Genomic DNA, 129912 nt, shown 5'->3' with positions numbered 1-129912 from the left:
GGGTCAGATTAGATGAGAAAAGAGGGCCCTGACAGAGCTAAGTGTTACAGTCCCCATAATCCTCATCCGTGGTTTCCAGCAGCCCAACTAGTAGACCCACTTCCCAGATGGCATGTCCATCTAGATGAACCATATACCACATTTCCTCAGGTATAAGACACATCCATGTAGAAGATGTACCTTAATTTGGGGGCCCCAAATTTGAAAAAATGTACTCCATAAAATGATTGAATTCAAGTTTTATTCATCATGAAATTCAAGGACCTTCTGCTCATAGTTTTCAGGCATCTTTTAGGCAAGTCAGGTACATAGATGCCTGCTTAGTCCATTCTGGTTCACTAACCTGAAGCACCAATTGTGTCCTCCTTTGAAATTAGTCACTTCCTTTTCTTCAGCAATTCTTCTGGCCTTCTGCTGAACCATCTTGGTGGATACAGGAATACCAATCATCCTTTGTTCTTCAATCCACCTCTTCAATTCCCTCTCTAACTCAGGCCATTTGGCTACCTTGCCTCTCGTGGCCAACTTCTGCCATGGAGTTTTCAGGAGGGTTTCTTCTTCTTCTTGTAGCCAGGCTCAGATTGTTTTTTTTCTCAGTAGGAGGAGGACCAAACTGACGGTCAGCATGATTTCCATTCACTTTTGTAAACTGGATCACTTTGAACTTGAATTCAGCACTGTATGAAAATCTTTTCTGAGCCATTTCTGGGCAGAGCATAGCAAAACATAACCAAATATACAAGAAAAAAATGCAAAATAATGAGTGCAAAGGCAACAAGCTCAAATAAGCGGGAAATTCAAGGGAAAAAATCTACAATGGCTATATAAGACACTGCCAGTTTTTAGAGCCCAAATTTTTCAAGAAAGGGTGCATCTTATACATGGGGAAAATATAGTAATCCAGCTTCTAGGCCACAGGCCAATCAACTGTGCTTATCTACCTGACTTAAAAAAGACAATATTTTTAAGTTATGACCTGAGTTGGATTTGAGGTCACTGAAAAGCCTAAAAGTTCCCTTTCATGACTTAGTAGGAATGAAAAACACAGCATCAGCATGAAACTCATTGTCCTCTGCCCAACTTGGATCCACCTGAAATACTCTGTTCAGTTCTGGGTGGTATATGTAGAAGGTCACAGAAGCTAAAGAGCCCCCAGAAATGGGTGACCATGCTAATGAAGGGCCCTCAAGGTCACGCTGGATGAGGATGGTTGAAGAAACTAAAACTTTCTGGAACAAAGAAGAGACTTGAGAAGTGGGGAGAAAGACATGAAGACCATCTTTAAGTATTTGAAGGGATATCAATTATAAGAGGGATCTGAGTTCTGCTTCTCCCCAGAGAGGCTAGGAACAATGGGAAGAGGATACTGAGACATCAGTTTTGGATGGATGTCAGGAAGAACTTTTCAACAAAATTCTGTGAAAACTTTGAAGACCTCTATAAATGGGAGTTAACAATAATGAAAATTTCTCATACAAAGGAGATCCTTCTTGTTCAAGAAGTTCAAGGTTTATTCTTATGTTACTGATGAGGAAACTAAGACCCAGAGAGGTTTAGTGACTAAAGATGGAATGGACCTCAGAGGCCAATCCTTTCCTGTTACAGATAAGAAAACTGAGGCTGACGGAGAAAAGAGTGTTGCCCAAATTCTTACAGATTGTAATCATCAGAGGCAGTATTTGAACCCAGGTCCTCTAAATCCAAAGCCATTGAATGCTCTTTCCACTCCATCATACTATGTCTTGACTCTTCTTTCATAGGATGTATCAGATCCAGTTTGTAATGAGTTGGTTTTGGATAGCCTCGTGATTTAGTTGTTATTAGACTTTTCAGTGAGAGGACTTCTACAAATTCAGATGGACAATTACTCTGCAACTCATTGTCCTAGAAAGTTGCCCAGGGCCACTGTGAGGGTAAGTTACATGGCCAAAGTCACTTAGCCCATAGGAAGTCAAAAGCAAGACTTGAATTCAGGTCTTTCTTCCGTATCTGGCTCTCTAAGTTGCTCTGCCATGTTGTTGCTTGATTGAGCTTAGATTTAGAATTGGAATGGACCTTAAAGATCAACCAGTCCAATTATACAATTGAAGAAATGGAGGCCTAAAGAAATAAAATGACCTATTCATGTTCACACAGGTAATAGCAGAGTGGTCACTCAAATTCCGGTCCTCTAACTCCAAATCATGGACCCTGCCAACTTGGGAGAGCCTGTGATTCTGTGACAACCCCACAGGTCAACCCTCCCCCTCCCACCTACTTCCTTCTTCCCCAACCTCAGTTTTGGGTTCTTTCTGTGAGGTATGGGCACCCTCTGCTGCCTAGTAGCAGGACTGCTTCAGCCCCCAGAAGCTAGCCATTTCCTGAAAGAAATAAAATGTGATTTCTTCCCTCTTCTTCTCTTAATGGAGGAAAGCCCATGTAGGCATGAAATTGGAATTGCTTTGGCCTATTAACAGCTTGGTCGTTGGGCTCCACTGACCCCTGAAGTACATTAATATCTCAGCGGCAAGTGGGTGAACTGCAGTAAATGGTGTGGGACTTTCCCAAGGAGAAGACAGCCACAGGAGAATCACTGTGTATCCTGCTTGGCCTGACATGGTTGTTGGAAATTTGAGACTGATCTAAAAGAGAACTCCCTAAACTGGCTGCACTATTTCAGGGGCTAAAGAAAAGACAGAAGTGAGAGTGAGAAAGAGGATGTATAGGTCATACATCAGAAGGAACCTTGATGATCTCCTTTAGAGTCAAAGGAATCTTGAATCTGCCACATGAGTAGCTGCATGACTTTGAGGAAGTCCATTGCCCTCTCTAGGTTTTGGTTTTCTCATCCATAAAATAGATGAAGCCAACTAGTGATCTAAAAGATACTGTTACTTTTACAGAGGAAATAAGTGAGACAAGGAGGGGAAAGGAATTATCAAAAGTCACACAAAAAAACCTGATAGCAAATCTGGTTCTGAATCTGGTGCTTCTGGTTTTTGAGCTCTCTTTTTACTATTCAGAGATAGGGAAAGACAGATGAAAAGAGGATGCAAAGCAGTGAAAGGCAGACCAGAAAAAATGAATGACCCCCACATCCCCTAAGATACTGGAGACAAATAGGTACATTCACAAGAAAGGAGGACAAGTTCCTACAAAAATTTTAATCCCAGCTGTAAATGGTTAATAATGTGCTCACTTTTCTCCCACAATTAATGGTTTTCACACTAACCTCTGGAGGTTTATAATGTTGCTATTATTTGCATTTTGCCAATGAAAAAAGAGGGCAAGTCCTCTTGTCCAAAGTCACACAACAAATAGAACTCAAACCCAGATCAGAGGCACAAAGAGCCAGAAAGAACCTCAGAGGTCATCATTTTACAGCATTCATTAAGGGCCTAATGTGTGTCAGCCACTGTGAAAAGCACTGGGGGAACAAAAAGAAGCAAAAAATATTTCCTGCCCTCAAGAAGCTTACAATCTAATGGAGAAGACAACTTGCAAACAGCTAGATGCAGGATAAATTGGAAATAATCCACAGAGGGAAAGCACTAATCATCATCATCATCATCAAAAAGAACAACAATATTATAACTAGCATTTCTAAAGAGCTGGGCACTATTAAATGCGTAACAAATATTATCATTTGCTCATCTCTACAACCCTGTGAGCTAGATGCTATTAAAGCAAAAGAAAAAGAACTCTGTTTGGTCATCTTCTGGCTTTCATGGTTCAATTTTCATCTTCTTGAAGGTGAGTCCCATATCTATATCCCTGGGGAGAGAGAGAGAGAGAGAGAGAGAGAGAGAGAGAGAGAGAGAGAGAGAGAGAGAGAGAGAGAGAAATAGACACAGATATGGTGGGTATCTAACTTCTCTTTTGAGCTTTAGTCTTGAATCACCTTATATATATCTCAAACATATCACATCCAGAACAGAACGCTTTATTTTCACCCCCCACAAGACTCTCCCTTCTTCCCAACTTCTATTGAGGGTGCCACCCTCAGTCACCCCAGACTTGCAACTCTGATGTCATCTTCAGCTCTACACTCATACTCAACTGACAGCTATTATGCAGTCAAGTTTTGCTATCTCTATTCTCACAAATTCTCCTATATTCTTCTTTCTCCCTCCTGACACTTCCATCACCCAAGTGCTGATTCTCATCCTCTCACACTTGGAAGATGATAATAGTTGCTTGGAGATCTGCCTGCCTCAGGTCTCTCCCCACTTCTAATTCAGCTTGCCAAAGTGGATCTTCCTAAAACCCAGGTTTGACATATCACCTCCTTAGCTCAATAAACTCCAGTGACTCCCTTTCACCTCCAGGATCAAATTTCAAATTCTTTGCTTGGTTTGGAAAGTCACCACCTGACTCCATCCTGCCTTTCTAGTCTTCTTACACTTTACTCCACTCCACCAGTTTTGTGGCCTCCAGTCACCATCTCCCCACTGTGCAATTCTCTCACTGTCCCCCTTTGTGCCTTCACCTCCTAGTTTTCCTGATTGCTTTCAAGACTACTCAGATCTTGCCTACTCTCTGCCCTCTTCTCCCTACAGCACAAACATTCTACCAGTCCCTTTCCTGCTCAGATTACAACATATGGACAAACTGTTCAATGTGGTCTCCCCAGTAAGAATATAAACTCTTTGTGGGTAGGGACTGTGTTTTAACCTCCCATTAATCCCCAAAGTATAGCCTGGCACTTCATATATATCCTTGTTTAATGACTACAGAGTTAAGGCTCTCTCAAGGTCTTTGACTTGGATGCCCATGCCTTGGTGGGTTTATATAAGGCATCTAAAGGAAGGAGAAGTGGGGTAAAGACAGAATTGGTGTAAAGAAGGTGGAACCCTGGGAAGTAGCCCAAGAACTGCATGTTCAAACTGAAGAGAGAAGGAAAGCTTCTAGAAATCCTAATTTTTGTGACCTGGATTTTCCTGATTGGCAAGGTAGATACTCAAAGGCAAGGTCTTAGCAAGCAGAGGAACAGAAGGGAAGACAGGGTCTGACTTCCAATGAGAAGATTTTCCTGAAAATCTTTTCTGGTCCATCACCAAGACTCTCTGAAGGGAGACATGAACACACACACACACACACACACACACACACACACACACACACACACACACAGACGTGGGGGAAAAAAGCTTGAGAAAGGTCAATTGACCTAAAATGTAATTGCTCTAGGAAAAATGAAAACTTCATCCAAGACCTTGTTTTCCTTCCTCTGTTTTTGAAAGCAGCTAAGAAATGAAGATTTTTTTTCCCCTCAGATTTGACATCTTCAATCTTCTCAGCTGAAATGGAACTTTGGGATTTAATCCAATAGCTGGGACAAATAAATGGAAAAACATTCTCTCTCAGCTCTTGGTCTTTCTGGCCCAAATATGGACAGAACTATTTTTAACAACAACTTGTCTTTGGCCATCCTGAGTAAGCCCACTCTGGCCTTTTCTTCAAAGGAGAAGGAGCTAGAGTCTCCTATCCTAGGAGCTCCTCAGTGAGCCAGAGGTCTGAATCCCCACAGTGATACTCTTTCCTAACCTCCCTAAAGGCCCTCCTTGACCAGCTATCCTTAGCTGTTCTATCTGGAGTTGCAGCCCCTGAAAGATGAGAGGCATTCTCATGAGAGAGGGTACTGAGCCCTGGAGACACAGAACCTGTAGCCCTTTGTCATAAATTTAATATATGAACTTGAATTTTTCCCTCACATTCTTGGAAAAAATTGAAGAGGATAAGACGTAATTGTTACCTGCCCCCTGGACAAACTGTGAGACTTTGTTAAATGGCATCTAAAAATGGTTTGGACTTCTCAGGGAAAGAAGTCAGAGACATTTAAGGCATTTAAATTGTAAAAAGGTGAGGGGAGAGGGGAATAGAGGGTCACTCAGCACCAGATCTCAAACTGTACTACAAAGCAATAATCATCAAAATAATTTGTTGCTGGTTAAGAAAAAGGTCCATCAATGAAACAGATAAGGTACACACTACAGAGAAGAAAAGGAGTATAATAATCCAGTATTTTGATAAACTCAAGTATCCCAACCAAGAACTCAATATTTGACAAAAATTGTGGAGAAATTGGTAGAAGCATGGTAGAAACCAGCATCACATACCAAAGTACGCTTAAATGAGTACATGATTAGACAGGGTAGCATCACAAACAAATTAGAAGGGTAGGGAAATAAATATCCATCAGATTTATGGATAAAGAAAGAGTTTATGACCAAATAAAGAAGAGAGAAGATAACATAAGGTAAAGTGGACAATTGTGACTATATAAAATTTAAGTCATTTTTTGACCAGAAACAAAACCATTATAGCTAAAGTTAGACAAGAAGCAGATAAATAATGGGGAAATCATGGCAATAAGTTTCTCTGATATAGGTCTCATTTCTTTTTTGTAGAGTAGTTTATTTTTCCAATTACATGTCAAGATAATTTTAGTATTCATTTTTATAAGATCTTGAATTTCCATTTTTCTTCCTTCCTCCCTCCCCTCCCATCTTCCTAAAATTGTAGGAAATTTAATATACATTATACATGTGTTATTACATAAAACATAATTCCATATTAGGCATAATTATGAAAGAAGATCAAAAGAAAAGACTCAAAATGTATGCTTTGATCCCCATTCAGAATGCATCAGTTTTTTAATTAAATTATTTATTATTATGATAATCTTGTTATGAATGAAGACATTAAATCCCCTCCCCCAAAAGATAGAGAAATGTCAAGAGAAATGAAGTGAGAGGGGAAAAGTGTGTTCAGAGACCTCCCTTTGGGTCTGTCTCTGAGATGGGCTGCATTCTTTATCAAATGTTCAACAGAGAAGTTATTTCAATATTTTTCCCACAGTTGCTATAGTTTTCTGTATTTCCCTCCATTCTATTCCTTCCGACTCTCATTTATTCTATTCTCTCTCTCTCTTTTCACCCTGTCCTTCTTCAGAAGTGTGTTGTCTCTGACTACCCTCTCCTAAGTTCTTCCCTCTCTTCTATCACCTACAGCCCTCCTCCCCTCCCCCATCCCCATTCTATCCCTTTCCTCTCCTTTTCCTCTAGGGTAAGATAGATTTCTATACCCTATTCAGTGTGTATGTTATTTCCTCTCTGAGCCATTTCTGATAAAAATAAAGGCTCACTTATTTCACTTCACCTTCCCCCCTTCCACTCCATTGCAATAACTTTTTCCTTGACTTTTGTACATGAAATATCTTATCCTATTCTCCTTCTCCTTTCCTTTTCTCCCAGTACATTCCTTTTTCACCCACTGATTCCATCTCTATGCTATATTATTCTATTATAATTAGCTCCCTCCTGTGCCTTAACTGTATATGCTCCTTCTAACTGTTCTTATAAATAAGAAGGTTCATATGAGTTATCAATATATTCTTCCCATGCAGGAATATATGCATTAAATCCCTCATAAAAAACCTTTCCTTTCTACTGTCTCTATGCTTCACCTGAGTCCTATACTTAAAGCTCAAACTCACTGTTCAGCTCTGGTTATTTCAAAAGGAAAGTCTGAAAGTCCTCTGTTTCAGTGAAAATCCACCTTTTCCCCTGAAAAAGGATGTTCAGTTTTGCTGAGCAATTGATTCTCAATTGTAATCCAAGCTCTTTTGCTTTCCTACAAGCACTTGTAGACACTGCCAAATCCTGTGTAATCCTGATTATAGGACCATGGTAATTGAATTGTGTCTTTTTTTAATATTTGTAATGTTTTCTCTTTGACTTGGAAGTTCTAGAATTTGGCTACAATATTCCTAGGAAGTTTTGGTGGATCTCTTTCCAGAGGTGATTGGTAGAATCCTTCAAATTCTATTTTACCCTCTGCTTCTAGGATCTCAGAGTAATTTTACTCAATTATTGCTTGAAAAATTAAGTCTAGGCTCTTTTCCTGGTCATGGCTTTAAGATTAACCGAGTAATTTTTAAATTATCTCTCCTGGATCTGTTTTCCAGATCAGTGGTTTTTCCAATGAAATATTTCACATTTTTTCTAGTTTTTCATTCTTTTGGTTTTATTTTATTGTTTCTTGATTTTTCACAAAGCTTATTTTAGCTCCATTCTACATTTGAAGGAGTTATTTTCTTCAGAGAATTTTGTATCCCCTTTTCCAACTAGCCAGTTCTGCCTTTTAAAGCATTCTTCTCCTCATTAATCTTTTGGATTGCTTTTTCCATTTCACCTAAACTGATTCTCAACATGTTATTTTCCTCAGTGTTTTTTTCACCTTCACCAAACTGCTGACTTGGTTTTCATGATTTTCCTTCATCACTCTCATTTCTCTTCCCAATTTTTCCTCTATCTCCCTTACTTTCTTTTCAAAGTCTTTTTTGAACTCTTCCATAGCCTGAGACTTATTTTTCTTGGAGACTTTGAATACAGAAGCTTTGACTTTGTCATCTTCTGAGTGTGTATTTTTATCCTTTATAAAACCAAAGTCTGGTCAGATTCTTTTTTTTCTAATTTACTGTACTTACAAAGCTTTGGGGAGTTTGGGTACCCCCCCCCCAGGGATTTTAATTCCTCTAATGTCTTATAAGAGTTTCTGATTGTTCTCCTGAACTGTGTTCTGGTCTGTAGATGATCACAAGCACTCCCTCTGCCCTCCAGCTGTAAGGAGAATCCCTGTTCCTCTATGGTAGTATGGGATCCCAGACTGCAACCTGGATCTGAAAATGGGCAAAGCAGCAGAGTCTTGCCCAGGGATAGCAGAGAGATCTCACCATCTGTGGACTGAGCACACTGGAAGCAGCAGTTGGGTGGCTCCATATATTCACATGGCTGCCCTGAGGCTGGTGCCATCTTGGGCTCCATATTCACTCTGGTGCAGCAGAGTTCTGCTGACCCTCCAAGTCATCCCCTATGATCCCTAGGCCAAGATGTCTAGAAACCACTCCCACTACCTCGGATTCAGGCATCCCCAGTGACCTAGACACTCCACAGGCTGTTTCTGGAAGGTTGGAAGTGATTGCTCCAGAGTGGCCTGATTGTGGTCCTGGCTACACTATAGCTCCTTTCAACCCCAGTCCCAGTGGAATAGACCTTTCCTGTGGACCCACCAAGCCATCTTGGGCTGGAAAATAGCTTCCCTTAGTCTTTCTTTGGGTTCTGCCCCTCTAGAACTTGATTAAAGTCATAATTATACAGCTTTTGGAGTTTTGGGGGGAGGAATTCCTGTCTTCATGGCAACATCCTGCCTCTGCCCCCAGAAGCCTTCAGTTCTTTATCTGGATATAGACAGCATTTTCCTTCATGAATCTTGTGTGTTTTGGATCACTATGTTGCTGAGAAGAGCTGAGTCATTCATAAAATGTTGCTGATATTGTTATATACAATGTGTTCCAGGTTCTGCTCATTTCATTTTGCATCAATTCATTCAAGTTTTTCCAGGTTTTTCCTGAGATCAAGGTATTCATCACTTCTTATTGCACAATAGTACTCCATTATATCCATTAACTCAGTTTAATCAGTTATTCTCCAATAGATAGGCATCCCCTCAAATTCCAATATTTTGCTCTCATGAAAAGAATAGCTTTAAATATTTTACCAATATAGATCCCTTTCCCATTTTAATGATCTAATGATTTCCCATTTTAATGATTTTAATGGTACTGGATCAAGGAGTATGCACAGTTTGGTTGCACAATCCTACTGACTGTTTTAATTTCTTCTTCATCAATGGTGATTTCAGTTTTTTTCATTTTTGATACTGGATATTTAGTTTTATTCTTGCTTTTTTTAAAAACAAATTATCCAATGGTTTGCCTATTTTAGGTATTTTTTAAATAAAACCAGCTCCTAGTTTTATTTGTTATTTCAATAGTTTTTAGGATTTTTTTCAATTTTATTAATCTCATCTTTGATTTCCTAGATTTCCAATTTGGTGACCAATTTTGGATTTGAATTCTATTCTTTTTCTTGGGTTTCTAGTTGCATGCCCAATTAATTGATCTGTTCTTTCTCCATTTTGTTGATGTAAGAATTTAGAGAAATAAATTTTTCCCTGAGAACTACTTTGGTTGCATCCCATTAATTTTGGTATGTTATTTCATTGTGATCATTCACTTTAATGTAATTATTGTTTCTATGAAATGTTCTTTGATTCATTTATTCTTTAAGATTAGTTTTTTTTAGTTTCCAATTAATTTTTAATCTGTCTTTCCACTTTTCTTTGTTGAATGTAATTTTTATTGCATTATGGTCTGGTCTGAAAAGAATACATTTAATATTTTGATTTTGAAGCTGTTATGTCCTAAACATTGAGCTACTGAGAAAAAGAGTACATTTCTTTCTGTTCCCATTCAGTTTTCTCCAAAGGTCTATCATATCGAACTTTTCTAATACTCTATTCACCTCCTTTGTTTCTTTCTTGTTTATTTTTTGACTGGATTTATTAAGTTTTGATTGGGGCCAGATAAAGTTTCTCACTAGTATAGATTTTCTGTCTGTTTATTATTGTAACACTTAATTTCTCCTTTAAGAATCAGGATGCTATACCACTTGGTACATATATGTTGCTTCATTGTCTGTGGTACCATTTAGCAAGATGTGGTTTCCTTCCTTATCTTTTTTAATTAGGTCTGTTTTAGCTTTTGCTTTGTGTGAGATGAGGGTTGCTAAACATCCTTTTTTTTTAACTCCAGCTAAAGCATAAGAGATTCTGTTCTGTCCTTTATATTTACTCTGTGTATGTCTCTCTGCTTTCAAATGTGTCTCTTCAAATAGCATATTGGAGGATTCTAGTTTTTGATCTACTTTGCTATCCATTTTTATAGAGATTTCATACCATTCAGAGTTATGATTAGTATCTGTGTATTTCTTCCTCCTGCTTATCCTCTCTTTCTTCCACACTTTTCCTCCTCATCAGTGTTTTGTTTCTGAATACCTCACCTGGTCTGCCCTCTCTTTTTTCAATCTTCTCCACTTTTACTCAATCTCCTCCTACTTTCCTGTCTAGTAAAAGAGATTTCTATATTCAACTGCTTGTTTATATTATTACCTCTCTGAGCCAATTCTAATGGGAATAAGGTTCAAATGATGTACAATGCCCACCCTCCTCTTTCCCTCCACCATAATAGGTTTTTCCTTGCCTCTTCATCTACCTTTCGCTTCCTTTTGTACCCATTGTACTCCTCTTAATTGTTTCTTTAATTGTTTTTATTGTCATTTCCTCAAATTTGCATTATACATACACCCTCTGTCTGTGTATAGTTCTTCAGGCTGTACTATTAGTGGTACATTTTTTAAGAATAAGTATCCTCTTCCCAGATGGGGATATAGAGAGTTCAACTCCATTGAATCCCTTATGTTTTCTTTTTCCATTTTTTGTCTGTTTATGCTTCACTTGGGTCTTGATATAGGAAATCAAATTTTCTGATCAATTTTGGTCTTCTCCTTTCTCCTGAAAACTTTAAATCCTTCTATTTCATTGAATGACCATTCTTCCCTTTAAGTATTATGCCTAATTTTGACAGGTAGAAAATTCTTGGTTGTGATTCCATCTTCTTTGCCTTTTATAATATCTAGTTTTATGACCTCCAATCTTTTAATTTTGTAACTGCCAATTCATCTGTAATAATCCTCATTGTGACTCCCTGATATTTATTTTAATTGTTCTTTCTGGCCTCATGGGATGTTTTTCTTGACCTAATAATAGTCATATAATTTTGTTATACTGTTCCTTGAAGTTTTTATTTTGGGATCTCTTTCCTGAGGTGATCAATGCCTATTTTGCTTTCTGGTTCCAGGATATCAGAGCAGTTTTCCTTGAAATTTCTTGAAAGATGCTTTCTAGATCATCCTTTTGTTTATGGATTTCAGGTAGTCCAATGATTTAGGCATTATGACCCCTTGATCTACTTTTCAAGTCAATTGTTTTTTTTTCCAATAAGATATTTTACATATTCTATTTTTTTCATTCTTTTGAATGTTTGATGATTCTTGATGTATCACAGAGTCATTAACATCCACTTGCCCAATTCTAACTTTTAATGTACTGTTCTCCTAAATTAACTTTTGTATTTTCTTTTCCATTTGTCCAGTTATGCTTTTTAAGGAGTTGTTTTCTTCAGTCGATTTTTTAATCCCCTTTTCCATTTGGCCAATTCTACTTTTTAAGCAGTTATTTTCTTTTTTTCTAAACTGTTGACATTTTTTCATATTTCTTTTGAATTGCTCTCATTTCTTTTCTGAATTTTTTTATTTGTACCTCATATATGATTTTTCAGCTCTTTTTTTAAGTGTTTTGCAAGGCAGTGGAGTTAAGTGGCTTGCCCAAGTCCACACAGCTAGGTAATTATTAAGTGTCCGAGGCTGGATTTGAACTCAGGTACTCCTGACTCAAGGGTCAGTGCTCTATACACTGTGCCACCTAACAGCCCCTCAGCTCCTTTTTTTGAGTCCTTCAGTGAGTTCTTTCTGGTCTTGAAACCACTTGCCATAGATATTTTGACATTGTTTTCCTCTTCTGAGTTTGTGTCTTGATCTTCACCATAATAATTTTCTGACACCATAATAACTCTCTGCTGTCAGATTCTTGCTGTAGTTGTTATTTGTTCATCTTTTTTGGTCTTTTTTCTTTTTTTATATTTGAACTCTGTTCCCCAAGTACATGGGGCAATATCTTGAGTTTTTGTGTCAGGGGCTTTAGGCCCTAACTCTTTCTTTGGTGCTGCACTAAGTTGCTCTGAGGTCCAAAGTGGACCCTTAATGCCTTGTGTTGGAGTGAGGGCATATGTTGGGAGGGTAACTGGTGTTCCTAGAGACCATAGAAGTCCGTCAGTTTATCTAGTGTGAAACTAGGGTCTTAGCAATGATATCTGGTATGTGCTGAGGTTACTAAGGTAGCAGTTCTCAGAAGTGGAAAAAATTGGAATTGCTCATCCCCCTGATTGTGCTGTGGCATATAGGAGGGGAGGGGATCCGGATATTGGCATTTACCTGTTCTACTGCACTAGGGCTCATGATCACCTGCTGGTTTGCTGAGTTGGGACTTGCTGCTGGCTTATTGGAATGCTTCCTGACTTAAATTGAGCTCTTCTTTTACTTGAATGAGATGGACCTTTCCTGCTGATCTTCCAAGTTTCTTGTTCTACAAACCATCTTTTTGCTGGTTCTATTGTTTCAAGATTTGTTTTAGGGCACTATTTTATGGTTGTTTTGGAGGTGAATATGGGAGAGTTATCGCTATTTACTGCTTACTCTGCCATCTTGATTCCCAGAAGTCTCCTATAAGTCTCATTTCTAAGATATAAAGGGAACTGATTCAAATTTGTAAGAATAACAGTTATTTTTCCCAACTGATCAATGAACAATGTAAATGAATGGACAGGTTTCAGAGGAAGAAATCATCAAAACTACATTTTAAAATATTCTCAGTCACTAAAAATTAGGAAAACGCAATCTAAATCAATTCTGAGGTTCTGATACAACTCTGGGGCAGATTGGCAAAGTTGATAAAAAGAGATATAGGAGAGGTTATGGGAAAATGGGCATATTAATGCACTGTTCAAGGAGCCATGCTTTGGTTCAGCTATTTTAAAAAGTAATTTGGAATTATACCCAAAAAGTTATTAAACTGTACATAACCTTTTACCTGCAAATATCACTATTAGGTCTATACCTCAAAGAAAGAGGGAAAGGATTCATGTGTACAAAAATTATTTAAAACAATTCTTTTTGTAAAGACAAAATATTGGAAATTAAGGGGATGCCCATTATTTGGGGAATGGATGAACAATTTATAGTATATGGATGTAATGGAATATTAATGTGCTATAAGAAATGATGAAGATGGTTTCAGAGAAATCTGGAAAGACCATTGAACTGATTCTGAATAAAGTGGGCAAAAAGAGGAGAATAATTTATTCCACAATGGTTTAGCAGAAACATAAAACTTTTAAAAATTTAGCAACTCCTATTAACACAATAACTAACAATGATTCCAGAAGTTTCATGAGGAAGCATTTTGCCCTCTTGACAGAAAGGAAAGGGACTAATGGCAGATTTAAGCATATAGAAATAAATGTGTATGGGGTGTACACACATACACACACACACATAAACACACATTGGATATGGTCACTGTAGAAATTCGTTTTGTCTTGAATATACATTTTATTTATTTTTTTTTGATTTTACAATTTCCCCTTTAATCTCACTTCCCTCTCCCATCCCCCACAGAAGGCAGTCTGATAGTCTTTTCATTATTTACATAGTATACATTGATCAAAACTGAATGTGTTGAGAAAGAAATCATATCCTTAAGGAAAATAATAAAGTATAAGATAGAAAATTATGTAATAAAATTACTTTTAAAAAAAATAGTGGTAATAATAATCTGTGGTCTTTGTCCAAACTCCACAATTCTTTCTCTGGATGCAGATGGCTTTTTCCATCACAGATACCCCCAAATTGTCCCTGATTGTTGCACTAGTGAAATGAGCAAGTCCATTAAGATTGATCATCACCCCCATGTTGCTGTTATGATGTACAGTGTTCTTCTAGTTCTGCTTATCCTGCTCAATATCAGTTTATGGAAATCCTTCTAGGCTTCTCTGAATTCCTATTCCTCCCAGTTTCTAATAAAACAATAGTGTTCCATAATGTACATATATCACAATTTGTTCAGTCATTCTCCATTGATGGACATTCACTCAATTTCCAATTCTTTATCACCACAAACAGGGCTGCTATGAATATTTTTGTACAAATGACGTTTGTACCCTTTTTCATGATCTCTTCAGGGTATAGACCCAGTAGTGGTACTGTTGGATCAAAGGGTATGCACATTTTTATTGCCCTTTGAGAGTAATTCCAAATTTCTCTCCAGAAAGGTTGGATGAGTTCACAGCTCCACCAACAGTGTATTATTAGTTTCCCAGATTTCCCACATCCCCTCCAATATTGATCATTGTCCTTTCTGATCATATTGGCCAGTCTGAGAGGTGTGAGGTGATATGTCAGTTATACTTCAATCTGCATTTCTCTAATTAGTAAAAATTTAGAGCAATATTTATATGACTATGGATCACTTTGATTTCTTCATCTGTAAATTGCCTCTGCATATCCTTTGACCATTTGTTAATTAGGGAATGGCTTGTTTTGTTTTTTTCTTATAAATTTTAGAAATGAGTCCTTTGTCAGAAATACTAGTTATAAAAATTGTTTCCCAATTTACTACATTTCTTTTGATCTTGGTTACAAGTGGCTTTTTTTGTGTAAAAGCTTTTTAATTTAATGTAATCAAAATTATCTAGTTTGTTTTTAGTGATGTTCTCCATGTCTTCCTTGGTCATTAACTGCTTTCCTTTCTATAGATCTGACAGGTAAACTATTCCTTGATGTTCTACTTTGCTTATAATGTTGTATCTTATGTCTAAATCTTGTACCCATTTTGAGATGTTGGCCTAAGCCAAGTTTCTGACATATTAACTTCAAAATTTTCCCAATGGTTTTTATCAGACAGTTTTTATCCCAAAAGCTGGACTCTTTGGGTTTATCAAACAATAGATTACTATAATCATTTCCTACTGTCTCTTTTGCACCTAATCTATTCCACTGATCCACCACTCTATTTTTAGCTTATATCAGACAGTTTTGATGGCTGATGCTTTATAATATAATTTTAGATCTATAGAGCTAAGTCACCTTTTTTTTCATTAAATCCCTGGAAATTCTTGCCTTTTTATTTCTCCATATGAATTTACTTACAATTTTTTTCTAAATCATTAAAGTAATTTTTTTAGAATTTTGATTGGTAGGGCACTTAAATAAGTAGTTTAATTTAGGTAGAATTGTCATTGAATATATATGTTTACAATGAAAGTTGTTTTCTTTATTTCTCAATGTGGAGGTGGGGGAAGGAAGAAAAGGTAATTAATTGAAAAAAAATTTACCTAGAGAAAAAAATGCCTCTCTGTTCCTCTCCTCTGTAGAATAAGACAACTGATTTTTAAGTTTCCTCCCAGATCTGACAAATTATATAATCTAACATCCCTTGCTTTTTATTAGAATGACCCTTCCAGCTCTAATATTCTATATTCTATGGGCCCTTTTAGCTCTGACATTCCATATTCTAAACTCCTCCCAACTCTGACATTCTCTGTTCTAAAGCCCCTGCTAGTTCTGGAGTTTCCATGTTCTTAGAACTCTCCCAACTCTGAGATTTCATAGTCTAAATCTTCTTCCAGTTCTGACTTTCTATTTTCAGAGGATCATTTCCAATTCTTTCATTCTATGTTCTCAGGGCCCTCCTGGCCCTGATATTCTGTGTTCTAAAGTCCCTAATATTATGAGTTCTAAACTCTTCCCAACTCTTACATTTTATAATAACATTTGCTCTATAATAAAACCTAATCAGGTGCTAATTTAAAAGCAGAAAAATGCTGAAAGTAACTCAATTTATATTTCTAACATCGAATAATTTTACAAAAGCATAAATAAATAAATGTATTATGAGAAAAATTTCAAAATGAATGTAAAACTGAAGTTTTATTAGTGTTATAAAACAATAGAGTAGAAATTTTAGTTAAAAAATGACTTAGGTGACTAGGTGGCACAGTGGATAGAGCACCAGCCCTGGAGTCAAGAGTATCTGAGTTCAAATCCAGCCTCAGACACTTAATAATTACCTAGCTGTGTGGCCTTGGGCAAGCCACTTAACCCCATTGCCTTGCAAAATATACCCTAATTACAAATGACTCAAAAATAAACTTCTGAGAGTAAGTAGTAAGTCATGGTAACTCTCCCATATTCACCTCCAAACAACATAAAATAGTACTCCAAAGAAAATCCTGGAAGAACAGAATCAACAAAAAGATGCAGAGAAACAATCTTGTAAACCAAGAAACTTGTAATAACTTCAAGAAAGATTTGTCTCACTCTGCTAAAGGGGGAGCAGGGGAACTCAGTCTAGGACAAGATGCACCCTAGCAAACCCCACCTCATCAAACCAGCAGGATACTCTGAATCTCAGTGGTGGAGAAGGAAAACACCAATACCAGGACCTGCACCATAGCATAGCTGGGGAACTGGCAGACTCTAACTTTAAGAACAAATATGACTTCAATGTGGTTCCAACAAACAGGCATCCTTCAAATATCAGACCACTATGTGCTTCAGCATACAAGCATCCTCCAGTGGCCATAGTCTCCATGTGCTTGAGCAAAGGACCAAACAGGAATTCTCGAACTGCCAGACCATACGCAGAGAAATGTGGAAATACCCCATCAGCTCACACCAGACACCAGCACTAGGACCCCAGATTAGCAAGTAAGCTGACAGAATAATACAACCTCCAGCAACACAAACCATCCTCCCAACCCCCATTCAGCGCAACAAACACAACAAAAGTTACCTGTAGGTCTCAGGACAACATCAGTGCAGCACCAAGTTAACAGTCAGGGCATGTAGCCACTGGCACAGAAATCCTGAGCCAGAGTTCCTTCCACACAGGGAGCAGAGTTCAAATTTAAAAGAAAGGGAAAAGCTAAAATAATAAGCAAAAAACAGCAATAAAAATATCTTCCATAAAAAGTTATTATGGTAACAGGGAAGATCAAGACACAAACTCAGAAGAGGAAAAGAATGTCACAAAACCTATGGGCACAACCACAAACAAAAACAGGAAGTGGTCTCAAGCTCAGAAAGAATTCGTGGAAAAGAGCAAAAAGGATCTTCAAAAAATCATATAAGAGAGACAGAAGAAAAATGGGAAAAGAAATGAGAATGACATAAGAGAATTATGGGGGAAAAAAATCAACATTTTGGAAGACTTCTTAAAAATTAGAATTGGCCAAATGGAAAAGGAAATGCAAAAAACACTGAGGAGAACAATACCTTAAAGAAAAAAAGGACAAAAGTTAAGTGAGGAAAACAAATTCAAAGTGAGGAATCAAATTCAAAAGAAAAACTGGAAGAAAATGTAAAATAACTCATAGTTAAATCACCTGATCTGGAAAGTGGATCCAGGAAAGACTATATCACAAATCATTGGATTACTGAAAGCTATAATCAAAAGGGGTCCCTGAACAGCATCTTTCAAGAAGCCAAGATGGTGAAAAGAAGCTAGGAACTTCCCAGAGTTTTTCCCAATCTCCCTCTGAAACAACATTAAATTAAGACTCTAAACAGACTCCAAAGTGACCAAACTCATGAAAAGATAGAGTGAAATAATTTTTCAGCTCAATATATCTTGGAGGAATTTCAGCAAAGGTTTGTCTCATGTGGGTAAAAGGGGTGCATCTCAACATAGGCAGGGGAATTTGGGAAGCCAGGAGGAAGCTCTTAGCCACTGCACAGCTCAGTAATCAAAATGCCTACATCCAGGGGGCACCTAGGTGATGCAGTGAATAGAGCACCAGCCTTGGAGTCAGAAGGACCTAAGTTCAAATCCAACCTCAGACACTTAATACTTTCTAACTGTATCACTTAACTCCATTGCCTTGCAAACTCCCCAACAAAAAAAAAAAAAGAGGGAAAAATGTCTGGGTCCCAGTTCAGAAAACTAGCGATACAGCAGACCAGCAATGAGGGTACCAGTCCTGCTGCAGAAGGCATAATTTGAGCCCCACAACAGTGGTTCAACAAGTAGCACTGGGTCAAGCTACCCTCAGGCAGATAGCAAGCTGCAAGCACAGACCCCTAGCCCCCAGCACAAAAATACTTGGGACTGTGCCCCCCTATGTCCCAACTTTCAAAATGTGCAAAAATAAAAAAATAAATCAAAAAAAGAGCATTAACTATAGAAAGCTACTATGAAGACAGGGAATATCAAAATGTCATCTCAGAAGAGGAAAACAGTGACAAAATGTTTATATGCGAAGCCTCAAAGGAAATTTATAAATTGGTCCCAAATTCAAAGAGCTCAAAAGGAATTTTTGAAACAAAAAAAAGAGAACAAGAAGAAAAATTGAGAAAACAAATGAGAATCATATAGAAGAATTATTTAAAAATTGACTAAAGAAAACAATGCCTTTAAAAGTAGAATTGCCCAAATGAAAAAAGAACACCACTTTGTTAAAAGTAGAATTGACAAATTAGAAAAGAAAACACAAAAGCTAAGTTAAAAAAATAAATTCTAAAAATTGAAGTTGTTGAAGTGAAAATGAATGATTCTATGAGACATCAAGAATCCTTCAGGACAGCTAAGTGGTATAGTGGATGGGCAGTTAGGTGGCATAATGGATAGAGTACCGGCCCTGGAATCAGTAGGACCTAAGTTCAAATCTGGTCTCAGACACTTAAAAATTGCCTAGCTGTGTGAACTTGAGCAAGTCACTTAACCCCATTGCCTTAATTTTTTTTTAAAAAATCCATCAAACAAGATCAAAAGTCTGGAAAAATAGAAGAAAATGTAAAGCACCTCTTAGGAAAAATAACCTGGAAAAAAGGTCCAGGAGAGATAATTTATGAATTATTAGTCTGTCTGAAAGCCATGGTCAAAAAAAGAGCCTGGACAATATCTTTCAAGAAATTATCAAGGAGAACTGTTCTATTATTCTAGAATGGGGGGGGGGGGGGCGGGGAATAGTTCTTGAAAGAATCCAACAGTTATCTCCAGGAAAAGATCCCAAACTAAAAACTCCAAGGAATGTTGTAATGCAATTTCAGAATTATCAACTACAGGAGAAAATACTGCAAGCAGGCAAAAAGAGCAATTCAAATACTAAGGAGCCACAGTGAGGATTATATAAAACTTGGTAGTTTCAACAGTAAAAGATCAGAGGGCCTGGGATACAATATTCCAGTGGACAAAGGAGCTGGGATTTCAACCAAGATTCATCTACTCTGCAAAATGCAGCATATACTTTCAGGGAAAAAGATAGACATTCACCAAAATAGGGGATTTTCAAACTTAACTGATCAGAAGACCAGAAGTAAATAGAGACTTTGATTTTCAAATACAAGACTGGAATGGAAATGGAAATGGAAAGGAAAGGTATTGAATAAGGTTGCATGGGAAGATAATACTTGTAATTCTTGAGAATTATAGTTCAATATAGTTCAACAGTTGAAAGGAGCATACCTAGACAGAGGGTTTGGTTATAAATTGATTATGGTATAATGATACTAATAACTCTTGAGAACTGTTCTTTTTTAATTAGGACAGTTGAAAGGTGTATTTTTAGACAGAGGATATGGGTATAAATTTATTATTATATGATCACACTTGTAACTAAAGAATTGTACTCATTTTTAGGGCAGTTTAAAAAGTATACTTAAACAGAGGGTACTATTATGAGACTGGTATAAAAACAATTAAGACATGAAAAAAGAATTATACTGGAAAAAGAAGGGGAAAGCAGAAAAAGGTAAATAATACTACATAAAGATACACAAAGGACATATCATAGTAGAGAAAAAGAAAGGAGAGTGTGAGAATTGAGTGAGTCTTACTCTCAACATATATGGCTCAAAGAGGGAATAACATACATTCCCAATTGGGAGTAAAAATTTATCCTAGCCTTTAGGGAAGTAGGAGAGGAAAGAAAGGGGAAGGAGGGGCTGGTAGAGTAGAGGGGAAAGTGAAGAGAAAATGAAGGGGGATAATAGCAAGGAAGTCAGATTGAGGGAGATGGCAGGAAGAAGTAAATACTGGTGAGGAGGGATAAGGTGAAAGGAGAGAGAAAAGTACAAACAGAAGGAAGATAGGATGAAGGGTAATACAGAGTTACCAATTATAACCATGAATTTGAATGGTATAACTCTCCCATAAAACAAAAGTGGATAGCAAAGAATATTAAAAATCTAAGTCCTACAATATGTTGTATGGAAAGATAGAATAAAAATTAATTGGAAACTAGCCTAATTTTGAGGAATGAGTGGATCAAGCAACAATTCATAGAAATAATCAATAATTTCATCTGAGGCATAATACCAAAAGTTGTGGGATACAACCAAAGTGGTTATTAGGGGAAATTTTATATTTCTAAATGCTTACATGAATAAAATAGAGAAAGAGTAGATTAATGAATTGGTCATGCAACTAAAAAAGTTTGCTAACAAATTAAAAATCCCCAATTAAATACTAAATGAAAATCAAAGGAGAGATTAATAAAACTGAAAGTAAGAAAACTATTGAATTAATGAATAAAACTGAGCTGGTTTTATGAAAAAAGCAATAAAATAGATAAACCTTTGGTTAATATGGTTTTAAAAAAGAAAATCAAATTACCAATATCAAAAATGAAAAAGGGTGAATTCACCACCAATGAGTAGGAAATTAAAGTAACTGTTCAGAGTTATTTTGCCCTAGTGTTTGCCAATAATCCTGACAACATAAGTGAAATGGATGAATATTTACAAAATTACAAATTGCCCAGATTAACAGAAGAGGAAAAACATATTTAAATAATCCCATTTCATAACAAGAAATTGAACAACTCATCAATGCATTTATAAATGAATTCTACTAAACATTTAAAGAACAATTAATTCCAATTCTATATAAACTATTTGAAAAAAATAGGTGAAGTTCTGCCAAATTCTTTTTACAATATCATGATGGTGCTGATATCTAAACCAGGAAAAGCCAAAACAGAAAAAGGAAATTAAGGACCAATTTCCCTAATGAATATTGATGCAAAAATTATATATAAAATATTAGCAAAGAGAAACAGAAAGTTAGCACTAGGATAATACGCCATGATCCCATAAAATTTATACCAGGAATAATGGGATGGTTCAATATTTGAAAAGTAATTAGCATAATTGATCATATCAATAACAATACTAACAAAAATCATATGATTCGCTCAATAAATGCTAAGAAAACTTTTGACCCATTCCTATTAAAAACACTAAAGAGTCTAGGAATAAATGGAGTTTTCTTTAAAATTATATCTAAATTATATCTAAAATCATCATCAAGCATTATTTATAATGGGGACAGGTTGGAAGCCTTCCCAATAAGGTTAGGGATGAATTAAGAATTCTCATTATCACCACTATTATTCAATAAAAATAGAATAGACAATGAGGAATCAAAACTGTCACTCTTTGCAGATGATATGAAGGTATACTTAGAGAATTCTAGTAAATAAACTGGAAAACTACTTGAAACAATGAACAATTTCAGCAAAATAGCAGAAAACAAAATAAATCCACATAAATCATTAGCATTTCTATATATCACCAACAAAATACAACAGCAAGCGACAGAAAGAGAAATTCCATTCCATCTTAACTGTAAACAACATAAATTAGTTGAGAGTCTATCTGCCAAGGCCAACTCAGAAACTGTATAAAAACATTTACAAAATATTTTTCACACCAAAAAATATCAGATCTAAATAATTTGAAAAATGTCAGTAGCTTATGGGTAGGCTGAGTCAATATAATAAAAATGACAATTTGACCTAAACTAATTTTCCTTTTTTTATGCCATACTAATCAAACTACCAAAAAATTATTTTATTGAGCTAGGAAAAATAGTAACAAAATTGATCTAGAAGGTGGCCAAAATGAAAAAAAAAGGACAATGATCAATATATAGTTGTGAACTGATCTGACCATTCTGGAGAGCAGTTTGGATCTATGACCAAAAGGCAATAAAACTGTGCATACTCTTTGATATAGCAATACCACTCAAAGGTCTGGATCCCAAAGCTATCACCATAAAAGAAAAAAAACAGCAAAAGACTTACATGTACAAAAATATTTAGAGTAGCTCCTTTTATAGTGGCAAAGAATTGAAAATTAGGGGATCCCCATCAATTAGGAAGAGAACTAGTAAGAAATTATGAATGGGATGACTGCTGAAAAGCCTGGAAAGACTCACATGATTTGATACTGAGTGAAGTGAGCAGAAGAACAAGAATATTGTAGACATTAACAGCAACATTGTGAGATAATCAACTACAATAGACTCAGTTCCTCTCAAGTAATTGTGATAGAAAATGCCCTCCATATCCAGAGGAAAAAACATTCAGTGTCCATGCAGACAAAAGCATACTGTGTTCACTTTTTAAAACTTGTTTTATGTTTTTTTCTTTTTTCTCATGGTTTTCCCCCTTTAGTTCTGACTCTTCTTTTCCAACATGACTAATGTGAAAATATGTTAAACATGATTGTACATAAACAAGCTATATCAGATTGTTGCCATAGGGAGAGTGGAATGAAGAGAGGTGGTAAAAAAAAATGTGGAACTCAAAAATTTATAAAAAGATGAATGCTGAAAATTATTTTTTCATGTAAGTAATAAAAAGATAATATTAAAAAAAACAGAAATAATCAAGGAAAACTGCCCTGATGACCTGGAACCAGAGGGCAAAATAGGTATTTAAGGAATCTTGTGATCACTTCAAGAAAGTGATCTCAAATAAAAACCCAAATTTCAGAACTATCAAGTCAAGGAAAAAATAGTATAAGTGATCAAAACGAAAGCAAAAAATCAGATAGTGGGGAGTTACAATCAGAATAACACAGGACTTTGCAACTGCAACAGCAAAGAATTAGAGGTCATGGAACATGAGATTTTATAAGGCAAAGGAGTTTGAACAATAATCAAAAATCATTTATCTGGCAATATCAGGCATAATAAATCAAAGCAAAAAAAGATCATTTAATGAAAAAGATTTTCAAGCTTTCATAAGGAAATCAGAACTAAACCAGAAATTTGACCTCTAACATCAAGACCCCCCCCCCAAAAAAAGCCTACACAGGCAAAAAGGGAAAAGAAAACAGGGATTCAATGGAATTGAAGTGTAAAAGTTTTACATGCCTACACAGGAATATTTTTAATTCTTAAAAATTGTACCTCTAAGAATACAACCAGAAGGACTATATATAAACAGTGGGGGTGGGTATAATGTGAATTTGAAGAAATGACATTTAAAAAATTAAGGGATGAGAAAGAGGAGTACAATGGGTACAGAAGGGAGAGATAGAATGCGATGTCTTATTTCACATGAAAAGACAAGGAAAAAATCTATTACAGTGAAGAGAAAGATGAAGAGTGAGCAATGAACATCACTTGAACCTTGCTCATTGGCTCAAAAAAGGAATGATATACATAATCAGCTGTATATAAAAGTATCTGATTAGATAGTGAAGTGGAAAAGGAGAAGATTAAGGGAAGGGAGTAGGGACTGACAAATGGGAGGGCATATCAGGGGAGGCAGTAGATGGAATATATCATTTACAAGAAATATACTTGAAGCAGAGAGACACACACAGAGTAAAGGTAAATGGCTGGGACAGAATCTATCATGCTTCAACTGAAGTTTAAAAAAAATCAGGGTTAGTAATTAAATGTTACAACAAAAAATATGCAGAAAAATTATGCTAGTAGGAGGATTTTAACTCTAACCTCTCAGAATTTGATAAAGTCAACTAAAAAACTAACAAGAAAGATAGAAAGGAGGTGAATAAAAGGAAGATATAACAGCCCTTTGTAGTAAACTGAATGGGAACAGAAAGAAATATTTTTCTCAGCAGCACATGAAACCTACATAAAAATTAAGTCTGTGTTAGGACATAAAAATCTCAAAAAAAGATTGAATTTCAAAATAGCTATAATAATTAACATTCAACAAAAGGTAGAAGAAAGGCTGATTAAAAATTAATTGGAAGCAAAATAATCTTATCCTAAGAATAAGTGGATCAAAGAACAAATCACAGAAAAAAATAATTTCAATTAAAAAAGTGGCAGCAATAAGAAAACATACCAAAATTAATGAGATGAAGCCAAAACTATATTTAGAGAAAATTTATTTTTACAAATTCTTACATCACTAAAATAGAAAGAGAACATATCAATAAATTGGGCATGTAACTAGTAAAATCTGAAAAAGAACAAATTAAAAATTTCCAATTGAGCACCAAATTGCAAATCCTGAAAATAAACGGTGAGATTCATAAGACTGAAAACAAAAGAAAAAGAAAAAACTATCCATCTAAAAAAATAAGAAACTGGTTTTATGAAAAAAGCCAGTAGGAGAGGTAAGCAATTGGTGAATTTGATTTAAAAAAAGAAATCAAAAATCAAAATATTCAGTATCAAAACCAGAAGGATAAAATCACCACCAATGAAGAAGAAATTAAAGCAATCAGTAGGAAATATTTTGCCCAATTGCCAATAAATATCACAATCTAAGTGAAATAGATACATATTTATGAAAATAATGCCATATTAGGAAAAAAAAGAAATTTAAAAAGTCATTAATGAACTCCTTAGGGAAAAATCCCCAGAGCCAGATGGGTTCATGAGTGAATTCTACCAAACATTTAAAAAACAATTAATTCCAATACTATATCAATTTGGAAAAATTGGCAAAGGAGCTCTACCAAATTCCTTTGATGAACAAATTTGGGACTGATATCTAAATCAAGAAGAGTTAAAAACAGAGAAAAAAATTATAAACCATTTTTCCCTAATGAATACTGATGCCAAAATGTTGAACAAAATACTAAAATGGCAATTACAGCAATACATCACAGAGATTATTTACTGTTACCATGTAGGATTTATGCCAGGAATGGAGGGTTGGTTCAATATTTGGAAAAGTATCAACATAATTGATCACATCAATGACAAAACAAACAGAAATTATATGATTATCTCAATATATGCTAAACTTTTGACAAAATACAGTACTATTCCCAATAAAAATACTCGGGGGGGAGGGGCAGGTCAGCTAGGTGGCACAGTGAATAAAGCACTGGCCTGGGAGTCAGGAGGACTTGAGTTCAAATCCAACCTCAGACACTTGCTAATTACCTGGATGTGTGACCTTGAGCAAGTCATGTAATCCCCTTGCTTTGCAAAATCCTAGAAAAAATAAAATAAAATACTAGAGAGTGAGCAGCTAGGTGGCACGGTAGAAAGAACACCAACCCTGGAGTCAGGAAGACCTGAGTTCAAATTTGACCTCAGACACTTAATAATTACACAGCTGTTTGACCTTGTTTAAAGTCACTTATCCCCATTGCCTTGTAAAAACAAAAAAGAAAAAGAAAAACTAAAGGGCATAGGAATAAAGGGAATTTTCTTTAAAATGATAAGCATTATCTATCTAAAACTATCAGCAAACATTATCTATAATGGGGATCAACTAGAAACCTTTCCAGTAAGATCAGGGCTTTAGCCAGATTGCCCGTTCATCAATAAAGTATGAGAAATTTTAACTATAGCAATAAGAGAAGAAAAAAATCAATTGAAATAGAATAAATGAGGAAACAAAACTATCATTCTTTGCAGATGATGTGATAATGTAATTAGAGACCCTGGATCATAAACTAAAAAATTATTTGAAATAATTAATAGCTTTGTATGATAAAATATAAACCCACATTAACTAATCAGCATTTCTTTATATGATCAACATATGCTTAACTGCAAGAGATAGAAAAAATTTCCATTTAAAATGACTGTAGACAATATAAATACTTGGAAGTCTACCTGCCAAGACACATCCAGGACCTATAAAAATATAATTATAAAACACTTTTCACACACAAAAAGTCAGATCTAAACAATTGAGAAAATCTCACTTGCTCAAAGGTGGGCTGAGTCAATATAATAAAAATCACAATTCTGTCTAAACTAATTTACTTATTCAGTAAGCAATCAAACTATCAAAAATCATCTGGAAGAACAAAACATCAAGAATATCAAGGTAATTAATAGGAAAAATACAAAGAAAGGAAAGCAATAGCAGATTTCAAACTGTATTATAAAAACAGTAATCATCAAAACTATTTGATACTGGTTCAGGAATAAAGAGGTGGATAGATTTTATGCACAAGACATAGCAAGATCATAGTAATCTAGTGTTGATAAACTCAAGCATCCCAGTCTTTGGGATAAAGACTTCCTTTTTGACAAAAACTGCTGGGAAAACTAGAAAACAATGGATACAAAGTAGGTGCTGACCAATATCTCACACCATATGTCAAGATAAAGCCCAAATGGGTACATGATTTAGACATAAGGGGTGACACCATCAGCAAATTAGAAGATCAAGGTATAGTCCACCTGTTAGATCCATGAGGAGAGAAGAAATCAAAATCAAACAAGCATTATAAAATGTAAAATAGATAATGTTGATAATTTTATATTGAAAAGCTTTAGCACAAACAAACCAACACAACCCAGATGAGAGGGAAAGCAGAAAGTGGGATGCAATCTACAGACCTGTGATAAAGGTCTCATTTCTCAAACATATAGAGAGCTCAGTCAAATTTAAAAGAATACAAGACATACCTCAATTGATTAAAAAGTCAAAAGATATGAAAAGAAAGTTTTCAGATGGACTAATCAAATATATATGGGCATATGAAGAAGTACTCCAAATCACTTTTAATTAGAGAAGTGAAAATCAAATCAACTCTGAGGTACCACCTCCCACCTATCAGATTGGCTAATATGACAAAAAAAAAAAAAGTCAAGTGTCAGAGAGGATGAGGGAAAATTGGGATACTAATGCAGAGTTCATGGAGTTGTGAATTGATCCAACCATTGTGGAGAACAACTTAGAGCTCTACCCAAAGTACAGCCAAACTGTGCATAATCTTTGATCTAGCAAGACCACTACTAGGGCTTTATACCAAAAAGATCATAAAAAAAGGAAAAGGAACCTCTATTGACAAAATATTTATAGTGGTCCTTTTCATGGTAGTAGAATATTGGAAATTGAGGGGATATCCATCAAGTAGGGGGAATGACTGAACAATCTGTGATATTTGCATGTAATAAAATACTATTGTGCAATAAGAAATGATGAACAAGCAGATTTAAGAAAAACCTGAAAAAGATATTCACAAACTGATGCAAAGTGAAATGAGTAGATCCAGGAAAACATTGTATACCACAGTATTAATAACACTGTGTGATGATCAACTATCAATGCCTCAGCTCTCCACAGCAATACAATGATCTAAGAAATGTGGGACTCATGAAGGAAAATGCTATCCATAAGAAGATAAAGAACTGATGGAATCTGAATACAGACAGATCAAAGTATATTTTAATGGCTTTATTCTTACTATATTTTTTCTTTTGATCTGTTTCTTCTTCCACAACTAAGATTAATATAGAATTATGTTTTACATGAGAGCACATGTAAAAATTTTATCAATATGTCTATCATTTTCAGAAGAGGGGAGAGGGAGGGAAGGAAAGAAAAAAGTTATAACTCAAAATTTTGCAAAATTGAAAGCTAAAAATTTTCTTGGTATGTAATTGGGGAAAATAAAATACTATTAAATAAAAGAAAATACATACTAACTCACAGTGAGAATAATTTAAGTTAAAACATATGATTTCATCTATATAAGGATCTTCAACTGTTGAAACCCCCCCCCATCAATATGCTTTATCAGTCTCTATGGGATCTATAGTTTTAGAGAATTGTCTAAGTCACTGAAAGGATAAGGACCTTACCTATAGGCACAAAGGCAAACTCAATCCTCAGAGTCAGGATCTAAGTCCACGTTTTCTTGACTCTTTAACTGGCCTTTTATGCACTATGTTATGCTGCTTCTTAAGATGAAATTTAGTATGGGTGGAGAAATGTAAACTCTTTTATTTGGATTCAAACAGTCAACCACAAAATTAAGTGATGAGTTAGGCAAAGCATTCAAGTAGTTATTATTGTCAGACAAACCAAATTAACCTCTAATTTGTGGGTGACCAGAGAGAGAGAGAGGAGAATCAAGAATCAAAGAGAATTTCAATTTCAAATGGCTTGCAAGCAAGGAGGCAGATTAGACACATGTTTCAGCACCTTGACCCTAGTGGGGGGACTTGCTTTGGTGCACTTGAACCTTGATTTATATATCTGTGGCTAGGCATAGAGTCAAACAGCGTAGTGTAGGAATAGTTGTAAGGCACAAATGCAATAGTGATACAAAGTTGTTTAGTGACAAAAAGTTGATCCATAGCAGGATTTCATATCTGGATCTGTTTTTGCTTGCCTGAGTTCAGGGACCACCAGTTCCAAAACAAATTGTAAAGAACTGTTGTTAGCCAAACTGAGAGCATAACTTGCTTGCTGGGCTTAGCTCTGGAAAACGTGTCTCCTATTAGCTTGACATTTTCCCCTTTTGGCTAAAGATAAGGGATCTAAAAGAAACTCTATCCTTCTGGCAAATAAAGGAGAGGGAGATATAAGCCAAAATGCCACAGGAGACCAAATAGACCAGGACAAGATGTTGAGTTAAATAGGTAACGTTTATCCATTGTTTGCTTTGAAAGCATGAAAGTCAGGGAGACCAAGAATGTAGAGAGAGAAAGTTCCAACACATGCTTGAATCAGTGTTGCTGAACATATAACAAAAGGGAAGAGGAAAATTCTAATATAGTATACTCAGCCCTCATCTAGAATCTTGGAACAACTTTCTCATCTGGGTCTTGGGTCTGTATTAGATGAAACTTGAAGTCACTGGAAGGTTCTGCCATTACTCAGGAGCTTCCTTCAGATGTTACAGAGTTTATGATCAAAAGTTTGGCAGCTATGGGAGTTGTCAAAAGGACCTTAACTTGAGAGGTACATTTGTAAGAAAACTTCTTGTATCAGTCCTTGGACCTGAGTTTCTGGTTGGCATCCTTGGTTAAAGATCTGAACAACACAGAGAGATGGTCCCATTTCTCAGTCACAGAGAGAAAGCTTCAACCAATGCAATATGGTTTTTTTTCACAATTCCCATAACTGCATAATTACATTAAATCAAGCTACATCAATGTCACATTATATATCATACTACTTAGAGGGATCACAATGGACTAGTTTTGAGAAGGAATATTTATGTCACCAAGGTAGCCAAAAAAACAAAAATAATCCATACAAAATAATATAATAATTATCAGCAGTGTCTACTAATATCAAGTCTTGTATCCTAGTAACCCATTCTCAATATCCATTTAATCAGCATAGTTTGAGTCCCAGATATCTCATGTTGTTATTCGATTCCTAGATATTTTTTCATGGCAAAGGACTTTATGCTCAGGACAATTCCAAATGGGGTTCTCCTTCTCTGGTTCTAAATATGGAAGTTTCTAGACAATTCTGAATTAATATAATTTAGTATAGTTGCTTAAATTTGGCTCTTCAATCTTGAAACTTCAGAGAATTTCAGTTTATTTACCATTTTCTGTTTCTAGTCTTACATAAATCCTGCACCTGATATAAGAATCTTTTTAAATTTATGAAGATCCAACCATAAAATGAGCTCTTCTGCCTTTTAAAATGATCAGACAAGATATTTTAATAATGGGGAAATAATTTCACTTTCTTTATCATAATCCATACAATTTATATGTAAATTTTAAATCTAATTTTGAGAACTAATCACAAAAATATTCTCAAAGTCTGAATTTTCATGATAAATTTGGAATCCAATCATATAATTCTATTGCTTTCTCAAAATTTATTTAGAAAATTTTTACATTACAACTTTATCTTATTACTTTGTCTAATCATTTACCCCTTAGTAGGACATCATCCCTATATTATAATTTGACCCCAATTGCAGGTTAAAATTTTAATGCAATCCGTTATCATAATTCAAAGATTTTCCAAAAGATTATTTAATAGATTAATATTATTTTTTAAAAATTCTGATTATAGAAATTTTCTATAAAAGGAAGAGGAGTGCCAATGATAAACCAATGATATAAGAGGGATATAGATATGTCAATGTCATATAAAGGGGAAAATTCCCTTATTTCTATTTAATTTCAGGCATGAGTCATATCTGTAGATTATTAAAAGCAAGATCTAGGATTAACCGGGTAGGAATTTTCCTTTTCAGAAAGGTAATAGCATAATGGGGAAACAGAGTCAGGAGAATACTACCTAAATTATGCCAAGGTTGTCCCCAAAACTTAATTTAGCAGTTCCAAGACTTCAATGCAGCACATGCCATTTTTTACCATTACCTCCATGACAATTCAGACAACTATCCTGTTAATTAAAGATCAGACAATAGTAATTTACAGTCCCAGAAATTTGCTATAAATAGTAAAATATCACTAACCATGAATTAGGGTGTGAATATCTTTCTTGATGTTTCCCTAACAGTTAACATTTCATTTATCCTTTACTTATAAAATAAAAAAGTTCCATACTCTGGAACTTCAGACATACAGCAAATTCCTGACAGTTGACTCATCATTGATAAGTATAAGCTACATCTTTAAACCACCTTATATACTTTCATAATAGCCAAGACTTTCAAATAAAAATGTGTTTAGATATTATTTTATCTGCTTTATAACAAAATAAACTTCAATAAATATTTAAGTTTTCAAATATTTATTTTTCATCACATCCTTTTACAATTCCAATTCATATGTAACAGCATCCAGATTAAAAAGTTATTTTGCCTAAAAGTATTTGTGCTACAGTGATCTCTCAAATTTCACAAGATAAGAGAATTTAGAAATATGATAACACAAACAATATCAGTTATTTATCACATGAAACAAAACTTCAGATAACATTAATTACATTTCCAAATTATTCCACATAAAAATCATTAATCTTATTCCCTTTAATGTTTTAAAACCATCTTAAAATTTTAAGATTTGGAACAATTATATTCAATGTAAGAAATAATGTTGTGCTTAGCATATGCCAGTCAGTGTGTTAAACACTTTATCATAATTATATTAGTTTGATCTTATAACAGAGGTGGGTACCATTATTATTATTTTCTTTACAGTTCAGGAAACTGTATTTTTCCAGTATTTTTTCCAACACCTTTATTTGATAGCTTGACCAAATTTGATAACCTGATCCTGATATTATCAAGGAAGGGTTTACAAAAGGTGGCTAAAGGGTACAAACTTTTACTATTTTCTTCCTTTCCTCACTCTGGGATTACTTCCAAAATAGTTGCCTTCCTTCATTGTCATAGAACAATGAAGTTATCAGTCTTCAAAGGAAAATCTCATCACTTCTAACTTTGATAAAATTTAATTCCTATTTTTCCTTAAAACAATTTCTACAGAATGGTACCCTACAACTTACTAAGTCATTTCAGAAGGGAGTGAGTTTTTGGAATTATCTCAAATTCCATGAATTCTCCTCTACAACTTTAAAATGATTAATCTTCAAACCTCCTTAAATATGCCAAGATGTTTTAATATTTCTGCAAATTATGATTATCTGACTTTTTCCCCCCTATTATCTAATCTCCCTTTGAAAGTCTTAAATAGGAGTTAGTCAAGAATGACAGTTCAATAATCTTTCCCAGTGTTCTAAACTCTTTGGCTATAATCTTTAGAAGGTTTTCCCTGGCTGGTTATATTTTAAATCTTTCAAGGTAACAGAATTGTAAACAGATATTTTACATGACAGAGATATTTTACATTTTACAAAGACACAAGTACAAGACAGATACAAATAAAACAAAGCTCACACTAGCAGTCCATATAGAGGCACACAATTTTAGAGGCATGCAGCTTTAACTTTACAAAGGCATGACATTTTAAAAATAACTGAGATACATAGAGAGACAATAGGCATGTAGTTACAATTTTATGCAGTTAAAAAAAAAAAGCAGAAATACACTGAGAAGCCAATTAACAAAGGTGTGCAATTTAAGAAAGGATATCCTTACCAGAGAGATGTGAAGCAGACTGGGTAACTAGAAGGGCCCTGGGATTTTCCCTACAAAGAATGATGAGCTCATCCAAGGTATCAGCTCAGAATTGGACCAGGGAGAAGAGTAGAAAACTCACCAAATGAGGGGGCTTGGGTGGGAGGAATAAATCTCCAGTGGCACCTAGTCTGTTCCCAATGAACTGGAGAGTTCAATGACCTGGCTCCACATCTGATCCCATTTCTGACACCAATTAATGTGGTTTGATCCAAACTGGCCTCTAATCTATCAATTGCCCCAAAGAGGACAATCAGGACTATGTCCACGCCTTATGTGGATTCACAGAATCAACTGATGACATTTAGCCTGGAGAAAAGTCTGGGATAGAGGGAACATGATAGCTATCTTCAAGTCAATCAATCAGTACAGATTTATTAAGCACGAATTATATCCCAGGCATTTTTCTAGGGTCTGGAATGACAAAGGTAAAAACAGCCTTTACTAGAAGTCTTTTTCTCTTCTTTGTGGGATACAAAGAAAGGACCCCCTAAGATGTGATTTAACTTTCCTGTTTAATTTATGTCACCCTCCATTTTTTAAGTCTATTCTCAGCTCTCTCATTTCAGACACTACCATCAGCACTTGATGCTGTCACCAAGGGACAATGGAAGGATGCTGATAGGGAGATGAGAAGTTCAGACCACTCTGGACATTTTGAATTTCTCAAAGTCTTCCTTCCCAGAGAGAAAGGAAGGAAGGAGACCTAAACCAAAGCTAAAGTTAAATACTCTTCTTTCTCCCTTGACCCTCCAACAAGTGATTCATTTCCAAAGGTTTAACAAGTATATATACCTTCTCCTCGCCTTTTGCTCAAATATCTCAAGTCTAATCGACTACAGATGACCACTAAGGCATAACCAAGTGTTCTCAACCAATCCAAAAAATGCTACTTCCATATGATCAAGAATTTCTTCAAATGTAAGCTAATATTTTAGATTGACTGATTCTCACCTAGTTAGGTATAACTTACTTTAAATGGGGCAGAGTGATATGACTGATTTAGTCAATCAAGCTCCACCCTTATACCCGATTCTCATCCTTCAAGAACTTCCAGCTTGTGAAGTAAATATAGTCCCTTCCCTCAGGGAGTTCTCAATCTGATTTGGGGAGGTCCACTCCTTAACCTCTGTGTATATCCCTCAGAGTGCCCTCAAGCTGATGGGGAAACAAAATATTAAACTCTCAGGGAGTAGAATATGAAAGACAAAAATTCATTTCTTGACCTTTAAGACAAACCCAAAGGAGACCCAGAATGATAAACAGAGCTGGACATTAAAGGACAAGTTTTAGTACCTGGAAAAGGGGTCCTATCTAGACAGGTTCCCAGAGCAGTACTAATAAAGATGGTGAGGAATAAAAGATGAGGCACAGAAACAGGAAAGGGATGAGGCAAAGGGAAGCAGAAGAATGGAGGGGGATCCAGGAAAAGGAGAACAAGAAACTCAGGCTCCCATTTTGCTTCTTTAGAACTTCTGGTTGGACCCACACCCTGAGAGATAGGCAGGGAAAGACATCATTCCTGCTTTCTAAGGAAAATACTGGAGGAGCTTACTCAGAACTAAAAACTAAAAGAATGCCTACAATAACGTTAAATGAAAAGGAAATAAACTGAATGCCATGTAATTATAATGGCCAAGCTCAGCCCAGGAAAAGAGTGAAGAAAATGCATTTCTGCACTATTTGAAAAAGTGGGAGACTACAGGTGTAGAATGTTGCCTACACTGTCAGACATGACTGAAGTTATGATTGGCTTTGCCAAATTGTCCTCTCTGTCTCTTTTCTCTCTCTCTCTCTCTCTCTCTCTCTCTCTCTCTCTCATTATGTATCTCTCTTTCTCTGTCTCTGATTTTATCTCTGTCTGCCTGTTACACACACACACACACACACACACACACACACACACACACACACAAATATATGCACAAGCTAGTTGCAAGGAAGAAGAATGGATAAAGGTTAAGCAATAAATATGTTTTAAAAATGAAAGATATCAAGGGAGAGAGAGAGAGAGAGAGAGAGAGAGAGAGAGAGAGAAAGAGAGAGAGAGAGAGAGAGAGAAACAGCTGGAGAAGGGCAAAGTGGACTCTGGGGCCAGAGCAAGGAAGTTTTCCAAAAAGCACTTAAGCCATTATGTAATGTACTAAGTCCCCAGCCTCCCCCTCAGAGGGTCCTCTCAGACTGATGGTTGGAAGAAAAAAGATTTGCATAATGCATGCATTTTCCCAGTGGGTCCAATCCTGGGTGGCAGGTCCATTCGGCCGGCACAGGCTCAAATGTCAAATCTTCCACATGAGCAGAGGGGCTTCCCAGTTGTCAGCCTGCTGCTGACCATGGTGCTTATTTTACCCAAAGACAGAAGGCAGGGGGAGGCAAGATCAATGACCCTCTCTCTTCTCCCTCCTTCCCCTCTGGTTAATCATTCACTGAGAGGACCTAAGTCTCCTTGAAAACTGAAGAATTAGTCAACATTTGAGCTGGAAGGGAATTTGGAGACCATCTAGTCTGAGACCCCACCCTCTCATCTAAGAAAGGAGGAAACTTTGAGATTCAATTCAGGGCAGTGATATACCAAAAAATACATAATGGAATTCTTCACTTGGGAGTATTTTTTAAAACCCTGTCTAATTACTTGAAATCTATCTTTTTTTTTCTCTGAGACCACCATGGACTGCCTGAGAAGGGATTCAATAACCTTCCTAGTGAGTAGAAGTAATAGAAGGTCCAGCCTACACCAAATGCTATTTTGAAATATTTATTTGAAAAGGCAGAGAGGAAGGAGAAGGGAATAGCCTTTATTAAGCATCCACTGTGAACTAAGACCTTTACAAATATTATCTCATTTGATTTTTCACAACAGCCTGAGAGGTTCTATTTTTATCACCATTTTATAGTTAAGGAAATTAAAGCAGACAGAAGTTAAGTGATTTGTTCAGTTTCACAGCTAGTTTGAGGCTGGATTTGAACTCAGGTTTTCCAGATGCTAGACTCAATGCTTTATTCACCGGGTCACCTAGTTGCAGCATATAATAATGGAAAGAACATTAGTCCAAGAGACAGGAGATGTGGGTTAAAATCCCGATTCTGATAGTTATAAATTATATGACCTGCAGCAAGACAAATCACTTTTCTCTTTTGCAGCTTTTGAAGAGATCAAATCTAATCATGGAAAGAGCATTGAATTTGAAATGAAAGGTCCTGAGTCTGAGACCAGATTCTGCTACTAAGAATGAATAACCTTAGGAAAGCCATTAAACCCTTTTCTGAGTCTCAGCTTCCTTAGTTATGGAATGAGAGGACTGAGCAATGTAGGACAGTGAAAATAATTCAGAGACTGGACTCCAAGGACCATATGCAGACATGTGTTGCCTGGGTGATTTGGGATATCTTAGTTTACTTCCTCTCTCTCTCTCTCTCTCTCTCTCTCTCTCTCTCTCTCTCTCTCTCTCTCTGCAAGGCAATGGAGTTAAGTGACTTGCCCAAGGTCACACAGCTAGGTAATTTTTAAGTGTCTGAGGCCAAATATGAATGTGAGCCCTCCTGATTCCAGGGCTGGTGTTCTATCCATTGTGCCACCTCATTGTCCCTACTCCTCTTTTCAATAACACTTTCCCTGACCGATCTCACAGGTCTGGAGTAAGCAAAAGACTTTGGAAACTCTAAAATTTAAAGGATTGAGTAGTTGACCATCACTAACACAAAGATATTTCTTTATTGCAGGCTCCTCTCTAGCACTATTTACACTTCTGTTGCTCTGGTGAAACCTGTGGACATTCTCAGAATTATGTTTTTAAGTACATAAAATAGAATGCATAGGATCATTCATGGTCAATCTGAGATTCAGATCCACCTATGGGAATCAAATAATGGGAAACCAGCTGGCCATGACACCATTTCACTTCAACATTGGTTAAAAGAGATCCCCATGGAGTACTCAGGCTGGCAATAGCTTCCTGAAGTTCATCTAACCATAGAATTTAGAACTCACAGGAACCTTAAAGATAATCAAGTCCAACCCCTTCATTTTACAGAGGAAAAAACCAAGGTCCAGAACTCTTCAGAGTCTTCCTCTTTGAAGTTTGCTCCTTGCTCCTTGCTCCCTGAAAGCTGGAAGTGATCTCCCACATTATTCCTGCATTTTGTCTAAGTGCTTCCTTGCTCACATTGCCAAGACCTTCATCTGTAGACATTGCGTAAGTTCCTTACCCAAGAAGGATGTAAGCCACTTGAGGGCAAGGGACTCCAATGACTCTTTTGGTCTTTGTACTCTCCACACTGGGTCCCCCATCAAACAGGAGGAGGAGGAGAACTGGCTGGGTTGCCCAACTCCTGTAATGATCTTAATGACCCTTAGTTTCTCTCAGAGACATGGATCCAACATTCTGGTACAGTTAGAATATATAAAAGCCAAGGAACACTGGTCTCTGAGAAACTGGAAATGAATATCACACAGAGAGGACAAGTGAGTGGTATCAATGGCAAACTTCAAAAGAAGAACCACAGCAAATGATTTCATCAAAAATAAACACCAATAACAATAATAACTCATATCTAATATTTACATGACGCCCTGAGGTTTGCAAAACACCTCACGTATGTTATCTCATTTGAACATCACAACAACCCAATGAGGTAGGTGCTGTTATTAAGATTATTCCCATTTTACCAATCAGGAAACTGAGTCACAGAGAGGTTAAGGAAATCACCCAGAATGACATAGCTAGTAAATATTTGAGGTCAGATTTGAAGTTCCGTCTTCCTGTCTCCAGCTCAAGGACTCTACCTACTAAACAACTAATTTATGGGAAGAGAAGTTGTGGTGGAATGTGGAGAGGGAGAGGGACAAAAGGTGCATATCCATAGTGCTCCCCTGGTATCTTCATAATGTCAGGGGATGAGGAAGGTTTCTAGAGTGTTGAGGGGACTCCTACGGCAAAATCACAGAGGATATGGATGCAAGTCTCCCAAGATGAGTAGACACTGATGAGATTTGGTTTCTATCAATGGAAACAAACATCCAAAAGGTGAGATCCATTTGTATTGAGTACACTATCACCATCAGCAGCAGCAGCAGCAGCATTGCTAGCCTTTATATAGTTTGCAAAGCACTTAACAGATGCAATTTTCTCATTTGTCTTCATTCTCACAAGTCTGAGAGGTAGGTACTATTATGATTTCCATTTTACAGTGGGGCAAACTGAGACTGAAGGGTTAAATGATTTGTCCAAGATCATGCAGCTAGGAGGAGGAAATGACTGGACTGATCCATTCAAACTCTCTCATCTGGCACCATTCACCTACAAAGTGGCCAGCCAAGACCAGTAGCCAGCAGTCTAAATGAGGAACTGAATGTATCTAATTTGATATAAGGCATCAATGGTGAAAAGAAGGAGCAAGTTGGCTATAATTGGTACCTTAAGGTCCAGTGGAGCAGACATGTTCTTCTGCCTCTCTAGCTCCCTTTTGTCAGCAGAGCCTGAGCCTCAAGTGGTGAACTTGTCTTCCTACCAGGAAAGGCCTGGGGTGTCAGACCATATGGTTGGTATCCAAAGGCCTCTTTGAGGTAAGGAAAGAAGGGCTAAGGTATACCCACTGCACAACAGGGGGACAAGTAAATAAAGGCTGCAGTAGCACAGCTGGATGCAGTAGAAAGAGTCAGTAGAAAGAGCACCAAAAATGAGGAAGATATGAGTTTGAAACCTGGCTGCCATACTTAGCAACTGTGTCATCTTCCTTGGCAAATCACTTTGATTATTTTTCTGACCAAATCAAGTCTCTTTCAATCTCGATTTCCTACCCTATAAAATGTGATAAAATGAAATTTCCTCTCCTTGCCTCCCAAGGTTATTCTGAGAAAGGGCATTTGTAAACCTTAAAGGCTAAAGTAATATTATATAATTATTACTCATTGTTCTTGTCATAGGGAAGGATTTTTTTATTCTTATACTCCCAGTTTCTAGCACATAGTAGGTGCTTAATTTTTTTTTTCATTTGATTCCTGGGAAACTAATCATCATCTCTTTAGCACAGAAAAATCCATTCCAGGTTCCAAGCAACTGACTTTCAATGTAATTTCCTAGAGAACAGGAATTGCTTCAATTTTCATTTTTTGTTTCCCCAGCACTTAAGAGAGTGCCTGGCAGGTGCTTAATAATAAATGTTAGTTAACTAAGTGGTCAATAAAGAGCCAACCCATCTGCCCACTCGTAGAATTCTCCTCTCAGTGCCTATGCCAGGAGGCTTGTTGAACATTTTAATGGTCCTATGGGTTTTCCCAGACAGAGAAGAAAGAGTCAGTATCTGAGCTAGGGACATGCTAGCCTGGAGAATGATGAGTAGGATATGATGACCCAGGCATAGCTATAAAAGTTGGAACCACAGGTTCCAATAGAATAGAGCTAAAGTTGGAAGGAGTATTTGAGACCATTTAGTCCAGCCTGAAGCCCCTGAAGCCTAGAGAATTTGAGTGATTTGCCTTAACTCATGCAAGTAATAAATAAAAGAAATAGGATTTGAACCTAAGTCCTGGGACTGCATCTTTATAGTGTTCTTCCCACTCTATCAGATCAAAAGAAGGGGATAAACATGGACCAAGTAAGACAAACTAAACAAGATTCTTGCAGACCCCAGCTGAACCCCTATCAGAGGTATTTTATGTCAAGGAGGTGATGAAGAACATAAAGGGGGAAACCTTAGGGGAGGATAAAGTTACAATAATTAGTAAAACATTTGAGCTCTGATAACAGTAAGTAGATGCTGCCAATAATTCTCATGGGAGCACCAGCTTCTCTTCCACTTTCTGAGCTACCTTAAAAAAGTAGATATAGCCCAAGACTTGGACTGGTGTTCCTTAAACTGGTTCCTTAAGCTTGTGATTCCACACATAAGTGAATTGACATGGGAATGGCACAAGAAAGTATCAGGTGAAATCTTACTATGGCAAAGCAGTGAAGAATTGGTGAGTCTGATTACCTGAGGGTCTTCCCTTGTTTGTATCCCGCTGTCCTAGGCATGTGTTTCTGAGGAAAGTTGATGCATCAGACCAGACTGCAAGCTGCCTGGGGTCTCAAGGTTATAACAAAGGAATCTTAGTAGTTGGGAGGTCAGGGGCAGCTAGGTGGCGCAGTGGATAGAGCACTGGCTCTGGAGTCAGGAGTACCTGAGTTCAAATTTGACCTCAGACACTTCATAATGACCTAGCTGTGTGGCCTTGGGCAAGCCACTTAACCCCATTTGCCTTGCAAAAACCTAAAAAATAAAATAAAAAAAATAATTGGGAAGTCATTTCCATCTGTGTCTTCAGTCTTGATTTCTGTACTCTTCCTTATGTCTTTGGGCAGACATGTCAGATCTGAATCATGGGACCTTGACCCTAAGCTAACTTCCATTTTCACATTCTATCATTCCATTAGGTAGTTAAACCTCTGAATATAATCCCAGATGAAACTACTTTATCCCAGATTATCTTCCAGAGAGAACAGCATTGCCCAGAGTAAGAATTTGATGCATTCAATGAGCCTGTGTTTTAAATATTGCCTTTGTCTCATTCTCATCCTGCCCCCATCTTGTCCCTTTTCCCAATTTCTCCTTAAAAAAATATATACGTGTCCCAGTTGTTCCCAGAGGACTATTAACTACGAATAATTTATCCTGGAAATTTGTTATGTTAGAATTACCAATTAGATATGATTATAACTTACCATGGCTAACTCTGCACTAGTGATGGAAATCTGAATCCCATTAAAATCAAATTAGCATATATTAAAGCAAAGAGGGTTTTTCTGCACTGCACTAGTGGTTTATAGCCATGCCAGGCCGGGCCTGTGGAGATGTTGTCCACTTCCGTATGCACACCACGATGTCAATGGCACCCAGGTGCGTGCAGGCTGGCTGCTGGACTGTCTCTCTCCTCTGGAGTGGAGACCAGATGGTCTTTTCTATGTCAATGGCACTTGGTTGCTCCTGAGGCATGGCATTCAAGGCTCTATTCCCTAATGAATGAAACAGATGATTAGAGTTTTTCCTTCTATTTGGCTCAAGAAACTATAATGTCTTCCTTTCACCTAATAAAACAAAGCCTGAAGCCTATTTGGTCAGTGATAACACAATGGAAAATGATATATTAGGTTCTCCTGTGGGCCAATTAGCTCAATTCCATAAGCCTTGGTTTTGGGCAAAGCATCTTCCTGTCTCTTCATCCCATCTTCAGGTATACCTTACCTAATGCTTTATTTCATCCAAGTTACAGATCCTGTCCCTAATCTCCATGTCATCCTGTGAAACCACACCTCTCCGAAATCCCCTCTGATCTCTAGCCCAGGTATTCCCACCTCAATGATCTGGTTCCTTTTCACACAATGTTCAAGAGTCATAGAAGTTTACAATACTTAAAGTTATCCAACATATCATCTATATCTATCTATCTATCATATAATTTGAACTTCACAACAATCTTGTAAAGAGGAACTATAAGTGTTACTATACCCATTTTACAGATAAAAAGTTGAAGTTCACAAAGGATTAAGTAATTTTTTGCTGATTCCAGATTGAGTGTGGGAGATGAGATTTGAACCCACTTCTCTTCTGACTTCAAGATCAGTCCTCAGTTCATTATACTGTGCTTCCTGCAAGGATTAAATCATAGAATTATAAAGAGTTGTACCAAGAGAACATTTTACAATATAAAACATCAAAGCCAGGAGGATCCTTACAACACAGAATGTCAGACCTGGGAGGGACCTTAGAACACAGAATGTTACAGCTGAAAGGACCATTAGAACATAGAGCTAGGAGAGCCTATAGAACGTGAAATGTCAGAGTAGAGCCAACATTTACTAAACTCCGACTATGGGCCAAGCATAGACCAGGTACATAAATACTGGAGATTCGAATATACAGAAACAACAGAGTTCCTGCCCTCAAGGAGTCTAAAAGGACAATGCCTTGAGGTCCTAGTTCCAGAAATGATAAGGAGACATGTTGGTCACCTATCCCAAGGATTGACTACAAAGTTTAAGTGAAAATCAAATACTAGAGCCAAAAAAAACCTCTGAGATCTCTTGATCCAATCACTTCCCTTTATAGGGAGAGAGAGTGTATTCCAATGTAGGCAAATGCCCAAGATCATATAGCTATTAAGGCACCCAACAGGAATTGAAGCTTCACCCAACACTCCAGACTACACCACTTCAGAGCTATAAAACTTTGCAGTTTCTAATTTTAAAAATGATTTTAGGGGCAGCTAGGTGGTGCAGTGGATAGAGCATTGGCCCTGGAATCAGGAGTATCTGAGTTTAAATCCAACCTCAGACACTTAATAATTACCTAGCTGTGTGGACTTAGGCAAGCCACTTAACCCTATTTGCCTTGCAAAAACCTAAAAAAAATGATTTTATTCCTTATTTTGTGAGTCTTTTTTGTCCTTGTTCAAGTTTTGATTTAGTTCATAATGAAAATAACAGAGGCCCCAGGACACCTAACTCAGCACTAGGTCCCACCTCCTGGCTAATGAAAACATTCTTTCCTCTTGGATGAAAAATCTAGAAGTAGAAGAGAACTTTAGTCACAAAGATGGCTCTAGCATGAGGCAGCTAAGGACTTTGTCCAAGATGCTCCTTTCTCTTCCCCAAGTGACTCCTGGCCAACTGATCATTCAGGTCATCGGTGTCACTCCCCAGGGTCCTGTGGGTTCAGGGGTCTCCAGTATGCTCTTTTGCCTAGGAACTCAATTGACTTTTTTTGACTTGACCAAAAAAAGATTATTCTTTGCTTCATTTCTTTCTTACCTACCTCAATTGCTGAGAAACCCTGTGTACCCTCCTGTTTGATTTTTTTTTTGGACAAGATAAAAGTGATCATTCTTTGCCTCTTTACTTCATCTCTTTCTTTCCTAGACTTAATCATTGAATTGTTGCCTCAATCCAAGTGACATCTATTAAAAGACCTTAACTCAGAAAAGTCAAGGTCTTCCTCTACACCCAGGACCGTCTCCAGTTGTCCTGATCCATAATTGTCCACTGGACCCAGATAGCTCTGGAGAAGAAAGTGAGACTGGTGACTTAGCAAAGCACCCCCACCCCCACTCAAATCCAGTTCACCCGTTTGTCAGGACATCATCTTCCTGATATCATAGTCCTCTTTGAAAACAAATAACAAAAAACAACAACCTCAGAATTCCCCTCTGCCACTATTTTTCATTAACCTTTTACTTTACGTCTGCTCCACAATGTTCATGTCTTTGTTGCTAATCCTTGATAAATCTCCAGGTGACTCCTTCCTCCCTAAACAGTCTAGTAATTAAATTGAATTCTTTTTCACTATAACCCCTGCCCTCTTCAAATGTCCAGGCCCAGTTTATCAACTTCCTTAGTGCCCATGATTTCTGCCTGAAATCTTCCTCAGCCATGCCGGCCTTAGAAGAAACTCCTCCTCTCCCCCAAGAAAAACTAAACTTGCCTCAGAACTAGAATTCTTGTGCACAGCTCTGCTTAGCCATCATCAAGTCTGACCTCTCCTCTGCTTCCCTCCTTTACAAATGAGGAAAATCAATCCCAGAGTGGGGAAATGAATCACACAATGCCTAAGGAGCAGAGTCTTGGAGTTTGGAACCTCAGTCTCCTGACTCCAAATTCAACTTCTTCTGACAATTCATTTATAATGTGTAACCCAAGTCCCATAGTCTAATGACATGGGACCTTCCTCAATGGTAGAAATCAGTGTTCCGTGCCTGCAAGAAGGGGGAGAGAGAATTTTTCTGTTCTTTGGATCATTCAGAAGTGGCTGGCTTCCAGCTTTGAGAGAGAAGATAGGCAAATGCCAAGCTCTCTTCATGTTGCTGAAGTGGGGAAAAGACTCTGGGAAGAAGTAGCTTGTAGAACCTGGATCTTTTTCCTATCATTTCATTAGAGACTCTGGGGGATTTCCCCTTCGATGAGAACTCTCAGTTGAACTGGGCTACTTCACTCCTAATGGCATCTGTATCATCTGATATTCTTTGATTTATTTTGCCATCAATTTGAATAAACAAGCTTCTTTGCTACTTGTTGCATGTGTTTAGTGTGGAACTGGCATCTGATGGGAAAGTGGTCATGCCTTGTATATAGAGCTGGGAATTCTATTTTTCCTATCAGATAAATAAGAACCAGAATTTTAGTGTGAACCTCAAAACTACATGTCCTACTTAGTCTAATAATATTTTAGGAAGCAGGTAAATATAATTCTAGCCTGGTACTCCCTCCCACCCAGAAGACCCTATTCTCCTACTTCCCCTCCTGGCAGGAATCAAAGGCTCCCTTGGAGAAGGGTAGGAAGAGAAAACTCTAGTGATGTCTATTCTTGCCTCATTCGTGAGTCATACATGTTATATGTACCTCATGTTACATGTACCTCATACAAAGAAGAGATTTTGGCGTTGCTTAGCTCTTCTCTCAAAGTTGGAAGTCAGAAGCTTCTGAATGACCCAAAGAACAGAATAATTCTATTTCCCCCTTCATGCATATCCCATAAGATACTAGATTTAGAGCTAGAAAGGACCTAGAGTTGATCTAGACTGATTCTTTCTTTTTACATATGAAGAAACTAAGGCATGAAGAGCTTAAGCGACTTGCTTAACCAGAGTCACATAATTAATCATTGGCAGAGGTAGGATTTGAACCCAGGACTCCAACTCCCAGTTCTTTGTCCACTATCTCATTTATCCTCAACTTTAAACCTGCAGAATTAGTACTTTTTCGGAGGTGTTCTTATCCCCACCCACCAGGTTTCCTCTCTTGGGTCATACAGATAATTATTAACAATATTAATAGGAATGCTTACATAGCATAACCACTTGTCCTAAAAACTCTGGGGTGCTTCATAAGCAGGAATATCGCTGCTCTCCTCTACCAGACCTCTAGCACCAAAGTCAGGAAGACTTGTTCAAAATTAACTCATTTATCCATCCTCCCCACTGGGAAGAGCTTCTATGCCTCCATCTCAGCCATGAAATTGTATTGGTTTATCATGTCCTCAGTGCTTTGGCTACAGGGACTTTGGGGGGAATGTGAAAGGAAGATAATCTCCTAAAAAGCAAAGGTTAGAGGAGGGGAGGAACCCAAGTCTGATGACCTCTATCTAACCAGAGACTCAAACTAGAACTACTCAAAGTTACAGAGGAACAGCAAGGGGATGATGTGACTCAAAGTCCCAAAGTCTGGCTGGACCTGTTCTGCCAAGTTACCTGTTCCAACATGGTGGAAAAAGAAGTCTGGAGAACCAGAAGTATAGCCTGGAGGGGAATGAAGGACAATTATCAACTTCAACAAATCCATTTACTCCTCTGCCGAAGTTGGAAGGTCCCTTCCAAAACTAACCTTCTAGGGGCCTTCCCACTCAAGACAGAAATAAGAGAGTCAGAAGAACCCCACAGGGGAAAGAGGATTTCTAAGATAGTAGGGAATTTCACAGACTTTTATAAAATCTTGTAGTTGAAAAAGACCTCAAAGGTGATCTAAACCATAATCCTCTAAAAGATCCCAGAAAATTTGCTTCCTTAGGGTCAGGAAGGACTGAATTTGAATCCTGCTTCAAACACTTATTAACTATGTGACCCTAGGTAAGGCACTTATTCTCTGTCTGCCTGCTTCCTCATCTGTAAAATGGAAGGATAATGGTTCCTCACTTATAAATTTGTTGAAAAGAATCAGATGAGATCTTATTAGTAATGTGTTCTGCTAACCTTAAAACATAATAATCATCACTGCTATCTCAGAGTCTTCCTTGATTCTAACAAGAGGGTAACAGAAAGGGGGCCAGCATGTCAGAAAAAAGAAAGTTTTAGAGAATGCATGGGTGTCCAACTTTTACCACTTCAGGGCCTCATCACTCAACAAAAACTTGTCAAGGGTCACATCGAATTTAATATTTATTTTTTTATTACATTGTAACTCATGTTATAATAAGTATAATATAAATGTAATCATGATGCATGAGTGGGTTTTTCTGGGTCGTGGTAGCAAGAGATAGTGCCCTTTTTGTTTGAACTCCACTCCTACATAACTACTTCTTACTCATTATTTTCCTTAATTCCATTCAGGTACCTAGAAATTCAAGAAAAGATAACTCAAATGTCTTAAATGTTTAGAAAAAGCCTCTAGAGAGACAAAAGAAAGGTTCAGATAACATTTGGAAACACCTCCCGGATGGCCTGTCCCAGAATCACAGGTTTTCAGTTAGCAAAAACCCTGGCAACCATCTAGTTCAACTTGTGCCCAAAAGGAACCCCTCTCTTAAAAATATTATTCAATATTACTCAAGTTTCATTTGTTTTTCATATTCCTAATAGATAGCCCTGCTCATCCTCCATCCCCTGACTATTTTCATATAAAAGTCCATGGTTTCATAGCCCCACTGAACCATACCTTTAGGGAGGTTGGCCTTCCCTAATCCCATCTTTCATGCTGTCAGAGGAAGAGAGTCCAGGAAAACAGGTAGGCCATATGGACCAGAAATGTTGGCCAATAGAGACTTTCTAGGAGAAGAGTGTACTTTGGGACTAGGGCTCCTGGCACCGACAACATCAATAATAATGATGATGATAGTAATAATAATAATAATAATAAATAGTGCTTTGCAAAGTACTTTACATAATCTTATTTCATTTGTGCCTTACAACAACCATAGGAAATAGGTGATATTAGTATCCTCCATTTTACAAAGAGCAGGCTAGGAGAAGTTAAATGACTTGCTGAGAGTCGAGTACCTAGTACCAGAAAAATCTGAATTCAGTTCTTCCTTATTCCAGGTTTCATGCTTTATCCACTGCGCCATCTAACTGTCCAGTTACCATTCTCATTGTGAGGTTGAAGATGTTCAATGGGTCCCTTTCACGCTTTTGGCCTCTTCCAGTCGGTGGAGTGCCTGCTAGCGCCGGCTACAGTGTAAAGATGGCCAAGTCTAAGAATCATACCACCCATAATCAATCACGAAAGTGGCACAGAAATGGCATCAAGACACCTAGGTCACAGAGATATGAGTCTCTGAAAGGGGTTGATCCCAAGTTTCTGAGAAACATGCGCTTTGCCAAGAAACACAACAAGAAAGGGTTGAAGAAGATGCAGGCCAACAACGCCAAAGCCATCCAGGCCCAAGCAGAGGCTATCAAGGCCCTGAGAACCAAGGCCTCCAAGGCCAAGCTCCTCAGGTCCAAGATCCCCAAGGCCAGTGCCCAGCGTGCTGGTCACAAGATGGCCACCAAGCGTCCAGGCCCTAGGATCGGCATCAAACGTCCAGGCCCCAGGATCACTAAGCCTGACTCTAAGGTTGCCAGAACCACTGACACCAAGGCCGCCAAGCCCACTGACGCCAAGGCCACCAAGCCCACTGACCCCAAGGCTGCCAAGCTCACCGACAAGGACGGTAAGTCTGATCCCAAGGCCACCAAGTCTGTCACCAAGGTCACCAAGTCTGATGCTAAGGCTGCTAAGCCTGCTGAGTCCAAACCCAAAGATGCTGGAGGTAAAACGGCCAGTCCCAAACCTTCAAAATAGATGCATTAGGACCTAAGGACTTGTTTAAATCCTAAACCACCATTTTTCCCCCCAGAGAGGGGATGATTATTCACTATTTTGTACAAATAAAGGAAATGGTGAGTCATAAGAAAAAAATTTTAAAAATTTAAAAAATTTTTAAAAAATTTAAAAAAAAAGATGTTCAGTAGGTCAAAAACATGAGAAGCATAAAGCATCACAGCTTGAAAAGACCTTGGGACACAGAATGTAACAACTGGGAAGGACTTTAGAACACAATCTAAGAGGTGAGAGGACCCCAAGAACACAGGATGTAAGAGCTGAGAGGACCCTTGGAACACAGAATTTCAGAGCAAGAGGGACCTTAGAACATGGAATGTCAGAGCTGGAGGGTCATTAGAACCCAGGATGTCAGAGCTGGGGGGCCCTTAGAACCCAGGATGTCAGATCTAGGAGGGCCCTTAGAACCCAGAATGTCAGAGCTAAGAGGGTCTCTAGAACACAGAATGTCAGAACTGGAAGGGCCTTTAGAACACAAAATGTCATAACTGGGAGGACCCTAAGAACACAGAATGTCAAAGTTGAGTGGAACCTGAGAAGACTAAGTTTCAGTATTAAAATGAGCTTAAAGTAGAATTTTAGATTGTAAGACTCTAGATAAATCACTTAAACAAGCTTTCAGCCTCAGTTTCCTCATTTGTAAAATAGGGATAATAATGTCACTTGTTATGCAAATCAAATGAGATAAAATACTTAAGGTACTTTTCATAACTTAGTTCTATATAATTGTTATTTTCTCAAGAAAATAAACTAAGGCAAAAAGAGAGTAGATAAATTATTTGCAATCAAAAATGAATAAGCAGCAGAGCCAGATCAGGAATTTGGGTGTCCTGGGCTGGTAGCCAAGAGTTTTCTATCACCCAATATTTGTCCCTCCCATCCAGCCCTTCCAGGACAGATCGAACTCCTGGGTTCCTCAGCCCACCACCCTCTGGCCCTAAGCCAGCCTATCTGCCTCCTTCCATTTTTAGTAATTATGCAAATCTCTTGTCCCAGGCTAAGCAAAGCAGGGGAGGAAGCCTGGGCCTCATTTGGCCTGCTCACTCAGAGCTTGACAGGATAAGATAGGCAAACGACAGATTATACTGGCCCACTCTGGTAAACACAAGTTTAATTACTTTTTGAGAGAGAGGCAGAGGAAAAAAATGAAATAAATTCCCAATCGGCTCTGTCAGGGCAGGAAAGTTAAGCGGGTAGAAAGAAAAGAGCCAAGAGTACTGGTCTCTTAACTATGGAGAGCTGGGAAGGGGGAGGAGAGCCTAAGGGAAGGGAATGGAAAGATTTTATATTGGAAAAAAATCCTACTGGATGAGGCATGAGCCTCTTCCAGCATAGGGAGGAAGGCAGGGCAGCAGAGCTGTAGGGACTGTACGTCAGCAGCTGCAGCTTAGAACTCTGAACAGGCACCAACCTTTCTTCCAAACCAGAGCTACCCACAGCCAAAACATAAAAACTAAAGTTCTCTCTTGGTGTTTGAGATTAACCCACACAATGGCACTTAGAGAAAACATGATGGAAACTTTAAAAAATATCATATGGGGGGGATGAATTGAAAGTAGAAAAGCAATGACAGATATAAAGAATTCAGAGAAATTTGGGAAGATTTGGATGAACTAAAACAGAGTCAAAAGATTGTGAGGTTGAAGATGTCCGGTGGATCAAAAACATATGAAAATCATAGAACACCACAGCTTGAAAAGACCTTGGAACACAAAATGTCAGAGCTGGGAAGGATTTCAGAATGCATTGTAAGAAGCTGAGAAGACCCATAGAATGTTCAAAATTACAGCATAAATTTAAAGATTTCTTAAAAAGTTGAACTCTGAGTAAGGGAAAATTCAGTGAAAGGGACTACTCCTTTCTCCCTCACTATAAGAGAAGGTTGAGACGACCTGGATAGAGTATGATGTTCCTCATCATTCGGATGTGGGGGGTTGTGGGTTTTTTAAATTTATTTGTTTTTGCTTAATTGTCTTTGTTACAAGGAAGGGTTCAATCAGGTAGGGTGGTGAGGGCTGGGATACAAAGACAAAAAGCAACAATAAAATGTGCTTTTAAAAAAAAAGTACTTCAGAGCAGGTAGCCTGGTGCAGTGGATGGAGCACCAGCCCTAGAGTCAGGAGGACCTGAGTTCAAATCCCACCTCAGACACTTAATAATTGCCTAGCTGTGTGGGCTTGAGCAAGTCACTTAACCCCATTGCCTTAAATACATTTTTTAAAAAAGAAAAAAAGAAAATCAACAAATCATGGTGTTGAGGAAAGAAGACAGAAGTTTGTGTTCAGTTCTGGATGGCGCATTTTAGGAAAGACATTGACAATCTGGCTCTTGGAGTCAGGAAGACTCGAATTCAAATCTAACACTATCTGTGTGACCTTGGGCAGGTCACTTAACCCTGTTACTCAAGGGTTTTTAAAATGACTTGGAGAAGGAAATAACAAACCACTCCAGTATCTTTGCCAATGACCCAAATGGAGTCACGAAGAGTTGGACTGAACAGAAATGTAGAAGACCTCAATGAGATAGTAAAGGTCAGGCAAGAGCAAAGCTATATGAGGATCAGTTGAAAGAACTAGAGACATTTAGTCTAGAGAAGAGACATCAGGGAAAACTAAATAGCTGACTTCAATTATTGTGGGCATTTTCTCTGGCTGTCCCACATGCTCTCCCTCCTCTGATCTGACTAATGACTTCCCTGGCTTCCTTTACTGTCCAACTAAAATCCTACCTTCTACAGCAGAGGTGAAGAACTTTTTTTCTGCTAAGGGCCATTTAGATATTTATATCACCATCCGTGAGCCATAAAAATATCAACTTAAAAATTAGCTTGCTGTATTTTGATCAAACATTTAATTAATTCTCTCCTGAAATATTCCTAGAATTAATGAATTTTGAGTTCCACCTGTGTTTGCCTTGGTAGCAATAGACCAAATGATTTGGGGGGCTTTAAATGGTTCATGGGCCAGACTTTCCCTACTCTGTTCTACAAAAAGTCTTCACCTTTGTTAATTCCAATGCCTTCCCCCTGTTAATTATTTCCTATTTATCCTTTATATAGGTTGTTTGCATATGTTTGTTTACCTGATGTCTGAGTTGTAAGTCCAGTATGGGCAGGGACTTTTGCCTCTTTTTGCATTCTCATCACTTTAGCAAAGTGCCCACCTCATAGGTGCTTAATAAATAATGATTGATTTTTTGATGGATCAGTTTGAAGAATTGTCACAGGAAAGATGGTGGGGAAAGGAGCATTCCACTTTGTTCTCAAATCCCCAGAAGAAGGAGCAATGAGTAAAAAAAGACAGATGTTGGCTCCATGTCAGGAAGAAATTCCCACCAATTAGAGCTATCCTACCTTGAATCCAGAGTTCCTGGGTTCCCCTCTTTTTGGAGAACTTCGGGCAACGACTCAATCAAAGACCTTAAGGAGATCATTTGGAAGAGAGGTTGTGCTGAGGATTCTTTTTTAGAGTTTTTGGTTGGACTCTGAAGCCCCCTTTCAATTCTGGGATTCTGTGCTTCAGTAGGACCTCAAAGGACAATTAGGTGACTCAGTGGATAGAACACTGGTTCTGGAGTCAGGAAAGTTTATCATTGTGACTTCAAATTCTACTTCGGTTATTTACTAGCTGTGTGACCTTGGGCAAGTCATTTAACCCTGTTTGCCTCCGTTTCCTCATCCATAAAATGATCTGGAAAAGGAAATCAAAGCACTTCAGCACTTTTGCCAAGAAAACCCTAAATCAAGTCATAATCAGCCACAATTAAATTGAACAAGTTCATACTCTGACTCCTAAAACTGGGGAAGAAGATGAAGAAAAACTGTCCGAATTTTAACAAAGGGGAGCTTAGTAAGGCTTCACCTGATGGCCTCTGAGATCTCTTCCAATGTCCTGTGACATTTCTCCATCTCCATAGAAATAGACAGAAAGATTCCTCCTGTAGGTTTTCTGGCCAGAGATATACCAGAGTAAGCTGGAAACCAAATCACTAGAACCAGTTGGAAAATTTTCAGTGGGGGCATTTATACCTCAGAAATCAGCAGATGCTACAGAGCAATTTAGTGTTTTGGTGATTGTCTAGGCTTAAGAAAGTGGAGGATGAAATGTTTATGATACAATTAAGATTAAAAGTGTACTGTGAACTCATCCAACCTTTCTGGAAAGCAATTTGGAATTATGCCCAAAGGGCAACAAAAATGAGCATACCCTTTGATCCAGCAATACCACTACTGGGTTTATACCCTGAAGAGATGATGAAAAAGGGCAAAAACATCACTTGTACAAAAATATTCATCACATACCTGCTTGTGGTGGCAAAGAATTGGAAATTAAGTAAATGTCCTTCAATTGGGGAATGGCTTAGCAAACTGTGGTATATGTATGTCATGGAACACTATTGTTCTATTAGAAACCAGGAGGGAGGGGATTTCAGGGAAGCCTGGAGGGATTGACATGAACTGATGCTGAGTGAGATGAGCAGAACCAGAAAAACACTGTACACCCTAACAGCAACATGGGGGTGATGATTAACCTCAATGGACTTGCTCATTCCACCAGTGAAACAATCAGGGGCAATTTGGGGTTGTCTGCAATGGAGAATACCATCTGTATCCAGAGAAACAACTGTGGAATTTGAACAAAGACCTAGAACACAAGATGTCTGAGCTGGGGAAGACCCTTAGAACTCAGAATGAACTGGGAGAGCCCTTAAGACAGGATGTCAGAGGTGGGAGGGTCCTTAGAACACAGGATGACAGAGTCGGGAGAGACCCCTTGAGCAAGTCATTTGTTTCTCTAGAAGAGGTCTCTGCTCACAACAGGCAAATGAGCACAGTCTTGAAATAGCAGAACTGAGGCTCCCCTCTAGGTCTTTGATTATGCATTCCCCCTGTCCACCACCTCTCACTGACCCTGAGGCACCATCCCTACAATTTAAGGAGTCATTGCTGAAATCCAGTTTTTGTTTGCCCAGGGCAAGGTTTGAAAATTGTTCCCCCTGTATCTGTCATTCCCCACTGATGGTTTCCTGCTTTCACTGTAATGTGTTGACTTAGGACAAAATAAAGCTCCTCCAAGCATCCTTGTCTGGGTGGCATCTTGTCACACCTGGTTATAAATTTCACAACTTTTCTCTCTGTCCATGTTTTTCAAAGTTTCAGGTCTTTTTTGAAATTCTGAGCCTACCCCCCTTCCCCCTCAGTCCTCATTATCCTCAGCCCTCTTAGATGGGATGCCCATCAACCTCTCAGGACAAACCTTAGCCTATGTGGGAGGCAGCAGGAAGCAGGGGCTGCACCTGAATAGGGCCTGGTCCTTGCTCACCCACTTAATTAGGTGTGTGAACCCTCTCTCTCTTCCCCAGCACCATCAACTCTAATGAGCTGCCTCTCATTGCTGATATGAATATAAGAACTTCAAAGACCCTTCTGAGAGGTAGCCACTGCCCTGTCCTAAGGGCCAGAGGAGAGATAAGACATTTTGCCAGCTGCTACCAATAAGAACATGACACACGAATGGACTCTTAATAAGTAGCTAATTGATTAGCTCACAGATTTCAAGCATGAAGGGATCTTAGAAGCCATTAAATCCAACCACCCAGCCCCCGCCCCCAACCTATCTCACAGATTTTGAAACAGATGTTAAGTGATTTACCTAAGGTCACCCAGCTAATTTGTGTGAGGCAGAATTTGAATCTTAAGCCTCCTCCCAGCTCTCACATTCTGTGTTCTAAGGACCCTCCCAGCTCTGACAAATTGTGTTCTAAGGACCCTCCCAGCTCTGACATCCTCTGTTCTAAGGACCCTCCTGTCTCTGACAGTTTGTGTTCAAAATTTAGCCCACTCTAGCTAGATGTAGTTAAGGACTACTAGCTAAGGCCTTCACCCTAAGATCTACTATTTTCTGTTCTGAAGCCTCTCTCAGCTCCCACATTCTATATTGTAAAATTTCTTCAAGTTTAAAAATTCTGTGATTCTATTGAATATATTGTCAACCTCAGCTGACATACCAGTCAGTTTTATTCAACTGTTTTTTTTTCCTCTTTCATTATATTTTATTCTTTGTTATAGGTGATAGCTCTCTGGGTAAAGTATAGGAGGGATATATTTGGAAATGAAGGTAATATAAAAACAAAATTATCACTAAAAACTAAAAGCCATGGCATGTTTCTATAATTCTCTACTGACAGAAAATTTTAGGTTCCTGTCCAGTCTTTTCAATTGTGTCTGACTCTTCATGACCCCAGTTATCGTGTTCTTAATAAAGATACTGGGGTAATTTTGCCATTTCCTTCTCCAGCTCATTTTACTGATGAGGAAACTGAGGCAAAAAGAGCTAAGTGACTTGCCTATGGTAACATAGTTAGTATGTGTCTGAGGCTTTGAACTAAGAAAGTTTGAACTAAGAAAGAAGCCTTCCTGACTCCAAGTCCTGCATTCTATCACTATGGTGCCACCTACCTTCCTCCAAATCAGAGGTCCACAAAATCTCAACATTGGAAGGCAGCTCAGAGACTGGTTAGTTCAACTGAGACTTGACCAAGATGTTCCTCCATCACATACTCAACAAATGGTCATGCAGCCTTTGCATGAAGACTTTTCTATGGAGGAGGAGCTCTCTGTTCACAGACTCATTCAGTTTCTGAATAGCTCTAATTATTAGGAATTTTCTTTCTTGGCATTAAACCCAAATCTTTCATTTTGTAATTTCCACCCATTACTTTTAGTTGCACCCTCTGGGACCAAGCAGAACAAATATGATCATTTCTCCCTATGACAACTTTTCAGATACTTGAGGACAAAGTCCAATTAGCTGAACAATAAATAGCTCCCTGCTCTGTTCAGCTTGAAAAAAGAGTCCTGACTTCTTTACAGTGCTACATTTGTCGGGGTCACTGAATCCAACCTGGGTCCTCATTTTTCTTGGCCCTCTTGCTTCCTCACTGAGAAGCCTATGGCTTACCCCATGAATTCCCTCAAAGTCAGAATCATTTTTCTGTTAAGTGTGATTCTACTAAACACTGACCACGCTGACCCCCCTTTTCTCTTATTCTAACATCCTAGTCACCTGGAAGATTCCTCTTAGACCTATTCTACTCTTGGACAGAACCACATGTGGTCTTTCCTAGAATAACACTGTTTGGTAACCCATGGAACACTGAACACACATCCATGTGAATAATCTCTTAACTGATAAATCCAATGACATTTTCTCCAGTCCTCTTCATTAATGCTTTATATTTTTATAATGACTTTCCCCACCCTCTGAAGACCCTTCCATTGACTTGCAGAAGACTGTTTCTCCTTTTCTGATTAGACCAACAATCCTCAATCTGCGTTGTTCTTGTTCATCACTCATACTCCAACCTAGAAGCATAAGTGTTGTCCTAATTTTGAAAAAAAAAAAAAAAGGAAGAAAAGAAAGTCTACCAACTATAGGCCAGTGAATTTGAATTCAGTTGCTATGGAGATTCTAGAATAGACCATCTAAGATATGATTAGTAAGTGAATTTATCGAAAGGGAAACAGTGATAAGGAAGAGTCAATAAGTCTTATTAGAACAGGTCTTGACAGACTAGACCAATTTCCCTTTTTGAACAGGGTTACTAAACTCCTAGCTGAGAAGAAAGCTATGGCTGTGGTTTACACAGATTTTAGCAGAGCAACAGATAAAGTGCATCACACTATTTTTTTCTTTTAGTTTTTGCAAGGCAATGAGGTTAAGTGGCTTGCCCAGGGCCACACAGCTAGGTAATTGGTAAGTGTCTGAGGCCGGATTTGAACTCAGGTACTCCTGACTCCAGGGCCGGTGCTCTATCCGCTGCACCACCTAGCTGCCCCCCAACATCACACTATTCTTGTGGAGAAGATAGAGAGATATGGACTAGATAATAATAAAATTAAATGGGTTCTGAGCTGATTGGATGTCTAGACTCAAAAATAAGTTATAACTGGTTCATGGTCGATGGGACAAGGATCTAATAGAGGACACCAGGAATCTATACTTGCCTGCTGTTTAACATTTTTGTCAATGACTCTGATAAAAAAAAAATCTAAGAGGGGCAGCTCGGTGGTGCAGTGGATAGAGCACCGGCCCTGGAGTCAGGAGTACCTGGGTTCAAATCCCATCTCAGACACTTACCAATTACCTAGCTGTGTGGCCTTGGGCAAGCCACTTAACCCCGTTTGCCTTGCAAAAACCTAAAAACAAAAAAAAAAATCTAAGGCATTCTCATCAAATTTGCAGCTGTCACAAAGTTGAGGCAGCTATGGAGAGGAAGGGGATTCAGTCGATTGATTGAGTGCTGGGTCTAGAATCAGGAGGACCTGAATTCAAAACCAGCCTCAAGTACTTACTATGTGACCCTGGGCAAGAAACTTCACCCTATTTGCCTCAGTTTCCACTTCTATGAAATGAGTTGTGGAAGGAAATGGCAAACCACTCCGGTATCCAAGAATACCCTAAATGGGGTCATGGAGAGTGGGTTGCAACTAAAACAACTCAACAACAACAACAACAAAGCTGGGGGAAGGGTGGGGAAAGATAGCTATAAGAATAGACAGTAGAGCCTCCTTTCTCATCCTCCTGCATCAATCACATCTCACTTGCAAAGAGCTCCCTCTTCTCCTCCTCTTCCTTACTTTCTGTTCCTCTGACCTCATCATCTAACCATCTCCTCCTTCACTCCAGTCTCTGATATTCAAGTAAATGACCTTTTTCCTTGCAAGGGCCAAAGCCTCTATATATACCCTTAGTCTTCTCCACTTCCATTCTCTACTATTTTGATGTGTACACACACTACCCCATCATCCCAACTCTCTAACTTTCCGTTTCTTCTCTACTGATTTCTCCCCTGCTTCCTACAAAATATGCCCTTATCTCCTCCATCCTGAAAAACAAATAACTGGCTCACCATGTTCCACCCCCCTTTTCAACCCTCATATTTATTTCTCCTCCACTTCTCAGTTAAATTCCTTTAAAATGTAATCTAAAATCAATTCGTCCACTTCTTCTCTCTCACACTAATGTCTAAAGTCTCTGTAATCTGACTTCTAGTCTCATCATTTGACCAAAAAATCCTCTTTCCCAAGTTATCAAGGATCTCTTCATTACCTCTTTTCAGCCTTCATACTACTTGATCCCTCTGTATTGTCTGGCACTATCGATCACCCTCTCCCATTAGCTACTCTCTCCTCTCATGATTCTTCTCAGTCTCTTTTAATGGATCTCCTCCTACCACATACTCAATGATCCGGGCTTTCCCCTAAGTCTGTGTCTTGGGCACCTTCTCGTCCCCCTATGTGCTATCTCACTTGGTGATTTTGTAAGTCTCTATATACTCAATTAACCTCTCTATGCTGATTACTCTTGGATCTATTTAGCCAGCATTGATCTTCCAGAGCTCTAGTCTCACATCACCAAGTACGATCAGACATTTTGAACTGAATGTCTCCTAGGCAGCTCTAAATAGACGTGTGCACGACCAACATATCCAAAGTAGAATTTGTTATCTTTACTGCCAAACCTGCAAATGTACCACCATCCTCCAGTCCCCAGGCTCACAACCTCAAAATCATCCTCAGTCCTCACTCTTGTTCACCCCATGTATCTAATTAGTTGTCAAATCTTGTCATTGCTTTCTCTACAACCCTTTGTGCATTTGTCCCCTTCACTTTCAAACACCATGACCTTTATCTCCTCTTGCTCAGATTATTGCTAATTAGCCTTCCTGTCTCAAGATGCCCTACTCCAGGCCACCCTTCCCATAGTTTTTGAAGTAATTTCCCTAAAATGTAGATATGATCATGTTAAGCTCCTCCTCATTTAACACCAGTGGCTCCCTATTACCTACACAATCAAATATAACAACCTTTGTTTGGCATTTAGAACAATTTATGATCCAGCCCCTTTCTTCCTTTCAATTTTTTTTAAAAGCTATACTATACATCTCCACACATCCTACATAGGTCATATTGGTTTATTTGTATTCCTCAATATGATAACCTATCATCTCTGGACATGCACAGTAATTTTACATGAGGGCAAATAGGTAAAAAAATAAATGTTGCTATATGGAAAGACAACAGTCATTGATGTCACTGGAGAGTGATATTGAACTATTCTCTCTGGATCTGTTTCCTATTAAATACGACATTCTGTGGTTTCCCTCAAATAGCGCATATTTACTATCAGATGCTATATTGTTCTTCATCTCTCATCTCCTGAGCTTCTCCACTCTTTGCTGAATGCATCACTATTTTATACCGGGCTGTTGATGGTGATAGGAGACACTGCTTCCCTGCTACCAAGCTTCTGGAATTCACCTCTTCAGGATCACCATGAGCTATCTCAGGTCCAGTCTTCTGAAATATAGTGACAAGAAAGCCTGTGCTTTTCTTAATATTAATATTAAGGATAATATGTCTTTTGTCCCAGACAGCTATCTGACTTAAGGTTAGAAATTGTCAATATTTTCTATGTCCTGGAATGCAAATTATTTTATAACAAGAAAAAACTAAGCAAAAGATACGTGGTCATTACTATCCACCTGCATGGCCCACTTTCTGTTTTTATTATGTATCTGCCAACAGTAAAAATAAGATCTTAATTCAGAGTCATATTTTAGCCAGAAAAAAAAATCAACAACAGTAACAACAAATAAAAGCCTAGCTGTCTCCCTATACTTCAAGAACCAATTCAAGTCCACCACTTTCTTCATCTAGTCTCTAGTGATCCTAAAGTTGAAAGGAACATCCCTCAAGCATCAGTGTCTTCCAGAGACGGTCTCCAAAGGCAGCAAGGTGATGCAGTAGATAGGATTGATAGAGGCTGGAAGACTTGAATTCAAATCTGGCCTTGGATAGTTCCTAGCTATGTGACCTTGGGCAAGTCACTTATATGCCTCAGTTTTCTCATCTATAAAATGGGAATAATCATAGCACTTATCTTTCAAGGTTGCAGTAAGGATTGAGTAAGATTACAAGTGTGAAATGCTTAGCACAGTGTCTGATAGAGAGCAAGTGCTAAGTAAAAATTATTATTATTTCAGGGCTTAGCACAGACAAGGCGCATTTATAGGCATTTAATAAATACTAATTGACTTGATTCACCACTCAAAGTCTTTCTTCTCTCTCTCAGATGTGTCCAGAAAATGCTGGCTCTGGTAGGTGAAGGAGTCCTCCCCCTACTGAGTTTGAAAGGGCTAATTGGTTAGAGAGGAGAACCCTAAATTTGGAATCAGGGGTCATCGATCTGCTTCCCGACTCTAGGCCTCAGTTTCCTCATCTGTACAAGAAGGGGATTGGACCAGATGATGGCTGAGGTCCTTTCTCTCTCTGATAATCTGGAATCATTTCTCTCCCCCTTTGGCACATGGGACTTAAGGAGAAGCAACCTCTTAGTGCTCCAGGGGTTCATCTAAACATGATTAAACAGCCATTAGGGCTTCTCGTTCTGAAAATGGAGATTTACAGACTTCCCAAACCTCTATTTAAATGCAAATGTGGCGTTTTTTCGCCTGGAACCATGGAAATGAAGAGCACTAAAGACAGCAGCTTGTCTCACACTGTCCCCAGCTCTGCTTGGTTGGACGACCCCAGCACTGGCATTTAATCTCCCTGCCCGGGTGAAGCTTCAGGGGGTAAGCACCCATCAGAGGCAGGCAGGAGCCAGATTATGGACCTGGGATAATGGATAGTGGGGTGGCATTTACCATCCATCACTCCCTCCCTCTCCTGCCCACAGTAGAGGGTTTAAAGGGACAACTTCCTGTTCCCCAAACTGAGGATGGGAAAACTCTTGGAATTTTAGGATCATAGGGTCAGAGGTAAAAAAAGGACTTTAGGATGTAGAACATAGAGCTGGACTGTTAGAGCTTAGGACATAAAATGTTAGAGCTAGAAGGAGCTTTAGAAGAGAGAAAGTCAGGCAGGGGAAGGGTTTTAGAACACAGAGGGCTGGGAAGGGAACTTAAAATGTAGAATGTTAAAGCTAGAAAGAGCTTTAGAACAAAGAATGTCCAAAAAGAAAAGGTCTTAGAACATAGAATGTGAAGGCTGGAAGGGACCTTAGAACATGGAATGTTAGACTTAGAAAGAACCTTAAGACAGAGAATGTCAGAAAGGAAAGGGTCTTAGAACATAGAATATCAGGGCTGGAAGGGAACTTAAAATGTAGAATATTAAAGCTAGAAAGACCTTTAGAACAAAGAATGTCAGAAAGGAAAATGTCTTGGAACATAGAATGTGAAGGTTGGAAGGGACTTTAGAATATGGAATGTTTGACTTAGAAGGAATCTTGGAACAGAGAATGTCAAACAAGAAAGAGTCTTAGAGGATGGAATTTCAGAGCTAGAAGGGACCTTTACATATGGAATGTTAGAACTAGAAAGAACCTTCGAATAGAGAATATCAGAAAGAAAAATGGTATTGGAATATAGAATGTGAAGACTGGAAGGGACCTTAGAATATGGAATGTTAGACTTACAAGGAACTTTAGAACACAGAATGCCAAAAAGGAAAGTTTCTTAAAACATAGAATATCAGGGCTGGAAGGGAACTTAAAATATAGTCTGCTAGAACCAGATAATGTCAAAAAAGGAAAAGGTCTTAGAACATGGAATTTCAGGGCTAGAAGGGATTTTAGAACATGGAATGTTAGAGCTAGGAGTTTTACAACAAAGAATATCAGAAAGGAAAGGGTCTTAGAACATAGAATGTGAGGGTTAAAAGGTCCTCAGAATATGGAATATTAGAGTTAAAAGGGGTCTGAGAGATAGGAATCTAAACCCAAAAGCTAAGCATTTGCAATAAGCATAAGTGATTTGACCAAGATAGGTAATAAGTGGCAGAATGGGTGTTTGAACCCCATCTCTTTTCTGCCTTCAATTTTAGAACTTCTGTTATGCCAACATCTAATTAAAATGAGGGGCTTCCCTGTGAAGTCAGTCAAGATTCTTAAATTTCCAGGCCACTGCATTTGTCTGGGATGCAGGAAAGAAAACTAATACTTTATAGGTATTTTCTCTTCCATTGTCCTGAAAAGATCATAGGAGCCAAAACCCCTACAAAAATCTGTCAAAGTTGTTTGGCATCAATCCAGCCAAATTTTGGGGAAAGGTCCTATCCTGAGTTCATGATCTGCTTTAAGATACAATGCAATATGCTGGAAATAACCCAATTCCACAAATCCAAATCCTGCAGAACAAATAGAATCCTTCCTCTAGGCTATTCTTTTGCCTGTGTTTTAAGAAAGCAATCATATCTCCTATATCTTCTCTTCTAATCTGAATCCTTCTGGTTTTCAGCCTATCTGCCAATGACATGATTTACCACCATTCTGATTTTCACCTCCTGCACGAGCAATAATATATCAAGTGTTTCTCCTTAGACACTTCATCTAACCAGTCTTCATTTTTCTCGTCTGTAAAATGGGAGCAATAATTCTTGTGCTGCCTATTTTACAGTGCTATTTTGAGGACCAGTTGACAAAAGAGATGTGAAAGTGCTTCAAAAACTATAATGCACTAAGAAATTACCTTATGTGTAAATATGTCTAAGGCTCAGAACTGAAACTCTAGTTGGACATGGCTTAGTCTTGGGGACTTCTCAACAATCATTCTCTTTTTGACTTGTACCTCAACCCAGGGCTTCCCCTGGAAACATCAAAAATTGACTCAGTTCTAAGGCTATATGAAAGATGGAAAGGGCCTTCAACTCCCATGTGAGTACTCAGGCTAACAAAGTCCTGAATATAAAATGGGCTTTACTTAATACCATTACCACTACCACCCCAGCCTATAAACTATTGATTATACTTTTCTTCCTTTTCTGGAAACCCTATCTTCCCAAAACCTATATACTCTTCCAAACTGATAAGGCTACTCCCCACCAAGGAGAAGCACAAGAGTTTCCTCTGGTGACCTGTGCCTTCCCCAGGGACCTACATGATCCTCCTGACTATTAGGACTGTTTTGGAATTGAGATCCATAAGATGAAAGCACCTGGGATCACTAGGAGGCCAACTCCTTTCTCCCCCAGACATGTCTAAGACTTTTCATACACAGTGCCCATGTTGGGCAGTGTCGTTGCCCTTCCACACTGTGGCACTGTTAACTTGCTTACTGATTTTTGGTTCTAGCTTAGTCCAGAAACTTCTCTTCCATGTCCAAGTGGTCCACAGGATTCATGAATTTGGTGAATTCCTTCTCTGTGTCTTGGAGACTTGGATCCTAGTGACTCTCTTTTGATGTTCATCATGAACCATACTTGACTGCTCACTCATATCTCTGTGTCCATGGGATTGCTCTGGATCATAGAACTAGAATAGGAAAGAAACATAAAGGTCAGTGAATCTGTTCCCTTTGGTCTTGATAGGCCAACCTTCCCAAGATCGCTAAAAATGACAGAGTCAAGATTTGAACTAAGTTCTTTGACTCTAAGTGCATTGGCACTAGGCCATAATATAGGGCTGATCAAGCTTCTCAGCGGGGAACCAAAGTTCTTAAGATTCCCCCTGTACCTTTCTTATTTTTACAATGTCTGCCTTTTGAAGGTCAAGTTTAAGAGCATGTAAACTAACCCACAATCCATCAATCATCCTTAAGGTGGTATTAAGTGAGCAGGAGGAGTGCCCAGGGTCAGAGAAGCTCATATTTTATCAAAATGAAAAAGCTCATCAAGTGATTAACACCTCATTAAAGACACATTAAAGAGGGATTTCAAGGCCAGGCTCCTCCTGCACATGCCCCCTGACTCTCATCTAATTGATCCACAAAGCAACCCAAAATTTGAGCCTTTTCAATTCTACTCCCACATTTCCATGAACCAGTCCCTCTTCTCCATTCCAATACAATCCCCCCTTACCGCTACCCCCACTCCAGCTCTACTCATTACTTCTAGCAATAATCTCCTCAGCTCCTGGTATTTTCTCTGATTATCCCCCCTTCCTGGAATATTCTCCTTCCCTGAACCCAATTTACTTGAAAGTCAAGCTATTACTCTTGTGATGTCATTGGTCCTCTTCCAGAATGAAGGACAAGCAACAACTCTCCTACCTTATCCCCATCTATTATCTTCCTTGACTTCCTTCATTTCCCAGCTAAAACCCTAATCCTAATCTTTGTTAATTCTAATGTTTTCTTTCTTTCAATAAATTTCTATTTATCCAATATATATCCAATAATCCAATAATATAAACATTTTTGCTTGCTTTTCTCTCCCAATGGATTATAAGTTCCTTGAAGGCAAGAATTTGTCGTTTTCCTTCCTTTGTCCCTCCACGGTTTAGTATAGTGCTGAGCACATAGTGGGTGCTTAATAAATATTGATTGATTGATTATTGACAATCTCCTCATTGACCTATTCTCCTTGATTCTTTCTCCCCTTTGCAGACATCACCACAATTTTGCCAAAACAGTTTTCCTAAAACCCAGGTCTTATGTTAGCACCTTGAGAATGAGAAACTATGTTTTGCCTTTTTTTGAATCCCCAGCACATTGTCTGAAACATAGAAACATAGAAAATGATTAATAACAAAATTTTGTCTGACCATGCCATTACCCTAAGAAGCTTCAATGGCTCCCAATAATCTCTAGCACAAAATCAAAACTCCTCAATCTGAAATTTAAAACCCTCTCTCCAGTCTACCCCTTCAGATTCATCTCACATTATTCCCTTTCACATACTACTCCAGCCAAAGTGACACACTTAATATTAGTTTTTAGTAGTTTAACCCAATAAGCCCAAATCATCAAAATTGAAGGCATACATATAGGAAATGCCAGGGATTTGCTTCTGGGAGAAGACACCCTGCATTCTCCTACCATGTGGGAAGATGGATCAACCTCATTCCATTGCACCTACTGTGCCTCTAAGAAACAGGCTTGAAGTTCTGGTCTTGCTTTTGTCCTTTTCAGTTCTAGGCAAAGGAGGAGTCCTCAGATTCAGCAGCTCATATGGTGCCCTTGGAGCCAATGTCTTAGCTAGGGTTTGGGGACTCAAGCTCATGGGGCTTTAGCCTTAGAACTTAATGGGAATGAGTTCTAGAGCAACTAAATTAAATTGGGAACCTAATCCTCTCCACAGAGATAGGATTGATATGGGAAGATAATAATACCCCTAAGATATTGGGAATAATTTTTATGTGTTTGTAGTATATTGCTTTGTAAAAGCTAAACTGGTTGTTAAAATGTAATGGATCCGGGGAGCTGGGAACCTCTAAAATTAAAGGAATCCATGAGGGTTCAAGCCAAAAATAAATACCACCCTTAAACCTCCACTAGAGAGGAGAAGAAGAGATATTTACATAACCTGCCCTCAGGAAATGAGGGTAGGGGTCTGCTACAAGATTGAACATGACTACATTGCCTCAGGAGAAGGACTGATACAAAACATACCTGACTTTTGGATGGTGAAGACCAGAGTAGTTATTGGCCACACTGGTATTTTGTATTCCATCTCCAGATTCAGTGGTTTTGCCCAGATGGTATGTTCTATATACTCCCTTCTCAGTCCAGACTCTTAGACTCACTTATTTCCTTCAGACTCATCAATCAAGCTATGAACTTCATTACATAGCTACCATGAACCAACACGATGCAAAGTATTAGAAATACAGAGTCAAAAGACAGCCCTGTCCTCAGTGGGGGAGACAACATGCTTCTATAGAAGGTAGGTTTTTAAGTTGGAACTTAATGGACACTAATGAGGTCAATAGTTGGAGGGGGGGGGGCAAGAGGATTCCAGACATGGAAGACAGCCAGAGAGAAGAAGAGAGATGGTAGGTCTTGTTCATGAAACAGTCAGAAGGCTAGTGTCACTGGATCAAGGAACATGGTGGGGAAGGGAGTAAGGCATAAGAAGACTGGAAAGGCCAGAAGGGATGGGATTAGGAAGGCCTTTGAATATCAAGTAGAGCATTTTGTATTTGCTCCTGGAGGTACCAGGGGAACACCTCAGGATCCATCTCCTATGAGAGAGTTAGACATATTTCCCCCTTTTCAATTAATATTATTAATTATTTATCTATTCTCTCCCCCACCTCAAGCAGAATACAAACTCTTTGAGGGCAGGGACTGGTTTTTCATGGCGTCTTTTCATCTCCAGCAGTGGGTAAAATGCTTATGCTTATTAAGAATCTGATAAATCCTTGTTGAATTAAATTCCCCAACTGCACAATAGGCATAATAATACCTGTCTATCTTACAGGGTTATTATGAGGATCAGACAAGACAAGCGCCTTAGGGAATGTAAAGATATCCTTATGAACAAGAAAGGAAAGAAAGCAAAGCATAGTCACTTAAAATAAGAACTCATTTCTTTAGCTGTAAGGTTTACCTGGGTGCTTTCCTCTAGGAGAAGAAGGTTGTACCAGTAAGTTCCATTTTATAGATAAAGAAGCTGAGGGTCAGAAAGTCTAAGTGACTTGCACCAGCTAGAATGAAACAGAGTTGAGATACAAGCTCAAGTCTTTTCAGAATACAAACTTGTCGAATTAAAACCAAAAGAACCGAGGATCAGAGAGTAGAACTAGAGTAGTGTGGCCTAGTCAAAAGAATTATAACTAGAATCAGCTAGATGGAACAATACATAGAGCACCAGCCTTGGAGTCAGGAGGAACTAAGTTCAAATCTGGCCTCAGATACTGGGCATGCCACTTGATCCCTGGTGCCTCCAAGAAAAGAAGAATTCCAACTGGATTCAGAGTCAATGGACTTGAGTTTGAATCTCGACTCTTCCACTAACAGGCTGTATAAAACTCTGGTCAAGTAACTTCTCTCTCTTGGGCTACAGTTTCTTAGAATGCCAGACCTAGAGTCAAGAAGACTCATCTTCCTGAGTTCAAATGTGGCTTCAGACATTTACTTGCTGATTTGACCCTTGGCTCCCATTCCTTCAGTTTTAGAGATTCCCTGGTTTTCCAGACTCTTCTAAACTTAACAGTCAGGTTAACTTTTACAAAGAAATGTTTACTACATAGGTGTAACACAAACATCATTTAACCCTATTTACCTCCATTTCCTCATCTACAAAGTGAGCTGGAGAAGGAAATGGCAAAACTCCAAATGGAACCATCAAGAGTTGGATGCGATTGAAAGATATCTGAACAACAAAAATTCATTCATTCAACAAATTTTGTAAAATTTCTGCTAGCAGTAAAGTCAGTCGGCTGGCATTTATTAAACCCCTATTATGTACCAGTCACTACACTAAGTACTGGGGATTAGTACCCTCAAGAAGCTCACAATCTAAACCATTTCCAAACAACTATGTACTAACAAGAGCAATACAGGTTAAACTAGAGGAAAGGCACTAGAATTAAGCAGGATGAGGAAAGGCTTAGTTCCTAAGAGGAACTTTAACGAAGATTTGAAGGCAGTCAGGGAAAATAGAAAGAAGAGATGGAGAGAGACGGAGACAGAAAGAGAAGAGAGGGAGAGAGGGAGGGAGGGAGAGAGACAGAGAAAAGGAAAGTAAGAGAGCATGAGAGAGAGAGAGAAAAAGAGATAGAGACAGAGACAGAGATATAAAGAAAGAAAAAATAGAGACAGAGAGGAGGGAGGGAGGAGAGAGAGAGAAGAAAGAGGAGAGAGAAGAGAGAGGAGACAAAGGAGAGAAAGACATAGAGATAGAGACAAAGAAAGAAATACAGACACAGAGAGGAGAGAGACAGAGACAGAGCGAGAGAGATAGAGAGACAGAGAAACAGAGAGGGAGGGAGGGGGGGAGAAAGAGAAAGAGCAGGTATCACTAGATGGAAGAGTCCATGGCAGGATACAAGAGAATAAAATGGAGGTTTAAGATATAAGGAGACTAGAAAGATAAAAATGGGTCAAGTTATGAAAGAGTTTATATTTTATTCTGGAGGCAATAAGGGGCCACTGGATTTGATTGAATAGGGAAGGATGGAGGATGAAATGATTAGATGCGTGGTTTAGAAAAATCAGTGGATGAATGAAGGATGGAGTTGAAATCAAGAGGCAGACAAACTGTCTGTCCCCCACCTTCCTCCCAAGCAGGCTAGCATCACTCTCCAAACTTGAGGGACTGAGGGTCTGCATCAGTGTCAGAGGAGAGAAGGGGTCAGGTTCAAAAGATGATTTGAAGACAAAAAGAACAAGACTTGGCTGAACTTGGAGGGTGAGAATACAGAGCTGAGGATAAGCCCAATGAGAATTGGATAGCTCCTTCTGCCCTTCTGTGTTCAGAGGACTGTACTGAGAAAGAAACAAAATTTAGAGAAGTCAAAATTTCTTCCCTGGAGTCTAGCAAGGGAATAAGACATGAACCAGGATACTCAATATAAATGATACCGTATGATGAGGGCATCCAAGAGCACCAGTATGCTCCGGAGATAGATTGGCAGGAGGAGGTCATGAGTGATCAGGGAAATCTTCCTGAAGAAGGTGACATTTTCCAGAATCTGAGAGTTGGAAAGGACTCCAAAGTTCATCGCATACAATAGTTCAACCAGCTGAGTTTAAAATTCTCACAATTCAGGAGCTTAGGAAACAGGGTAAGTAAACTAGAAGAGGCAAGAAAATATTATTCTTTTCCCTGTCCTGGGACTAGAGAGTTGTCTATCAAGGAGTACAACCCAGGGAGGGCCTTTTGGCCTCTCTAGAAAGAGCTTGGATGGGGCACCTAGGTCAGTATAAATAGAGCACTAACTGTAGAGTAAAGAGGACCTGAGTTCAAATTCAGTCTCAAACACTTAATACTAATTAGCTATGTGACCCAGGGCAGGTCACTTAACTCCAATTGCCTAACCTAAGGTAAAAAAAAGTCTGGACTCCTGCTCTCTTGTCTAGCTTCAGTTCCCCATGGTGCTCAGGGAACTCCCCTCCCCCTTCTCCTTTACTACCCCAGTCTCCCACCTCCTGATTGTCTTCTCAACAATAGGGCATAACATAAGGAGAAACAAAAATGAGACTATGTGGGCCCTTAAGTGCCAGGGGGAAAAGATTTTAAATTTATCTCTGCAAGCAACAGTTTCTGAAGTTAAAGGTAGCATGGAACCCTGGTAGGAGGCAGAAATAAAAAAATAAGCATTTATGGGGTACCTACTATATACCAGAAACTGTTCTAAGTTCTTTATAAATACTGTCTCATTTGATCTTCATAGTCTTGAGAGATGAGGTTTCTATTATCCCCTTTTACATATAGGGAAACTGAGTCAAACAGTTAAAGTGACTTACCCAGGATCGCATAGCAAATAAATGTCTGAAACTGGATTTGAACTCAGGTCTTCCTGACTCCAGGTCCATCGTTCTCAATCGAACTGCCCCTCTGGAAGGTCAACTGAATTTGAACCCAAGAGACTTGGGTTTGGATCTAGCACTGCTGGCCACTCATTTATCATAACTGAGTCCCATTTTCCCTTCTCTGAAAACTCTCAGTAATCTATGACAATCAATAGCTAGGGACCTGGAATCTACTATGGCCTTTAGCTCTAAATTCTAAATGGGAACTAAGACTCAGGTTCCTTCCACTTCTGGAATTCTTTGATCCTATGGAGGCAATGACAGAGTGGCAATGGATAGAGCCCTGGGTCTAGCATCAGGAAAACCTGTGTGTGATCCTGGGCAGATCACTGTCTGCCTCGGTTTCCTCAACTGTCAAAAGAGGATCATCATAGCCACATTTCCTGGAACATAGTAGGCACTTAATAAATTATTTGCTATCTTCCCTCCCATATCTGAACAGGCAATGGGAGACATGGGAAAGCCCCGGAGTGAGTACCAGAAGGGAATCCAGGTGTGGGACCATCAATCAGTTTTTATCCAACCTCTTGCCCACCGCCCACCTCCCATCTCCCTCCCCCCTCCCAGTTCCAGGGGAATAATTACAAAGGACACCAATTAAGAGGGCTGAGTTCAGCCCTTTTCTGGGTTCTTTGTTTGAAGACCTGGTGGTGAATTATGCAGGAAGCTAGCCTGGAGGAGAAGCTGCTTGGATGGATTCATTATTGATGAGAGATGGCAGGTCCTGGGCTGCCAGTCTGCCTGAGAGATATGATTAGCTTGTAAAAAATTAATCACAGTTCTCAGGGAGGACACAGATTAAAACCCTGAGGAGCTGGTGTTATCGATGTTCCCTAATTTCAGGGGACTTTGAAAAGGTTTTAGCACAACTCAGAAGAGACAATTAAATTCAATTAGAGTCACAAGTGCTGAAATGTCACTCCTGGCTAGAAGACAGGCCAGGTGGGGTGGCAGGCAGCAGGGGCAGAGGGGCTCCCTGAATGTGAGCCAGACAAGAGGGCAGGAGCCCAGGCTCCTTCCATCTAGGGAGGCCAAGGGGCCTTCCCTGGGCTGCCCACAAGGCCCAGAAGAAGATAGAGGCCTTCAAGAGGAATCTCTGCCTTTGGCTTGGGCTCACTCCCCCTAAGGTGGGACTGAAAATAGGAAGGTGATATCTGGAAGAACAGGCCTGTGACAGCCTGAGGAAGACCACCAGTGTTTTGGGTCAGTCTGAGCAGGCAGGTTGATCCAGAGATGGCAGAGCTGGTGAGGCCCTTAAAACACAGAATGTCAGAGCTGGGAGAGTTCCTTAGAGCACAGAATATCAGAGCTGGAAGGACATTTAGAACACAGAATGTCAGAGCCAGGAGGGCCCTTAGAACACAAAATTTGAGAACAAAGCAAGTCAGAGAAGTTCTAGCTCGCCAAGTTGATTTTGAGAAAAGAATAGCATTTCTAGAGCCCCAAGACCTGACCTAAATCACAGCTGTTAAGACCTGTGTGACCTTGGGCAAGTCACCATCTCTGAGCTTCAGGTTCCTCATATATTAAAGAAAGAGTTTACTAAATGACCTTTAACATTTCTTCCAGCTCTAGAACTCATGCTATATATAGTCAGGAATCTTTGACCTTCACTAGCCTAATATCTAGAAAATATCCTGTGTATTGTCAAACCATAATTTAAGTCTTGGGGGGATCATAGCAGCATTTACTCTGCTGGTCCAGTCTGCCAAAGCTCTGGGCAGCCCTTCAATAAAAACAAGTCATTTCTCCATAAGGAAAATGTTCGGAGCTGTCCAACTGGCTCCTCCTCAACTGAAGGCTTCCTGTGACGCTTGAATGACCATTGATCAGGTCTATTATTACCAAGGATTTCTACTCTGGTGGGGGTTGGACAAGATCAGGAATTCTTATCCATTGTTGTACTGTGGACCCCTAGGGCAATCTAGAGAAACTTAAGGAACCATTCTCAGAATTTTTTGAAGACATAAAATAAAAGCCAGAGGGTTACAAAAGAAACCAATTATCTTGAAATACAGCCATTAAACTATTAAAATCCCAAGCTCATGAACTCCAGGTTATGAACCATATACTAGACAGGTCCTAAAACCAACTCTGAGATTCTGTGCTATTGTGATGATGGCTAAGAAAAAAAAGAGTTAAAAATCTTGATTTGGGGCATCTGACCCTCACCATGAGAATCTTTATGAAACTCTCAATGCAATACAGCTAATTAGTATCCGTTCAGTTGTTCCTATATGCATGGGACAGAAAAGAGTCAGAGACATGGCTCGATAAACATCCTTACAGAACTTATAGTCCTTAATAAGATGATTCATACGGAAGCATTCTGAAATTATGAAATCAATCCACAAATATTTGTGCCATATGCTGTCCAAGGTCCTAGGTGTGCAGAGACCTTATAACGAAACAGACCCTGTCCTCAATCTTGGAAGAAAGAGACAACATATATATACACATTCACACATATGCATAAATATACATGCATATATATACATATGTGCGTATTGTATGTATGTAATCTGTGACTAAAGCTCCCGTTTGAATAAATCTGTAGAGAATGGTTCCTTGAATGGTTCCATGTCTATGTGAAGAGTGGAGTTGGTGATGGTTTGGGGAAGTCCTTCTAACTTTCTATTTCAACAGATCCTATTAAGTCCTGAAAGGAGGGAGAGAAGGACCCAGGAAGAAGCCAACTCCTCTGAATTTAGGATCTTTCCCCAGAAAACCAGAAGGGCAAGGATAACTACTCTCCCAGGCTCTTACCATTTCCATCCCTCACACAGGCATGGAGCATCCAGGAGTATTCTTTACCAATGAGGATAATCTAATGCAAATGAGCTTGAATCCCAAGCTACATGCATTTCAGTTACTTCAGTTACTTCAGTTCTATCCAGCTTTTTGTGACTCCACCGAGAAGTTTTAGGGCAAAGATACTGGAGTGGTTTGTCATTTTCTTCTATAGATCATTTTAGAGAGTAAGGAATTGAGGGAAATAGGGTTAAGTGTTTTGCCCAGAATCACACAACTAGTAATTTAAACTCAAGAAAGTTGTCTTCCTGACTCCAAGCTTAGGACCCTATCCATTGAACCACATAGTTGCCCCATATAAGCAAATATACAATAAATATAAGATGTAATAAGTAATATTTGGGAAAGACAACTGAAGTTGGGGAAGGAATCAAGAAAGATTTCTTGTAGAAGTTAACAATTGACTTGGGCTCTGATTTTATCTCTATGAAATTCAGTGGAGCTGAAAAGTTATAGTTTCTAAAGTAGAAGTCAGTGGAGGCATGGTTAGCAGTTATTCTGAAAAAGATCTGGGAGTATCAGTGGACTGCATGTTCAGCATGAGCCAGAAGTGGGATGGAGTAACCAAAAAAAGCTAATGCAGTGATAGAAGGCATTAAGAGAGAGGCACAGCTTTCCAGAGTTTGGAAGTGATAGTCCCATTGACCTTTGCCCTTATCAGACCTCATCTGTGACCTTGTGTGTGTTTTAGGTGCCCTAGTTTAAGAAAGAAATTGATAAGCTGCAAAGTATTCAGAAAGTAGAACCCAAATGGGGAAGAACCTAACCATCCATACACTAAGAGCATCATTTGAAAGATTGGGTAATGTTTAGACTAGAAAAGAAAACATTGGGAGTAGGTGATGCCTGTTTTCAAGATTTACAAGAAGATTCGATTTGGAACAATGGAGAGAAGTTACAAAGAAACCAATTTAATATTGAGGTAAGGAAAGACTTTTTACCAGTTAGAGCTATCCCAAGTAGAATGGAAGGTGATAGACTCCCCTCACTAGGTACCTTCCAGCACAGGTTGGACAGCAGAGTGTGGTAGGGGAAAGATCGTTTAATGGATGTGTTGGCTTAGTCCAAAATGAAGGTGTCTTCCAGCTCTGGATCTGTGTAAGTCTGAAATCTCAGCAGGTGGAGATGGGAGAAAGTGCATTCCAGGCAAGCGAAACAGCCCCCAGTGCACAATCAAGTCCAACAAGGGCAATCCTTCCCAAGGACCAAGCTTCAGATTGGACACTAGAGGTCAGTGTGGCTTCTCCTAGAAGCTGTCACTTGGGATGGATCTGGAAGGCTAAGGAGGGTTTGACAGGGCAAAGATGAAATGCAAAGTGACATTCTGGGCTGGGAGTGACAGGCTCATCTACAGCAAATGGGGTGCCAGAAGACCTACCCAACACCTAGCAGGAAAGTGAGCACAGAGGAGGAGCTTAAAAAATGCTGTTTGACTTCTCAACTTTGTTTTTAAAGGGTAGGTTGTGAAGAGTATTAAATGGCAATTACCAGCACTTTATAATTGATCCTGGTGGCAATAGAGAAATTCTCTTCACAACAACTCCAGGAGGTTATTATTATTCACATTTTACAGATGGGGAAAACTGAGACAGATAGGAGCAAAGTGTCTTACCCAGAACCATAGAACTGGCAGAACTTGTTCTATCCCAACCCTTTTATGAATCAAGACACCCCTAAGTTAAAGTTCATACTTTTTGTATTTCATGCCTTCTTAAAAGGCAGGTGAAGAAAGAGAGAGAATTGGGAACTAAAGAAAAAAATTAATATTTTAAGAGTTTATACTGTCAGAAAATGAAGATATAGAGCTAAAAAGGACCCCCCCAAAAAACAGCTCATAGGTCAAAAGGCTTCTCTAGCTTTCCCCAGCCACGTAGTTGTCCAAAGATGATTTTCGAATAGGTTCCTAACTTCTGGATTTTGTACCAGAAAACTTGGGGGATGGTTAGAGAAGGGAAAGGGGGAAAGAGAAGGGCAGTTCTTGGACCCCACCCCCACTCTGTGAATCAGAAAACAATCACTGGAACCAGAACCCTCAGAACCCTGGGAATAATCCCAGAATCGGCCCCCTGACTAACGTTAGATTTTGAAGAACAAACAGAGAAATCTTGCTCATTAACTGGAATTAGAGTGAAGTCATCCACCCACTTGAAGTGCTAATAATGGCTGGTCTTTAATGGTGTTAATTTAACAGTAACAATGTTACAGATTTCTTGGTTCTTACAAAATGGAACATTAGCCTCAGTCTGACTGGGAGAAGGAACCAGGAGGCGAGGGAGGGCGGGAGAGGGAGAGGGAGAAGGGAGTCCTGAGGATGCCACCTCCCTCCTCTGCAAGCCAGCAGGCATCAACTTTGCCCTGATCTAGCCAAGGAGGCTTTGTGACTCACAGGATTCAGAGATGAGATATTACTGACTCCCAATCCCCTCATTTTACAGCAGAGAAAACTGAGGTTAAGGAAGGTGTATGTGACTCGTCTAGAGTCACGCATTTCAATTTATCAGAAGCAGAATTTGAAACAGGTTGTTTTCTGGCTTCCCACACTTGCAGAATTTTCACTATGCTGTTCTGCCTAGGAATAAACAAGAGAATGAATGAACAAATGAATGAATGAAAAAAATGAATGAGGAGGATGAAGTCATGATTCTCATTGTAATCAGGGAACCGAATGAGTCCCCTGCTCAGTGTGTGTCATAGGAATTAAGAGGGCTGGACTTGGAATCGTTCAGATCCTGTCTGATTTATCTCACTGTGTGACCCTGAGTAAGTCACTTACCTTTATTTCTTCGTCAGTTAAATAAGAGTTGGATAAGATGTCTAAGGTCCCTTCCACCTCTACCACTTTGATCCTATGACCTCAGAGCCGTGAGTTTAGATGAATGATCTAGATCTAGTCACAGATTTTTGCTGGAAGGTATTTTGTCACATCTCCTCAGTTTACTGATGTGAAAACTGGAGTCTAGAGAAGTTATATGAGCCTAGGCCTTCTCCTTTCAAGTTCAGTATCTTTAATGCCATTGACCATCTCTGGTTTCCAAGGAAGAGGCCGCCCCAAGTCAAAACAAACTCCCTTCCCCAGAGATGATCAGGATCTCCAGGACCATGTCTGCCCTCCAGACCAGCTGCCAGTTGGTGGATGCGGAACCACATATCAATGGGCCTCTTGTCTCTGCTCTAGTTCACTTGGCATCTCAGCCCAAATCCAACTTTGGCAGCCAGAGTTTTCCTTTGTCCTTTGTCTGACAGTCCCCCCACAGCCTGGCTGCCCTCATCTGCTCAGAGGGCACAAAAAGCTCCAGAGAGGAGGATTCTTCCGCTCCCCTCCCCCACCTTGCCCCAGCTACACTCAGCTGTGCCTGTGGTCACTCTCCCCTGTCATTCTACCAAGGGAGACTGCAGCTGAGGTCATTCATCTCTGACACCATCAGGAAGACAACGTGGAGGGGAGAATCACTACCTGTAGGGCTGGAAGGTTTAAGAAGAAGGTTCTGGTGGAGTCTTAGAACAGAGAATAGCTGAGCTAGAAGGTACTTTAGAACAAAGAATGTGAAAGCTGAGAAGGTCCTGAGGACATAGAATGTCAGGGCTGAGAGGGTTCTTAGAACACAAATTATCAGAACTGGAGGACCCTTGGAACAGAAAATGCCGGAGCTGGGTCCTTAGAACCCAGGATGTCAGAGCTGGGAGGGCCCTTAGAACAGAGAATGTCAGGGCAGTTACATGGTACAGTAGATAGAGCACTGGACCTCGAGTTAGAAGGATCTAGGTTCAAATCCAGCCTAAGACATTTGACACTTATTAGTTGTGTGACCCAGGCAAGGTCACTTAACCCAGTTTGCCTCAGTTTCCTCATTTTTAAAATGAACTGGAGAAGGATCATTATCAGCTTCCAGAGATTCAATGATCACCGCCATGCTGCTGTTGTTCAAATCTATTTATACAGGAGAAGGAAATGGCAAACCACTCCAGTGTCTTTGCCAAGAAAACTCCAAATGGGGTCACAAAGAGTCAGACATGACTCAATAGCAATAACAACAAATGGAAAACAGGACATGAGGCTCATAAGCCTCTAAATAATATGTCGTGCTAATGATTCAGTGATTCTGTGGAAATCGAAATGGAGCTCAGAAGGCTTCCGGCCGGCCAACGTCCTTGGGACTGGCCAAGAACAGGCTTGGAATCAGTCAGAGGATTCAGACTACTTCCTGCCCCTGGTCAGGCTGTCGGACATCTCTCTACCTCCTTGCCCTAACCACAGAACAAGTAGTTCCAACTCGGCACCTCTTTCCCAGGAGAGCTCAGAACCTTAATTAATGCTTGCAAAGCACTCAGAGTTTTCTTGACAGGTGCTCCCTGAGTGCAAACACTTCTGTTCTCTCAGTCTAAGAGCACCAGATGAACATTTCCCATTTCATTCAAACCCCATTCAGCCTCTGAGAATGGGCTAAGCTGCTCAGGAGGATAGATGGGGGCTCTAAGGAACATTCCAGCAGGAAATGTCAGAGCTTGGCATTGCTGAGGAGGGGGTCCCTCACTTCATCTGTGTTTGGTCATTGGGAGATGCCTGTGGACCCCCTTCTCAGAAGAATCCTTGCTGTCTACCTTCTCAATGGAAGGAAATGCTTAATCTAAGTTAGAGATGAGTGAAAATAAAGATGCAATTTCCCCCCCATCCAAGTGAATGGGTTCCCCCAAGTCTATTCACAGACTTTTTGGAGGGTGGGAGGAGTCGATGAATTGTAGGTTAAGTATTCTTACCTTAGGGAAAGGGAAGGAATCAAACATTTATTGGACTTTGACTTTGAGACATGCATTATACTAAAACCTTTATAAATATTATCTCAGGTCCTCACATGCTTTAATAGTAAGGTTCCAGAAGAGAAAAGTTATTTTTAAAAGGATGGAAAAACCCTATTACCCAGTCAGACCAGTCTGATATCTATTACCCCCTTCTTGAGAGTGGGCACACTGACAAATACACACACAAGTATTCCTGCCTCCTTGTCTGAAGAAGGAAATGGCAAATCACTCCAGTATCTTTGCCAAGAAAACTCCAAATGGGGTCATGGAGAGTCTATTGGTCCCCCTTTCTCTGTTGCTGCCTAGGTACTCTGCTTCACTCATTTAGCAGTGAAGATATACGGCTATGTTTTGCCTCAGAGCTGGGAGGAATCTCAGAGATCACCTAAGCCAGACCTCTCATTTTACTAAAGAAAAAACTAAGGTCCAAAATAGTCCTGATTTTCCCATGGTCACCCACATAGGAAGGAGGAGAGTGGGGAACTGAACACACCCCACATCTTTTCCACTATATCATGTCTCTTCTGTCTCACCACCTGTATAATAATATAATATAAGCAGTGACCAACAGCCTCCCCTAACTGCTGGTGAATGTCCTAAGACCTCAGGATTTTAGGTTGAAGAAAATAAACTCCTTATGCTCAAGGGAAAGTATACCCACCATATAATCAGCTGTCACTGAAGTAAGTTAGCAAAAGCAGGTAGAGAGTTAATAGACACATGGTACCATCCTTATCAGTTGTTACTTCCATTGGAGGCAATTTGCCAGGACCTGTATGTACTGGCATCAAGGATTTCTCGAATACTGGTGATCTGATGAGCCACCATTCTGGGTCTTGCTGAGAGGACTTATTAAAGAGCAGGACTTTTTTTATTCTGTAGTTGGACACTTAGAGAGAACAGAGTGAACCAGGAGAATTCCCCTCCTGCTTGTTAAGTGAGTTTATGTGTAGCCCTCTGCCTCAGTCCATTAATCACTGTACTAACCCCCCTAGGTGGAAACATGCTAGTTGTGTGACCCTGAGTAAGTCACTTAAACCCTATTTGCCTCAGTTTCCTTATCTGTAAAATGAGTAAAGAAGGAAATGACAAACCACTCCAGTATCTCTGCCAAGCAAACCCCCAAATGGGGTCACAGACACAACTGAAAAATGACTGAACAACAAAACAATATCATGTATTCCCAGGACAATGAAAAATTCATGCCTGTGCTTTTCTGTGAATAGTGGAACAAAGCCAGGACACTGGTCAGATCTTGTCAAATTGCTAAAGGTGCTACCCTCTTATAAGAATTCAATTCCATTGAAATATTTATTTTAAAACCTGCCAAAAACAGTGTATTGAAATGGGGACTAAGGAAAAATCACTGTTTAGATAAGATATAGATCGTGTCTTCATAAGCTCACAATATAGACGGATATAACACATTCATAAATAAATACAATTTTTAAAATTTTGGGGTTTTTTGGTAGTTATTCAGTCATGTCTGACTCATCATGATCCCATTTGGAGTTTTATTAGCAGAGATATTGGAATGCTTTGCCATTTCCTTCTCTAATTCATTTTACAAATGAGGAAACTAAGGCAAACAGGTTGAAGTGACTTGCCCAGGGTCACAAGGTCTGAGGTCAGATTTGAACTTAGTAAGATGAGTCTTCCTGACTCCAGATATAGTGCTCCATTCACATTGCTACCTAACTTCAGAAAATTAAAATCTTGGGCATATTATCAATCCATGAGAACAACAAACAAATTGCTGAATGGGAGCAAAAGCAGGAAGGGTCATTGTTGATTGGAGAGATCAGGAAAGGCTCCTTGGAGGAGAAAGAATTTGAGTTAGATTTTAAAAGCAGATCTCAAATGCTTTGGTCCCAGGATCCATTTTTTTCACTTTAAAAAAAGTGATGTTGATGTTTGTCCTTCAGTCTCAAAGAAGACCATGGCATCAGGAAGGTGATACCATGACATGCACATGAATTGGATTTGAATGAGGGTGGGCTATACTAAGTCACCAACCTCACTTTCTCCTCCAAAGCCATCTGAGTCCAGTAGTCACATCTGGATCAAGATGACCAGGGATGATTCTGGATGAGAAGCAATCAGAGTTAAGTGACTTGCCCATGGTCACATAACTATTAAGTGTCTGAGGTCAGATTTGAACTCAGGTCCTCCTCCTTCAGGGCCAGTGCCCTAGCACTGGGCCATCTATCTATTGAACATTTATCATGTTATAAATTCAAACTGATTGTTTAAAAATATTGATTCATTTAAAATAATAATATGTATCAAATAACATTTTAAAAGAAAAATTGCAACATTTTCAAAAATAGTGAAAAGATTAGCCTTGTTTTACATATTTTTGAAATTTGTTTTATGTCAAACTCAGCAAAAGACAGCTGGATTCTCCTGTCTCCTTCTGCATTCAGTCGGCTGTGATCTGTTATTTCAGTTGGTGGAATGGATAGAGCATCAGACGTGGAGTCCAGAAGGTTGAGCCCAAATTTGGCCCCAGATACTTACTAGCTGTTTGATCCTAGATAAGTCACTTCACCCTGTTTGCCTCAGTTTCCTCACCTGTAAAATGAGCTGGAGAAGGAAATGGCCAACCACTCCAGTATCTTTGCCAAGAAAACCCCAAATGGGGTCATGAAGAGTCGGTCATGACTGAGCAACCATAACAAGAAAAGAAAATCTGGCCTCACACAGATATGCAATTGATAAAAGGAATATTTGAATAGAAAACTCACATCTTAGGATGATTATGAAAATAGTTTCAATCTCATGAAGCCCCTGAAAAGATCTCAGGAATCCTCAGTATGAGAACTGATTCTTTCAAGATGAGATGAGAACTACTTTCAGACTAACTGAGCTTAATGGAAACTGAGATTCTCCCTAGATAAAGAGCTATTATAACCTAGTGATTAGTATACTAGAGCTGAAGGCAAGAAGTCTGGGTTTGAATCCTACCAGGGATGCTTACTAGCTGGGCATCCCTGATTCAGTCTGAGTCTCACTTCCCTCATCATTCTAAAGTCCCTCTAAGTTATAGATCTAGGATCCCATGACAAAATGGCATTGTCATGACTACTTTCCAAGGCTTCAGGGAAGATGATGACTATTAAGTGCCAGAGGTAAAGGGGGACCCATCAGTTAGGGATTTCTCAGCAAATACAGGGTCTTGAGGCAATATGGAATAATAACAGTGATGATGATGATGATGATGATACTATCTGAGATTTGCAAAGCACTTTATATATTATCTTATCTGAGCCTTACAAATGCTTTGAGGTAATTGTTATTATGATTCCCATTACACAGATGAAGAAACTGAGGCTGAAAGCACATAAGCAACTTAACTCTAAGTCCCAAAACTTGTCAGTGTCTAATCAGGATTCACTCTCAAGTCATCCAGAAGTCAGATTCAAACCCAGCCCAGGATACTTACTAGCTGTGTGACTCTGCACCAATCACTTAGCCTCTCTGGGACTATTTGCCTCCTAGGCAAAAAATAAAATAAAGGTAATTGAACTGGATGTCTGTTTAAGCTCCCCTCTGGCTCTAAATTTCTGATCTTCTGACTTTCTTTTTTATTTCTTTGCACTCACATATAGGATGTATCCAGAAAAATGGGTTTTGATATCGAATATTTTCTTTTTTCTCAAGAACACCCTTCCCTCCTTTCCTCTCCCCTCATGGAGCTGAGAAATCAGTGGTGATTAAAGTTTGCCTTGTCCCCCCCACCCTTCCCTAGCCCAGGCTTCCTTTTTCAGAGCCGTCAGCTCCACTTTGCTGACAATCAGACCTTTCTACAAGGTTCCCCAGCACTGCCACACCTGGGGCTTCATCAAAGAAGCTCTGATTTCCCTCCCGCAGCCCTAAGCTGTCAAAAATCCTCCCCACTGACTATGGGGCCAGCATCTTAATGGGCTTGGGCCCACTCCCACTATGCCTGCCTACTTTTCCAACCCTGATGGTCCTTGCAGTCATCTGCACCATCCTCCTCCTCCTCCATCACCCTTCAGCAAAAATTGGTTGGCCCCCTCTTGTTGCCAAGAAGATTCAAGAGGACAAAGGCGAACCCGAGAGGATTATAATAGGAACAGCTGGAGGGAGGAAGCAGAATTCAGCTCAATAGAAGGAAAAGCTTTCAAACAATGAGAGTTGTGCCAAAGTGGAGTAAACCCTCTCTACAAGTGGCGAATACTTCATCATTCAAGCGGAGACTGGCTGGCCACTTATGGAGAGAAAAGGATGCTGCAAGTGACTTCCTTTCTCTTCCCCTCCTCTGTGAAATGGCAGGATTGGACAAGGTGACCTCTGAGCTCCTGCATCTTGTGAATCTAGGATCATAAGATGAGCTTCTCTCCCTCCCCATCCCCTAGAGCTTCCCATCTCTCCGAATTGATATAGATGATGATAATAATGATAATAATAATAATTCATATTTGTCTGATTTATAATGCACTGTCCTTGGAAGAGCTTCATGAGATAAGCAGCAAACCCAGATAGAACACCAGGACCCAATGAATTTCTGTCACACCTCACCCACCATCTTGGAATCACAAGGTGAGATTTCAGTTGGGTAACTGCATTGATCAGGTTTATCTGAGGGTGGGGATCCAAGCAGAGACCCCTGGAGTCAGAAGCCAGGCATGGACAGGTAGGAAAACTGAAAATAATTCAACTCAACAGTTGAATGTCCTCTATGTATGAAGCATTGAAGATACACAGACCAAAAAAAGCAAAAAACAAATACAGAACAGCCCTGTCTGCAAAGAACTTTCATTCTTTTGGAAGGCAATAACCTGAATGCAAATAATAAAATACAAAACAATTCAGGGAGAGGAGAAAGTATGAAAAATTGGGGGGATTAACCCAAGGTTTCCTATGAGTTTTCTGAGTCAATTTTGAAGAAATCTCAGTATTAAACAAGTCAAAGATGATGTTGATGAACATTCAAAAAAAAGGGAAGAGAATCTGTGACAAACCATGAAATCCTGGAAGAAGACAGAATATTATTGGGGGGGGGGAGATATTGGGGAAGAAGGCATATTGTGTGATTGATTAGTCTGGAGCGATAGGTTGGAGTCGATTGTGAAGGGCTTTAAATGAATGAGAGAGGGCTTTGCATTTTAACCTATAAGAAGCAAAGAGCCCCTGAAGTTATGTGAATAAGACGGGTAACCTGGTCACATATGAGATTTAAGGATAAATCACTTTGGAAAGTAGAGCAGAGGACTACTGAAGAGGGGGAAAGGAGAAAGAAAGCTAGCTAAGAGCCTTTTGCAATAGTCCAAGCAAGACGTACTGAAGACCAAAGGTGGAAAAGTGGCCATATGGTGGGAGAGAAGGATATGGACACAGGAGATGCTACGGAAGTAGAATCGGCAAGATGAAACTTAATGGATGTGGAGGCAATTGAGAATGACTCTCCTGGAAGAATGGTTTTGTCCTATATATGCATAGAAACAGGGATCTTAGAGGGATAGGTTTGTAGATAGGGAAGGTGATGAGGCAAGAATCTAGGTCTAGGACCTGAAAGAGGGGAAGAGGGAAAGGGGAAGGAGAGAAAGGAACAAATATTTATTATTTTTATGTGCCAGGTGGGGGCCACTAGGGAGTCCATGGTACATAGAGCACCTGACTTGGAGTCAGGAAGACTCAACTTCCTGAGTTCAAATCCAGCCTTAGACAAAATAGCTGTGTGACCCTGGGTAAGTCACTTTACCCTGTTTGCCTGAGTTTCCTTATCTATAAAAATAAGCTGGAAACAAAAATGGCTAACCTCTCCAATATCTCTGCAAAGAAAATCCCAAATAGAGTCATAGTTAGATATGACTTAACAACAGCCAAAAATCCCCACATTTTTTAAAAATTAGAGATAAGTATAAGATTGACCTTGTCCTCCTAGATCTCTAAATTGTCTTTAAGTTCCAAATATTAGACTACAGGTTTTGCATCTCAACCATCTCCTACTTATAAAGGGTCAAAGTTGAGTATAGCCACAAAGCTCCCTTTCTAAATTCTACCCATAAGGGGCAACTTGGTGGCTCAGTGGATAGAGCACCAGCCCTGGAGTCAGGAGTACCTGGGTTCAAATCCGGCCTCAGTCACTTAATAATTACCTATCTGTGTGGCCTTGGGCAAGCCACTTAACCCCATTGCCTTACAAAAAACCTAAAAAAAAAATTCTACCTATAAATCTGTTTTCCCTCCCTCTGTCCCCATGAATACATGACCTCTATATTAAACAGCCCACTCTCCTTTAATCATTAAGATTTACATAAACTACACCATTTGATCCCCACAGCAACTCTGGGAAGGAGATTCTATTATTAACCCCATTTCACAAATGAAGAAACTGAGACTAAGAGAGATCAACAGAATCCCACAGCTACTAAGTATCTGAGTCAGTTGAATTCAGCTTCTACCGACTCCCAGACCAGGATTCTATCTCCTATGCTAGTTGCTACCTCTCCATTAGAGATGGAGAGCAATCAGAAAGATGGGCATGGTCCAGACTTTGACCAAAATTTCTGATTTCTCAGACTGCCAGATTCACTGGGCAGGGCAGGGAAGGGCAGTGGTAATGACAGTTCCAGAGTGGGAGGATAGTGCATCAGGAAAAACATTCCTTATCACAAAGTGATGGTTTGTCTCCCAGGGTTTCCTTGTCAAAGGTTCATTCTTTCAAGGCTAGTTGGTCCTATCAAGGACTCGCTCCTGATCAGAGGACCTTACTGTGAAGGATCCTGAAGCACTTGGATGACACCCTATTGCCTCCAGATTCAAACCCTTCTATTCAGCATGGAAGGCCCCTCATATTCTAGGTCCAGTCTTCCTTTTCTGGGTTTCTTTCACATCTATAGACCCAAAGCCTTTATCTAGTATTTGAATATATTGTCTCCCTTTTAGAATATAAGCTTCATTAATTCACTCACTCATTTACATCATCCCATCACAATGCTATCTTCCAATCATATTAATCCACTGAATCTACCATATGATCTGTTTATATGCGAGCAATTGTTGGACCTAGAGACTGGAAGACCCGAGTTCAAACCCTGCCTTTGACACTTTCTAATTTGAATAACCCTAGGCAAGCCTGGTATTTGCCTTACTTTCCCAGTCTGATTAATAATAGCTTCTACCTTCTGGAATTATAGTAAGGATCAAATGAGATCATATCTGTAAAGCATTCAACAAAGGGTCTGACCTACAGTAGTCGCCTAATAAATGTTTTTTTCCTTTTCCCTTCCCCTTTTGTAGAGGTCAGAGACAATCTGGGTTCTTTTTAGTTTTGTCTCCCCAGAGGAACTTAGTCAAGTTTCTTACACAGTATCAGTCACTTAATAAATGAACCTTGGATAGCATTGGCCAAGACACTCAGGATCACACATCAAGTGAATGACACAGCCAATATTTGAGCCCTGGGTCTTGGGGGTGCCCAAGGAGGGCTCTCCAGCACCGTGGGATTGCTTCTCAATCAAAAAAACTCTTTCACAGCAGAAAAAGAAGAGACACTGAGGTTGCCTTCTGCCCAACTGAATGTTTATTCCAGTCAATCATTCCCCAAACTTTGGAAAGCCCCTATTGAAAGAACACCAAATATGGCAGGCTTTCAGTTGGAGGGTTTCGGGGGAAAGGGAAAAGAAGGGGCCAGATGAGGTAGCTGTGGAAGCACATGGACACCTGGGGAAGGAAGGCGGAAGGCAACACAGGGTCCGTGTTTCTCCTCATGGAGATGCTGATTCCGACAGAAACCATCAGAGCATCAGCTCAGTATTTATTTATAGGCCCAGGCTGGTGGGGGACCAAGCCAAGCAGCCCAAGTTTTCAAAGTCTAAGCAGCTTTAAGAGAAATCTGCTCTTTCTGCTGAATGAGAGGGAGTTTGAGGAGGAACAGGGGAGGGGAAATGATTAGAGGAGCTGAATGGAGGGGTCGGGGCTGTCAAAGAGATCATCTGCTTCCTGAGGAAAATGAAGCTGCAGAGAAGGGAGGTGGGGATGGGGGGAGGGGGAGGGGGAAGAAGTAAAGCAGAGAACAAAGGAAACCTCAGCAAATCCATCCAGCGTTCCCTTGACCTGGCTATCCAAAGATGAACTGGGTCTCAGCTCCATCTTTACGCCAAGCATACAAAAGGGGGAGCAGCCTGAGGGTCTAGGGTGAACTACTCTATTGACCTTCCCAATGGCTGGAGAAGGAGTATAGAGGCCTGAGGTCCAAGGAGAGGGCCGATCTTGGGCCATACCAACCTCTTGGGAAGAGAGTCCACCCCCACCAGTCCCAAGGTGCTGGATAACTAGCATGCCCTCCCACCTCTAGAATGTAAGAGCTGAAGGGCCCTTAGAACCCAGAATGTCAGAACTGGGAGGGTCCTTAGAACATAGATTATCAGACCTGGGAGGACCCTTAGAACCCAGGATGTCAGAGCCAGGAGGAACCTTAGCACACAGGAGGTCAGAGCTGGGAGGGCCCCTGGCATTTAAAACATAAAATGTTAGCTGGAACCATAGAGATCACACCCTCAAATCCCACTCTCATTTTGCCAGGGAAGGTGGTTAAGATCCAAAGATTTGGGGCCCCTTGCCCTCAGTCACACTTTAGTAACAGATGTAAGGCTAGGGCCCAAGCCCCTTATTCTTAGCAGGAAGTTTTTCTTTCTTCTTATGACTTTTTTTATTTTACATTTTTTTTTGTCATGAACTTAATAATCAACAGAGACATTTTAAGATACAAGGAACATGAAGAAGGGTTACATAAGATACTGTGAACTTCTGTCACATACTCTTGGGTTATTTTAAGAACTATATATTAAGTTGAGCAAGGTAGTAACAAGATGGTTGGGGTTTTTACATGCTCTTCTGAACCTTTTGGCTTTATTCTGTGCATTTTTTTAAAATGCTATGTGATTTAAAATCTTTATGATGCTATTTTCCTTCCCTCTCATATATATATATTCTTTTGGGGTTTTTTATTTTGGTTTTTTTTTCTATTTACATGCAAAGATAGTCTTCAACGCTCAACCTTTTGCAAACTTTTGAGTTCCACATTTTTCTATTCCCCCTTCCCTTTCCTCCTCACTCCTCATGGCAGTGAGCAATCTGATATAAGTTGTAGATGTACAATCATATTTAACATATGTCTATATTAGTCATGTTGTAAAAAATAAATTAGAACTAAGGAGAAACAATCCATCTCATGTCTATTCTCATTCTCTTCCTTGGGTACCATATTGTAGTGTTTGTGGACTGGGGCTTCCCTCACCATGAGCTTCTCACAGTCTCCTCTCTGGCCCTCCATATTCCTTTCCTTTTGTTATGCCTTTAGGGATCAAGGAAACCTGTCCATGTCTGCCTTACTGTTCCTCATCTATGCTTTTTATGTCTGTTCTGTGTTTTTGGTCTTATGGTCAAGTCTCCGAGGATGACAATGAGTTTTGCTTCTAGCCTTAAGGCCCCACCTGATCACCACTCACAGGTGGGGACTGGTGAGTCAGTTCCTGTGTAGGAGTAGGGGGCTTTGGAAGAATGGTTTTCAGGGCCCCTGACTCTAAGACTCACAGAACTGAGCAATGCCAGACTTAGCCCAGGAGCAAGAAAAACAGGTTTTGAAGTACAGTCATCCAGACCAACCTCCCACACAGCACTGCTTCATGTCCAGAATTTAACCCTGCAGGAAACAGCTTTGAGAAGATTGCTAGTCAAGTCTGTACAGCCAGTGTAGACATGGTCAAAGGTCCCTTTGTGACCAAGCTCAACCTGGCCTGGGAAATACCTAAGTTCATATATAAGAGTTTGTTTCTGTGTGTGTGTGTGTTTGAGAGAGAAGGAAGAAGAGAGGAGAGGGAAGGAGATGGGACAAGAAAAGGAGAGGAGGAAAAGCAGAGAGAGAAAGAGGGGAAAGCAAGGAGAGGGAAGAAGTTGAAAAGTAAGGGAGGAGAGAGAGAGAGAGAGAGAGAGAGAGAGAGAGAGAGAGATCAATATCTGTCAAGAACTTTGCTAAACACATAGAAAAAAAGCTAGGAAGCTATCCCCTGCCCATAAAGAGTTATCTCCAATGGAGGGAGATAATGCACAAAGGGAAACTGGAAAGGGGAGAGGACAAATGATGGAAAAGACTGGGTATGGAACAGAGCAAGATTAGACCAAAGTTCGTCCATCAAATTTGAAGGCTTTGTAGGGGTAGGAGCAGATTACAGCTTTCTAATGGGGAGGGAATGATCTAAGTGGAGATGAATGTGTGGGAAATAAATTTGCTTGGAGGCAGAAAAATGTGGTTTCAAATTCTACTTTATGAAACTCCGGGCAAGTCACTGAAATCCTTTGTGTCCCTGTTTTCTTATCTGTGTGGCAATTTTTAAATCCCAAAGTTCTAAGGAAATGGGAATTTTGACTGCTCTTATTATTGATGAGAAAGAAAGATGATGGTCCAAAGAATGGGGTCTTAAGCACTTACTTGTCAAGTTAAGACCCCCCCCCCAATCTAAGGATTACCTTGTCCCACTGGACCCCAGCTCCCACCTTGTTGCTTCCATATATGTCCCTGAATCTAGACTTTTCCTCTTCCCACCTCTGGGTCTCTTTAGGGTGGCAACAAAGAATAGAGTCAACAACCCTGAATTCTAAACCCAGTTCTGCCTCTCACAAGCTATGCAACTTTGCACAATCCATTTTCCCTCTCTAGGCTTCCATTTCCACAGATAACTTGAGGGCTCTGTATTATTCCATTCAACAAACATCTATTAAGCACCAACTGTATGCCAGCCATTGTACAACCAGGTGGCAGCACCTGTGGTAGGTGCTAATGGTGCAAAGACAAAAATAGCACAGTTCATACTGGGTAAAATATAGGACTGGAGTCAGGAGGATCTGAATTTGAATGCTGTTCTGGACTGGGTAGGTGACTGAATAAATCACTTAACCTCTCAGACCTCATTTACCTCGTTTGCAATTTGAAGGAAATTAGATGCAATCCCCTCCAAGGTCCCCTCTAGCTCTAAAAACTATGATGCCCTGATCCCACTGAGTTTATAGTCCGCCAAATTACATATATGTGTATATATATATATACATAAATATACATTTATACATATAATATGTATATAAGAATATAGGAGCTATATATACATATATATGTGAGTGTATACATAAATATGTGTGTGGCTATATGCCAAGATCCCTTCAAGCTCTGTCTGTGAATCTGAGCCAATGAGATCTATCTCCTCAGCATGAGGCTCTATAACTTGCCCAAGGTACAAACACATGCTAATGGCAGAATGACCTTCCCCTTGAATCTTCTCCCTGCCTAACCCTACTCTCTTCCCTTCAGACATTGGGTAAGGCTGCTTTGCCCCAAAACCTTCCCTGCTTCGCCCTAGGCAGCTCTGATCATGTTATCAGGATACATCCTTCAGTACTAAAATACTTTTTGTGTATTTTATTCTAGAGTACCTGTGGTGCTGTTTCAGTGATTCTCAATCCCTTTATTTTGTGTCATCTCTTCTCTCAGACTATAAGGCAGGGAAGTTGGGGGTTTCCTGCCCAATTATACTTTGAGCTTCCTGAGGGCAGGGCTTGGGTCTCTCCCTTCAGACTGGATAGTCCTGAAGACAAGGACTGTGTCTCTTCTCTCCAAGGAAGGGATTTAGAGGAGGAGAGTCCTTGTCTACAAGGGCAGATACATTAAATCTCCCCTGAGAATGAAAGCTCTCCCAGGTTAGGGATTGGGATTTTCCCCACTAAAACTGAGTAATCAGTGAGAGCAAAGACTGACCCTTCCTTTCCCTCCAGACTTAGGGATGAGAGAAGGGCCTGGACTTTCCTCATCATCCTAGGAATTCTTCAGAATAAAGACAATGTCTCCCTCCTCAGACTGGAAACTCCCCAAGGATGGGGATCAAACCTTCTTCTCTCTTGGCCCATGGCCTCCACAAATAAATGCTGCTCAATAAATGCTGATTACTGTGGAACCTTAATCATATCCTCACTTCTTGATCTGTTTCTTGAAGACAGGACAGGAAAAGTTTGAATAAGTGAGAGCACAGGGGAAAAAACTGCTTTATCTCTCTATATATATATACAGACTCCATGACTAAGGGAAGTCCACACTTCTGAAAATCTAAACAATTTAAGGCAGTGTTCCTTTACCCCACAGCCAATTACCCCACCAAATCCACCTGCCAACCAGTCCAAAAACCAAAAATCTGGCATTCAGAATAGAGCTTGGTTCCCAACAGGGAGGCCCCGGGGTCTGGGCCAGAGGAAGAGGGAACAACATGGGAGATGGAGACTTCTCATTCAGGAACTAAGGGACATCTCATCATTCCCTTGCCATGGAGTTGATGAGCTTCAACCATCAAAGACAGAAAAAGCCCCACTTTGAGAATTAAGAGAACCATCTCTGACCTAAGTTGAGTTCCTACCTCTCATCTATAGAAGTGTTGTCTGCTTCTCTGGTTATGGTGAGGAGGGTAACCTTCATGCCCCAAAGGGAGGTGTATCTGGCATATCTCCAAGTGTGGGAGAGGGAGAGCAAATGGCAAAACTTGTGATTTTATGAGGAAATGAAACTCATATAAGGAAACTCATTCCTCCAAAAGAGCCAGAAACTTAGAAAGGTTCCTGGGGCACTTTAAGGGCAAGGAACATGTCCAAGGTCATACAGCCAGTTTCTCTTCAGGTCCAGCTCTTTACCCATTAAGCCAATTGCCTGGTGTATGGAGGATGTTTTGAAAGTGTTTGTAGAATTGAATTGAACTGAAGTGAATTGGACTGGACTGGACAGAATGAACTGAATTGATACCAGGGAAAGAATATTGACTCTAGAGTTAGAAGATAGCTGCACTTATTACCTGTATGAACATGGGTTAACCACTTAATATCTCTGGGCCTCAGTTTCCTCATCTGGAAAAGGGAGATGGTGGACTAGATGATGTCTTTAGCCTCTTTCATTTCTAGATCTATGATCATATTATATATAATCTGTCTTTTTAGAATCTACCCTCCAAAGGCTGGACCAGGAAATGCCAGGGGGAAAAACTTATGCTCTATGAGCCTATGAAAAAAAATTCTTTGATGAGTCCATGATCTCCACTAAGGCAGATCATAATGCCTAACCAGGATTTAATAAATGGTCTTTGTCACTTGCTGTGGACCAAAAAGACATGAATCCTCTGGTAACCAACCTGGTGAGGTTCCTCTCTGCATTGAGTTAAGCTGGTCCTCAGTCATCAAGTACAGTTGAATGCAAAGTACAGTGCTGCAAAGGATTTTCTTTCATCTAGGGGTGACCAAACCCCTATTCCCAGCCTTTCCAATTTGCATGGCTGACCTTGACAGAGTTGGCATAGTATACTCTGCAGGGCCACCTCTACCCTGAGATAAAAAAAGGTAAAGGCAAAGAATTTCAATGAAGGAGTTGATAGAAGGAATATAAACCCTCTAGAAATGGAAGCTATCATTTGGATCATCCTCAGGATGGCCTCCCAAGAAGGAAACAACTAAACCTTGGCTTTGGATAAGTCACTTTGTCTCTCTGCACCTCAATCATAAAGTCACAAGGTCTAAAAAAAAATGTGTTAAAGTCATAGGAATCAGGACTTGAACCCACGCCCTCCTAATTTTGAGGGGCATTATCTGTTTACTTCAGGACAGCAATACTGCTTCTCTATCCAAATATTATCACTGAGGAAACTGAAATGCAGGGGTATCTCTCAGTTGAGAATATTCCTGCTACTAATGAAGGTAAATGGCTTCTCTGCAACTCAAAGGTTAAGAGATACCTAGAACCCTAAGAAGTTGACTGATTTGCCCAGAGATATACAGTCAGAATGTATCAGAGGCAAGATTTCAACCAAGATCTTTGTTTTCAAGGCCAGCTCTCCATCCATAGATGTAAACCAACTCTAAGTACAAGCTCTATTTTTATCCATTTCCAAATAGGAAGGAGAAAGCATCAGCAGTCTGAGTGCCTTCTAGGCCAGAAAGCCTTCATTAAGTCTAGACTTAATTCCTATATTTTATATATAAATATAGATATAGATAGATGGAGAGAGAGGGTGATAGATATTCTATATATAGACTGCAAGTCTCCTGTGGTCCTCCCCATAGTTTCCTACTTTCCCCTTATAGTCCCTCATGACCTGAGCTCAAGTCTAACCTTCTTCAATTCACACACATGTCAGGACATCACCCTTGTGTTGTCTGTGGTCCTCTCTGAAAATAAAGGAAGAACAACAATTGATTCGCCCATGCCAGTCTATAGATTTGTTTTTAATGTACAGCTCACTGAAGGATGCACAATATTGAACTAGATGAAACCTCAGAGATCATTATAGATCAATCTCAATTTATAGACAAGTAGATAAGGGGAAATGACACACTCAGGGTCACACAGCTAATAGGCAGAGGAGAAAATTGAACCCAAATCCTATTGTCAGGAGACTTTAAGGTCCCTCTCTTTTGACAGAGCAGGAACCCAGATACAATGAATGAGACAGAAGTGAGATTTGAACCCAGAGACTGTGATTCCAGATACAATTCAATTTCTTCTGCAGAAGTCCATATTTCTTATGCCAAATCCAGGGTTCTTTCCCTGTCATCTGGAAGAGATCATACTCATCCTGCTTGACTTCAGGGACAGAACACAGTCTCAGCCCACTCTAATTGCAGAGAGACAGATTTCAGCTCAATACAAGGACAGTCTTCTTAACAATTAAAGATTTCCAAAGTGGAATCAATAATCTTGAGAGGTAGTGAGTTCCCCAGTATGGGACGTCTTCAGGAAAAAGCCTGGATGGTTGGTTGCCTGTTAGGAATCAGAAATAAATGACTTGGGCACAAGGCCCCCTGATACTCTTTTGGATCAGAGGATGCTGTTTTAGGCTGGCCTTGGCAGTGGATGCTGCTGCACCTGGCCAGCTGTGTTTTCTCAGTGCATTGATTAGGAATCAGCCGCATGTTACCATAATGGGACCGCGGGGGCTTCGGGCTGAGCTGATGTGAAAGGCAGTCAGCACTTCCCAGGACTGTGGATGAGGAGCCTTTGCCAGGTCCCCTTGGATCTATAAAGCTGGGTCTATTGATTCTGAGGACAAAGAGGAAGACAAAAGATGCCAGAGCTGCATCTGCCTCCCCCACAGGTCAAGTCAGTCCACCTCACTTTGGTGCCGGAGCACCTGCAGGTGGAAGGAATCTCAGATAGGAAGCATCTAGTCTATTTTACAAAGAAGGAAACCAAGACCCAAAGAGGGAAAATGATTTGCCCAGAGACTTCAAAGGAAAGAGATGCCCAGTAAATCTGCCCCAAAATTCAGCCTGTGATAGCACTTCCCCTCCTCACCTCTGGTCCTTACTACAACTCCCAAAATTAACTAGAAAGGAGAGAGAATAATGGGAGGTCCTCAGGACTGGAAAGCAGGATATGAGTTACAGTCCTGATTGTGACTTTAATTCATTATCTCACAGAATCACAGATTAAAGCAGAAACAGACCTTAGATATAACTCATATAATTCAACCCCTTCATTGTACAAACTGGCAAAGTGAGACCAAGAGAGAGGAGACAAGCCCAAGGTTGCAAAGGGAGCAAGTGGCCGAGCTCAGATTCAACCTAGGTCCTTTGAGACTAGATCTCCTGCTCTTTTCATAGAAATGTGCTGTCTCTGACTTTGTCACTTTAACCTCCGAGCTTCAATATACAAGAGATAGGGTCAGGGGAATACCGAGGTCCTTCCATCTCTAGTATTTTATGTTTCAAGGGTTTACCTAACTCTAACACTTTGTGTTCTAGGGTCATTTCTTACATTCCACATTCTAAGGCACCTTCCATCTCCAATATTCTAGGTTCTAAAATCCTGAGTTCTGAGGTCTTTTCCAACTTGGGCATTTTTTGTTCTATGATCCCTCTGAGTTCTGATGTTCTGTGTTTTAATCCCCCTTCCATTTTGAACATTTTGAGGTTCTGAGGACTCTCCCAACTCTGACATTCTGTGTCCTAAAGGCTTTCTCAGCTTTGACATTTTGTGTTCTGAGGTCCCTCCCACCTCTAACATTCTGAGTTCGAAGGACCCTCCCAGCTATTTTGAATTCTAAGGACCCTCCGAGCTCTAACATTATGGATTCTAAGGGTCTTCCCAGTTCTAATATTCTCTGTTCTAAAGAGCCCTCCCAGCTTTGACATTCCATGTTCTAAAGGTTCTCCCAACTCTAACATTCCAGGTTCTAAAGGACCCTCCCATCTCTAAAATGTTCTGGGTTCTAAAGCTCCAACCAAATTTGGCATTGTATGTTTAAACATACTGTGTACTTTACTAACCTCAAAGTATAATAGAATGTGTAGGCTGTACTAAATTATCGCTCTCTATTTTCTCTCTTCTCTCATTTTTGTTGTGAGAGAAGATAATGAGCCCCAGGGAGCAGAGAGGAGCTGTAGGCATTTCCCCAGCTAATAAGAGTCAGAGCAGAAAGTGGACCCCAGAACCTGCTGACTCTCCATCCGTCAGTCTTTCTGACACATCATGTTTGCTGCCTGCCTCAATTCTTGATCTTGAAAGCAACCAGACTGGGGACGGTGTGGAAGGGAGATAGGGAAGGAAAATCATACCTCTCTCCCATGCTTTCCCTGTAATCTCTCCCTTTTCCCCACCTTCTCTGTTCATCTGTTGTGTAGATGCCCACACCACCACAGTCCCACCCCAGTCCCCTCCACTAAAACCCCAAAACCCTGTCCAGGTCCTTCCCAGAAAACAGGAGAGCCTTCTAGAGGCACAAACCAGGATATGCTCCTCTTAATGTCAAAGGCAAAAAGAATCCTCTCTAAGATAGGTCTGTTTATTTGCATCACAGGCGTCTGAGTTAGATTGTTTTATCCTTCCCCCTGAGCAAACTGAAGAGTTCTCAATTTATCCTCTCTGCACAGAGAGACACCAGATTGTCAGCACCCAAGCACACACACACAGCAGCCCAATATAGTCTTCCAATTATCTTTTAATTTCGTTCCTGTCTTCATTTGTTTATTCCGCTTTTTCCAAGAAGAAAAAAGAAGCTGTGATTTATGGAGTTCCAAGCCAGCCAGCATGAGCCTGGCTTTCGTGTTCACCTGCTCGTTGGCTCACAAGGGGAGAGTGCCCCCCCCCCCGACACCTGCAGCCTCCCCTCCCCCCCAGGAGGCAGCCAGAGTGATGCTCTTCCAAGGACCTAGAGGTGGTCCTGAATAGACCAAAGGGCCCCTAGAGAGTAAAATAGGGTGGGAAGAGCAGCAACCAGAGAGACAGAGACAGAGACAGAGACACACAGAGACAGAGACAGAGAGACTAAGAGAGAGATAGAGAGAGAAGCAAAGAGCTAACCCAGTCTCCAAGGGGAGGAGGAAGCAAGGGCTCAATTGAATTGAGAAATAACCCAAAGGCCTCTGGGAAGTTGGAGGGTGAGACAGACGGAGAAGGTCAGAGAGGACAATTCTTGTTGCCTGCCCTCAAGGACCTACATCCTATTGGGAGAGAAAACATATAAACTACTGGATCCATGCAAGAGACATACAGGACAGATGAGAAATAATCAGATATGGCAAGACACCAGAAGGAGGAGGATGGAGCTGGATAGCAGTCTGTTTCTCTGATCCTTTCCTGCTTTATAAAGTGCTGACTCAAGGATGCTAGGTTCCAATCTAGTCTTTGTGCCTATGGCTAAATAGGTAGAGCAGGAGAGCCCCTGCTCAAGCGTCCCCCCAGGTCATGTGATAACAGGGAGTGGACTTTTGTCAGAATGGATGGATATATTCCTCTCTGGTGGACATACAACATGATGTCCCCAATGGATTTGGAGCACCTTCCCCACAGACCAACTCTTTAAATAAATGTTTGTGGAATGACTATTTCCACCCAGTCTTCAACCTGACCATAATTTTCTAAAAACACCTTCCTCTTCTTAATTCATTCCATGACCCTTCCATAGACTCATAGACTTAGAACTGGAGGGGACCTTAGAGGTTAGATGATGATGATGATGATGATGATGATGATGATGATGATGATGATGATGATGATGATGTTTGTCCTCCAAGAAGAAGGTAAGTGATGCCATGACAAGCACATGAATTGGATTTGAATGGGGGGGGGGGGGGCTGTGTTAAGTCACCAGCTTCACTTTCTCTTCTGGAATCATCTGGATCCAGTGGCCAGATATGGATCAGGACAAGTGAAGATGATCCTGGATTTGAGGCAATCAAGGTTAAGTGACTTACCCAAGGTCACAAAGCTGGTAAATGTCAAATGTCTGAGACCAAATTCGAACCCAGGGCCTCCTGACTCCAGGGTGCATGCTCTATCCACTGTACCACCTAGCTCATTTTATAAAGGGCTAAACCAAGTCTCAGAAACTGTAAGTGGCTGCTCAGGATCATACAGTTAGGTGAAATTTGAACTCAGTTCTTTTGAATTCCAAAAATAGATCTCTGTACACTATGCCACACTATCTAATATGCTGTAGACACAGTGAACACACACACACACACACACACACACACACACACACACACACACACACTCCTCCCCTCAAGGAACTTATTGTCTACTGAAGAACTACAGCAAGCAAAGAGACATTTTGAGAAGGTAATAAGCACTAATAGCCAAGAGATGTGGGAAAGCCTTCTGTAGGAGCTAACACCTCTGGAGGAGGCAGGGAATTCTGGTAGGGAAGAAAGAGGAGAGCGGGCTTCCTAGGCAAAGGAGGCAACCTGAGCTATCCCTCTTCTAGGCTCTTCCTGGTCCCTTCTCTTTGGATCTATATTCCTGCCCTCTCTTTTTTCCTTGCCCCTGCCTCTGAGGACTCCTTAATTCTACTCTCCCCAGGTAATCACATGCTTCAGTTTACTCTCTAGTAGTTTAATGTCCTCTATTGATTTTGTGAAAACATATCAATCAAAATAATATTATGGAGTGGGTGAAGGGAGAACTGTCAATTTCAGAGTTTGATGGCTGTGGTAATAATAATAAAAAATGTTTTATAAACCTTAAGCCATGTCTCTGTCACCTCTTATTATCCTTATGACAATGCTAAAAATAGGTGGTTGGCCTACAGTGTCACTGAGGAGCTTGACGAAAATGCATTAAGGAAGTCATTGGAAACCAATGATGGTCCGGCCTCCTTCATGCAGACATGCCTATACTTATCTATACATACTTATTTGTCAAGGCTTGCTAAATAAATGCATTCATTATTTCTCCCACTGGTCCTGTTCAGATCCAAACACTCCAAAGGGAATGGATTGTAATAGGTTGTCTATGTTTATCGACTATGCTAGCCATCACCAATTGGAAACCTAAGTAACTGAAGCCCCAGTTGGCTACCTAACCTGGAGCAGAAATTCTCTCAAGTACATCCCAAATAATGGTCATCTAGCCTCCATTGGAACTTCTCCAGTGATAAGGAAATCACTGACCAGGACCTTGAATTAAGAGGACCTGAGTTCAAATCCAGCCTCCTATCTTAGCTATGTGACTCTGGGCAAGTCACTTACCTCTATCTGCCTCAGTTTCCAATACTACAAAAATGAGATTATGACAGTGCCTACCTCCCAGGTTTGTTAAGATTTCCCACCCAGCTGCACTCACTTTGGACTTCTGTGGTAGTAATTTTTTTAATTGATTTTAAAATTTTTCCAATACATGCTATCAAAGTTTTTCAACATTCATCCACATTCATATGCATATTTCTAAGTTACCTAATTTCTTTCCATCCTGCCTTCCCCTCAGCAGGCAACAATCAGGTAGATATTGTACATATACATTTGTGTTTAACATGTTTACAGATAAGGAATTAGGATTAAGGGAAAAGAAAGAAAACCATGAGATAGGAAAGAAATATATAAGAGAAATTTTGTAAAAATGAATGTAGTGTTCACTCAGATTCTGTAGGGGGGTTTTGTTTTGTTTTTTGTTTTGTTTTTCATCCTCTGAATAAGGATGGTGTTGCCCATAGCTGATCTCCTAGGGTTATCCTAGCTCTCTGAACTGCTGGGAAGAGCTACATCAAGGTTGATCAACTCACAATATTGTTGTTACTGTGTACAATGTTTTCTTGCTTCTGCTCCCTTCCCTCAGCATCAATTCCTGTAATTCATTCCATGCTTCTCTAGAGTCTGACCATTCATGGTTTCTTATGGAATAATTGTATTCCATAATATTCATACGCCATAACTTGTTCAGCCATTCCTCAATTGATGGGCATTCTTTCACTTTCCAATTCTTTGTGTGGTATTAATTCTAATCGATCTCTCCAGCAAAATTCATTTTGAATTTCTTTGAATTTTCCACCATACTCCCATCCTGAGTATCTTCCCTCACCCCTTTTCAGCTTTCTTTGGTGTTTTGTCTTCCCTATTACGTTGTAAGTTCTCTGAGTACAGGTACTGTCTTTCTCCAATTTGTATTTCCACTACTTAGCACAGCGTCTGGAACATATTGTTCTTGTTGAGTTATTTTCCCAACATGTCCAGCTCTTTCTAACCTCATTTGTGATTTTCTTGGCAGATATGATGAAGTGACTTGCCATTTTCTTTCTGGGTTCATTTTACAGATGAGGAAACTGAGGCAAATAAAGTTAAATGATTTTGCCCAGGGTCATGCAACTAGTAAATATCTAAGGCTGGACTTGAACTCAGGTCTCTGGCATTCTAACCAACAAATCACCTAGCTATCCTTGGCACATATTAGGGATTTAACAGATATTCATTGACTAAAACATTTGTAAAGTGCCTAGTAAAGTGTACCTACTTAATAATTCTCATTTCCCATCCCCAGTCTTTGACTCCTCCCTCCCTCATAACATCCAATTAGTCACCCAGAGCTTTGGGCTCTAACCTCTGTAGTGTTTCTCTCATTCCTTCCCTTCCTGCCTCTCTCCCCACTGCCTCCACCCTAATCCAGGCCCCAGTCACCTAGCCTCATAGGACCAAAAAGCTTCAAAGCTAGAAGATATCATATTGTCCAAAGTCTTTATAGTGTAGAACCTAATAATAGATTCATTTTCACTTGGTGCTGAAACAAAGGTCCAGCCTTTTAACAATGGCCTTCTTTCTGTGTTTGCACAACTGTGAGAATCTCAGAGTTAGTTGGAAGAGACCTCTAAGGGAAAACCCAATTCATCCTTCATCTAGAATTCTCACCATAAGATCCAGTACAAGTGACAGTCCAAACTGGCTTTGAAGACCTCCATCAATGAGGAATCTTTGACATCAACCTTGAGAGGCAACTCTGTTCCCCTTTGGGAAAGCCCAGATTAATAGGAAATTGTTCCTTACCACCAAACCAGGCATCCAGCCCATTAATCTTAATTCTACCCTCAGGGGGGCCAAACAGTCCAAATCCAATCACTTTTTGAGGTGTCAGTCCTTTGATGGCCTTTTTATCTTCTTCTTTCAATAAATTTGACCCTGTGTCCCAACCTGTCCAGAGCTTTAGGACGGTATCCCCACCACATCATCCATCTCCTTCCAAGCTCTGGATCATCTGCAAAGTCAATGAGCATACCAACTGAATACACCTTGTTGCATTACCTTCTGGTTCAGTGGGTCCTCAAACTTCTTGGTCTTGGAACCTCCTTAGAGAATCAGCTGGATGGCACAGGAGATGGAGGGCTGTTCTTGTTCAGTTGTTTCAGTCCTGTCTGACTCTTCATGACCCTATTTGAGGTTTTCTTATGATTGGTGATTTCCTTTTTCTTCCATGAGGAAATTGAGGCAAACAAGATTAAGTGACTTTCTAGAATCACACGATGCTCAGCAATTTACTCAGGAACATAAGTGTTCCTGATGCCAGGTACAGAGCTCTAGCCACAGCACTTCCTAGATAAAATTAGAAAGATTTGAATTCAAATCCAGCCTCAGACACTTACAAGCTATATGACCCTGGGCAAGTCCCTTTATCTCTGTTGCTTCAGTTTCTATAAAAGGTGGGGGATGGAGGTAATACTAGGTCTGACCTTGTGGGGATTGTTGTGTAAGTCAAATGAGAAAATATCTATAAGCAAAATGCCTGGAACAAGGTAGATATTATATGAATGTGTATTCCTTCCTTTCTTCCTTCCCTTTTATACACTTAAAAATTATTGATGAGCCCTCCACCAAGAGCTTTTGCTTATGTGGTTTATAGCAATCAATGCTTATAATATTAGATATTAAAACATCCTAATGTTATTATAAAAAAAATTTAAATTCATAGACCCCCTTGAAAAGATAACAGGAACCCTCAGGGCTATTAAATCCACACTTTGAAAATCACTTTTCTACCTTTTAGCTTTTCATCTTTTCCAAATTACTTTGTAATCTAGGTAAATTCTATCAGTGGCACTCCCCTAAACTACCAGTCTACTAACCCACCAAAAATGAAATGTGTCAGTCTAGTCTGACCTGTTTTTGATGAAAACCAAATAGATCTTTTAGGATCATTACTTCCTCTTGTAAATGCTTACTAACCATCACTCCTTAAGACTGGTTCCTTTCCTTCACTACTATTCCCAATTTACTCCATCTTATTCAAATACAGTTATTTGCATGATGTCTACCTCATTAGATTGTAAGCTCTTTAAGGTTGGGGCAGTGTTTTGCCTTTCTTCTTATCTTCAGTGAATAGCATGGTGACTGATAAGAGTTTGAATTCCACTTCAGGCACTTGACTTACTAGCTGTGTGACCTTGGGCAAGTCATTTAACCCTGATTACCTCACATCCAGGGCCATCTCCAGTCATCCTGATTCATATCTGGCCACTGGATTCAGATGGTTCTAGAGGAGAAAGTGAGGCTGGTGACTTAGCTAAAAAGTCACTCAAATCCAATTCATGTGCTTGTCATGACGTCACCTCCTTGATGTCATGGTCTTCTTTGAGAAGAAAGGACTAACATCAAGTTTTCTTGAATGGATGGACATTCTAGAATTTTGTCAAGAATCTACTCTAGTTTCTGAGGTTCATTCTCTCCCTGTTTAAAAACTGAGCTATTTGTCTCTCTCCCATACAGTACCTACTTCTTTCGTTTTCCAGTCTTTCAAAGATCAGTGACAAGTGGTTCAGTAATTATATATGCTAATACTTTCAGTACTAGAATTGTGTTCATATACATATATGTATGGGGTGGCTAGGTGGAGCAGTGGATAGAGCACCGGCCCTGCAGTCAGGAATACCTGAGTTCAAATCCAGCCTCAGACACTTAATAATTACCTAGCTGTATGGCCTTGGGCAAGCCACTTAACCCCATTGCCTTGCAAAAAAAAAAAAGCCATATGTAGACATATATATATACACACATATATATATATATATAGGTAAATATACATATATACCACCAACTCTGAAGACTGGGGAAATATCAACTGCTCATGGATAGGTCAAGCAAATAAAATAAAAATGGCAATTCTACAGAAATTAAACCACTTGTTTAGTGCCCTACCAATCAAAATTACAAAAAATTACTTTAATGAGTTAGAAAAAGTTGTAAGTAAATTCATATGGAGAAAGAAAAATTCGAGAATCTCCAGGGATTTAATGGGGAAAAAGTGCAAAAGAAGATGGCTTAGCCCTACCAGATCTAAAATTATATTATAAAGCATCAGTCATCAAAAACCATCTGGTATTGGCTAAGAAATAGAGTGGTGGATCAGTAGAATAGACTAGGGGCAGTAACAGGAAATGATTCTGCTGTTTGGTAAACCCAAAGAGTCCAGCTATTGGGATAAAAACTCTCTCTTCAATAAAATGTAGTGAAGAAGAAATGAGCTGGCTATAGGTCATCACCAAGGAAGAGATGCACAAAAGGGGAGTTGTAAAGGATACCATTTCTGTGACTGGAAAGGGAAAGCTTTCTTTATTTAGCAGGAATCGGAGTTGCCTTGTAACCAATGAACAGTCTATCCTTCCATCTTTTGCACAGGAAAAGATCTGGATCTCATAGTCTCCAGCATACCAGGTTGGAGGCATCATAGAGGATTTATGGGAAGATATGGTAAAGAGATGCATTAAATGAGAATGCTGCAATTCTTTCTGTAGGAGGGAGAAAGAGCTTGAGTAAGATGACAGAACCATCCAAGAATCCAAGCTCGTTCTAATTGTCCTGTGAGCTGAGAGCGCATCTATTAACATTACTACTTTACAGATGAGGAAAGAGAATCACAGAGAGGGATTCTGCATATTTAAAGTACTCATTGGTCAAGTCCTCTGACCATATTGACCATCTGACCATATTGAACTACACGCCCTCTTATCTATGGACCTACCTCTGGTGTTTTCTCCTGACCCTAATCCGGCCATCCAGCCATCCCACACAGAAGTCTTATGTCATACACTGTTTGCAGCAGAAAGGTATCACTATCTACACTCCCCCCTCATTTTATATAGGAAGAAACTGAGGGCTAAAGAGGAAAAAGAAGGGAGGAAAGAGAGAGAGAGAAAGAAAGAAAAAGAAAGAGATGAAAGAGAAAAAGGAGGGAGAGAAAAGAGAGAGAGTAAAGGATAAAAGGAAGGGAGGGAGAGAGAGGGAAGGGAAGGAAGGAGGGAGGAAGGGGAGGAGAAAGAAATCAGGGAGAAAGAGGGGAAGAGAGAGGGAGGAAAGATACTCATTAAGAGATTAATAGACACTGTGCTACAAGTTAGGGATGCAAATACAAAAGCAAAAGGACTCCTGCCCCCAATGAGGGAGAAGCCCCCGAATAAGTGAGAGTAGTAGCTGGGAGCAGGAGTCTCCAGAGACAGAAACTGAAAGCAATGCTAGCCCATTGGTGTAAGCTTTCCAGAGGTCACAAAGTATTTACTTATGAAAACCGAAAAGTGGAAGGGAGGAGAGGGAGGGGGTAAGGAGAGCTCAGTGGAAGAGAGAGAAAGAAACAAGGAAAGGGTGAATGAATTCTTCCCGTCTCTGCTAAACTTAAGAGTCAGTATTCAAACCTAGATTCTCTGACCACACATTCCAGTTCAAATCTGTCCACACAGATCCAACCGCCTCCTCCCCTCCTGGCACAAGTTTATCTACAGATAAAGTTCAGATTTTTTTAACTTGACATTCTAGGTCCTCCACCATCTGTCTTTATCTATTGGAACCAGGAAGGGTCTTGTAGCTTGCATAGTTCAACTCCTTTACTTTACAAGAGGAAGAAACTCCTTAAGGATGTGATTTCTCTCTCATCACACTCAATTTGGATCAATGTACAACATGGAAACAAAATAAAGACTGACAGATTGCTTTCCATGGGGGGGGAGGGAGTAAAATTGGGAGAAAAAAATTGTAAAGCTCAAAACTCAAATAAAATCTTTAGAATCCAAAAAAAAAAGAAAGAAAGAAAGAAAGAAACTGAGGCAGTTTGGAGAGAGCAAGGATTTGCCAAAGGCACCCAGAGAAATGGTGGTGAGGGTGGGATTAGAGAACTCAAGTCTCCTAATACTTAAGCTCAGGTTTTTTATTTTGTTTTGCTTTTCTGCAGAACCCTCCTGCTTCCCTGTAGTCATATTGCCAGTTAACACTCCTAACTACCAGTGGTCTGTTATAGGGATAGTAATGAAATGTTGTTTTACTAATAGTTTGCTAATATTCACTACCTATCCTGATCTTCTCTATAATAATAACAAAATTACATATCATCTTATCCTTTACATTCTCAGAAACAGTCTCTCTCCCAACATAGAGTATTTTATCTTAGGGGTAATCTATGTATAGATCTATGTATAAAAATGTTATTCCTATTTTAAAGGCAAAAAGATTCAAAGCTAGCCAGTGTAACATGGAATGCAGAGCTTTTCCCACCCTCCCCCACAGAATGTAAGCTCCTCAAGAGGAGGAATCTCTTCACTTTTATCTTTATATATATCTTAGCTCTTCATCTGGCCAGCACTAGACTCTTAATAAATACTTTTTTAACTCAATTAAGTGGTAGAGCAAGGATTCAAATATGGCTCACATTTTAAGAGCTAGAAGAATTCACAGAAAGTAGCCATTTAATCCAAACCCCTCATTTTAAAAAAGAGCAAATTGTCCTTTTTATTATATTGACCCTGCCTACCCATGAACAGTTAATATTTCTCCAATTATTTAAATCTGATTTTATTTGTATAACGTTTTTAAAAATAATTTACTTTTTATGGTTCCTGGATTTGTTTTGACAGATGTACTCCCATGTCTAGAGATATTTTAAATGGGATATCTATTACTATCTCTTCTTGCAGGGTTTTGTTTGTGATATATAGGGATACTGATGATTTACATGAATTTACTCTGCTAAAAAGTATTGTTTCAACTAACTTTTTAGTTTAGTCTTTGAGATTTTCAAGTATGTCATATCATCTGTAAAGAGAGATCAATTTATTATCTCATTCCCTATTATAATTGTGGCTATTTCTTTTTCTTCTCTCATTGCTATTGCTAGGGTTTCCAATACAATATTGAAAAACGTTTATACATCTTTGAGCAAATAAGTCAATTTGATTATTATAAATACTCAAATTAACTACAAAGGACATATGAAGGAAGATACTATCTGCATCCAGAGAAATAATTGAAAATTATAAATATACATAAAAATAAAGTGAAAATAGAAATGTGAATAGAATGATTTTATTTATATATATAAATTTGTATCTAATGGTAGCCATCTCTGGGAGAAAAGGAAGGAAAACTAAATAAAATTTATATGATAACATATATATATATATATATATATATATATATATATATATAGTGTGTGTAATATGGTGTGTGTAAAGGGAATGACAAAATGTATATAATAGATACATAGTTTCATGTATAATCATCTTTTTATTATACTGTTATAGAAATGCTTATTTTGTTCCAGAAATTAAAAATAAAATAAAAAAAAAATTTTGCAAGGCAATGGGGTTAAGTGATTTGCCCAAGGTCACACAGCTAGGTAATTATTAAGTATCTGAGGCTGGATTTAAACTCAGGTCCTCCTGACTCCAGGGCTGGTGTGCTATCCACTGCACCTAGCTGCTCCTAGAAATTTTTTAAAAGAGGAAATGGAAGCCTAGAAAGAAGAAATACCTCAGGATCATAGGATCCTATCTATCTGGACTATCCAATCCAAATCCAGTTAAGAAAACAGAAGCCCAGATAGTTGAAGGTTAAAAAGAGATTTTTCCAAGGTCCTACAACCAGGAAACAGTCAAAGAGGGATTCAAACCCCCATCCTCTCACATTGATTTCTGATTCCAAGTCAAGAGACCTTTCTCTAGAAGCTGCTGCCCCATAAAAGGCTCCATACAATTCCAGGGACATCAGGTACCCCATGACAAGACTTTTGAGAGCTCTAAGGAACCTCGATGGTTAACCAGTCCCGATGGTACCTAAATAAGACCCTATAAATGGTCCCCCAGCATCTGCTTGGTAGGACCTACTTCCCTAACCTAAACAAATTACATAGATGGGCTCCAAGATTTCTCTTAATAAACCAGGCAGGAGAAGAAAGAAGGCAAGGAAGGGGTGTCAAGCCAAAGAAGGGGCGGGAGGGGGTGTTAGATCAGGTGGTTTGGATTTAGTTCTTGGCTCAGGTCTTCAGTTGCTCTGTGTTCCCAGAGGCCCACTGCATGGCTGCTCCCCTACCCCCTTCCCTCCTTCTGGAGCAATTGTCCCAGCCCCCATGACTGGACACCATTGGGCAGCCAGAAAGAGAAACATCCCCAGCAAGGTTCCATTGACCCTCTCCTGCCCCGTCCAGAGGAGGGAAAGCACCAGGCCAGGCCCCTCCCTGGCCAGGAAGATTTGCAAAAGCTGTAAATGAAAATAGCCAAAGTCAAAGTGTGTATCCGGGCATCAGGTGACTCTTGTAAAGGATTCTTTTTCTCAAGCTTCCTGGGTCTTTGTTTACCTGGATGACAATAAACTTACCCAGCTGCAGCTGAGTTTGACTGCCTGAACCCTCCCCTCATCCACCCCATGCAAAGCAACCTTGGCAAGAAGGCGTTGCCCTTTGGGTCTGCTCCCTGCCAGCTGCTGTCCCAGGAGGTACTCGCTGCCAGCCAGCTCAAAGTCACCTCTGCTCCTGATTTGGGGACATTGCCAATAAGGAACCCCTCAAAGCGGCAAGAACCAGTTTTCGTTGGGCAATAATTAATTGGATTCCTTACATTCTTGGCCGCCGTGGGGCCTGTTGCCCTAGAATGAGCGACAGCAGCTCTGAGCCTTGGGACTGGTATTCGGACATGCAGTTTACCGGAAAGCTGGTTTTCTCTGCTGCTGCCATGCTCCTGGGGACTCTTATATACAGACTGTACAAGTCCTGGCCAGCCCAGAACCCACCTGGGGGTGGGACATCAAAAGTTGACGCCATTGCCACCGAGGAGCCAGAGGTAGCAGGCCAGGCTGATCCTGCTAGCACCTCACCCAGAGCTCCGCTGCCAGGTCTCAGACAGCGGCACCAGCTCAGTGAGAAGGAGGGAGCAAAAGAGAACCCAGTTTTGGGGAATGGCCAGCCAGAAGGGGCCGGTGGGGCCAGTGACCTCGGAGCCAGAGAAAGGCTGAACTTTGGAGGCGGGCATCCTGAGAAGAGTAAAGGGACAGACTTCAACAGAGGGGAGCAACACCCTGGAAAACTCCCAGTTGGGCAGGGTAAGAACAGTCTCCTCTATCTTGATGACTGTGACAGTGAACCTGAAAGCCCCCAGCCTGGACTTGCTCAAGATGACAATAAAACAGGCTCCCCCCATGACTCATGGCAAGAGTCTGGGCTCCTCCTAAACTGTATCAGGGGGCAGAGGAAGGAAGAGATTTCTGATTCTGACAGTGAGGAGACTGCCAGTACCACAGACTGGGGGGAGATGAATAGGAGCTGGGCCTTCACCCAAGCTGTGGGGGTCAGCCAGGAGGGTTTGGGGCTCATCAGGGCCACCTCGGACCTGGGCCTGGCTGTCAGCCAGCTTGCTAAGGAAGGAAACACCTCCTATGTCTTTTCTTCCCTGGCCAGGGCCCAGGTAGAGGAGAATTTTCTTGGGGAGCAGACACTAGAGGAGAGTCCTGGGGAGCAACGGGAGGCTTCTGGCTCTGGTCTGAAAGGGAAAATCTATGACTACTATGTGGAGTCCACCTCCCAGTCCATCTCCAGAGAAAGGCTGGCTCTAGGAGCCAGCTCATCCTCTGGAAGTCCTGGAGGGATGACTGTGCCTCAGGACTCACCCTCCCTTCCCAACTTTGGGGGGCTTCCAACTCAACCTCACACCAATTCCTTGGCTTCTCCAGGCTGTGCTCATTCTGTGGACAGTGCTAAAGACCTAGGTGAGAGTTCCTCCTCCTCCTCTCAGAATCCCTCTTTATCACCTGGGCCTGGCATCAGCCGGAAGGAGAGTTTTCTTCAAATTGCAGAGAACCCAGAGCTCCAACTTCAACTAGACAACATGGGCACCTCACCCTGCAATGACACCCAAATATCCCTCCAGTCATCCACAGAGTCTCTGGATCTCAACCCAGTCATGGCCAGTCTTGAACCCAAGGTGGAGATGGTAGCCGGGACCAATTTCTTCCAGCTCCCACTGGTCCCCGGGGCAGCTCAGAACACCCACCTAGACCTGGGCAACTGCTATGAAGTACTGAGTCTGGCCAAGAGGGAGAAGCTAGATGCCCTAAAGGAGGCAGCTTACAAGGTGATGAGTGACAACTACCTGCAGGTCCTTCAGAGTCCAGACATCTATGGGCACCTTAGTGGAGCTGAACGGGAGCTCATCCTCCAGCGGCGGCTCCAGGGACAAAAGTACCTGGTGGTGGCAGATGTCTGCCCACAGGAGGGCACTGGCCGCCTCTGTGCCTATGACAATGAGCAAGATGCCTGGTGGCCCCTGGCCAGCCTACCCCCAGAGGCCACTTCCCGGGGCTGTGCTATCTGCAGCCTCTTCAATTATCTCTTTGTGGTGGTTGGCTGCCAGAGGGTAGGAGGGCAAGCCTCCAACCGAATGTTCTGCTACAATCCACTGACGGGTATCTGGAGGGAGATGTGCCCTCTGAACCAGGCTCGGCCCCACTGCAAACTGGTGGTCTTGGATGGGTACATGTATGCCATCGGAGGTGAATGCCTATACACAGTGGAACGCTATGACCCTCGCCAGGACCGCTGGACCTTTGTGGCATCCCTGCCCAATGACACCTTCGCCTTGGCCCACACAGCTACAGCCTGTGATGGTGAGATCTATGTCACGGGGGGCACTCTGCGCTACCTGCTGCTTCGTTATTCAGGGCAAGAAGACTGCTGGCGGGCCAGTCCCACGACGGGAGGCAAGGACCGAACAGCTGAGATGGTGGCCGTCAATGGCTTCCTCTACCGCTTTGACCTCAATCGCAGCTTGGGCATTGGAGTATATCGCTGCAGTGCTCGGACTCGCCTCTGGTACGAGTGTGCCACTTATCGGGTACACTACCCAGCAGCCTTCCAGTGTGCTGTGGTGGACAACCTCATTCATTGTGTGGGCCGTCAGTTCCACCTCCGCTTCATGACTGACTATGTTTCTCCCCGGTTCCTCTCCAATGAACTCCAAGGCTTCCCTTCCCCACGGGGCACTCTTATACCCACAGTCCTGACACTACCCACCCTCAATATGGCACAGACCAGGGTATAAAGATCCCTTATTATTTTGGAGGGATTTTCCTTAGTCATGGAACAGTGGAACAAGAATAGTCTCTAGTCAAGAGACCTGTTGCATTGACCAACTGGGTGACCTTTGGGTGAGTCCTTGCCCCTTTCTAAGCCCCAGTTCTCTCATCTGTAAAATGGGATGAATAATAATAATAATCCTGGAGCTAATTTTCCATCCAGGGTGGTTGTGGGGAGAGGACTTTGTAACCCGAAAGTCCTAGAGTGTGAGTTTAATACTTAGAGTACTTGTGATTTCTTTGATGCTGGTACTTCTTTTGCTGGTGCATATCCCAAATCCTTTCTAAAGCTTAGCAGACAATTTTCCAGCCTCGCCATGACCAAGAATATTCACACACCTTCCTAGCCTTCAGCATCTCCAAACTGATCCTCAGGTAACAGAGATAAGGTTTAGAACCGATTCTACACTAAAAGCCTTTCTTATCCCATAAGACCCCAGGCAGGTAAATCTCCTTTCATGGATTCAGAAGTCCCAGGTTCAAATCTTGCTTCCAAAGTTCACTTGCTATTTGGCTACACCACTGCTGTAAAATAAGGAAGGTTGGATTCTATGATCTCTCAGGTCCCTCCTCCATGGCTCTATAATTCTCTGTTCCTAGCAATTGTAGCCTTCAAGAATCTGGGACCACCCCCTCTCCCCCAGTCACCTTGTTCCTTTTGTTCCCCTGTTGTCCTTTTACCCTTCTGAGCTTCAGATATGCTAATCTTCCAAATAGCATACAAGATGGTGCTCTGAGGGTCCCCAACCCTGAAATAGACTTTGATTGAATAGTTAGAAAGCACCTATTTGTCTTGTGTGCAAAACCTACCTGGTGTTCCTGAGAATGGCTGGTCTTTTTTGGAGAAAACTTTGAATCTGTTTAAATCTGGTTCTGCCATCTATTCTGGCATGTGACATTGGATAAGTGACTTGACCTTTCCGGGTCTCAATTACTTCTTTTGAAAAATGAAGGAATTTGAATGTGATGGCTTCTAAAGTCCTTTCCAGGTTTAGGATGATAATTCTTTGACTTTGTTTAATGTGAAAACCAACCAACCTGGGTATAAGTTTTTCCTTGTTCCAGTCAAGTCACTCAAGTACCCAGTGTATCCATGTGCCTCTGACAACTCCCTTGAGTCTCAGCTACTCGGTCATGGATTGGTTGCCACCTTGATGGGTTGGTAGACAGAGTGCCCACATAGGGAGATTCTAACAGCTAATGACTAATCATTTGTATATTCTCACATACAAACCAAGCACCATGCAAGTAGCTAGAAGAGATAACAAAGTTTTTAGATAGGGACATAAACTCTGCCCTCAGGAACTTTATAGTCTTAATAGATAGATCCAATCTACATCTTTGGCAGCTAGCTCATAAAATGGAACAGAATCTGAACTTGGGTAAGAAAGATCTGACTTCAAATTCTGCTTTAGGAATGTATTAGCTGTGTGAGGTTGGGAGGGAGACTTAAAATCACAGCTTCACTTTCCTCATCTGTAAAATGGGGATAATAGCACCTGCATTTCAAGCTTGTTAGGAGGCTCAAATGAGGTAGTCGTACAAAACTCTGCCAACCTTAAAATACAGCCCATAAATGTAAGTTATTGTTATTATTTTGTCCTGAGGATTAGAATCACAGGCTTAACTGGCATGAGAGCTATGGGCACAGTTTCCTTCTCTGATCTGACATGCCTGGAAGAATCTTAATTGTATAACTATCCAGAAACAGAGCTGACCGGTTTGGGGAATGAAGTCTATTGAGGAAATAGTCAATAGCCTGGGGCCTAAGTGAACCCAGTTGATAGACCAGTGATAGAGTTTGGTCCCCAATACACCCCACACTCATTGAATAGCCCTTGGAACACACAGGTGGGAAGGGAACAAATGTCCTGGGTCTGGATGACATGAGAGGGTACAAGGGTTCCAATGAAGCCAATTTATAAAAAAGATTCTAGGGGCAGTGTGAGCCACAGAAGTCTTCTCATCTTTTGGGTGTTTCCCTTAGAAAATTTCCCCCAGGTCTGAACACAGCAAAATCTTGAAATGGTTAATCCTCTACAGTATTCCCTTCCTCTAAAACTACCATGTTAATAAGTAACCAAGTGTACAATAAAGGACTCTCAAATGTCAGAGCTGGGAAGATCCTCAGAACACAAAATGTCAAAACTGGGAGGAACCTTAGAGCATAAAATGTCAAAGCTGGGAGGTTCCTCAGAACACAGAATGTCAGAGCTGGGAGGGTCCGTAGAATACAGGATGTCAGAATTGGGAGGGTCCTTAGAACACAGATCATCAGAGCCGGGAGGACCCTCAGAACATGGAATGTCAGAGCTGGAGGGCCTTTAGAACATGGAATGAGCTAGAAGAGATTACATGAACCAGTCCTACAAAGGGGAATAGGAAGAGGAGAGGAATCCCATACAGATCTTCCATTCCCTTGCTCTCAGACAACCTCTGAAGAGAAAAATAAGATCTCTTAGAGAACTCCTATTCTGAAATATTCTGAGATAACTCCAAAGTCATACAAAATTTCTAATAAAAAGAGCTGCCTTGGGAGGTGGCAGACCCCTCTCTGCAGAGGAGTAGGGTGGAGGGAATCAGCCAGTCCCCTTGTAGGGTATATTAATTTTGAAATTCTTTTCAGGTATGATCAAGTGAGTTGGTGGCTAATGTCCCTTGCAATTCTGGTATCTGTAGTGATGAGAGAGAAAACACAACCCCTCCCTGACCTGACAGAATACAGAACACACACTGATCTATTCAAATAATAACCACATTTTGGTCTCTCTGGGATATGAGTGTTTGTTTGTACAAGGTATACACCTGTGTAAATACAAACATTCTTCCAGGCAGTGTTCCTGGTCTGAGCGCTGTGGGAGGCAAGCAGCTGGGCTAGGACCCCCAGCTGGAAGACTGGCTGATATTATGAGCAGAGCTAGGGGAGAGGACAGATGTGGGCTAGGGAGGGGGAGAAAGAGGTGATGTTCAGAACGTATCCACCACATGAGTGGTTCCAACCTAGAAGGCCACTCTGACCTTCAGTTTTCTCTCTAAAATGAAGAGAATCAAAATGAATAAATAAATAAGAGAATAATCCTATTTCTCCTCTTCTTCTTCTTCCTGGGCATTCTGGGAGGATAAAAGGAAAGGTCTCTGGGAAATTATTTGGGAAGTGCAAGTGCTTTGGCAATGAGAGAAGTTGTTTTTCTGTAAGCCCATCTAGACTTAGCTGTGATCTCTTCTCTATTCTTGACCCTTTCGTGGCTCCTGAGTGCCTACTGAGGAAAGTTCAGACTCTTCATCTTGTCATTCAAGGTCCTCCACCACCCAGACCTCCCTACTCTTCCAGTCTCATTTATACTCCCTTCTTCATAAGCTATATTTCAGCCACATTGGAAGACTCTTGGCTCCTCTCCCACCCCCAAACCCCCCCCATCATGTCCTGCCTTGTGCTTTCTCCCCTCAATATCTTAATTCTCACCATCCCAGAACATCTAGAACATCTGCCTTACTTTTCTTCCCCTGTTAGAATAGTTAGAAAGCAACTTAAATGCCTAATGTTGGTCCTTCATTTTCAAAAAAAAGATCACAACAGCAAGAAGGTGATGCCATGACAAGCACATGAATTGGATTTGTGTGAGGGGGTGCTGTGCTGCGTCACCAGCCTCACTTTCTCCTCCAGAGCCTTCTGGGTCCAGTGACCAGATATGAATCAGGATGACTGGAGATGAGCCCAGAAGCAAGGCAATCAGGGTGACCTGCCCAAGGTCACACAGCTAGCAGTAGTCAAGCATCTGAGCTGGATTCAAACTCCCTCCTCCTAACTCCAAAGCCAGTGCTTTATCCACTGCTCCAATGCCACTTCCTCCAGGAAACTTCCTGTAATTCTCCCTGGTTGTCAATGACTTCCCTACTCTGGTATCACATATTTTTCATACAATATTATGGGTACCTCTGGAGGTGTCTTATCTCCCAACTAGACCTTAAGCTTCTTAAAGGTAGAAATTGTTTCTTCTTTGTGTCTCCCCAAGCTCCAAGCATTGGTCCTGTGCAAAGCAGGCTCTAATCAATGCTGAATGGTGAAAAAAAAGAGCAATATGGTACCAGGTGAGACATGATTGGGGTTGGGGGTGGGAGCTACACTAAGAGTCTGGGAAGGCTTCAAAGAAAAAGAGGAACCTGAGCAAAATTTTGGAAGAAGTGGACATAAATGGTTTGAAGAAGAGGATACATAAGGAGATGGTCCCCTACCCCTTCAGGGACAATGAGGTGGCACAGTTGCTAAAATGTTGATCCTGGAATCAAGAAAATCCAGCCTCAGATGCTTAGTAGCTATATTGATCTTGGGCAAGTCACTTAACCACCGTCTGCCTCAGTTTCCTCAGCTATAAAATAGAGCTGTGAGAATTAAATTTTGTTAAAGCATGGTGTAGGAGCTTACTAAAATTTTCTCCCCTCTCCCCCAGGACTATACTTGGCAAATCAAAGGGTGATAACAATTTCCTACTCCATTCTCTCCACTCCTTATATCTCTATAGAACATTTTTAAAGTCCATCATATACAAGATTTAAGGTTTCTAAGGCTCACTGAGACCATAAAGGCCATCTAGTCCAAATTCCTCATTTTACAGAAAACTGAGACCAGAGATAAAGTGACTTGTCCAAGGTAACACAGCTAATAAGCAACTAAGCAGCCAAATTCAAACCCAGGTCCTCTGACTTCCAGTTCATTATTTATATATTCAATCCTCACACAACCCAATGAGATAAGATATCCAACTTCCCCTTTACTCCATTTTATGGGTGAGGAAACTGAGGCTAAATTGGAGGACAAAGTTCTGTAGGCTTCCCCAGACTACCAAATGGGAGTCATGACTCAAAAAAGATAAAATAATAAACAAAACCTGATACTTCAGGGTATTGCACTTATTCATTTTACTCCTCCCAACTTGGAAACTCCCTAAACTTTCCTCCAATTAGAAATCAAATGACCTAATTTTGTATAGTGTTAATTTTGTTTTCTTTTCATTAATTGCTTTATTTGGCTTTTAATATATAAAGTCTTTCATCTCCTGTATTCAGGGTTCAGAACTAAAACTAAGTAGTTATGACCTCAATTTTTTTTTTGGCAATTGACATGTATTGCTTAATAAATCAATATTCTTGTAAGCTCAAAATAAAAAGAATAACTGAGGAGAAAGTAGGTGACTCAGTGCAACGTGTTCTCATTCCTAGAGACACAACTTTGAAAGCTCAGGGCCCCACTCAAGGGTCAACGGAATCACCTTTCTATACAAAGCATGGAAAATGCTTAGAAATTCTGCTAAGAACTATGAGTAAGGGAGATAAGCTCTCTTTCCACCCCAGCAGAATTTTCTAAGTAGATAAAAAATGAAGCATGGGCAAATATGTATACATCAGGTCTATAGAGGGATTTAATATTTTTGTCTCATTTTTTGTTTATTTTATATTATTACAATAATCTTGTTGCGAGAGTAATCATAGACCCTCCTCTCCCCCAAAAAGATATGAAACCTCAAGAATAGTAAGAAGGAAAAAAAGTGTACTTCAGTCTGTGTTCAGATTCCATTGACTCTGTCTTTGGGATGAGTTGCCTTCCCCATCATAGCCACCAGAGAAGGTGTTTCAATAATCTGCCTCATTCTTAAAGTTTGAGTTTTAAAGTAAAATTTAGTTGTTCAGTTAAAAAATAAGTTTCATTTGCTTTTTTACTTTTTTTGCTTTTGATGAATAAAAAGATCCTCTGTGATTCAGTATATGATAAATATTCACCTTTTTAAAAAAAATGAAAAACGAAATTCCCCAAGTGTACACCTGAATAAAATCTATCTATAGGACTAAAATCTTTTAGTATTTTTAGTATTTAGTATTCTCAGAAGATTATATGATTAGATACATTGTTTGCATAGTGGGTAGAAATCTGGCTTTAAATTCTGGAAAATGTGGATTCAAATCCAGTGTCTGATACTGTGTGACTCTAGGAAAGTCTTTTAACTTTCCTGTGTTCCAGGCAACCAGAAGGTCTTCACTTTATTTCCAAGTTTCTTCACAAAGGAATTTCCCAAACCAATGAAAGCAGAAAACATAGCGAGTGGTTGGGAATCTATGATTCTGTATGTCTCCATTGTAATTTAGTATTGTTTGTCATGGGTTTGTTTAGGATTTTATTAATTCCTTCAATAAATATTTCTTTAACCCCATTATGTACAGAGAAAGTAGAGTTGGGGAGGGGCACACAAAGATAATTTTCTTTTTTCCTTCATTTTTTAAGGCAATGGGTTTAAGGGTGACTTGCCCAAGGTCACACAGCTAGGCAATTAAATGTCTGAGGCTGGATTTGAACTGAGGTCCTCCTGACTCTAGGGCCAGCACTCTGTCCACTGTACCACCTAGCTGCCCCAAAGATAATTTTCAAGTTAGAAAAGAACTTGTAGAATATTCGTGGAATTAATAGTCAAGTAAGGAAGACTTCAATAAAATCACAGATATTCATTCTCAGTTCATCCATTTCAATCTGGGACTATAGAGGTCCTCTAGATTGTAAACTCCTTGAGTGCAGGACTGTTTTTCTTTTTATTCATTGCATTCTCAGTGCTTAGCTAAATGTAGTAGGTGTCTTATAAATAGATGTTTATTGGATGATGGATCTGGTTCAACCCCCTTCATTTTACAGATGAAGAAACTGAGACTCAGGTAAATGAGGAGCTACCCAAGGTCCTACAGACAGTAAACAACTATCAGGATTTAAAGCCAGGTCTTCTGATTCCAAATGCTGCTGCCATAATTGAAAGAAACCTTAGATATCCACAGCTAGTCTAACCTCTACTTGAGCAGCCATCTCTTCTACAACAACCCTGACTAAGGGTCCATCAGCCTCCAAGGTCCAGGAGGGGGAACTCTGTTCAGATGGAGAAAACAGGATGTCTGGCTAAAGTGATTTTTTTGTTCAATCATTTTAGTCATGCTTGACTCTTCATGACTCCACTTGGGGTTTTCTTGGCAAAGATAATGAAATTTGTCATTTCCTTTCCCACATGAGGAAATGGAGGCAAACAGGGTTAAATGACTTGCCCAGGGTCACACAGCTAGGAAGTGTCTGAAGATGAATTTGAATTCGGGTCATGCTTCCTGACTTTAAGCTCAGTGTTCACCTAGCTACCCCAGATAAAGTGATATGGGTAATCATTCACTTTCAATGAACCCAGGACCTCCCTAAGACAGACCTCTGAGACACACACAGAGAATCCTATTTCATGATATCTGCTTAAATGTTTATCCTCATTCTGAGGTAGGTTCATACCCTCCTAGATCAGAGAAGTAAGTTCAACAAGGATAGTTCTGAGGCCCCCAAATATCAATGCCACACCTCCTGGGCTTCACAATGGATATCATCTCTCAGGATCAGCTGTGCCTGTGGTTCCAGGGGAGACCCTCTAGCTGAGAGTCTTCTAGTGGGGAAATAAGAACCTCCAAGATGACTGGCAGGTTAGGGAGATTTGGACACCTCGGGGATTGGACACTGATGTGCTAACAGCTGGGCAGCTGCAGGTATTTATGTGATGTTAGCTATTAGCCTACGATTCTACTTTGTACAAGAGAATGACTGCTTTCACCCAGAGACCCATGAGAACACAGATGTCATTTAATACTGACAGACTCAGAGATGCCCTACCATATTCTGCTCCAAAACTGGGTGCTGCTTTCCTGTTCTCCAGAGAACAACTCAGGAGGGATTATCCATGGATAATCAGTGATGATAATAACAATAACAAGGATAACTGGTGCTGGCAAAGACCTTTAACATTCAGCTAGCTGGCAATGAGTAGGGCACCAAGTCTGGAGTCAGGAAGACCTGAGTTCAAAGCCTCGGATACTTCCTAGCTGTGTGACCCTACTTTGCCTCAGTTTCCTCAACTGTAAAATGGATAAATAATAGCTCCTATCTTGCAGGTTTGTTGCGAAGATCAAATGAGATAATATTTGCAAAGTGCTTGGGACTCAGCACATGGTAGGTAGGTACCAAAGATTGTTTCTTCCTTCTTCTTCCCACAAAACCTTCCCAGGCTAAATAGTTCTGAGAAAATACGTTTAGAGCCTCCTAGAACTATGGCAAGCAGTGACTAATTGTAATAGTCATATTTTCTGAAGTCAGGATCAAGACATAGTGGATGCTCCCTCTGCAAAGTATTGTTGAAAGTACCATTTTTTACTTAGGTGGAATGGATTATATAGTATGGTCTAGGATGGGGTGCTGGGTTGGGAATCAGGAAGCCCTAGGGTTAGATCCCACCTCAGATACTTCCTAATTTTGTAACCCTGGGCAAGTCATTTAAATTCCTCATCCACACAAAGAGAGAGGTGAACTCAACAGACTATAAGAGTCTAAGACTGCTCTGCAGGAAGTGATGAATATGAAGACTTCAAAAAAGCAAAGGAAGGCTTATATGAACTGATGAAAAGTGAAGCAAACAGAACCAGGAAAACAATAGTCACAATGCCAACAGAAAAACAACAGAAGTCACAACAACTAAATTCTGTTTGGAATAAGTTTATCCCTGATCAGGAGATAAGATAAAGAGGTTTCCTTTCTCTGAAGAGGTGGGAGATTGTGGTTGTAATAAATTAGTTGATGTGTTGATTCATTTTGCTAAGCTGATTTTTTTTTCCTTCTCTGTCTTAAAAACATTTTTGTTTCTTTTGTTTGTTACAAAGTATGTACTAACTGGGGAGGAGAGAGGGAAGGAAAGTATAGAAAACAAAAAATATTAATAAAAATTCAAAAATTTCCCACCACCCTCAAAAAAAAAGAACTCTCTTATTTTCTTGAAATTGAGACAACCCTGGTGTTTCATTATTTATATCTATAGGAGTTAATAAATATATGTTCATTGATTGACTGATTGATTGAATGATTGATTTCTACATCACAGTGGGAAACAGGTGACCCTGGACTCTGGAAGAATCTACTTATGGATTCCATGCACCAGCACTACAAGATGGAATTCCTTCAAGGATGGTCCCATGAAAAATAAATGTCTATTGTCTGAGAATCAGCCTCACCAAGTGCAAAAAGATTCATCATCCCCAAATAATGGAATTTTCCAGCCAAAGCATCTTCCATCTACTAAAGCGGAGAGAAGTTACTGTCCGGTCTCCTTGACTACAGTCTATCCTTTACCTTAATAATTTCAAGGATCAGTGATTTTATAAGGACAGATCCTTACCCCATCACCCACCCATTACCCAACAAAGACCACAGCATCTCTGTAACTACACAAAAGTCCAATGTATGCCATAGCATGAAAAGATACCTTAACTAGCTGATGAGCCTTTCTACCTTTAGCTGTGCCACCTTCTATTCAAAGTCATCGCTCCTTGGCAAGACCTACATTTGCTATGGAGTATCCAAGGTCACCCCTCATGCCACATGTATGATAGGTAACTCTTAAGGCTACTGGATTTTAGACCAGCCTTAGATAGTATCTAACCCAATATCTGCTACTACTGCATCCAGGGCCATCACCAGTCATCCTGACCTGTGTGTCTTGCCACTGGATTTTGATGATTCTGGAGGAGAGAGTAAGGCTATGATTTTGTATATTCTTGCCTCACTTATTTCCAATTCACTTGAAAGTCAAGACTTCTGATGTCATTGGTCTTCTTAGAGGATGAATAACAGCAAACAGTTCAATTCCCTCACTTTGTAGAGGAGGAAACAGGTTTGAAAGTGGAAAAATAACTTCCCTAAAATCAGTAAGCAATCAGTCAGGATTCAACCTTGGTCTTGGAACTGTAGATCCAGTGGTATTTCTGCTTGCTACACCATATAGTCTACTCTTCTTCTTCCAAAAGTCTGAAAATCACTCTGCCACTCCCATTCAATGACCTTAAATGGCTCCCCATTGCCTACAGAATAAGGCCTGAATAAAGACTTCTACAGCCTGGCTTCAACTTTCTAGTGCTATTTCCTACTATTTTTCTTCTGAGACTCTGTGGCACTTTGTTAGTACCTTACCAGTCTCTTAATTGCAATTTTCCTCCCCAGAGGCGGCCAGCCTTTTCACCCAACTGCAAGGTATATCTTTCAGCTCCCTTCATTGGACAGGTTTTCCTTTCTTCATCTAACTAATCCCTGTGACCTTGGCAGCTTCTAAAATACTAGTTTCAAAACTTCAAGAATCCTCAGTTTTGTCACAATTCTCTCCATGTCTTAGTAGTTGGCTTTGTGAACAACTGTGCCCAGAAACATAAAAATATATCAATTTACAGCTAACCCTCTGGTTGAGCTAGAATGAAAGAAAAATCATCTATAGCTCCTAGGAAGCTGGGTAAATTTCTGAATCCTGACCATTCAAACAACATGCATTGTTATAGGAAAAACCCTGTAGATGTTTGGGGTGGGGGGAGATGGAGCAAAGAAATTTTTGTGACTAGGCATGAAGTGTGTGACATCACACAAAGAATCAAAGGGGATTTGAAGTCAGACCTAAGTGTCTGTGTCCTTTAACCCAGAAATCTCCCTTCTGTGCATCTGTCCCAAGGAGATTAAAAAGATAGGAAAGGGGTTCATATATGTGTATGTATGTGTATATAGCAGCATTTGGGGGGTATTCAAAGAACTCAAAACAAAGGAGATCCCCATTAATTGAAAAATGGCTAAACAAACTAAGGTACCTGAGTGAAATGGAATATTTATTATTGGGCTATAAGATATGAAAAGAAAGAAGCTTGAGAAGATTTCTATGCACTGATTCAGAATGCAATAAACAGAACTAGGAAATAATAAGAACACAACTACAATAATGAAAATGGAAAAAACACAAACCACAAAATAATCAAAAATGGATGTTTCAAAACCCAAAGAAGAGATATAAGAAGAAACATCCCCACATGTGGGGTAGGAAATGGACCACTCATGAGGAACATATTGTCAAATTTTTCTTTCAGTGTTTTGATTTATTTTGCTGTTTTTCTCTTCCATTTTGTCTTTTTCTATATTTTTAAATTATTATATGATGATGCTTGTCCTTCATTTTCAAAGAAGACCACAACAGCAGGAAGGTGACGCCATAACAAACACATGAATTGGATTTGATGGGGGGGGTGGAGGTGCTAAGTCACCAGCCTCACTTTCTCCTCCAGAGTCATCTGAGTTCAGTGGTCAGATATGAATCAGGATGAGTGGAGATGACTCTTGCTATGAGGCAATCAGGACTAAGTGACTTGCCCAAGATCTCACAGCTAGTAAGTGTCAAGTGCCTAAGGCTGGATTTGAACTCAGGTCCTCCTGACTGCAAGGCCAGTGCTCTATCCTCTTTGCCACTTAGTTGTTCCTACCAAATTGTTCTATAATATGGCTCTCTCAAGGGGTGACTAGGTGGCATAGTGGATAAAGCACCGGCCCTGGAGTCAGGAATACCTGGGTTCAAATCCAGTCTCAGACACTTAATAATTACATAGCTGGGCAAGCCACTTTAACCCTGTTTGCCTTAACCTAAAAAAAAAAAAACAAAAAAAACAATATGGCTCTCTCAGAAAGAAGAGATGGTAATATGGTAGAAAGTAATTTAGGCATTATTAAAAGCCAAAGATATCATTTATAAATTTAATGCAAAGAAAAAGAAACAAAAAAATGTAAATGATGTGCCATTATAATAACCAAAATTATCCCCAAAGAAGAGACATAAGAATACATTTTCCTCTAGAACTATGGATACAGAACACTGTATTTACCATCACACTCAGTTGTTATGGTGGTTTGTTTTTGCAGAAATGCTTTTTATTTCCTTTTTTTCCCTTTTTTCTCTTTCTTTCTTGGCTCTTTGGGCATCAAAAAGAAGAAAGATAGACAACCCTATCAGTCCCAGATGGGAATTTGACCATTAACAAACAAACTTTGAAAGGATCCAAGTTATCACTCCATCTACCCAGTCATACCTCATTGAGGATGAGTGACAAAGTCTCAAAGTTGGGGATGACTGGAATATGTCAGGCTGTTTTTGTAGCCATACTTTTGTAATGGACCCATAAACAGGAATTGCTTACATTTTTTATCTAATAATATTTTAATTTCAATTTAGAAACATTTTCCTCTATTTATCTCCAAATTGAAAAAGAAGAAAGAAGTCTTTTGTAGTCAAGGAAAACAAATTGCTACATTGATCATGTCTAAAAATGTGTATCAGTGAAAGAGGGATAGAAAGGAAAGAGAATTTGAAATTGAAAAACAATTTAGAATAGGATAAAATAAAAAGGGTATCTCATGCTCCATCCTGAGTTTATCAGCTGCCTTCCAGTATACTTCACCATATATCCTCTGGAATTGCAATTTGTTGTTACATAATTAGAGAAAATTTTTTTTAGCTGTGTCTCCAAGGTTCAACATACAGAAGGTATTCTTGGTGCAATTCCCAATACTGACTGGGAAGCTTTAACCCGTTCTGTTCTTACAGTCTGGGTTGGTTTATCTCTCCTATGGTACCTTTTGACCCACCCCTCCTGGGAGCTCACCATGTTAAACAAGTCTTGCATCAGAATAAAGAGTTGGGTTTGGAGTCAGGAAGAGCTGACTCAACTGTATGGTCAAAGACAAGTTACTTCACCTTTGTCTTTCCTTAACTGTAAAATGGAAATTATAATAGTACTGACCTCCCAAGATTGTCATAAGGAACAAGTGAAACAATATTTGCAAAGCACTAATAAAGTATCTGGCAATTAGCAGACACTTAATAAATTCATTCAGAACTCTCAGACTCCAACAATGCACTAACCTGAGACTCCCAAAGGACAGTAACTACAGGAGTTCACCACAGTGTCTGGCTATTGAGCAGAATTCTTAAGTCTTTCAAAGTTGTTGGCAATCTCTCTACAATGCTGTTATTGGAGAAAATATTCTACTATTTCTACTTAGTTCCCTCTGTATCCCAGTTTTCTCTGAAACTGTCCCTTGCATCCTCTCCTAAAGGGCAATACTATTCCACTCCATTCATATACCATCTTCATTCCTGGAAATCAGAAGGTCTAAGAGAGAGAGGACCCATCACCGGACCAGAGCAATTGAGGAGGGATTCTTGTACATCACATGGACAGAAGACACATAGGAGAGATAGGGGCAAAAGCATGGTGAAATCATGCTTACTCTAAACAATTTAACCAAAACATGGGCATTCCTTTGCCTAGGTTTTGGTTGGAGGAGTGTGGGGAGAAAGTAAGTCAGACAGCAAATATTTTTAATAGCTTAATGTGGGCCAGTCAGTGTGCTAAGAAGGAGGATAAAGATACGAGAAAAGAACAAAACTGACATTAGAACACAATAAAAGGAAACTAAAAAGTTCATTATAGGGAGGGGATTCCTAGAAAATGCTGAGTTCCTAAACCTGACTTCCTCCATAGGGAGGGGTCAATACAGGGGTTCATGAATCACCTAGAGAGAAGAAAATTCTAACAGACTTTAAGAGAGAGAATCGAGGAGTTCTCCATTGTCTTGGAAGGAAGAAGATGGAGCTTAAAGACTTTGTAGAGAATCCTACCTTGATTTATTCATTATCATCTGAATACAGTGCACTTTCCCTGATTGTCTCTTATCCAGGGCCATCTCAGTTGTCCTGATACTATCTGACCACTGGCCCCAGAAGACTCTAGAGGAGAAATTAAGGTTGGTGACTTAGCACAGTCACCCCTCAGGCAAATCCAATTCATGTGCTTGTTATGGCATCACCTGATGTCATGGTCTTTTTCAAGAATGAAGGACAAGAGGCAGCTAGGTGGTGCAATGGATAGAGTATAGGCCCTGGAGTCAGGAGGACCTGAGTTCAAATCCAGACTCAGACACTTAATAATTGCCTAGCTATGTGACTGAGGACAAGTCACTTAACCCCCATTGCCTTGCAAAAAAAAAAATGAAGGACAAACAGCATCATCATGATAAATTTAGCTTTTCTTAGCAATAAAATGATCAAAGACAATTCTCAAAGACTTATGAGACAACTAGAGAAATCAAGTCTGAATGAAGATCAAAGAATACTATTTTCACTTTGTTTTTTTGTTTTGTTTTTTCTTTTTCATAGTTTTTCTTTTTGTTCTGATTCTTCTTTCACAATATGTCTAATATGGAAATATGTTTAATATGATTGTGCTTTGCTGTCTTGGGGAAAGAGGAGAGGGAGAAAAATTTACAAAAATGAATGTTGAGGGGCGGCTAGGTGGTGCAGTAGATAAAGCACCAGCCCTGGAGTCAGGAGTACCTGGGTTCAAATCTGGTCTCAGACACTTAATCATTACCTAGCTGTGTGGCCTTGGGCAAGCCACTTAACCCCATTTGCCTTGCAAAAAACTAACAAAAAAAAAACAAAAAAAAAGAAAAATGAATGTTGAAACATATAGTTGGAAAAAAAATACAATTAAGATGAAAAGTAAAAGAGAATAGTACCTGCCTCATATTTGAAAAGTGTTTAGTTGCTGTGTGACCCTGAGCAAGTCACTTCACCCTGCTTCTCTCAGTTTCCTCATCAATAAAATTATTTGGAGAAGGAAATGGTAAACTACTCCAATATCTTTAAAAAAACACTAAATGAGGTCAGAAAGAGCTGGAGATGACTGAAAAAATGACTAAATAACAACAAAAACTGTTAGAATAGGTGTGACAAGAATGAAGATCCAGCAAAAGAGATTGAGAAGTTGTCAGACTCGTAGGAGGAAAACCAGGGGAGAGCAGTTTCACAAAAATGCAGAGGAATAGATTTCCAAGAAAAGAGAGTATAATAATGGTATTCAGAGTTGACAGGAACAATAAAAATTGAGAAAAGGTCATTGGATACAGTAATTAAGAGACCACTGGTAACTTTGGAGAGAGAAATACAGATCCCTGGAGGAGAAGTGGAATTTGTTGTAAATTATATAAACTAAATGAAATTGTATAATTGTATAACTAAATGAGCTTCTATGAATCCTTTGTGCTATTTTACATTTTCTGCAGTGGTAGGGGGGAGAGGAGGGGAAGGAGGGAAGGCTATCTTATGTCCAACATTCATTGTTACTTTGAATGCTTTTACAAAAACAGGAGACACTTTTTACCCACATCACTGGGGAGCAGTGAGGAAGGATATTCTTCAGTTCCCTGAAGGGGCTCTCTAGGGTGGAATAAAATGAGGCAAAAAGATATTCTTGTTTTAAGAGACCACAAAGTCAAGCCCAAGCTCTGGTAATCTTGGTTCAAGGGTTTCATATAAATCATCTCATTTGTTGCTCTCCATTAACAACTTTGAAAGGATCACTTGAGCCTCTGTCTTTGTCCACCCAGAGCTGAGATTTAGAAAATTAAAACAGGTCCATGATCAATCAATTGGTCAATGGTGGAGGGGAGGGACAAGTTAAGAACTAAATACCTCCCCCCCTTATTCCAAGTCTTAAACTCTTCCCACAATGCTATTTTACCTTCAGCTAATATAAAGGAGTAACACTGAATCTATACAATTTTTCAAACTCTATACCATATGAATTATGGAAATCATACTTTGGTATTTTGTCTGAGACTGCATTGGTGTCAAAATGCTAAGGATTGTAATGTTGACCCCTCTGCAATTTGTAATTTCCTAGTCCATTAGGAGATGAAATGACTTGCCAAAAATCACAGAAGCAATATGCATCAGAGGCACTGACTCTTTCTCTTATGCCTAGGATAGCCCTCTACAGAGCAAGAGAATAGTAAAGAGACTAGCCCACAGAGGGAAGATAAGTTGGCTAAGCACCACCCAAGTCATTAATAGGAAAGGCAGGATTCATTCCTGGGTCTTCAGATTCTAAGACTATGCCAGGGCACAACAACATGTGTCCATCAAAATACTTCTTCTTCCAGCCTAATTCCTATTTTGAATTTCTTAAATACTATTCTCTTTCCTGGGTGGCACACAATTTGGCTGAGATTATTACTATGTAATTACATTTACTCATTCCCCCATCATTGTAAGTGCCTGGAATTACATAATGAGACTGTCCACCATAACACGATCATTAACATGTTTTACACCTCAAACGTTCACAAACTATATTTTTATCAAAGGACCAAAAGTAATTAATCTGAAACAAGGATGGAAAGACCATATAATTCAAGGTTTTTAATTTTTTTTCCTCTTTCACTTTTTCCCTCACCTTAATTACTGTGGAAACATTAGTGTCTTTGAAATAGGAACCATCCCCAGAGAAGAGGGATCCTTTTTCCACTTTCCCATAATCTGATATTCCCCCATAGTTAATCACGGAGACAGGCAGTTCAGCAGACAAAGCTTTCCAGAATTAATGGACAGGAACATTTATAGAATCACATAATGTTGCAGCCAGAGGAGAAAGTTGGAACATAGAATGTTAGAGCTGGAAGGACCCAGACAACACAGAATGTCAAAGCTAAGAAGGTCCTTAGAACACACAATGTCAGAGCTGGGAGGGCCCACAGAATAAAAACTGTCAGAGCTGGGAGGAGTCTTAGAACATAGAATATTAAAGAGAAGAGGGTACTTAGAACATACAATGTCAGGGGAAGATGGGAGAAATCTTAGAACACAGGATATCCGAGCTGGAAAGGATTTTAGAACACATAATGTCAGAACTTGGAGAGTCTTTAGAACACAGCATGTTAGAGATGAGAAGATCCATAGAACACACAATGTCAAATAGGAGAGGGTGCTTAGAACACATGATGTTAGAACTGGGAAGGCCCTTAGAATACAAAATGTTAAAGATGAGAGAGTCCTTAGAACACAAATGTCAAAGATGAAAGGGTGCTTAGAATATACAATATCAGAGCTGGGGGGGAGGGAGATCTTAGAAATATAATGTCAAGACTAGAACATAAAATGTCAGTGAAAAAAAGGACTTTAAAGCATAGAACTTTAGAATGTGGAAATTTAGAGCTGAAAGAACCCTTAGAGTTTAGAATGTCAGAACTGAAAAGATACTTAGAACCTGATATTTTAGACCTGTCGGTGAACTCGTAAAATACAAAAGTTGAATCAGGATCTTGAGATCATTGGACCAGTTCGTCTTACTCTCTCTTTTTCCATATAAGAAAACTGAAATCCAAAAAAAATGGGTGTGACTGGCTCACCACCAAATAAAGCCAGATATTCTCATTTCATGGCCCTTTATCCCACCTCATCCTATCACCACCTCTAGTTTACCATGCTTCTTCCTTTTATTTTGTAGGGAGTTCTCAATTATTGCCACTAAGAGAGAAAAGCATTTTTGCCCAGATTCTACATAGTCTTTACATTTGGTCTTGGAAATCACCAATCCCATCTTTACCCAGAAGTCATTAAGCAAACTTGGGCTTATGATAGAGTATAGGGAGCCTCATACTGAAGGGCCATACAAGGCTCAGGGTTTGGCTATCACTTTCTCTTTCTAATCCTCAACCAGAGTCTTAACAAAAGCACCTGGGAAATTTTGGTAAGCTCCAGGGACAACCACCTGTCTCCAAAGAAAAAGGAAGGAGGCAGCAAGCAAGAAAGGGATGTTGAAGCAATGGGATTGGGATCCTCAGAATATGGTAATAGGAGCTGGTCAATAGCAGGGATCGGACTTCAACATAGGGAGAAAACATACAGCCCCATGCCAGCACCCTAGATTATGTCCCATTCTCTCTACCCTAGTTATGGCTCTAGCTTCTAGCTCCATGTTTGAAAAAAGAGGTATTTGGACTGTATTGCATAGGATTTAGAGCAAGAAGGGATATTAGAGATTATTTGGGTTATAATGTTTAGTTCTGGAAACCATATTTTAGAAAGAACATTGATGAACCAGAGCATCAGCCCAAGGCAGGCGACCCACAGTGTAAGTTTATGTGACCTACCTGTGGCTTTTAATTTTTACTAGCTAAAAAAACAAAATAGCAATTTGCATGGAATGAATATTGGATTTTTTAATTCCATCACTAATAAATAATCTTGTTGATGTTCATTTTCTTTGGGGTTTTTTAAGCAGTATTACAGACAGAACATATCTCATGGAATTATCAATCAATGTATTCAGTCTATTTGATAAAGACTAGGCAGTGTTGTGGTTTTGTTGTTTTGTGATTGTTTTCATGCTTTGTGCCTTCACCTGTCATATTGATGACATGCACATCCCCCCCACTTTCTTTTTTTTGAGGTGGGGGTTTGCAAGGCAACAGGGTTAAATGACTTGCCTAATGTCACACAGCTAGATAATTATTAAGTGTACTCTAACCATTGCCCCACCCCACTTCCTAAGAAGTTATGAGGCAACCTTTTTTTATCTAAGAACCTTGACCCCAGAGCCCTCACATAGCTGGGTGCAGCCCTCAAATAATTATTTTATTTTAATGCAGCACTAAGATAACCTAAGGTTGGACAGTCCTGAATTAGAGCATACCTTCAAAGCTCAAGGGTCATGTCCCATGGGGGAACCTCAACCAACTTGTCTAGTTTTTAGAGGTCTTGCCTTCATCAAACTTTCCTTTCTGTATTTCTGTATCTGATGATAAAAATTACTGTCTAAAAAAATGTGAGCTTCTTGAAGATAAGAGTCCTTGGGACAGGGATGGGATAAGGGTTGTCTATCTGGCCCTATCAGTCCAGTACTTAGTAGGACTAATAGATACTAAATTGAATTAAATTACATTTTAATCTTTTTCATTTAGATCCTACCCACTTAGACTAAGAATCCCATCAAGGCCCAACTAAGGTCATTCTCTCCCTTTTATAAAAAGATTGTTAAGAAACAAAAAAACCTCCCTAGCCTAGTTAAGAAAACAAAATGTTTGTGGGTATTTTAGCAATAGTCATTTGCACAAGAACAATTAAAGTACTAATGAAAGTGAAGTCTTATCTATTCATTAAAGCAGGTCTAGCAAGATCTCAATTTGGCAATAGTTTTAGACTGGAAATTCAGGTTTCTTTCGTATTAAAAGGAATAAAATTTTATTTTTTGTCAATTATTCATAATCCAAGCAATTAATTGATTTGGGCTGTCCCCAGTGCTCCACAATGCATATCACTGATGTGTCACATGTTTAAAAATTCAATAACTTTGACTGAAACAATTTAGAATTTGATGATTCAACCTGGCAAGGATTGACGTTTGCCATGCTCCATTCATAAGGAAAAGATTTACTAAGCAAATTAATTCTGGAAGTGACCTGAGATCATAGAATGTTAGAGGTTTGGGAGACCTTAGATCCAACATATTAGAGCTGGGAAAGACTTTAGAACAGAGAATGTCAAAGCGTCACAGAATGTCAAAACCAGAACCCTTAGAACCTAGAATGTCAGAGTGGGGAGGGCCATTAGAACATAGAGTATCAGAGCTGGGAGGTTCCTTAGAACCCAGAATGTCAGAACTGGGAGGGCCATTAGAATCTAGAATGTCAAAGCTGGGCAGACCCTTAGAAAGTTTTTAGTAGACAATCCTTTCCCACTTTACAGATGAGAAATCTAAGATCCTGAGAAAAGAAGTGACATGCCCAAGGTCAACCCAAGTCTTTTTCTGGCGGCCCCTCACACATACACACGGCTTCTGTATTGCAATGAAGACAATTTCAGGAGGGGATATTTAACCTACTTAAGAGAACAAACTGTTTTCAAGTAATTAGCCACACTATTTGCATACAATTAGTGGGCTAATTACAAATGAGCTTTATTTCTTCATTAAAACAGGTCTGGCAGGGTCCCTACTTGGCAACATTTTGCTAGCCATTAGTCTGCCATCCATAGGTACTGGAAAACCATAATGCTTCATTCTTTGTAAAAACATTCCATGCCGATTTGATTTCTCAGTAATTCTGACTGGCCTTCCCCCACAATTAGTCCAGATCCGTCAGGTCTGACTGACTATGTTTTGCAGGGCATCCAGCTATTATACTTGGCACAGTGCTGCCTAAATTCATTTGCTGTGCTACCAATTTACTCACAGTTCTTAATTTTTAAACAATCAGGAGCTGTGAAGAGCTCTAGATTGGGAGTCAGGAAACTCAGTTCTATCTCCAATTCATTGTCTTACCTTAGCCAGGTTATTTTCCTTCCCAAGGGGACTGAATTAGAAAATGTCTAACCTTAAAATTCTGTCCTACAATCCCATCCATCTCCGATACACCATACACTGAACTCCTCTTTGTCTCTTTGCCCTCCCAACTTTGACATCCTGTATTCTAAAGCCCCTCCGAGCACTGACTATTGGTATTTGCACCCAAAAAATGTTGGGGTTTGGCATAGGATGTCTGAGAAAGAATTCACAGGATGCAGACTCTCTCCCAAGCAAGTGGGCATTTTACTGGGCATTGTGATGGTACAATGGGTTGAAAGTTGGGAGATACTCTAGCAAAGAGAAATCTGACATATGCTCATTTATATCAGGCAAAACAAAAGAAAGTAGAGGAAAAAATGTTCTCAGTAGGTGATTAAATCTGTAAGGGTGAACTCTAGATGTCAGAAGTTGGCACCACCAAGGAATAGTTAGAACTTATAATTAAGTTATAAATGTGCTTGTTAAGGAGGGTTTTTGAAAGAAGACCCCAGGAGTTGACAATAAGTAATTAAATCTCTAGGTAGACCCCCTGATCTCATGTAAAGTAAAGGGCAAACATAGCCCTAAGTAGACCTGGAGCAGTGGGCACTGATAAAGGGCAACCAGAAGATAAAAAGAATTTAAGCAGAGGCAGCCAAAGAGGCAGAAGCAACAGAGGGGCTTTGGGAAGAGGCAGAGGCAGTAGAGCCTATAATAAAGTCATAGAAAGGATTTCTTGGTAAGGATTTTAGCAAGCCCACACAGAACAGATCTGAAAGTTGAGGAGGGGGGTCATTAATTGTCCCCCCATCTTACATCCTATGCCCATCATGGCATCCTGTCTTCTAAAGCTGCCCCCAAGTCTGATATCCTGTGTTCTAAGGATCCTCCCAGTTCTGACATTCTAAGTTCTAAGGTCCTGCCCAGCTCTGACATTCTATATTCTAAAATCCTTTTTTTTCAAAGTCCCCTCTAACATTCTATTTCAGATAATTCACTAATTTTCTCTGCTTCCCAGAAATGAATAGGAAAATCATAGAGACTGAATCAGAGAATGTTGGACTATCTGGATGAATCAGGCAACATGCATTTATTCTGTCAGTCAAACTTTATTCAATATTTTTTATGTGATTAAAACAATGAAAGTGAAATAGTTCCTGCCTTCTAGGTGTTTACATTTTATTGAAGGGAACATGCACATTTACAAAATAAATCCAAGGGAAGAAGGCAGAGGTATGGACAAAACAGCATTTAAAAGTCCCTTCTCCTAGCCATGTGGCCTTGGGCAAGCCACTTAACCCCATTGCCTTGAAAAATCTAAAAAAAAAAAAAAAGTTCCTTCCAAGTCCAAGGATTTTATCCATTCTCTGCTTTCTTCACACCCCTGTCACTCCTCTTTCCAGATCCACTCTCTTTCCTCCCTTGACAATAAACTCCTTGAGGGAAGGAGCTACTTTGATTATTTCAATTTGCACCCTCCTACCTTCCTTATTAGTGTAGAGGGTAATATCATTCTCCTAATTCCCCAGGCTCATAATCTGGAAGGTATCCTGAATTTCTCAGTATTTCTCACTTCCAAAAGATGTTCAATCTCTTACCAAGACTTGTCATTTTCTCTTAAATATGTCCCCTTCTCTTCTCTAACATTGGCACCTACCTAGTGTTGGCCCTTACCCCTTTAGACCTGGACTACTGTAATAACTTGCTGATGGGTCAGCCTGCTCAGGTATCTTTCCCACTCCAATCAATCCTACATTCGACCTCCAAAGTGATTTTTCTAAAGCACAGATGTGACCATAACACCCCCTCCCATTCAATAAACTCTTGTGATTCCCTCTCACTTCCATAAAAAAATTTTAAATTCTCTGTCATTCAAAGTCCTTTATAGACCAATTTAACAGTCCCCTCATACTTTCCTCCGCATATTCTGAAATCCAGTAATCCAGGTTTGGCCTCCTTCCTGTCCCTCAAAAAAACACATTCCATCTCCAGATGCTGGGTATTTTCAGAGACTGTCTCCCACGTCTGGACTTCTCTCCTTGAGAGCCAGGATTGTCTTGTTTCCCTGGTGCTTAACCCAGCACCTGATACATATAAAGCAGCTACTAAAGGCTTCATTGCTAACCAACTGAGAAGTAGTGTGACAGAGAGGAGAAATGGAAAGACTATTGAACCACTGGACTTAAGGGATAGACATGCTATTATAGGAGGAAGAAAAGAGAAAAAAAGCTTTAAGAAAGATCATTGAGAAAGAGGCTACTTCTTGCTCTCAAAGGGAAACTAATGTGAATTCATAGGTGCGCTCAAGAGAAAAATCATCCAGTAAGGATCAGAAGAAAACAAGATAAGTAGTAGCAGTTGGAGACACTGCTAAAAGCCCCCCAAGCCCATTATTTATTGACCGTACACCAAAAATGGAGAGTTCTACAGTCTTGGACAGTTAAATAGGACAGTAGATAAAGTGCTGGGCCTGCAGGCACTAAGACTCTTCTTTGTGAGTTTGAATTCATCCTCAGACATTTACTAACTGGTTGACCCTGAGCAAGTCACGTTAATCCTGTTTGCCTCAGTTTCCTCATCTGTGAAATGAGTTGGAGAAGAAAATGTCTATCCATTGCAGAATGTTTACTAAGAAAACTCCAAGTGGGAGTCATGAAGAGTCAGTCACAATTGAAAATGACTGAACAACAATAATTACAACTCTTCCTAAAGTTTGTGTTCAGAGAATCTCCCAAGAATTGCTAGACCATGGCCAGTACTCACTTCCAATGACTGATGTAGGAACAAAAGATACTATCAGAACCAATCTAGAAAAATATCTTTAGAAATTACGATACCCTGGAAAAGACACTAAAGACGCAAATAGTATCATCTCTGATGCAAATTGATGGTAAACTCTTCAGTGGATAAAAGCTAATTTGGGAAGGGAACATTTGATTCAATTGGGTGGGAATGGGTTAATCTAAAATCAGGATTTGGGTTTCTCGGTCATCATTGCAAATACAGGAATACTGAACTATTGCCCAGGACTGGAGTGTCCCTGACAAGGGCTGGTAGGAGAGCATCTAATAAGGGCTGGTAAACATATATTTGTCTGGAGTCTTGCAAATCTAATAAATAATATAAAGCTGAATGGAGTAACAAATATGTTAAATGGCAGAATCAGGATCCAAAAAATTATTGACAAGCTAGAACCTTGGACTGAATCAAAAAAAAAATGGAATTCTTTCAGATCTTGTCCTGCCTCTGTTTTCTCTGTCAAGAAGAAGGATAATTGGGGCAGCTAGGTGGCGCAGTGGATAGAGCACCGGCCCTGGAGTCAGGAGTACGTGGGTTCAAATCTGATCTCAGACACTTAATAATTACCTAGCTGTGTGGCCTTGGGCAAGCCACTTAACCCCATTGCCTAGCAAAACCTAAAAAAAAAGAAGAAGAAGAAGGCTAATTGAATAAGAAAAGGTGAAATGAAAATAGGGGAGTGGGTCTTCAAAGCTCAAAATAAGGAAATCAGTAATGAGAGAAAGCTTAGCTACTCTTATTAAGGACAAGTCACCTAGCAGATTAACTATGGCTACTGTTTTCTATCTTTTCAGCTATGTCTGACTCTACATGACCCTGTTTGGGTTTTCTTGGTGAAGATAATATAGTGATTTGTCATTTCCTTCTCCAGCTCATTTTACAGATGAGGAAACAAAAGTAAACAGGGATAAGTGACTTGTCCAGGGTCACACAACTAGGAAGTATCTTGAGGTCAAATTTGTACTCAGAAAGAAAAGTCTTCCTGACTCCCAGCTAGGCACTCTATCATGTGTCACCTAGCTGCACTAGGGTTGGACAAAACATTCACAGATAAGAATATATAGTTGTCGGTTTTTTTTTCAACTGGGTCTGACTCGTCATGATCCCATTTGGGGTTTTCTTACCAAAGATAATGGAGTGTTTTGGCATTTCCTTCCACCACAGAAGAACATCACAGAATAATGAAATAACTAAAATATTCGATTTCTATAGTACAGTCAGTGTTTTGAAAAACTTGGGAGAATGGATAAAAAGCTGTAAGACTTGGACAATGCAAATACTGCCCTGATTTAAAAAAAAAATAATAAAAGGAAGTAGAGTTTGGAAACTATAAGCTGGTAAGTTTGACATCAATTCCCAACTAAAATTCCAGTTTATGTTGCATGTGTTTGTCTATGTATATATAAATATATGTGTGTATGTTTTATATAAAATCACAG

General features: G+C 39.9%; 2 protein-coding genes and 1 long non-coding RNA gene across 6 annotated transcripts; 2 read left to right on the top strand and 1 right to left on the bottom strand.

Moving 5' to 3' along the window:
* Positions 1 to 35989: 35989 nt before the first annotated feature.
* Positions 35990 to 105617, bottom strand: LOC141509069 (uncharacterized). Of its 3 annotated transcripts, XR_012474572.1 has the most exons (6): positions 104677 to 105608; positions 61281 to 61476; positions 41082 to 41221; positions 40298 to 40588; positions 39570 to 39845; positions 35990 to 37594 (listed from the first exon to the last, which is right to left on the bottom strand). It is a non-coding gene; the product is annotated as an uncharacterized LOC141509069 (long non-coding RNA). The 3 variants fall into 3 exon arrangements; XR_012474571.1 differs by having other exon boundaries at positions 39570 to 40588; positions 104677 to 105617; XR_012474573.1 differs by lacking the exon at positions 41082 to 41221 and having other exon boundaries at positions 39570 to 40588; positions 104677 to 105617.
* On the top strand, positions 46464 to 47146 carry LOC141509067 (uncharacterized). Its single transcript, XM_074218277.1, has one exon. The coding sequence runs from the start codon at positions 46520 to 46522 to the stop codon at positions 47120 to 47122; it is 603 nt and encodes a 200-aa protein (XP_074074378.1). The 5' UTR covers positions 46464 to 46519; the 3' UTR covers positions 47123 to 47146.
* KLHDC7A (kelch domain containing 7A) lies at positions 102997 to 119691 on the top strand. 2 transcript variants are annotated; one of them, XM_074218281.1, is made up of 2 exons: positions 102997 to 103630; positions 104258 to 119691. In XM_074218281.1, the coding sequence occupies exons 1-2, from the start codon at positions 103183 to 103185 to the stop codon at positions 105622 to 105624; spliced, it is 1815 nt and encodes a 604-aa protein (XP_074074382.1). In that variant the 5' UTR covers positions 102997 to 103182; the 3' UTR covers positions 105625 to 119691. The 2 variants fall into 2 exon arrangements, with proteins under 2 accessions (XP_074074382.1, XP_074074381.1); XM_074218280.1 differs by having other exon boundaries at positions 102997 to 119685.
* Positions 119692 to 129912: the final 10221 nt, after the last annotated feature.

Source organism: Macrotis lagotis, chromosome 1 (assembly GCF_037893015.1).
Source record: "Macrotis lagotis isolate mMagLag1 chromosome 1, bilby.v1.9.chrom.fasta, whole genome shotgun sequence".
Lineage (NCBI taxonomy): Eukaryota > Metazoa > Chordata > Mammalia > Peramelemorphia > Peramelidae > Macrotis > Macrotis lagotis.
Note: the sequence above shows the minus strand (reverse complement) of the source record. Positions and strands in the feature narration are given on the sequence as shown.

What these genes read in the sequence shown, in the direction of transcription:
- LOC141509067 (XM_074218277.1), top strand. Translation starts at nt 46,520, where the DNA reads ATGGCCAAGTCTAAGAATCATACCACCCATAATCAATCACGAAAGTGG.
- KLHDC7A (XM_074218280.1), top strand. Translation starts at nt 103,183, where the DNA reads ATGAGCGACAGCAGCTCTGAGCCTTGGGACTGGTATTCGGACATGCAG.